Below are 144179 nucleotides of genomic sequence, written 5' to 3' on the forward strand. Positions count from 1 at the left end.
CTTCAGTGAAGGACAGGAGCGATTTTGCCTTAAACCTTAAAAACTTGTCATTTTTGAGTCTTCAAAATCTTCAAAATCTTCAATTCACATCCGATCATATCCCCTGGCGACCCTGCACAAAACGATTAAAACAAGTCAATAACCAAGAGGCACCAAATGTCATTTTCGCCTTGGTCCCTGGGAGAGGGACAGGAGCGATTTTACCTCTATAAGCCAAAATATCCAAAATTTAGGTCCTCAGTCACTTCACAAGGCATAATTAGGTCATTTCTAAGGCCAGGAATCAGTTATCAAGCTATCAAAAATTTGGTCAAAATTTTACCCAGACAAAAATTATCGCACAATTCCATCATTAAAATGCTAACACTTAGACCTATCTTGAATTTGCCCTTAAAATCTTGACTGGACCTAACCTGAGACGTACTTGACCTTCCTAACAGGCTCATCTCATTTCAAAATTTGCAACCTTTGGGAGGATGCTCAATAACCTTCAAAAACCTGACTAGACTCGGCCTGAAAATATCCAATAGAAACCCCTAAGGCTTAACCCTAGTCTAGACAACTCACTCACTTAATCATAACCCTAAGAGCAAAGAGAAGAACAGACGAAACAAAAGCAAAAAGAGGGGGTCCCCATTCTAATGGGGCGATGTGTGAAATGGTCACAACAAGTATCTAAAACCTAAAACCTTCAAGGTATATCAAAAGGATAGGGACAAAGGAAAAGGTAAGGTAGATGGACCTCCCAGTATAAAGATAACAGACAACTTACCCCCACCGCTTCTAGATACTCTACCGGTAGACACTACTGACAATCAACCGGCAACTGAGAGTATGGACACACCACATGAGGATACAAATCCTGATTCTGAGGTGTTATATACAATGAACATTGACACTCAAGAAGTCAATATTGTGGTGGATAAGGAATCAACTGAGAAATCAGATGTGACAATGGAGCCACCGACAGGAAATATTGCAGTAGAAAACATTGAAATTGGGGAACTAAAACAAACTAAAGGATCAAGTGAACCCCTGGACACTGGAAAGGCAAAAACCACAGATGTGCATACTGATGCATCCACTGAGCCACCGGCAACTACTGAAACTTAAAAACCAACTGAGTCACCGGCAATAGGCAGCACAGAAGAAAAATTGGTAGTGGACAACACTGAGAAACAGGTAGAGCAATAGGCTCCTTCATAGGTACAGACAGAGACAGTGCCACCGGCCTAAAATGAAAAGCCTAAAATTTTGTTTGTAGAAATGCAAACTCAAACAGATCCTCCAGAGAAAGAGGAAAGCAAAGCTATAACCACAACCGGCGGATTACAAATTGTAAAAACTGTTGGACAAACATCTGGAACAGCCATGACAGAATTCAGACCTACTAATGTAACTAAGGTCTTATTAGATTCAATAAAGAAAATAACAAAGTGCAATGCACAAGCCTATAAGGCTATAGATGACACTTTACCAATTTTGAAGATGATAGCTCCAAAGTGTAACATAGACAACAAAGATTCTTTGAGCCAATTAGACACATTGTCTAAGTATATAACCAGTAACCTAATAACACTGGACAAAATAAATGAGGATACATTTAAGGAGAGATTGATAAAGGAAAAAGAAAAATTCTTTAAGGATATAGTTAAGAAGAATAAGGAAGAGATGGACACCCTTTTACCGGAACCCACTGAAATCATTTTTGACTTCAAGAAATTGTACAGGGACACTTGCAAAATGAATATATTAACAGAGGATCTTGACAAAGAAATCAGAAAAGCACAGGATAAGATTAATAATATTGCTGATAATTTGATTGGAACATCAGACTCATTTTTAGAATTCGAGAAGAAAATTGTAGAGCAAGAAGAGAAAATCAAGAAACTGGAAAATGAAAAACAAAGAATAAAGGACAAAGAAAAGGACTTAAAATGCAGACTTGGTCCAAGACTAGAGTATCTTATTTCTTTGAGAAAAGAAATATCTGAGGCTCTGGTTCCCGGACTAAAGACACCGGAAGAGCAAATGCACATATTCACCAGTACAGTGCAGAGGACTCAAGAAGCCATAAAAGACTGCAAAACATTCAGCAATGGAATAAATCTAGTTTTGACAGACATTTTTCAGATTGTAACCCACCGGTTACAAGAATCCAGGAAAGACTCCATTGACAGCGAATGACAACCTTTGTCACTGATGTCAGAGGGGGAGTAGAGGAAGGAGAAAAATGGTTCATCTACTCGAGGGGAGCACACAGTTTTGAGCATACAATTTTGGTAAGACATTTTTGGCAACTAATTATTGGGGATGTTAGTTTTGGACGCTTTTTGATTTTTCTCATGAGTGTTGCCATCAATGCCAAAGGGGGAGATTGTTGGCAAATGCACACTCCAATGAGAAATTGTAGGTGATTGAAGGTTTTGTCATTGATGGCAACCTTGCAATCATATGATACCGGAAAGACAAATATACCGGCACCGGCAACGACAAACTCTACACCGGCACACAGAACACCGACAGTGAAAGGATGGATACCGGCACTCTGGCCGACAGGAATTTTGTTGATAATATATTTTGTAATTAATTGTAAAATCATTGTAAGCCGACATAGCGAGTTCTAATATGACTCGTATATGTATGAGATCATTGTAGAACATTTAATATGAATGAATAGGCGAAATTAAGCAAACCTAATTATGCGAATTATAGGTTAAGGGTTTATGTATGAAGCAGAGCTAAAACCGGTACTGGATCTGGCATAGCAGATGCTAATTTGAAGTAGTACAAGACATTGGATTTGTATAATCCATTTTTGTAAGTTAATGTGACTTCCTTTGTAATTGAGCAGTGAGCTCTAGGCACTTGGCCTTCCTGCATGTGCAGGCCCCTCTTGTAAAACAGTAATATTCCCTTATTGGCCAGTAAGTGAATATTGTGGGTCACAAATCCCACCGAGGTTTTTCCCACACCGGGTTTCCTCATTAAACTATTGTGTTATGGTGTGTTTTTCATGTGGTTATTGTTATTCTTGTTTACTGTATTATTTTTGGTTTGCCGGTACACAATAGTGACATGCTTTACATGTTTTAATTCAAGTAAATTCATAAACCGATTAGATACTGATTCACCCCCCCTCTTAGTATCTTTGGGAATACTAACACAATTATGGGGTATATTACCGTCGATGGTAGGTTTACAAAAATCTACAACTATCATTTTATCCTTTTAAACCATTTTTGCCATGGCATTAAGATTTATGTCCCTTATTATCTCGCCTGCTCACTAAATGATAATGGAGCAGATTTCATTAAAAATCCTAAAGCTAGCCCTCTTGCCCATCAAGGTCTAATCCTCCTGATTTATGAGTACTGCAAGGTCAGAGCTAATAAAATTCAAAATGACTCTGGTGAAGATAAGGAGTATGAACCAAGTGATGACCCTAGGGAGTTCGACTCTGAGGAGGAGGAGAATGCCAGTTCACCTCCTAGGTTGGGGGCTAATTCCATGGATCATATGTTTGATCCTGAGGAGGAGGGTAAGTTATCTCCACATGAGTATGAAGACCAGGATTTTGAGCCGATGTATTTAGACTCAAATGATTTACAAGACAATCTGAAAACCCTGATTGACATTTTGGGCACTGCTAGGAGCTCCTTGGTTGATCTTTACCGTTTCAACAGGTGGACGTTCCATGAAATTAAGATTCTGAACTTAAAACTAAGAGCCACTAATGCCAAAATTAAAGAGGGTGAACTTAAGCAGCACAAAGATAGGCAGATGGCGAATAATAAGAGGGTGGCTCAGGATACATAAGAGTAAGCTACTTGGACTGTGCGGGAAAAAATATGATGTTAGAGATTTTCAAGAAGAATGGTGAGGTAATTGAACTCTTAAAGAGTATAAATTATTAGAAGAACAGTGAGATCAACCAGAAGATGATGCAAATTGAGGAAGGTATGAAGAAAATTATGGAGAATAGTGCTGCTATGATGAAAGTTTTTGCAGTCAATATGAACGCTATGGTTTCCAGGGTGGAGAGAATTCATAATGAGAAGAATGTTGTGGATCTGGAAAATGAAGTTGGGGCCTCGAGATCGAAGATGACTCCTCGCACTACTAGGAGAACAAGACAGAGCACTAAATTGGTGGAAGAGTCTCTTCCACAGGACCTATTGGACCTTAAGGAAGCTGCCAAGGCAATGCTTCTGCTTGAGAAGGAGGCCTCCCAGGCTTTAGACATTTTTAAGTAGGTGGTTTTTGTTTGATTTCTTAGCCAGCATCTCGCTGGCCTTTTGTTGGTCTTTCTGTGGCTACTGGGTTGTATTGCTTTTGGATTGCAGCCTGTTTTGTTTCTTAGACGTAGATTATTTTATGATACTCTAATGCTTTATCTTTAACTATTTGATGTAAGGGATTTCGGGTCCCCTCAAAACCTATTTTGCTTAATCAAAAACAATTAATTAAATTAATATTAATTAATTCATCTTAACCCTCTTTTCCTATTAATTAAAAAATTATTCAATTTATTGATTTAAATCATTAAACCATATTCTGACAATTAATTAAATAAATAAAGCATATTTGTTTAATTAATACCCTCTCTCACATTTAAATAAATTAATATTTATTTAAACCCCTAAAATACAATCCCTCACATTTAAATAAATAAATATTTATCTAAAATCCTAAAACCCTCACCCACTTGCACTTTCTAGAAAGTACAGATTGCACACCAATCATTCTCCTAATCATTGTCTAAACCCCTCTTATTAGCCTAATCCCCCTCTAAGTGTTTGCACATTCCTAAACTAAGGGATTAGTGAATAGTCACTTCTCAAAACATTTAAGGCTCTTACAAAGTATAAAAGTCTTTTCCCTTCCACAAGCAATCCCACATGGGTCTTTGACCAAACTAACCCACCTTTGAACCTTGGTTAGAGACTTATCCATTAACCCAACCATCCATGGTAACGCTCAAGTCTCTTCAATCAGTCAATGCTTTGACCAACCTAACTCACCTTTAACCCTTGCACATTCCCCCAACCCTTGGTTAAACGCTTATCCCTTAACCTAACCATCCACGGTAACCCTCGAGTCTTAAAGGCTTTGACCAATCTAACCCTTTAACCCTTGCACATTCCTTTACCCCTTAGATAAAAGTTTTATCCATTAACCTAACCTTAACCTAACCATCCATGGTAACCATCATGTCTCTTCAAGCATTAAATGCTTTGTCCCTCTCCTCTCAAGTCTTCCCTTGTTGACACTTGTCAACATGGTATTGGCCTGAAGAGGAGCACATGGATTGAGGATCACCACTTCCTTAGGAAATCCTAACCCTTCTTTAATCAACTCAATCACAACCCTTCATTTTCCCATTTCCTCTATAAATAGGGCTCTCTCTCTCTCTCTCTCTCTCTCTCTCTCTCTCTCTCTCTCTCTCTCTCACACACACACACACTTGATATAATAAATCATCTCCCATCTTCCATTTGGCATCCCATTATGCTAGTTCTCAAAGTAAGGGCATACTCCACATAGTAGCAAGATCTTGGAGAGGAGGACAAGGAAGAACTATCGCGACGGAGCATCATGGGGACGTTTTGTATTCATTTCATTTTGTCTATTTCCTAGCTTCTTGTTTGCTAATCTTCCTTGATAACTTTTTAAATGGTTTAAGCTTTTATTTTATTATGTTTCAGATAGTACATCCAAGTAGTCTTTCTCTTTGATTTTTCTCTAAAAAGGTTTTTGCATAAATTTTGTGTTCTTGATTGTGTGGATCTTGTGTTGTTATTATTGTGGTTATTAAATTTTAGATAAGTAAAAGTTTGCCCCTCTTATTATAAATGTATATTCATCACCAAATGACTGTAAAATCCTTGTAAAGCTTTTGCAAGGTATCTTTTCAAAATGATAAAGGAAATGTGTGGGCATGTTCATTAACTATTAAGTAAACTCAATATTTTGCAACTATCAATTTATTTTTTCAAATGCATGTGTAGATCCCAAATTTCTTGTGCATTCTCAAAGGCATAGTCTTTTGTGGTGTCTTGATTAAAGTACTACCTTAGTTTCGATTATTGTTGGTTTGATCAAATTTAGAGACTTTATTGTCCAACATGATAAAGGCACTGATCTATTACTCAATTTTCTCCCCATTGTCTACTACACTAATCACCAGCGTCCTCCTTTGGATTCGAGACATGGACTAACCACCTCTCATGGATCTGTTTATCTTTGTGTTTGTATCAAGCAATAACAAGTTGATCTTTTGGCACAAACATGTTCCAACAATTGATATCAAAGTCGGGTCACGAGTTCAAATCCTCTTGAGTGACACTAACAAGGGGATTGTTGGACTAATCATCAACATCCTCCTTTGAATTTGAGGCATGGACTAACCACCTCTCATGGATCCATTTATCTCTAGCATTTGTATTGGGTGTTAACAAGATGATCTTTTGGTACAACGGCAAACATGTTCCAACATTGTCCTCTACACGCTCATAATGCATTTAAACATATTTTATTTATCATAAGTTTTAGTGTGTTTTAACTGCCATGTCTCAATGTCTATAACATCTAAGCAATTTTCATCAAACACATTCTTAGACACTCGTATCATAGATCATTTGTGGTAAGAAGGTACTAAATCTTGAATCTCCCAAACCAAGATACAAGCATGAAATGACAAAAAAAAATTGGGGTGCAATGCAGAAAAGGTATTGTTTGTGACAGGATGAATGTTGTGTTCTTGTATTAAAATCTACTATAGTACTTCAAGGAAACCCCCTTAGACTTATAGATCCAGAAATGAAAGATGCCTTACCCACATCAATAATTGTTCTTTAGCTGCTCAAGAGAGTATTTTACAGTAAATGGGATATATTTTGCACCCCACTTGCTCAATTAAGTCATTTGAGTTGAAATATTTTTATGCTCAAATGGTCTCCCTACGACTCATTGTGGACAAATGCAAGAAAATCCATGTATTAGAGCTTCTATCTACCAAATGGATCCAAACCTTTTGACCCAGGATGATACAGAAGTCTAGTGTCATAAAATTGTGACCCTTGCAATTTTCAACCATATTAGGGTCCTCACATTGGCGAACTGAATCCCCAAGCCTAATCGGAGACCCAAGAGTTGCTCATCCCTGAAACTGCACCTTTTTTGCCCCCCCCCCCGCATGACTTGAACCTACTTCCTCTCCTGAGAAAAGGGCAGGACAGGGGCGTGGTGCCCCTATCCCTGCCCTATCTTGGGGCCTCTCCTTTCAAATTGTGCATTGGGCTTTGCATTTTGAGCAAGAAAACCATCTGTGTCAGCCTATGATGAAAAATCAGTCCAATAATGCTAATTGACAAATATATAAGTCGCATTTACCCTCTCATTTGCATAAGTGGGATAAGCGAAAAGTGGGCATAAGTTCAAGCAATCGAGCATTCTCAAGTCTCCCTTCAAGGCTAGGTGTTGTATTCAAGTCAAGGATTCAACCATTGAAGAGGAGATCCCTTTCAACATTCAATTCCATACAAGAAATTCTATCTACATTTCTATCACAACCTCCCTTGAGGTGATTTACATTTCAATCTTTTATTTACATTTACTTGCAAGTACTTTCTTTCATTATTTGGTTAATTCCAAAACTGGGGTTTCACCTGAAGGCAAACCTCCAATCCCAACCCCTTTTCCTCTCTTTTATGTGTGTAGGTTGCAGGTGCGCAGTTGTATTTGCAGATTTGGACTCCATTCACAAAGGCGGAAAAACCCTTTTCGTTTCGCGAATTTTTCGGAGGACTGTGTGCACTTTCAACACGGTCCTGACAACTTTTCCTCAAATTCACAGGGTAGCTTCGTCTTGACATATTATAACCAAATCCAGGTGCACAGCTTCATCCCACGCTTCCATCTTGAGTTATAATCAGTTATTTGCTACTTTTACACTTGGTCTCAAAACACACATAATTCAGCCATCTTTCATTCTAAAAGAGGGGTTAACTTATCATTTTCATACCATTATCATTTCATTTAGTATCCAATCTCTCCTTAGAGATTGGATCTAGTGAATTATCCCCCCTCTTTTAAATGTAATGTGGATAAAGTGTTTGAAGGGAAATCCACAGTGAAACTTTCATCTATCCTTGGAGGGAAGAAAAGTTTTCATCTTGATCTCTCCATCATTCACTTTTCCCCACCATTACAAGAAGACCCATTCAAATTGCAAAACTACATAAGTAGTGTGTTGTGAATTTCCATTCATATTTCTGATGTCAACAATAACAGATGATTTATAATTTCACAGGAAATCTAGGATATTGGTAGTTGCAGTTACACATCCAAATGAAGAAGAGTCGGCTACTCCATGGTGCATCAGGCTTGGGTGGTATATTCCTTGGTTGAAGAGGCTTCATTTGCAAGGCTACAAGAATTCTATGAGGAAGCTAAATAAGTTATGGATCCTTTTATGCAGGGAATAGTGGAGCACAATAAAATCCCATTAGACGAAATGGACAAGCAATGTCTAATAGAGATGCTTTCATCAAAGTTGTTGTTGTAAATTGTATAGCCTTTGAACATCTACACCTATTTGCAAGTAAATTAATGTATTAAATTGCTACTCGGGCAGAAAGTAGACCCATTAATTTTGATTTTGAGCCAATGAAGCTAAAATCTCAATCTATGCCCCAGATTAATAACCTCCCAAGTTTCACGCTTAGCACTTATAGAAAATTTCCAATAGGGCCCACATACCCTCATAAGTGATTCTCAAAACCCAAAGATTTCTTTTATTGCAAGTAGAATTGCCCCTTGCTTGCTAACAATAAAGTCGCAATAGTCTCACCTTTGTGCAGCTTACAAGAACACTTGTGAGAAGTTGTTGGACGAATTCCAAAGTGTGACAGAATAAACTGGTCGAGGAACCAGATATACCAGCAAGCAATAGTCAAGGATATTGCACAACTTTTCCCAGCTATACCTTCACTTGCCATACAAATCTATTGAAGCTTGTACAATAGGGAGCTTGCAAATCCCCGCTAAAACAATGCTAATAGAAATTCATGTACATCGATATTGTCTCATCCTCATGCATTGAAGAATCCATAAGAGGAATTCTAAAGTAGGACAAAATAGACTAGTAGAGGAATCACATATACCAAAACTTGAATACCAACAGGCAATAGTCAAGAGACTTAGCGACTTTACCCAACACTATGTTTCTTTGTGCCACACAACTCTATTGAAGCTTCTATAGCAGAAGAAATCCAAATCTCTGCTAAAACAACACTCTAGTAGATGCATGGACATTTACACAGAGGAAATGGCGTGGAATAAGCCCCTAGAAATTAATACCAGAACATCTGCTAGAGTGAGATACAAAGAAAAATAACATATACACAAGGCACAATGATTTTAAATGATATCAATCAGATTAGGCAAATGGGGATGTCTAAGAGCTTCTGTGGCCATGTATATTGTGCAAAAAAATTCCAACAAAGTTGTAGCAACTTTTTGAAAAGTTTGTTCCAAATTGCCTAAAAATTGACATGAACAGAGTTGGTTTGTGTCTCTCACTATGTCAAAGGCAGTGCCTTGGGAAGTTCATCAAGTATCACTATCATCCCAATTTATAACACACACCATAGAGAGGTTTATTGGATGACAAGCATAAGTAAACAATTTGCATTTGCATTTCCCTTTAGAGTGCAAAATATTGGCATTATTGTCATTAATGTCAAAGGATATCATGAGGTTGCAGAGAAGGAGGTAGCAATTGTGCATGCAGTCGTGCATAACACGAGGACAAGAGAAGACATGTGAAGTGCATAACACGCAGGTTATGCAGTCATGCATGCAAATGTGCATAACATGACGTATTATGCTACAGGGGTTTCGGCTGAGCTCATTATCTCCACGTGTCAACGACGGTTTGGAGTTACATGCTAGTGAGTTGCACTTGTGGGCCTCTTTGGAAGTCTTTAGTGTTTGACCGAGCCGCGAGTTGGGTATGGTGAGTCGTGATTTCCATGCGGTAGCATATGTTTGGTTCACGTGTGACCGCTATGCATAAGTTGGCATCTCATTACCCTGCGACATGCTTGTTGAGCCTTGGTTGACCGTGCAAGACAAGAAAAGTCAAGGGGAAATATGCCCCCCCCCCTCCCGCTATCCTGCACCATGCAAAGTGTGTGCATGGTGTCCGTACGGAATAACTGCAAGCAGGGTATAGCGATCCCCCGCTATCCCGCGGCTTGTTTGAGTTGAGAATGAAGGTTGTGTTGGGTAAGAATATTAATGGAGTCAAAGGTCGCCCCCACTATCTCGCAGTCATGACGATTGGAAAGAAAAGGTCTTGCGGTGTAAGTTTGAAAGAAAAAGACGTGGCATCCCGCCATCTCACCAGGAGTAAAACTAAAGTAAGATGAGCTCGTGAGGATACAAAGAACAAGGTAAGAAGTTGATCCCTCTATCCCACACGAAGTTAAAGTAAGAAGCAATGGTCATGCGGGGCAACACAAGGTAAAGTAAAATATGTATCCCGCTATCCTGTAGCATGCAAAGGGATAGAAAGAGGACCATGCGGGGTAAACAAGGACAAAGAGAATAATGAAGTCTCTTATCCCACATGGCTTAAGAGGTCATGCCGAATGTCGTGCGGGCTAACAAAAGTGTAGGGAGACATGTCCCCCACTGTCCCACGATGTCAAAGACCTTAAGTTATAACTCTTGTGGGGCAAGATAAATTGAATAATTGTGCATCTTGCCAGCCCACATGGGTAAAGAGATCTCATAAATGATGATGCAAGATAACGAAAAGAAGGAATGAGGTAACCCGATTGGATCGATAGTCCACATGGTGGTTGACCATGGTTGACCTAGTGACTTGGACGTCAATATAGAAGACTTTTGACGACATATGTGCATGTCGATAGGCACGAGAGTTTTACATGGAAGTTGACCAACCTTGACCGTGTGATCTAGACGAAGAATATAAAGACATGTGGCTCTTTGATGGACAGAGAACGAATCAAATATGCAGAAGTCGGTGATGATAATAGTTATAGATCTTTTCAAGGTAGGTCGATAGAGGATGCAGAATGCATTAATGGCAATCGAGTTATAGGCTGGTTGTGTGGCTCGACGAAGGATTCCTAATCATTTCAGGCAAAGGAAGATTACTAAACTTAGTAATCTAAGTACAAAGAATGATCTGAAGAAAGATAGGATGCATTTACTACAAGCGGCAAATATGAGATCATATTTAGGACAGAGAATAAAATCTCCAAAGTTGCAGATTTCCAAGACAACCGACTTGAATAAAATATTCAAGTTTGCAGTAGAAGTAATCTCTGATGTGTACAGAGTCAATCGAATCAAGTAGAAGATGTTATGAGATTTGACAAATGTAGGTGTGGTTGTTGAGATAGAGATAGAGATGGGAATAGAAATATCTCATCAAGTCAATTGTGTGTAGAGTGTGGTGTTGTGGTCCTGAGAAGATAGAGATATCTATAGAAGTAGAGAGAGTAAACACAAAGCAAGAACAAAGAATATACTGAAGGTGAAGCTATAGCAGAAAGTAGAAGACAATCAAACAAAGGAAGAACTTCTACAAGCAAAGAAATTCATTCTCAAGTTATGAAAAATTTGTAAGTGTTACAAAACTCATTTGTGACTAGGCTTTATAACTTCATTGTAAAATTTTGATAATCATTGTAAATCTCTGAGTGGGTGCTCAGAGCAGGGGTAGGTGCTCCGTTGAGTAGGTGCTCATTAAGTTGAGAGGTTGGTGCCCTAAAGTTTAGGGGTTGGTGCTCCTTGGGTTGGTGCCATAAACTTTGTAATTTATTATTCACTATGAGGTTGGATTGGAGCAGTAGACTCCAACAGTTATTCTCACCGAGGTTTTTTCCACATTAGGTTTTCCTTGTATATTCTATGTTGTGGTTTGATTTGTGTGTGTGTCTGTTCTTAACTAATTTGCAATTTCAACACAGTTAAAAGTTTTAAAATACTCTGATTCACTAAATTTGTGTGTATGTTCTTAACTACTAATTTGTGATCTTCACAAAATGTTTGAGAGAAGATTTTCATTTAACCACTTGTAAACAATTTATTCAGATAAAATTTAGCAAGATTTTATATATTTATTGTTTCAAGTAATGTGCATGTTTATGTTAGGACCCGGAGGCAACTGAGAGGGGGGGGGACGGGGGAATCAGTTGTCTATTAATTTCAACCCTAATATAACTTAACCAAACTTAGTGCATAATACCGATAAACCAAACTTATTGTCAGTAGACAGTTTAGCAGTTAGTTAAAATACTGGTAAAGTTTAATGAATGAAACAGAAAGACAAATAACATCCACAACACATAACACAGTTATTTGTACGTGGAAACCCTATAAGGGGAAAAACCACTATGGGAAACCTTACCCACAATCAGATGATACTACTGCGGATAGTATGTGTGTACAAATAGGGTCTGCACATGCAAAAAGGCCAACTGCCTAGAGCTCACTACTCAATCACAAAATGGGAGTCACACCGACTACAATTGGATGGTTAAATCCAATGATAATGTACTGCTCAAAATAGCATCTTCATATGCTGGATTCAGTACCAGTTAAGCTCTAATTATCTTCTTCATACCTTCCTTGATTCTTCAAATGATGTCTGGGTGTATAGCTCTGCTTATATTCGCATATACCTTATTACAATTCTTTTTCCACACCTCTTTCCTTCTTAATCTCACAAATGAGATCTTACATATATACCAAAACCTAAGACCAAATGTGTAGGTCGGCTCACTATGAATATTACAATTAAATCAATTACAAATGAATCAATATGCGATGCATGATGTCGGCTCAATGCATTTACAACAATAACCAATCAATAAAACATCTCCATAACGTGTCGTGTTGATCTGGAATAGATAACGCTTGCCGATCCATAACCTAGACCTATTTACCAGTAACAACAAATATGCAAACTCGATTTAGACCAATAACCAAACAATGTCTTTGACATAACCAAGTAATCTCCAGATGATAACAGATCATCCTCAATGCCGGTGAACAATATATCTTGCCGGTGAACCAAATACCGGTGATTGTGCATAAGTCACTGAACATGCCGGTGAACATAACCAAAGATCTCCAAGTGCTGATAAGTGTTCTCAAGTGTTGACAAGTGTTGTCATCAATGACAAAACCAATGCAGCACATCCATAATACCAACAATCTCCCCCTTTGGCATTGATGGCAACACAAGATGGAAAAACCATCTAAGTGCCAAAGCAGAAATGCCAAAAACCAAAAACCAACAATCTCCCAAAGAGATTATCAACCAGAAATCAAAATACAAATACAGAGAGTAACAATCTCTACCCAAAAGATAATGTTTTTTTCCATAGATATCTCTCCCCCTTTGACATCAAATGCCAAAGCAATACAAAACCAAATACAAGTAGTTTATAGAACTTATTACAAAATACCAACTTATCCAACTACTCCCCCTGAGAAGTAGCTCTCCTTATCAAAGCCGGAAAAAAGATCTCTGTTAATTCTGTCAGTTTGATGCCATATTCCATCTGTGTAAGTTTCTACCGGTGAGGGTATAACTCCAAGTTGCTCTCTTAGATATTCAAAAGTTTCCTTAGGCAAAGGTTAAGTAAAGATATCTGCAATCTGCTCTTTAGTATTCACATAAACCAATTTCACTTCTTTTGCTTCAACATTCTCTTTCAGAAAATTGAATTTGATAGAATCATGTTTAGTTCTAGAGTGAAATACCGGATTCTTTGATATATCAATTGCTGCCATATTATCACAGTAAATGATTATAGGTTCTTTGCATTTTACCTTTATGTTCTTCAACATTTGCTTAATCCATAATACATGTGTACAATTAGTTGTTGTTGCAACATATTCTGATTCTGTTGTTGATAGTGATGTGCAACTCTGTTTCTTGCTCAACCATGAAATTAATCTGCTACCAAGAAAGAATGCTCCGCCAGTGGTGCTCTTTCTGTCATCTACATCTCCTGCCCAATTTGCATCTGTGTATGCACATAAATCAAATTTTTCATCTTTAGGATACCATAAGCCAAGATTTGTTGTGCCTTGTAGGTACCGGAAAATCCTTTTTACTGCTGATTCATGATTTTCCTTAGGATTACTCTGAAATCTTGAAACAATACATACTGCATTCATAATATCAGGTCTTGTTTGTGTCAAATACAGTAAACCTCCAATCATAGATTTATATCTTGTCGGATTAACAGGTGTTGATTCATCCTTCAATGATAGTTTATCAGTTGTAGTCATAGGTGTACTTACCGATTTAGAGTTTTCCATGCCAAATTTCTTAAGTAATTCCTTCAAGTACTTTGATTGATTTATAAATATACCTTTATCAGTCTGTGAAATTTGCAATCCTAAAAAGAATTTTCTCTCCCCAATCATAGACATTTCAAATTCTTCCTACATCTTATTAGAAAAGTCTTTACACAATCCATCTTCTCTTCCAAAAATAATATCATCAACAAAAACTTCTATAACCAAGATGTTATCATTAGTCACTTTGAAATATAAGTTGTTGTCAGCATTACCTTTAATGTAACCAAGCTTTAAAAGATATTTGTACAATCTAGCATACCAAGCTCTAAGAGTTTGCTTCAATCCATATAAAGCTTTCATTAACCTGCAAACCATATCTTTGTCATCTGTCAAAGAAAATCCATCAGATTGTTCAATGTAAACTTCCTCTTCAAAATCACCATTCAGAAATGCACATTTAACATCCATTTGATATACTTTATAGTTTTTGTGTGCTGTAAAAGCTAAGAATAATCTAACTGTCTCAATTCTAGCTCCCGGTGCAAATGTTTCATTGTAATCAATTCCTTCTTTCTGTGAATATCCCTTACACACTAATCTTGTTTTTTTCTGATTACCTTACCGTCTTCATTAAGTTTATTTCTGAATACCCATTTAGTTCCAATTACATTTTTGTTTTTAGGTCGGGGAACCAATGTCCACGTGTTATTCCTTTCAATTTTTTCCAATTCATCTTCTGTAGCCTTAATCCAATGTTTATCTTCACATGCCTCATTAATGGTTGCTAGTTCAATTTGAGAAATTAGACATACCTCTTCATTTGTCAGTTTTCCTCTAATCATAACTCCTTGATACTTATTCCCAATTATCTGACTTTCAGAGTGATTCAATCTTACATACCTGGGTGTGTTCACTTGTTGTTGTTCTTCAGTCACTGTGGAATTCTCAGATGATGCCGGTGTGACTGGATCAACATTCTGTACCGGTGTACTCATTGTAGGTTCATTTGTGATTATCTAAATTGTCGGTTCAGAGTCCATAGACATTCTAAATTGTTCATCAATCTTCACATTTGCACTCTCAATGATTTTCTGTAATCTCTTATTAAAACATCTATATGCCTTGCTTTTAGATGAGTAACCAAGAAATATTCCTTCATCACTTCTAGGATCAAATTTGTCAATATAATCATCTCTCCTAATATAACATTTGCTTCCAAATATTCTGAAATATTTAAGAGGAGTATTACCAAACCATAGTTCATGAGGGGTCTTACCAGTTTCACCTTTGATGTGAACTCTGTTGAATGTGTAAACTGTTGTATTCACTGCTTCTCTCCAATATACATGAGGTAGGTTTGCTTCTGATATCATGCTTCTAGCTACATCCAAAATAGTTTTGTTCTTTCTTTCCACAACTTCATTTTGTTGGGGTGTTCGAAGTGCTGATAGTTGTCTTCTGATTCCATTCACTTCACAGAATGTATTAAATTCCTTAGATGTGAATTCACCTCCTTGATCTAATCTCTAACATTTTATTTTCTTACCGGTTTCATTTTCTACCATCACTTTGAATAGTTTGAATTTCCCAAAGGCTTCTGATTTCTCCCTGAGAAAAGTAACCCAACACATTCTAGAATGGTCATCAATGATTAGCATAAAATATCTATCTCCTTGTAAACTTCTAGTTCTTGATGGACCACATAAATCAATATGAATTAAGTCAAGAACATTATTGGATTTTTCTGGAATACTCTTAAAAGTTGCTCTAACTTGCTTTCCAAATTGACATTTCTTACATACCGGATTGTGAGGTTTAACAATCTTAGGTAAATCCCTTACTGCCTTAGTTGTACTGATTTTCACAATGCAATCAAAATTTACATGACAAAGTCTCTTATGTCATAACCAACTTTCATCAATATGTGCAATCAAGCATGTCTTCTCATTGTTATTCAAATGAAAGATATTACCTCTAGTCTGATTACCGATTGCAATTTCCAAACCAGTTCTATTCATAATTTTTAATTTACCATTCTTGAATTGTAACTGAAATCCTTTTTCAACTAATTGACCAACACTCAAAAGATTAAGCTTCAAACCTTCAACATAATAAACGTTGTCAATATCATGCTTACCATCAAAAGATATAGTGTCTTTTCCTCTGATCAAACAAGCTTTGTCATCCCCAAATCTTACTAGACCTCCATTGTATTCTTGAGAGGTTAAGAATTTACTCTTACCACTAGTCATAATGATGTGAACATCCGGAATCAATGATCCATTCATCCTTTTCTTCAATTTTAGTTGCCAGGGCCTGCTCTACCGGTTGAATAGTAGATGTCGGTTGATCTTTTGTTATTGCAACAAAAGTCCATCCATTGTCTGTCAGTTCTTCATCAGAATCATCAGTAACTCCTTCATCAGCATAGTAACATGATTTGTCTCTATTCTTCTTAAATCTGTATCTTTGATATTCAGGGTTAGGCTTATATGTTCTTTTAGCTTCTTCTTTCAATTTTGCATGTCTATCAGGACACCTAGATGTCATATGACCAATTTTATTGCAGTTAAAACATTTAAATGGTGTTTTACCTTCATACTTACTTCCAACTGGACCTCTAGGCATTTTCCTTGCAAATAGTGCTTCAAGCTCTTCAAGTTCTCTAGCATAGAGTGTTTTCCAATCAGATTTTTCAGATGATGATGATGAAGCTTTGAAAGCCAAATATGTCTTAATTGTAGCAATAGGACCAAATTCTTCAAGTTCAAAAGTTGAAAGTTTTCCAACCAAAGTATCTCTAGATATAGATGCATTGGGCATTGTTCTCAATTCATTAATAGCAGTTACTTTCATTTTGTATGTCGGTGGCAATGCTCTTAAAACTTTAGAAACAATTTCATCTTCACTTAAGGATCCTCCACAGCATTGTATACCCAAGACAATTTCATTAACTCTTTCCATAAAAGCAAAAATCCTTTCATCTTCTTCCATTTTCAGATTTTCATACCTGACCCGGAAGCATTCCAGTTTTGCAATTTTGACAGTGGTATCACCTTCATTCAATGTCTCCAATTTATCCCAAATAGCTTTGGCAGTAGATCGGTCTGATAATCCCATGATTTGCTGATCTGACAATGCGCTCAAAAGTGTTTCTCTTGTTTTGCAATCATTCTCCTGATCTTTAGCCAAGGTTGGTGGATTAGGTTGACTCTGTGTAGGACCAACATAGCCATTCTTTATAACATCTCATATGTCTTTTCCAATGCAATTCAGATGTGTTTCCATTTTGATCTTCCATATACCATAGTTCCATCAAGCTTCGGACTGTCCTTCTTGGAATAGTTAGTTGCCATAGAATCTCCTCAAACTGTTAAACTTCTGCAAAAAGAGGACTTGGCTCTGATACCAATTGTTAGGACCTGGAGGCAACTGAGAGGGGGGGGGCCAGGGGGGGTGAATCAGTTGTCTATTAATTTCAACTCAAATATAACTTAACCGAACTTAGTGCATAATATCGATAAACCAAACTTAATGTTTGTAGACAGTTTATGAATTAATTACAGTACCAGTAAAGTTTAATGCATAAAACAGAAAGACAAATAACATCCACAACACATAACACAGTTATTTGTACGTGGAAACCCTGTAAGGAGAAAAACCACGGTGAGAAACTTTACCCACAATCAGATAATACTACTGCAGATAGTATGTATGTACAAATGAGGTCTGCGCATGTAGAAAAGGCCAACTGCCTAGAGCTCACTGCTCAATCACAAAATGGGAGTCACACTAACTACAATTGGATGGTTAAATCCAATGACAATGTACTACTCAAAATAGCATCTTCATATGCTGGATTCAGTACCGATTAAGCTCTGATTGTCCTCTTCATACCTTCTTTGATTCTTCAAATGATGTCTACGTGTATAGCTCTGCTTATATTCGCATATACCTTATTACAATTCTTTTTCCACAGCTCTTTCCTTCTTAATCTCACAAATGAGATCTTACATATATACCAAAACCTAAGACCAAATGTGTAGGTCGGCTCACTAAGAATATTACAATTAAATCAATTACAAAAGAATCAATATGCGATGCATGATGTCGGCTCAATGCATTTACAACAATAACCAATCAATAAAACATCTCCATAATGTGTTGTGATGATCTGGAATAGATAACGCTTGCCGGTCCATAACCTAGACCTATTTGCCGGTAACAACAAATATGTATACTCGATTTAGACCAATAACCAAACAATGTCTTCAATATAACCAAGTAATCTCCAGATGATAACAGATCATCTTCAGTGCCGATGAACAATATATCCTACCGGTGAACCACATACCGGAGTCTGTGCATAAGTCACTGAACTTGTCGGTGAACATAACCAAAGATCTTCAAGTGCTTATAAGTGTTCTCAAGTGTTGACAAGTGTTGACGTCAATGACAAAACCAATGCAACACATCCCTAATACCAACAGTTTCTTAGCTATTTGCATTTATGGTCAGGTATTATACTCAAATAAGGCTACTTTATGCATTGAAGTCAGATCAAAGGTACGATTAATGGGCACTCTATGTGTACATGAACTAACAAGGTTGCCTCTGTTCTTCAAATATATATAAAGTGAAAAAGGCCCAATGTTCCAAAGGGGTACTGCTTGTGTAGATTAGTAGTTGTAATGGAAGCCTACTAGTACATGAACTAACAAGGTTGCCTCTATTCTTCAAATATATATAAAGTGAAAAAGGCCCAATGTTCCAAAGGGGTACTGCTTGTGTAGATTAGTGGTTGTTGTAATGGAAGATTGTAAGTACCTATTTGCACCAAAAAAAGGTTGTCTAATACAATATAGAAGGAACCCAGCCAAATGTGTGTGAATCAGTGAAATAATTGTGTTAATATACTATTACATTAGCATCTATATGAGATTGTATGTATTACGAGATCTCTTTTATGATGAACTTCCTAGTTACTTCTTTTTTAACCTTTTGGAAAGACGCTAAGATGTCATCAAGGGTCTTCCACCCCAAAGACTGTTCCAGTTTTTTTGGAAAGTTTTTGGCAAGCATAATGCTTTCTAAGCCTCTGCTGCCATACTATTATCATGAATCTCATTTAATCACAACGCAATGCCCTTTTTGTTTTTTATATATTTTGAAGCGGGCCTCCATTAGTAAAGTGTATGCAATCTTGTTTATATTAAGAAAGAATGGAAGACAATTAATAACAAAAATTTATGAAAAATGGTGACAAAAAGTAGTTATAGCATGACAGCGTATGGTCATGAAAACCTCAATGTGAATGAAATGGAAGAATTATAAAATATCAAAACTCCACTTGGCACATTAATGTCCAAGATTTCAGTAAATCTGAATCGGGATGCGCTCAGCAACAAAAGGAAATGTAGATTTTCATGTTTACCATTCAATGAGAGAAAAAGGGAGTCAACGGTCACACATCTAAATAGTTCAAGAAGCCAATTCTAAATTCATAAGTAATTTCAATTTTCAGGTTAGAATTTAAGAGTTGAACGTGAAAAATAAAACTGGTCTAGATGTTGGACATTTAAAGCTAGTGTACCAATGAAAAAACATATATATAGATTCAATATTCAAAAGTTCAACCCATCGTGCTTAGCTTAATTTTTCTCTACAATCTTGATTCTTCAAAACAATTCTCTCTTTAATTGTATCCATTTCGCATCGGCACGATAAAAAACACAGAAAACTAAAAATAAGAACTTCAATCCAATCAACTTCAAGGAATCTGATTGCTTTATGAAAAATAGAAAAAGATAACTTACAAATTACTAATATAAAGCCCAGAAATTTGCTTAGTGTGTTAATGCTATTGTTTTGATTATATGGTTTTACATTTATGTGACTCCATAGCAAGTTAAACCTATAAACTAGCATGAAGATACCATAAAAGATTGCCATAACAAGACTTAACAAACTTGTTATAACACAGCTCAAACCTGAAATGTGAAGCAGTTGCATTATAGATAATATTAGGTGCTATCTGCTTGCCAGTTGTATTGTAATTTAACCAAGTAATCCACCAATTGGTAGTCTTTTGGCATTATTACCCATTTTCTGATATATATTGTGCATATTTGACTGTACTCACAAAAATCCAAAGTAACCATCATTTGTGTGTATTTTCTAAAAAATAAATCTATATTTCGTATCTTACAAAACAATGAATTCTAACCTGCAAAATAGACCATTTCTATTACTTGTTTAGAAGCGCAGAAACAAATCTCACCGAAGGGTGTAGCGAAAAATCCCAATATAACCTTTTTAAATGCTTCTTGGCCTCCTATCCTGCATGTAGAACTGACTGCAGATATTTATTTCCCAAGTTGATGTGTTAGCATTCTCCTCTTTCCAGCACTAAAATCTTATTTAGAAATGCCTGTGTGATTTGTGGGTCCACTTGTCTTGTGATTATTGCCAACACAGATGTTACTCTAGAAACTACAAGCTTGTTCATAACAAATTTACAATCCTGTTGTCACAATTTCATTACACTTCAATAACTAGCTTGTCAATGATGACTTCAGTTGAAAGATGCGACAGTACACCAGAAATTCACTAATGGTTATATTGTCAGTTTTACAGTTCTTAATATGTCTTTCATCATTTGGAAACATGCAAAGTTACAAGCTTTAGATCTACAAATATCATATCCCTAACACGGGACTTCGATCCTGAAAATTACTCATATTTGTCATTCTGGCATATTTCTTTGAGATCACGATGATCCGATGTAGTTGTCCACCATACCTAAGTACTTTGTGATCAAATCCCTGTGAGCAAGAACATTATTCATAAAGAAGTGCAAAAACTAAAAATATGGAGTCAAAAGTAGTAAATTACAGGACTCAAATGGAGAATGTAACTTTTAAAGTTTAAACACAGTGATTATCGCTAATAGATAAATAGAAAAACAAACCTCCGATGGTTTAGTTGCTTTTCATATTCTTCTAGCTTCTGCTTTTGACCAGAAACAGTCTGTAAATTGCAATGTAACATCTAGATATCAAACATGGCAATCCCATGCTTTACAATTAAATCACACCAAATTTTCAAAAAAATACCTAAAGTTTTGCAAATGCCTACAAGAATTAAATCTGTAGATCAAAATTGTGTGCCACTGAAGCTTTATAAACAAGCATGAACTACAACATCAATCCTAAAAGGACCTTCACAGAGAAACTATAGTTAATCCTAGAACTCCAAAGAAACTCATAGAAATTTATGTGTACTTTGATAAACCGAGAAATATCCCCGTGACATTATTAGGGGACAAGATTTAGCCTAAAAAAATTAAGGGATGTTTTTGTTAAATGTCCAATGATTAGCAACTAAAACTTAAAAGAAAAGTAATACTAAATAATTAAAAGAAAATGCATTCAGATAAATATCAATTTTCAATGGGGAGGATAATTCAAGAAGATATTTGGAGTCCTTAACCCTAAAATTCAGGTCTGATTACTTCTTCTTTGTCAGTGGTGGTATAAAAGGAACCCAATGATAAGGAGTAGACTGAGGTTAAGAGGAAGAAAAAGAAAGAGCTGGGAAGCAGTATTCATCTGATGTGAAGAAGATCAGCTTTGTTGTCAGTCTGTCAGAGGAGCACAGATATGATTCCTCTGTTATGGTGTTGTATTTGTGTTATACAATTAGATGTAATTTTGCCTGTGTTAATGCTGTTGAGGTGTTACAGCCATGGAAATCGACCTCACTGATTCGGGCGACTAAAACTTCCTAAGTTTACTATAAAAAAAATGAATTTACAGGATACATAGATTTACCTAACTCTTTCTCTTGCAAGCATGCAGACCACTAAAATGCTTTGAAGTTCGAAGAATCTTTTTTTCACATATTTTCTTATACAGTGGATGTTATCCTTTTCTTAACTCCTTGAGCAAAAATGTGTATATCATCATTTTGAATGCTCTTAAATGGATCCAAGTCATTCAGATTGACATTGAGATAAGAGGTTTTTGTTGTCACAAAAGTTTGCACCCTTGCTGAGCTATCAACCCAGCAAACTTGTGAAACGTGGGAACAACCCCGAAGTGTGGGACCTTGCGCAACATGTTGAATCTCCAAAGAAGACCAACTTCCTTTTCCAAATGCAGGTGTTGAACCAATCCAACACTTCAAATCCTACTTCTAAACCTACTATAAAAGTTTGTAGGAAAAGAGAGGCGAGAAAATGCAGAAAGTAAAGAGGCGATGCACCAAGATAAGAGATGTCTATCTCTCCACCCCAAAATGACACAAAGAATCAACACAAACTTTAATTGCATAAATGACACCAAACGCATGCATGGAGGTTAGGGTTTGCTAAATGCCAAAAAGGAAGAAGGTTTCCCAAAAGTCACACTCAGAAACAAGTCAACACGATATGCATGAGTCGAAGAGAGGCAAAAATGATAATTTTGATTCATTCTTAGGCCAATGGAAAAACTTACAGTTGCAAAAATGCAAAAAATATAAAAGTCTTTAGAAGTGAAAGAGCAAAAGATAGCCCAAACTACCAGGGAGAGAACCCTTTACAATGAGACTTAACAACCTATTTATAGCAAACTAGTTACACTGAAGAAACCAATGGTCAAAGAGGGGAAACCTCCTCAAAAAGTTGATCCTACCAAGGAAACCCTGTAATCCTTTCTTGTGACTAGGGAGTGGAAGAGAAAGAATAGCCTCCACTCATTCCGAATCAATGGCTATGCCCTCCTTGAATACAATGTGTCCCAACAATCTCCCTTGATCAGCAGCGAATACACATTTGTTTGGGTTCAAGGACACACCATATTCCCTACATTTTATGAACACCTGCTCAAGATGATCAAAATGATCAACTGTATGCTTTGAATAAACAATTATATCATCAAAGTATATAAGCATGAACTCTACTAATACACCCTTGAAAGCCATGTCCATTGCTCTTTGCAAGGTGGCACTGGCATAGGTTAGCCAAAAGGCATCTTACAATAAGCATAGGCACCCCACTTATAGTAAATGCAATCTTATATTGGTTTGACTCTTGGACCAAAAACTGGTTGTAGCCTGAATACCCAACCAAGAATGAAAATCTTTCTAAGCCATTGACCTTTTGTACAATATGTTACATGGAGGCAAGGGGATAATGATCCTTTAGGAAGGCTGTATTGAGGTCCCTAAAGTCTACACATAGTCTAATCTCCCCATTCTTCTTTCTCACAAGGGCAAGGTTAGCCACCCAAGAGGAGTGTTTGATACAAAAGATGATATTGGATTCTATAAGTTTGAGTGGCTCAATTTTGGGGTTTATTGGCCTTTGCTTTTGTCTAACTGGTTTCGCATCCAAGTCTAGTTCTATAGTATGTTGGGCTAGCTAGGGTCAAAACCCTTTAAATATTCATAAGTCCAAGCAACTATGTCATCATATTTTTGACAAAGCTTAACAAAGACCTCTTGCTCAGTTGAGGAACATAGCTTTCCCAAATTTAGTGACTTACCCTCGATAACAACAAATGGCTTATAATCACCTTTCTTCACAACCAAGTTCATTTTTTTCTTAAGTTGGTCATTTGAGTTGAATATGCCTTCCAAGGTAACTAGACCTTTATGCAACTTGTTAGAGTTAAGCTGCATAATTTGACTTCCATATTGGTCTTGCAGCATAGACTGATTTTTAGCAGAAAATTTTGCTTCATTTTGCAAGAAATTGACAATCTGCAAATCACTTTCAAATGCTAGCCAATTTGCTTGATTGTTTGGGACAGCAGGCCTCACAACAAGCCTAATGTGTTGTTCCTTCTTGTTTGCAACATGCACTAGTATGTCAAAATGAGCACCAACTACTGCGAGTCTATGAGCATGTTTATTTTGACTCCTAGGAATGCTTTGGATGTTGCAGGCCTCAAATCCTTCAATCAAGTCCCAAACCCTATGTTTGTATGATTTGAGTAAGCTGTTCTTTGTTATGCTCTGAGCTCTTATATGATTAACAATCAACTCACTATCCCCAAATACTTGTAAAGATTTGATCTTTCTTTCTTGTGCAAGTTGGTGACCTTGGACCAGGGCTTCATACTCAACCACATTATTTGGTGCAGCCAAAATGAAGCCTAAAAGAGAAGAAATATTTCTCTTGCTCAGGAGAAACAAGAATTACACCAGCACCTGCACCATTCTTGTTTCTTGAACCATCAAAAAACATGCTCCATAACCCCTCTGGATCTTCTTGCACCTTGATGAGGTTAGGAATAGGAAGGATCTAATGAATGCAATGGGTGCCAAGCCCGATTTCCTCAGTTTCAATTAATTGATCAGCTGAAAAGCATTGCCCCACTCATCTAGTAAGCAATCAGGAACCTCCTCTAGAAGAGTAGCAAGTTCATGAACAATACACCCGCTCCCTCTTCATGCAAAGTGTGATTCATGTTCATAGGGTTGTGGGTATAGGGCTCAGTGTGATTTTTTGCAATGGGTTCTACTTTTATGGTAACCCTAGTACCATACCTTGTTCCAAATAGCATGTGGGACCAATATGAAGACAAGTATCCACCTATCTTCAGGGTAAAGTCTCTAGACAAACAGAAGGCAAAGAAGGCAGGGAGGTCAATGACTAATATGTCTTACAAGACAATGCAACCAGGACATGTGTGCAAGGTTAACTTCAATTTTTTAACAACTCCTACCATCCTAACAAAGATACCATCTAGTTGGACAACCCCTTTAGTCATAGGTCCATATTCTATAACAAGATCAGCTACCTTCTTAGGCATGATTGAGCTACTAGCTTTTGAATCTATCATGCAGTTATGAACTCAATTGTCTCCTATGATTAAAGAGAGATAGAAGGGGGGAGGCTTACTTATTTTGCTTGAATCTTTTTCCTCCTTAGGTTGTACCAAACTGGTTCAAACTGCTTTCTTGTTGATTGTTGCCTCATCATTTTATTGGTTGATGTCCTTCAATGCCTCCTTAAGCAAATCCCTTTGAGATGGGATGGAAAGGGCATCCCACATAGTGACATTGAGATTGGCCTTCTTCATTTAGTCAACTATGTTGAAAGGAAAGACAACTGATTCTGAAGGCCCTTTCGTAACATCGAGTTTTGTCCTTGTCATTGGGGCGACCTGAGGCTCCTCCTACCTCTTGCTGCCTTGAACAATATTTTGACTTGTATTCTGGAGAACTACTTTGTGTGTTGGAGTTTGGGCTTATGTTGAAGGTGTGACACTTTCTACCACTCTCCTTTTTGACCTTATGTATTGTATAATAGCATCACCACTTGTCCGATTTATACCACAGACATCTGCTTCCTGCCAATTGACAAAAGTAGAATCTCCTTGTATGTGAGCTTGATTACTAACACTTGGCTGATTTGGATCATATTGTTGGTCGGAGGTGTTTGAATCATTTTGCACTACTAGAGTTTGGACAAACTCTCCATTTTGGCATGCACTTTGGTTGTGTGGCTAATTGCATGGTTGACACCAATCATGCTCTTGGGCAAGATTGTTCTGCATTAGAACTGTTGCCTATGAGTTACTTGCAGCTATAGGGCTCACGGTATTCAAGGGCCTTGCATAATTCCATTGGTTTTACCCTTGAAAAAGTGGTCTTTTACGTTGGTAATTTTGATTTTGTGCTTGATAAGGCTTGCTATGCTAAGCTTGTTGCCTCCTTAGTGTCACCAACTCATTGCCAAATATCTGCAAGAATGTTGACTTCATGGAGAACATTTGAGCATGATGTGGATGGCTAACATGTAGACGCGACCGAAATAGGAGCCAAGGTAGGCTGTTGGGTAGGAGCTTCTAGGAATAGAGGCATCGGTGGCCTTGGAGAATTCTATCCCATACCTTCTGAAATTTGAAGTTAAAATCTTCCATGAATTCATGAGGTGCCCTCTTTGTTGTAGTTAGTTGTTCAACAAGTGATAGGTGATCACTTTTGTCTTCAAATCGTTCACATAACTTCTCCCCAAACTCGTCCCAATTGTGAATGGAGTTAGGTTGCAACCCTCTGTACCATTGCAAGGCTTTTCCTTTCAAGGATGTGGCCAAGAGCCTAACAGCAACTATCCTCGATGACATTATGGACGGAGAAGATATTTGCAATGTCTTGAATCTGCTCTATGGGGGTGATGATTGTCTCACCAGTAAAATAGGGTATACTTTTTAGTGCAACCACTGGTATATCATTTCTTTGGGCTAAAATGAGAGGACTTCCCCAATTGAAGGTGACAAAAACCTGATTTCTATCCATGTGAAACAAGGGTCTATTGAAATGAGTAGTGGGAGCCCTAGATTGCAATGATCTTGTGAATCAGATCTACCTCTACTTCTAGAATTTGAAAATGAGAGCTCTAAAAATTAAAAGTCACCTCTAGAAGACAACCTTGTTTGAATTCTAGAAATGAAATCAATGGCGCATCATAAAGAAGAGACCAGATCTGTGAGGAAAGTTGCCAATTGCTTGAAGAAAGATCTCCTCAAGGCCAAAATGCTAAGTGCAACACCATGTTCTTAGCATGAAAGTTGGAAATTTTAGATGGAACTGCATAACCAATAGATTTTCCTTTAAAACATCATGAATGCTTGGTCCCACTGGGCGTGCTAGACTATTGTCAAAAAAGTTTGCACCCATGTTGAGCTATCAACACAGCAACCTTGTGAAACATGGAAACAACCCCGAAATGTGGGAGCTTGCACAAGGGGTTGAATCTTCGAAGAAAGTCGGCTTCCTTCCTTTTCCAAGTGTAGGTGTTGAACTAACCCAACACTTCAAATCTAAGTTACCGGTTCTTGAGGTTTAGGCCTGGGTCCGGGTCCTGGTTCGTGCCCAGTCCTAGTCCAGCCTGGGTTCGACCTGGGTTCCACCCGAGTCCTTCCCAGGTGGCTGGGTTCCCTGTGGGTCCTGTTTAGGCCTGGGTCCGGGTCCTGGTTCGTGCCCAGTCCCGGTCCAGCCTGGGTTCGACCAAGGTTCCACCCGGGTCCTTCCCAGGTGGTTGGGTTCCCTGTGGGTCCTGTGCAGGACCCACAGGGAACCCAGCCACCTGGGAAGGACCCGGGTGGAACCCAGGTCGAACCCAGGAGGACCCGAATGAACCCAAGCCCGTGGGTTCCCAAAAACGGGGCCCACAGGTCAAAAAACAATAAAAACCAATAAAAAAGTACTTTAAAAAATAGTTAATTAATAATTAAACCCTAATTCTCCCCTTTAGGATTTGGTTTACGTACACTCCAACCTTCGTTTGTTGTCACATAAGGACCTTGAATATAATGTGGGTGCAACAAGGGATTGGGATCTAGCCCCAGAGTGTGCTGATTTAGATGCTACAGTTGCACAACTTGCCCAAGTCTCTATAGACGAGGCAACTATGGAACTTGAGAGAGACTTGGCTAGTGGGTGTGACATTCCATTCAATAGTGGTTCAATAGATGCTGGATTTGAACCACTTGATGACCTTGGGCTTGGGTTGGATGGTTCAGATGAAGATGAATATGGAATTTAAATCCCATAGATGGCTTGTAATTTGAATTTTTATTGTGTCATGACATATTCACATTTTGAAACTTGAATCAGTTGAAACTTGAAACTTGAATATTATCTTTTTTGCAAATTATGAATATGATATTAGACTTTAGTTATTAGTTTACTGATAACATTTGCGATATATGGATATTTATTGTCATTGGCAATTATGGATTTATGATTTATGTATGTAAAGTCACATTGTATATTTTATTTTTGTATGGATTGTATATATTGAAGATATATATAATATATGTGTATATATATATAAATTTATAATTAATATATGTATATATGTACGGACGAACCCGTACCCATACGCAAGAAAAAAAAAATTTTGCCGAACCTGCGAATCCGAACCCGAACCGGTAACTTAGCTTCAAATCCTACTTCTAAACCTACACTAACAACTTGTAGGAGAAAAGAGGCGAGAAAATGTAGAAAGTAAAGAGGTGATGCACCAAGATAAGATGTCTCTCTCCCAACCTCAAAATGACACAAAGAATCGACCAAAAGACCTTGGAGATGCACAAACTTCAATTGCATGAATGACACCAAATGCATGCATGGAGGTCAAGGATTGCTGAATGTCAAAAGAGAAGAAGGTTTCCCACAAGTCACACTTAGAAACAAGTTAACATAGCATATATGTGAGGGAAATCCATGAAACACACACTTATCATGAAGATAAGAAGATATACACAGCATGCATAAGTCGAAGAGAGGCAAGAATGATGATTTCAATTCATTCTTTGGCTAATGGCCAAACTTATAGTTGCAAAAATGCAAGAAATATACAAGTCTTCAAGAGAAGTGAGAGCAAAAGATAGCTCGAACTAGCAAGCAGAGAACCCTTCATAATGAGGCTTAATAGCCTATTTATAGAAAACTAGTCGCAAAGAAGAAACCAATGGTCAAAAAGGGGACACGTTGACTCTTGCGTGTACAAGAGAATGCTAGTTTGGGAAAAATGCCAAGCAGCCGGAACTGACATGATTGTGCATGCAAGAAACCTAACCATACTCTGACAAGGTAACCCCAAGAAGGAAATTACATTTGGAAAGTGGATTTCCTGACAATCCATAGTCAAAGCATGTAGACCTAACATGAAAACCATCAAGCAACCATAAATAGGCATGGCCTTGGACTCCACTTGATAGCATCCAGCAGAATACATTAAAAGTGCCCTTGTAGCTCCACAGATCGAAATAGACAAATTGTAGGGGTTGGTGAAAAATTAAGAGCCCTGAGTGTTGATCACGCCATCTGGAAGTGTTGTTGGTCATTGGAGATCGAGCATCCGGCCTTTAGGAAACCAACTCTAACGATGAGGAGACAAGAATCTCGAAGTCCAACACACCAAAGGGACAAGAGGGAAGCAGGAGAAGGATTTCGGGTTATGGGGTTCGGGGAAACAGTCTAATGCTTGCCAAAAGGGTAACAGTTAGGCTGGTTCCCCGAAATCCGACAAAGGAAGGGATTTTGAATCTCGGGGTTCAGGGAAACGACCTAACACTTACCAAAAGAGTAAGGCTTAGACCAGTTTCCTGAAATCCGAACTCCAACAAAGGAAGGTATTTCGGGTTTCGGGGTTCAAGAAAGCAGTTTAACACTTACCAAAAGGGAAATAGTCTAACACTTACCAAAAGAGTAAGGATTAGACCAATTCCCCAAAATCTAACAAAGGAAGGGATTTTGGATTTTGGAGTTCAAGGAAATAGTCTAACGCTTACCAAAAGAGTAAGGTTTAGACTGGTTCCCCGAAATCCGAAATCCAACAAAGGGATTTCAAATTTTGGGGTTCGGGAAAGTGGTCTAACGCTTACCAAAAGTGTAACGGTTATAGACCAATTCTCCAAAATCCAAAATCCAATGAGGGAAGGGATTTCAGATTTTGGGGTTCGAGGAAATAGTCCAATGCTTACCAAAAGAGTAAGGGTTAGACCAGTTCCTCTGATCCAACAAAGGAAGGGATTTTGGATTTTGGGGTTCAAGGAAACAGTCTAATGCTTACCAAAAGAGTAAGGGTTAGACTGGTTCCCTGAAATCCAAAATCCAATGAAGGAAGGTATTGAGGTTTGGGGAAATGATCTAACGCTACCAAAAGAGTAAGGGTTAGACCAATTCCCCAAACTCTAACAAAGAAAAAGTTAAGGAGAGTGGGTCAGTAAGCCTCGGGGACCAAAGGCAAGATATAAGGATTGAAGGGAAGGCTTAAAGTCCGACCCATGACAAAAGAACACTCAAGAATTTTTCTTATTCCCTAACTTGGCACTTGATCAACTAGGGTAGAACTGGTCTAAAGAACATATCTCTGATCGGTTCTCACTGATGGACCAAGGGTGTCATAAAATGAAAATAGTTCCATTAGTGCGTGAAAACAAATGATTGAAAATATTAAAATATAGGTAGAGGTGAGTTTAAATTCAACAAGAAATGTCAAAGTGCCTTGAATGTTTGTCCTACTCAAATAACAAATTTTCCTACAGCTGAAAAAAAAACATATGGGCTCTAGGAATTTGATCTCCTACCTTATGAATCGAACCTTCTAATTCGATGACTTAAGTTTCCAAATAATTTGATTCAAATGAGGATGCCATGAGCTTGCGCTTCCATGCCCACATGATGGCTTTACATAAAAATTTGGAAGTCATTCTTTATCATCCTTGTAGATAAAATCTTCCACAAAATCCTTCATTAAGTCAAGATTTATTTATCAAAGCTACTAGATAACTATGTTGTTCAAAAAGGATATTGTCTCTCCTCTTAAAGATCTTTTCCCAAATCTTCTGAAAACTTTCTCAAGAGATAAATTAGAGTTGAAGAGCAATAGTACAACCTCAATAGGCCAACTTATTAATGTTGAAACTTTATATTCTTTTTTAATATTCTAGAGGTTTGAAAGCTTTACAGCGAAGTCCTTACAGTAGCAAATTTTAGATATCTAGGAGCATTTAACAAAAAATCAAAAACTCGAATCATGCAGCCTAAACACCATAGCTCTAATCAAATGGAAATTTTTATATTTTAAACACTGACGTTTGGAACCAACTTTTTTATTATAATCAACAAATTCAACACCTATTTTCCATAACTTAAGATACAAAGTTGACTGTAAAGGTTAAAAAGCTTTACAGGGAACAAACATATTATTTGGTCTACATTTGGAAATGGGGATGGAGACCTCCCATGTACAGGGGATAGAAAGCTGAATTTGGGGTTTATAACTCCAAAGACTCGCTGTATTGAGTATAAGTCATACTGTAAATGACTTATGCATCATGCATTTTCCAATTTGAATATTAGAAAAGATTAGTTAAAGATTCAAGCATACTCAAGCAGTAATTGGGAAACTGCATATATGCTATCTTCCACTTGAATGCTAGAAAAGATTAATTAAAGGTTCATGAATAGTTAGGAGATATGCAATCTTCTGATCTGAACACTAGAGAAGATTAATTTGAGGTTCATGACTACTTGGGAAATAGAAGAGAAAATGGAAATATGCAATCTTCCACTTTGAATATTAGAAAAAATGGGCTAAGAGCTTCATACACAGCCAGGACATCAGTGAGAAAATGCAACTTTGCAATCTTTTAATGTACATTTTCTCAAATACTTGCCAAGTGGCTAACCTAGTTCTAATTTAAGTCAAGTACATTCAAAGACAAGTGTATATATGTTGCATCCAGTAAGTCAAAAGGCAAGTGCCTAGTTGTAATTTACATCAAACTAGATTCAAAGTCAGTGCCTAATTGTAACTTAATTCAACTTAGATTCAAAGTCAAGTATATAAATGTCAAATCAAATAATAGCCTAGCTTCACTACAAGAACTAATCGGATCTCCTTACTCCTTTATCGAGTTCTTTTGTGGCTCCAAGCATTTGTGCAGTTTGGGAATTTGTAAAAGCCTTACCTTAGCACAAGGAGTGAACTCAAGACTAGTTAACTGTTTATCTTCTTTCAACTCGAACATCCAATTGTGGTCTACCAACTCTAAAAAATATTATTGGAAGCCCTTGAGAAGAAACACATAAGCCTTACCTTTCTATAAGAACGCAATTAATCTATTAGATATATGTACCCCTCTACTCTTAGCAATTGGATTCCTTAGTAACATGTAAAGAAACAAGCAACAATTTTGATAGCTAAAACTGATTCAAAGACCCAATTCCTTTAGACCTGGCATATCAATGACATTGTGACATGTTGTCCATAGTCTTAAATAACACTATCCAAACAAATCACGTCTTATAAAGGTTACTGTTGATCTGTGTTTTATGACACTTTGAACACAAAATAAAGTATTGAATGCTCTATCCTCTCTTGAACATAAATCTTCTCAAATGCTGAATGGAAGGATCACTTCAGATGACACCAAGGTTTATATATGTTAGGTCTTGACATGTGGATAGCTTCAATGGTTGATGTGATTGCTGTTTTTCCAAGTAGACTTACATAGTTGTTCTTAGGAAATGAATCTTCCAAACTCAAGGAATGCTCTATGAGTCTATTCTATGCTTTCGAATGATATGCAATGAGGCTCTATACTTACTAATAATGGATGATTGAAAAAAAAAAAGCGCAAAATGATTAAGGGTTGAGGAATGCTAAACTGAAGCTAGGAATGCAAGGACAATGGACGATCTCTACTGAAATTCAACTAAGTTTTTCTTTGACAGACAAGGAACAACTCCACAAAGCTAGTGCAATCTTCTTAGGTAAGCATATGATATCCAAATCACCACCAACAACATAGACACCATCAAGGAGATGAATATCAGTGGGCAAGTAGCAATCGAAGTTAAGCTTGGACAAAGGAGTTCAATTGACTACGCAAGGTACTTCACAAACAACGAAATACTAGTAGTATGAACATCTGAATTTCACCATCAATCATACACAAAGATCTTCCATTCATCTAAAACCATAGTTACTAGGAGACCTGTCTCCTACCTGTTGATGTGTTTTCCATGCACATGCTAACACAGAATAAAATACCAAGGTATCTTATCCTCTCTTGAACAAAGTTTCCCCGAATGCTAAAGATTCCGCCTAAGGATCATTCGAGAAGACTCCAAGGTTCTTATATATAGGTCTCTAGGTGTGGATAAGCTCTTATGGTGTGATGTGATTATGCTGGAATCACAAGGGGACTTACATTCGAATGCCTGAGCGTCTGATCTGTTGGAACGTGAATCCTATCTACTGGCTAGAAGATAAAGAAATATCAAAAGGTGCAGGGTATGGAGAATCTAATCTAAGACCTAGAATGCAAGAAGATGGATGAACAACTAGGTGGAGTCCTACTGGGCTGGGTCTTACCATCAAGTTGAACAATCCAACACCAACTCAGTGCGATCTTCTAAGGAATGCTTCGAATATGTTCAAATCGTACACTATCAGACACTGAACACCATTCAAGTTAATGCATGAACAATAGACGCGTAACGACTTGAAGTTAAGCTCATTCTATGCCAGTTGACCACGTAGGGCGCACTTACAATCAGCAAGAGGCTAGTGGTTTGGACTAGGCGGATTCCACGCGAGTGCATTCAATAACTTCCTTCATTTAATCTAATTAACCACCATCTAAAATGAAGATTCAACAAGAGACCATGCGTATTGCAAAATAATGACACATTTCACCATAACTTCAATGAAAATGGAGTTCATTTACAATCACAGCAACAATTTCTTGCCTTCTCTTCCTAATCTACTCTAATTGATATTCTAGCTACTAACTCTTAGCTACTCTAACCTCTATTAACCAACTATTAACCTTTACAAATGAAGAGCCAGAGCTTTATATAGGGAGCTCTTTACAATTTGATGGCTCTGATTGATTTACGATCAATGGCTAGGATTACAAGATAAAAACCCTAATTAGGGTTTGTTATAACACACTCCTTTAGCCAATGAGAAAATTACATTCAATATTTGAGAACCAATAAGAAACAAGGGTAGGTGCCTCGAAGTTTGTGCCATCACTGGTGAGTCAGGTACATTGAATCTGGACATGCTGAGGTGGACCTATCTGACTGGAGGGATAGTGACTGGGATGCCACCTTGTCTGGCATTTGTGCCTTGGTTAGTCTTCTTCTGTCCTTGGTGTACTTGATGAATGATGTACCCCCTTTACTCCCATGTGTTTGATGAAGCCTCCTGCTTGATTTTGCATTATGGCGATAGGAAGTCATGGTCAAGTCACCTTCTTTAGTAGCTCTCTTTGTCTTGAAGTGTTATAAGATCCTTCGTCTGATATCTTGTGGTTTCTCCATATGGTAGAATGAAGTCTTTGAGGATAGCTTGGAACTCCTTGAACACTTCTCCCAATGCTTTTCTTGAACACTTGAAGTCCTCCTCCATATATTTGAAGTGTCCTTGATGATGATGGGACTGGAATAGGTCATCCTTGTCCTGGCATGATCCTCCTCCATCTGCAAAACAAACCAAAAGATGATTAAGTATACATAATATGTTTATCCTAACATGGCATTTCTTAACTTAAATCATCAACAAGAAGACATTAAAATGAAATTCGCTCTGGATCCTCTCTAGGGACAAGCCCTATAGGAATTTCGCTCTGGACCGTTTGGAAGGGTCAGGAGCGATTTTTGTCAAATGCACAAATCTTGACCATTTCCTTCAACCTCACTTCTAAACCTGTCTTTTATGTCTTATCCCCATCTCAATTTTACTCAATTACCTTAAAAGTGATGTCAATTTCAAAGTGTTTTGGCCAGAAATAAGGCTATCTTAGGATTTCGCTCTAGACCCTTTGGAAGGGTCAGGAGCGAAATTCATGATTAAGACACAATTCCATCCCTTCCTTGCTCCAAATTGCTTCTCAAGGCAAGTATACATTAATCTTTGCTCCACCAATGCCTTAGAAAACCAAATCTAGATCTCAAATATGAGCAAATTAGAGGTTTTTAAGAATTTCGCTCTGGACCCTTTGGAAGGGTCAGGAGCAAAATTATGATTTGCTTGTTTTCCCTCACTTAGCTCCATTCTTCATCCCTTAAGTCATTAAGAACAAGTCTTTGGGCTTCAAAATTGTTTGTGAATGAGCTAGCTTGTAGGTTGGGGCAAGGCATAGTACTTCATGAGGAAATTTGCTCTGGACCCTTTGGAAGGGTCAGGAGCGATTTTCATGCTTTAGGTTGAGTTCCTCCTTCTTCTTACTTTGTTTTCTTTTGATTCTCACCTTTGGATTCCTTTCTCATGAAGACAACACTTATTTGACCCCCAAGAAGGCCTGAAAGGAGGATTTCGCTCCAGACCATGGCCAAGGACAAGACCTATAAAGAATTTTGCTCTGGACCCTTTAGAAGGGTCAGGAGCGAAATTCAAGTTTTTGGACAAAATCCTTCATTTTTCTAACTCCAATCTACCTTGCAAGGCAAAAATGCACCAATCTACCCTCAACCACACCATAGGAACTAAGGTTTTGACCTCACACAAGGAAAAAAATAGTGCTTATGGGAAATTTCGCTCTGGACCCTTTGGAAGGGTCAGGAGCGAAATTCATGATTTGGGTTGATTCCACACTTCTTCTCTCCTCGACTCACTTCAAACTTGATTTCTCCAATTTCTTCTTACCACAATCAAGTCAATTTGCCATCCATTTAACTCAAAACAAAGTCTTTTTAATGCATTAGGCAAAAAAGAGAGTCAAGTTGAGGATTTCGCTCCGGACCCTTTGGAAGGGTTAGGAGCGAAATTCTTCCTTTGGGTTGATTTTCACCACTTTATTGCCTCAAACTACCTTTCAAAGACCAATATGCAACAAAACCTTCCCAACTATGCCTTAGAAGTCAAAGTCTTAGTCATAACAAGGAGCAAATAGGGGTTATGGGAAATTTCGCTCTGGACCCTTTGGAAGGCTCAGGAGCGAAATTTGTCTTTGAGCACATTTCACACCTCCTTTCTCCTTTCCTTGCCTTGGATATAACTTCTCAAGCCTTCTCCTATCATCACCAAGTTGACTTGCTCTCAAAGTGGAGTTTACTTCAAAGTTTTAGAGAGGAAATAAGGTCATTCAAGAATTTCGCTCTGGACCCTTTGGAAGGGTCAGGAGCGAAATTCACATTTAGGCTCAAATCTTGACTTCATCTCCAACATTTCCTTATCCAAACAAGTACTTTGCCTTTAATAATGCCTGGGACGAGGGATTGGTTCATGGTTTTGGACAAGGTAGAATGCCTTAAGGAGGAATTCGCTATGGACCCTTTGGAAGGGTCAGGAGCGAAATTTCTCCTCTAGGCTCAATTCACCTTGTTTTCTACTTGGCTTTGCCTTAGAATCATCCCTTGATGCATTTCCTTCCATAGTCTTGCAAATTAACTCAACCGTTCAATGACTTAGATGAAATCTTAGGTCTTTGGAAAATTTCGCTCTGGACCCTTTGGAAGGGTCAGGAGCGAAATTTGCAATTATGTTCAAATTCCTTACTTTTCATCACTTCACTTTGTTTCACACCTCAACACTCTCTCAACTACGCCATAAGGACAAGGTTTATGAGGCAAATTAAGACCAAGATGGGAGATATAAGGGAATTCGCTCTGGACCCTTTGGAAGGGTCAGGAGCGAAATTGAAATTCGCTATGGACCCTTTGGAAGGGTCAAGAGCGAAATTTGACATGTTAGTCTCTCTGTCAGGATTCATATATGGAATATAACATTTAAGTATACATTTCTTTATATCTTTCTTCTTTCTTATACTTTAAGTTATATTCCATATATATTGTCAGGATGTTTGAGAGTGGTTTCGGACCTCCGGGAGTTATAATGCAAAATCTACTTTTTGGAGGATTCTTCAATTTTCCAGACTTAGTCAAATTTTAGGATCAAAATGACATTCCAGACTCAGCCAAATTTCAGGACATTTGAGGATCAGGATGACATTCCAGACTCCTTAAGGCGAATTCGCTTTGTCCTTGATGTAAGGGATGGGACCTAAGAGGACATTATGCATTCAACCAAGGTTTGATTTAGCAACTTGAAGTGCGACCGGATAGTACACAAAAAAACACCCTAGGAATGATCTAGATAACCCCTAATCACTCAATTGACCTGACCTCTTGAGGAGATCCACCTGACTCAATCCCTTCAATGCAAAGGCTAAGACACTAAAACGACTAACAACAAAACCAAAAGGGCTAACCCCAGAAAGCAAAAAGTGGGGGTCCCCATTTGCAATGGGGCGATGTGTGAAAACATCACAATACTACCCCTGGAGACGCATACCAAAGACGGAGACGCGTCTCTGGAAACTTCTTGACGAAAAATTGGTTGTCGTCTCCAAAGTCTCTCGAACAAAAATTGACGTAACCTGCTAGAATGCTTAGCACAAAATGCAATAAAAGGGCAAAAAAATAAAACAAATAAATAAGATAAGCTTGCAGCAAAGGAAGGTCGTAGGGAAATGACTAATAAGGAAACCATTTCACAGGAAGACAAAAATCCATGCAAAGTTATAATGATTGGATCTATTGACACTGTAGACTTTTTGAGAGGACTGATTTCTCATCATTGTAATAGTCTAAAGAGAAATTGCCTTTACTATTTAACCGACAATATTGAGTGTGCTCAACATCTATATTACCTTACTTTCACAAAAAAAATTAGACTGGCTATGGTATCAGCAATATAAGCAATTTTAATTTCAATTTTTGTTCAATTTAAAGTTAATGTTAAACTTTACCACCGCTCTTGTTTTCAAAGTTCTATATCATGATATTTTTTGGCAAACATAATAAGTCACCAACACTTCAATGACTTTATTATCTCTAGCAACATCAAAGAAACAATTCTTCAAAAACTCTTCTAATTTGTCCTTACAAATGAAATGAGTTGAGCTTATATAGTGCTCTCAATACAAATGAGTGGCCAAGATTGATCTAAAATCAAGAGCCAAGATCATGCCACTTAAACCCTAATTAGGGTTTGTTACAACAAAATACCTAATTATTTCATATCACTAAATATTGACCAATGAGAAAGTAGCATCTTTCTAGCACAAACTACGAGGACGAATCCTCCAATGAGAAAAATTGATGCCACATAGGATCATAACAAACTTTCATCTAGAAGTTTGTTCCCTTTAACTCTTTCTCTACAAGTGAATTCAACGAATCTAGACATGATGCAGTCAAGCTCCTCTATTTGGACACTTGGCATGATCTTAAATTGATCTTCCATGTAATCCAACTCAGCCGAATATGAAATGAAAATCCTTTCCCACTCAGTACCCAAATCATTGATCTTGCCTACAAGTGTCATGAATGACTTAATGTCCTCTAGCTGCCTCTCTGAAACTAATCTAATTGTCCCAAACAAAATACTTCTTACTCTTTTTGTCATCCTGTCAACAGCTATGTCTACTTCTTCCTTCATCTCCATCTCAAGGATTGTTTCAGCTGCTGTTACAATCTTATCATGTATCACCTTGGTCATATCTTGTACTCAGCTACAGCCACTGTTGATATCTTCGAACATTTCTCTTCTCAATCTGAGTGTGGAATACCATCTATGGAAGTCATATGAATGCCCTTCCTTCACTACTCCAGCATTCATCAAGGTTTGTCAGGGAATATCCATCAATACTTGCAGCCTTGGAATGGTGAAATCTCTAGTGTAAACAAAGGCACTGAAGCTATACCAAATACATGTGCTAACTCTCCCACAAACTCATTTGCCTTGGTGAAGGAACTATCAATCCAACTTATCAACACTTGAGAGTTATTCCTCATCTCTTCCACATCATCAACTGAATCCAGTGGAAGCAATGATGGAGGCATGCTTGAAGGGTCAGCCTACCTTATCGGATTTCTCAGTTGTTGCACAGAATTCCTTAGTGCATTCAATTCTCTTTCTGGCCTCTTCTTATTTTCTATTTCAACCTTCAATCTATCCTGGACTGTCTTCACTAAATCACTCAAATCTTGCATCTCCTGTTCAACAATGGCAAGATCCAACTCAATTGTTTCCAAGTCGTAGTCATCAACAACGATCTCATCCTCCGGCTTGTCCACTCTTGGAGTAGCTATCCGTATAATCCAGGACCTTGTATTATCTCTTGTGATCTTTGAAAGCGTGGTAGCTTTCTTCTTCTCAACTGTCTTGCCAATTCTATCCAATATGTTATCCAAATTATCTATTGTCTCTTCCTCTGCTACTATCACTTCCTTAGTCATTCTTTCCTTGAGCCATGTCAAGATAGAAGACCACTCCTCTACTTATAGCTCCTTGAATTGCTGCTCTACCTAAGGTGGAGAAGTTGTTTCCTCATTATCATCTTCATCCATGATATCCACATATACATCCTTTGCAGTTGTGTTGTTTGCAGTTTGTTCTTGCATTGCTGGAGAATTCTGTACTTGAGGCTACTTCCTCTATCTATCATTTCACCTTGATTGTCATGTATTGTGGACTCTAGGGACTTATTTATGCCTTGATTCATGCCTCTATTGAGTGATTGCCCTTCATTGATGATTACTCTATTCATCGTGACCTCATGTATTCGATGAAGTGTTGGTAGAAGGATGATCTAAATTCGTCATGTGTTTCTTTTGTCTTGATCCTTCTTTGTGGCTTCCTTTGCTCTTGGAGCTCTTAGGTTGGGAAGACTAAGTAGGATTCTCACTCATGCTTACGCTCTCCATTTCCTCGTCAGATGAATCTAGATCTCCCATCAAATCAAATGTTGCCCACCCTGGTTCAACTTGTTGGTTTAAATATCTACCCATCTTCGTGCGTAGGCCATGATCGACGTCATCAGCTCATCTAACTCAATGATCTCAATGTCGACCCAATCAACCTTTATCTCCTTATCCTTTTCCTACTCAAGCATGTTGAAGGCGCCTTCCATCATCTTGCACTTGATCGGGGATGGGAAATACTCTACACATCTTGACGATATCTATCGGTAGCCTGGAGAACATCTTCCTTCTAATCTCAAACTCATCTTTGGCATTCATCCAATAATTTTCTATATGCAACCTGTGCTTATGCTTGCTACCATTGATCCTTCTCATGTTACCATATGGATCAAAGTTGGTTCGTGAAGGATATTCAAGAAGGGGATAGAATTTCATCTCCTCAACTTCTCGGTTGCTTGTAGGGATGGACACACTTCCATTGACTATCCAACTAAAATGGGAAACAAAATTCCAATCTTATGCTTGTTTTTCTAAAGCTTGTCGTATGTGACTAATTGCCTCAAGAGTTCCAATAAAACCATCTTGTTTGTAGGATAGTGTGGAAGCTTATATAGCGGGGATGAGAATCCCTGAACGCTTCGCTTATGTAGGTGAACTTAGGGTATTGAATGAACCAAGCTCCATATTCCTTCGCCTACAGGGATAACCTCTGAAGGATGTCGCCTTGCAATGTTCTCACTATATGCATAAAGAAGGCATCATTCACCCTTCTGAAGTGTTCCTTGTTGTGGAAGTGTAGTTGTGTGTAGCACTCACACACTCTTATCTCTCCTTCTCCATTTCCAACTGGGCCTCTATACGTCAATCCTTTGCATTCGTAAGCCCTTGCAAGTGAGTAAATGATGTAGAAACTCATGTAGAATTGCTTGGTGCATTCTAGTCTTTTCAGTTGTAGATCAATGTTATTGCTTATGATCCTTGTCCAATTGATCTTCTCTCTGCTTGCTATCACGACGTCCATGTACTAGAACATCCAATTTTCAAACTGGGGAGCATGAGGGCTTCCCATGAGTTGGTTGAGCAAGGTGATCAAGCCACTATACTCCTCCTTAGAGTCAATCAATGAAGCTTGTTGGGCATTTTGGAGAAACCAGGCCTAGCCTTTGACATCCAGGACTTATTGATGATGCCTAAGCATTTGTCGGGATCGTCCTCAACGATTGCCAATGCTCCTTTGTTCTTATATATCATGCCTTTGTACTCAGGCATATTGAACACCTCGCCGATGGCAGCTTCTAATAAGAAGGCTAGAACATTGTTGTCAGGTGCTACTATTTGTCTTGTGTTGGCATTGTAGTGCTTGGCACATTCAAATATTAGCTCGTTGCACTGGATAGTGTTGTGCGTTGCACACGCTCCCTATCGCCGACAGGGTCCCCTTTCCCTTTTTGGGCCTTTTTCGCCTTCGCCCTGTTGAGTTCTGCAAAGATTGTCTCGCATCCTTTTGAGCGAGCCCATAATCAGTCCATGAGACGATGATGCTATGAACGGAGGAGCTTGTGAATCCGTGAGATCAGTTGAGCCTTCGGGCATGAAAATTCCAAGAGATCGTTTAAGCTTGTAAAATCACCTAAGATAGGCGTAGGATGATAGAAACTGGCCAAATCCCCCCAAGTAAAGGATAAAGCGTCTGAAGGTCGCATGAAGACCCAAAACGCCGATTTTCGTAAGAGGATATAAGAGAGATAAGAGGATGCAAAAGTATAAATTTTCAAAACCTCCTCCGTATCTCGAAATTCGCACTAAGGAGGAAATTACATGATGTTTTGAAAGTTTGCAAGATGGATGAAAATGGCGATTTTCGCCAGCTGGAGGGTAAAAGGGCAAAAACCTTGCAAGTGCCTCCAAAGTGCCGAAATTGGCAAAATGCATGAAAGTGCCGAAATTCGCACTTTTTAGTGAAAACGCAGAAAAGTTAGAAAATTGGCAAAGTGCCCCAAAATGCCGAAATTGGCAAAACCACTCAAAAGGCCGAAGTTCGCTTTTTGGAGGGCAAACATAAAAGGTAAAAAAGAGTTTGCAAAAACCTCAAAGGTGTCGAAAATCGCACTTTAAGGTGAAAATGTGAAATATTTTAAAAGTTTGCAAAATGGCCCAAATAGTCGAAGTTGGCAAAGTGCCCCAAAATGCCGAAATTCACATTTTGGAGGGCAAATGTAAAAGGTTAAAAGGTTGGCAAAATGACTCCAGACGCCTAAGTTTGCAAACGACACTAAAAGTCCGAAGTTGGCAAAGTGGGTAAAACCGCCGAAGTTTGCATTCATAAGGCAACGTGCAAAAAAGTAATGAGTTTTCAAAACACTTAAAATCACCGAAATTTGCATTTGGAGAAAAGGGTAGGTGAAAAATGAAAGTTTGCAAAACACTCTAAAGTGCCGAAATTGGCAAAAGCTCTTAAAATGCCGAAAATCCCCTTATGAGAGATAAATGAAAGTCTAGAAAGTTTGAAAACTCCTCCCATTTGCCGAAGTTCGCACTTTGAAGGTAAAGTGCGTAAAAACGAAAGCTTTCGAAATGCCTTGGAACCCCGAAAATAGTGACCTAGGGAAATCTCAATGCTTTTAAGGCTGCGTTTCAGTTAAAATTGCTATTAACCCAAATCACCAAGGTAAGATAGCAGAAATTTCAAGGAGATCGCAATTTTCGCCAGAGTTAACAAAACCCTCCCACTCTCCGAAATTCGCCAGATTAGGTGTAGATGATAAGGATTGAAAACTTTCAAAGAAACCCCATCCTTTGAAAATCGCCATTGGGTAAAACGTGAGATACTTGCAACTCCCCCATTCATTTTTACCACGCAGGAGGCAAAATCATTAAGGTAACAAATTGCTAAATTTAAGTGTTCCTAAGCTGCATTTCTCTCTCCACATTTTTAGTCGCGAAAATTTGAAATAGGGAGTTAACCGTTAAAAATTCAAATTGCAGAACTCTTCCATTCAAATTTGCAAGTTGTGCGGATTCACGCCATTCATCTCGCCAGGTAAGTTTGCTTCGCCTCTCTTAAAATCATTCAAATATATGCAAAACCGGATAGATGTATGTGCAAAATGAAATGAATTGATTAAATCTGAAACCACATCTTTTTCCATTTATAAGACGTCAGGAGCAATTGAAATCAGAGTCTGTTCCTAAGAATCAGCTAGAAAACGCATTTTCAGACTTAGGAAAATTTTAAAGCATCGTCCATTTTGAAAATTGATCCTAAAATGCCTAAGTACAAATTCGCAATAAAGAGCTTCATAAGTATCCATGTTTAAATCAATCAATCAAGCTTTTTTAGCTGAAATATCATGTTGTTCTTTAAATTCGGTTTTCAAATTGATCCTTGTATGTTGTCATATCCTTTATCTAACCCGCTTTGTTTCCTTTATATCGCCTCGTAATCCGCATCCAGTTGTGCAGGATAAATGCCTAAATCGGCGGTAGAATCATCAAAGACACCTGCTGCAGCCGGGACATCACGAGCGTCCGAATTAGATATCCCTCGCAGAGTCGAAAAGATGAAGTATCAGTATCAGAGAGGGGGACTAAGGGAATCAAAAGTTCAGAGTGTTTGGGAGAATGTCGGTGATACTGACCTGGGGCATATTGATATTCAAGATTTCAGAAACCGAGTTTTTTCCCCTAAAGCCTATGGCAAGCCTAGGCGGATGATGGAAAGCAGAATTGCCCAGGCAGCAGGATTTCCCCCGACAGTGCAAAACTATGAGCAAGTAGTAGAGGCTGCCCGGCACTACCAACCAAACTCCAGATTGGTGCTCCTTGAGAACATGGTCCTCGCTAACTTCACTCCTGAAGCCATTGGCGACACATTTGACATTCCCTTCCCGAACAACCCCATAGCAACAACTATAGATGAAGCGCAGGGGGCGTATAATATGAACCCTGCCAGATGCAGAACACTGATAAATGAAGAGTGGTACAAGGAGAGAAGACCTCCAAGCGTCAAGATTGGGAAAAAAACCCCTAGAAGCGACTTTCACAACGAGCATGGGGACATGGTCACATTGCTCAGCAGGATTATGGGACTTCCCCAATCCAATTACTTTGAGGAATGGATGTTCTACTTCACAGAGAAGGTCTTCGCTGGGAAATCCAAGTTTGACTGGGCCCAGATCATAAGCGACAACATTCATACCCAATTGATTGAACTTGAGACGAAGAATTACTTCACTATGACATCCTATTTAGTCTACATGTTCGCCAAGAACCAGCCACTGCCGGGTTTGATCATGAAAGGTGAAATTGGGAATGGGCCTGATCAGGTGAAGGTATACGATTGTTATCCACAACTACACTATCAGGACATAGCTCAAAGAGAAAAGAACAGCCCTGCCTATGCAGTTGGTCAGTATGAGCACGCCAATGATGCCTTCACAATGCGCCTGGTCAAGCTGATGCAGGGAGGACTACACATAAGGCTTTCAGAGCAAGCTACTATTAAAGTACAGAGGTATGGGGCCTAGTTCAGCCAGTTCCCAAGGTTCTCCTACATCCGGATAGCTGGCTTTGAAGGTGCTCCTTTCCGACTTCCGCGGTACCCAACCGACAAGATAGTTCTCCTGGAAGTCACAAGGCAGTCACGTCCGGTGAACAGCTTACTCAGAGACAGGAAGCAGTCTGGATTCGCATTCCCTATGATTATAGGTAATCAGGATGTCCATCTAAAGAACCCATCCTAGGCAGAGGAATCCTTTGCAAAACTAGCCTCCTACGGCCTACAAGAGCATTTTCCAAGTAAATGCTTTGAGCACGACAATTTGGCAAAGAGAGCCTATGGCAGGCGATACAGAGCAAAAGAATCAGTTGAAGATTATTGGAAGAACTGCTCTGATGACTATGAGGTCCGAAGGCGCGAATATTCAAGGCTGAGTGTGCAGCAAATGCAACTCTATGAATACCGTTGGGTCCCAGATCAATTGACAGATTCAGCAAAGTGCCTGCAGGTCCGAGAATTTGAGACAGTAAGACATCTTTTGCCACGCATCGATTGGTCGCAAGATCCAATCACTGATTTCGAGGCGGTTATGGCAGCCCCAGGAAGATATACTGACCAATGGTTGCACCAGCAAATTGAGCGACTAATACATGAGGGAGTCCAGTTCACCTACCACTTGATGGGTAACCTTGATTCTCAGTCCTCCGAAGATGAGGGAACTTCCAGTGCACCTAAGGAAGAGATCGAAAAGCCTGAGAAAAGGAAGAAGGCTAAGGCCAGCAGAGGAACTCGAACATCCAAAAGAACAAGAAGGGAAAAGATCCCTATTAGGAGACCAGAGGTCACTTCATCTTCAAAAGACCCTAGTTCGTCTGATGATGTAGTTGAACTGGATTATATACCTGCTCCGCCTTCCCAGAGTGATATTGACGCATTTGGAGCTGATGATCCTCCTGCACCTGATGTGCTGGATGCCGAGCTAAGAGCCATTGAATCAGCCGAATCTGATAACCAAGTTGAGGAAGGAGAGATTCCATCCACTCAAGGGATTGAATTGCATGAACCCACCCAGCAGAGCCACCATGAATTGTTGCTCCATAATACTACCAAGGATGACTCCACTGTTGAAGGAAAGCAAAGGATAGATGATACCCGCAAGCCTGAAAAGATTGAAGAACAACCATCACACGAAAATACCAGGCAGTTGTTCAGTGAAGTGGGAGAGAATTCGGCAGCGAGCAAGGAACTTGACACTTCCTCTACTCCTGTAACGGAACAGCTGCAAATATGCGATGAGCCGGCTGATAACATTAAAGAACAGAGTGCCAATTTGACCATAGCATCAGCCCAAACTGTACCTCAAGAATGGTTAATTGTTCGAGCTCAGCGCAAGGCCACCACCAAGCCACCCATCGATTTGGAGGACATCTTCTCACGTATAGACCAAGCTAAGGCCAAGGGGAAGAAAAAGCCCAAGGCGTATTCCAGAATAACCAAAGATGAGCAAAGGAACCGTACCCTTCATATTGCCACCCCGCCTGTAGACAAGCCAGCAGATCAGATTACACTAGTTGATTATAGCATCACGACTGTCCCCATCGGAGGAGCCACTAAGGAGCAGGAAAGGGAGGAATTCAAGGATTCCGTACAAAACGTGCTCAAACAACTCGAAGAAATAACAGCTGAAAAGAACATGTATCGAGCTCGTGCTAAACAGGCCGAGGGCTACATTGATCAACTCCTGAGACCATTGCATAATGCTTCCGAATCCCACATTACCCCAATAGCATTGGCACAAAGGACCACGACAGAATTTGGAGTACGGGATATGGCAAAGGCCGTAAAGGAATGGATGTGAGACCTTAAGGAAAAAGGAGAGCAAATTATTGAGGTAAAAGAAATGGCCCACCATCGAGAGACCATTTTGGTCAAACTGCTCGAGGTAAAACGGGAATGCCTCAAAATCCATGAGGTAGCTGCTACAACCCTACCTCTTGTAAGGGCCCTTTTCTGGACCCAAGCACAGATCCCCACATTCTCCGCCATCCTGGACCCCCATGATATCAGCATTTTTAAAGAATGGTACTGAATTATCACTATGAGGAATGAGACAAGGGAAATCATTGACAAAGAGCAGGATGCATGCGATGGAATTCTGAACAACATGCAAGAGCTTGGCAAGACAATCCTCCGATCAATGGTTTTGGGGTGGAAGAATGATCTGTCTGATGACGTGATGCCACCAGACTGGGAGAAAAGATTAAGAACAGACAGGATCACCTACTCGGCAGAGGACCTTGGTTTTGTTGGTCAACTGCATTCAGACATATTGTGTTTTGAACGTAATCGGTCCAGCTAGCAGGATGGTTTGAGGCACGTAGACCGTTATCTAGAGGGCATGCAGTATAAAATTCGTCATCCCCCTATGCCTTCGTTCAGTTTACTATTCCAATTGTGCATCAGGTTCCAGGAGTATGTTTGCGAAGAATGTGCAGCAGGTCGGGACCTTTGGAAAGAATATTTGCATGGCGAAGATGGATTCCTGGTAAAAGGATATGAAACTGGAAAAGAAAAAAGTGCTTTCCTAAAGTGCCTTTTTTCTTTTAAATTTTGAAAAGTGCACTTTTTGGCCAAAGGGTCATATTTGACTTCCAAGTCAACTGTAAACTTAAAACTGTGTATGTGCACTTTTTGAATTATTATGGATAGTTTTGTTTTAATTACCTTTTTGGGTAGTTATTGCTCCCTTTGGGGTAGTTGCTGATATTTGCCCTCCATTTATGGGTATGGGTACCTTTTTTGTAAGGATGAATCTAGGCCACTTGTTTAGATTAGATCTCGTCCATTCATCTATTTTTGAAGCCTATTTAAAGGGGACTGGTTTTCCCTCATTTTGTAAGAAGTTCATGGATTGTTGTTGAAGCTCTGGCGAAATTTACAGGATTTAATGCAAAGTTAAGACTGTTTCAATTTCATTGTGAGTGCATGGTCTCCTTCACCAATTTGAATTATTCAGTTATGTTTCTTTCATTACCATAGCATTTTCTAGATAAACATCTGATAGAATCCTCACTGTTCATACCATTAGGGACTGACTAATTGTCATTCCTTCTGCATGGTTAATATGAACCCTTTCACATGCTTAGTTCGGTTATTGAATACTCATTGAATGAATGTTAAAGTTCTGAAGTTGTGTTCAATAGCATGAAAACTCTATTTTCCTTGAAGGTCGCATTAGATTCATACAAATATTGTGCTTAAATGGCAGATAGTGTTTAATCTAGTTATTTGGAGGTGTTTGTCTGTTTTCTTAATATGCTATCTTAGTTAAATAATTTAGACTTTCTGTACCCCTCTTTTCCCTATCCCTCTTTTTTCCCTTTTTTTTACCAAGAAGAATCCACAGTCCTGCTGAAATAGTATCATGCAATTGAAACCAATCGATAAAGAGACTGTTAAAGTTTTAGGGAACTCACCCAGCAATTATCCATATCACCGTAAGTCCCCTTTGTGTTTCCAGCAAAACACGTCAAACCACTGAGCAATACCGCTGTCAAGACCTGACAATCGAAACCTTGAGGTCGTCCCCTTTGATCAAACGAAAAACAGCATTAGGGATTTCCTTATCTCAAGAGAGGATAGGATGCTCAGCAAGTACATTCTATTCTGCATTGGTCAGATGAAGTCGCAAGTCCAGTGATTTTAGACATGTCAACAGATAGTTGGGGCAAAGCCAACTTCTTGCTTGCATGATTCCGCTCTCAATCATCTTCTTTGATATTCCGAAAGGTTTGCTCTTGTAGAGAGGACCTTGAAACTTCATGTCAATCTTCCCCAAGTTACTATCCCCAATGTTTGCCCATAGTGATGTGATCTTTGACTCAGGTAACACTCCCTTCGAATCTTCGTTGATGAGGGTTTGTCTTGGAACTCCTCCAACTCTCAGGGTTGCCATGCTCTACCTGTGAGAATTGCCTAAGTTAGGGTTTTGATAGGACATTAATGCATAGGCTTGAAAATTGATAACTAGGATAGCATTTTCACCTTAGAAAACTTGAAAATCAATAAAATCTCAATAAATTTGCTATAACCCTAGTTACAATCCCAAACCCTAACCCTCTGAAAAATGGTATGAATTTTAATTAGGCACAAAATTAGTGATCAAGAGTTTGAAATACAATACTATTCAAGAAAATTTGGATTTTAAAACTCTTCTACAACCCTGATTTAGGACTGTGCTACCCGATTTTGATGAAAAATGCTTCAAAATTTGTAAAATCAGACTTGGTATGATTGTCAATGAATGCCTAAAACAATGCTTGATGTCTAGAATTTGTCTTTTAGGTTCGCAAAATTCGCTGGAATGCTGATGAACAGGGAAAAATTCGCTGATCTCAGGTTGATTCTTGCTGATATTTCTTCAATGGTGATTCAAGATCGCTGCTTGGAGGAAGAAATTTGCTTGTGTTTGCCTTAATTGTAGATCAAAATTGCTTCTTGCCTAGAGGAAAATCACTGCTGGTTGAAGAAACAAGTCACTTTCTGATTTTGATGGTTGATCAAATGAAATGATCAACCATCATATATAGGCGCTGTCTTCTTGGGGTGTGTGCATTGGCTTTCCGTCTCCCAAGGAAGCCAACTTGTTTTCATGTTATTCATTTAATTGTTTGCACCCTTTCATTTTTCCTAGGAAAGCCGACTTGTTTTCATGTTTTTCTCAAATTTGAATTAAAACAGTCATGCCTATTGCCAACTTCCTTCTCCCATTTAGCGCTTAAGACATGTTGTTTACCATCAGCAGCCGTGAATTTGGGGGCTAAGTGGAAGTCGCATTGAGGAAGTCTGCACCTTTTGAGCATGAACTGAAAGTGTAGCAAGCATGGTCAAGGTTTTGAGGGCCAACTGGAAATCGCTCATGATGGTCAAGGTTTTGAAGGCCAACTGGAAATCGCTCATGTTGGCCAAGGTTTTGAGGGTATGCTGGCAGTGGTGTAGCATGGCCATGGATTTTGATGTGGAGTGGAAGTGAGCTCAAGATAGACCGTGGATTTCAAGGCCAAGTGGAAGATGCCTAGGACTAGTCGGGGATTTCAACATGAAGTGGAAGTCTGTGGATTCAACCATGAAGTTGAAGTGAATGAAAATTTCTCCAAGTTTTGATCTCATTAATCTTTTCACTCCTCGTCACACTTTTTGCCTTCAACTGCTTAGATGATCAAATATCGATGTCGATGCACTTTCCATTTCCTAAGTCCTAGATTTACTCAACCCAAAAAATGAATGATACCTAGGTCGTGGATTTCAACATGAAGTGACCAAGATAGCCCGGTAACTTGCTCATCACCTAAGCATTGAGAGCTAAACAGACTTCATTCTAGCTTAAAGAGAGAAACCTGACCGCTACTAAAGTACCCAAGACCTAGAACTGCTGACAAAAGAGGGGGTCCCCATTTGGAATTGGGTGATGTGTGAAAAGATCACAACAATTACCCCAAGTTTTTGGGACAGGGGGGACGCATTTTTGTCCCCAATTTTTCAAGCCAACTTTGGGAACAGCTAGGGGACGACTATATAAAATACATAGAAATTTTAAATGTTCATATGAAAACATGGATAAAGCATGCATGTATACATTATATTCATGTGAAAACATGGATAAAGCATGCATAATACATTATAGAACCTTAATATATAACATTTGTGTTCAGAATTCATTGTCAAAATTCAATATGCATTCAAAATTCAAAATTCATTGTGAATATGCATATGATATTAAAAAGTAACATACTAGTTTTAAACGTATAACAAAATACCCAAAGGCTACACTACTACCATATAGTTTAATTTTCAATTATGAGGCCACGCATGATACTCTTCAACTCCATGATTGTCAAACTCCAGAGAATTGACAAACTCCAACTTTATGGTGGGATGTTCATCCTGAAGACATCACCCAAGTTGATGAGGAGACACTAAGGGGATTAGTTGGGATTCCATTCAATGAAGTGGACCATGACAATGGCAATGACTCAAAGGTTTCTAATTTTGATACAGTGTTGGGAAATGTAGATTAGGGGCAGCAATGTACTTTTTTTTTGTATTTCTTTGATGAATACATGTGTCAAATTCTATTAATTTAAATTAATATACACATATCCACAAAAAAATATACAGGGACACTAACTCTGTGTTAGCTTTTCGAGCTATGCCTTTGTGACTCTAAGGAGTGATTTTCGGGCTATGCCCGTGTGACTCTAAGGGGTGACCTTGTATCCCTCTATAGTTTTTGTGGACATGTGTACATTAATTTAAATTACTAGAATCTAACGCACATATTAATCAGAAAAACACACAAAAATAAAGTGTATTGTTACCCCTAATCTACATCTCCCAACACTACATCAAAATCAAAGTCCTTTGAGTCATTGTCATTGTCATAGTCAACTTCATTCAACGGAATCCCAACCAATCCCCCCAATGTCTCCTCCTCATCAACCTAGACGTCTTTGAGATCAACATCCCACCATAAAATTGGAGTTTGTCGATACTCTGGAGTTTGTCGATACTCTGGAGTTGAGGAGTACCATGCATGGCCACTAGCTTATCCGCTTGACTAGAGGTAAGTCTATTCCTCTTGGTGGAGTGGAAAAACCATATGTGGACCAATTCCTCTCTACAGCAAAGGAATTGGCAACCTGTGCAAGGAAGCAAGTGGCAATAATCTTCAATTGTGGTGTATCCCTCCCATGCCATGTCCACCATCCAATAGGGTCAGTTTGAGCTAATATAGCTCTATTCAACCTTGGCTGTGATTTACTCAGTGTTAGACCACAAAGATTTGCAAAATATTGAATCCTCCTCCTCTGAATACATCTTATAAATGGCTCGTGTAAACTCATTTGAAACCTCATAGTCATCACATGGAGGCACCCTTCCATCCCTTGGTGCATACCATTTGGGATTTAAAGCAAAAGTTGTCATATGAAACGGGGTGTTCATTGTGTTCCACCTCTACATCACAATGGACCTAATATATTGCTCATATAATCCCAAAGTAGGGTCCTTAGCCAAAATTGTTTGCTTTATCTTCCCAAGCATACTGTCAAATGTCTCATATATCTTTCCAAGACTAGGAGAGCATGTATTAGTATATCTAGTGACATCTACAATAGGTGAGATGAAAGAACAAACATATCTACCAAATGCACACAAAAAGTTCAAAAGAATTAATTGACATGTTAGAAACTTCAAAAGTTGGAGCATTGGAAAATAAAATTAAAATATTAAAATCGGAAATTTGATATGAAAAATCAGCAATCTAATATTTAATTTTTAATAAAATCAGCAATGTCTTACCTCACAGTGGACCACCAATTGCCATCAAGGATCATTTGTTTGATGGATTTTCTATGAATAGAGCTTTAATTAGGCCATCTAGTCCACTCTGAATTCACCATCATCAATTGTAGAGGCTCATGCACCTCAAACATCCTCTACAACAAGATGAAGTAGCATACCTATATCAATTAAAAGCAATATAAGGCTCAATGTAATTGGAATATAAATGTTAGAAGTTTCAAAATTTTAATTTTCCAATGTTTCCACATATTGAAACAAAATTAAGTGGCATACCTTGTCTCAACATAGGTTTGAGGAACTCCTTTCAAGATAACCTGAAGAGAGAAAATGAGGTGTGGTGGTTGCAATGAACATTTGAACCTTGTCTCTATTTTCCCTGTCTTTCAATGCATGAACACAACATGGGGTCCAAAAGATGTTCTTGTAGGTACCCTCCATCATCAAATCAGCTGATTTGCACACACATGTTGAATCAGTGATCACTTGTACAACATTTGAGGGGCCAACCTCCTCTATGGCATCTCTCAAAATAGTAAATTGGAAATCTGCATCCTTACGATTTCCTGAACAATCTACTACTCTAAGAAAATAAGAACCAGCAGGGCATGTGACTATGATATTGATGAGTAGTCGGTGTCTCAGATCAATTCACCCATCCATTACATTAGCACATTAACCTTGGAATACTCTGTCTAGGAGGGTAGTGTGTAGCTTATGATCTCCAAGGGGTACAGACCAACAATACCTACATCTCTAATCATTTGTTTGAAAAGGAACAAGCCACGTGAACTGGGATGGCATGAGCAAAAAATAATTTGGCAATGGAAGACTTTGTAACTTCTCATGCTTGCACATTAAACATAGCTTCAAGTGACCCTCTCTTATAACCACCACTCATCTTCCTATTTCCTCTTGTGCCAACTTGACTACTACCAATTGTGGTTGACATAGGCAAAGATGATTGTGCACTTGCAAACAAAGGTGTCGACATTGCCACATCGTGAGCCCCCATTTCCGCCTCCATGTGCAATTTATGGCACTCTATTTTTTCATCTTCTTACAATGTTGGACAAACTATAACTCCTGGCATGTAACACCCAAACAAAGAGACCTTATCCTTATGTAGCTACCTTTAAAATCTGTCAAGCAAACATGAGAATTCCACACCCTACTCCCCCCTGAATTTTTTTTCTATTTATCCTTAGGTGTAAAATATTGGAGAAGAGGTTTTTTCTTGTTGAAAGGGCCCTTTGCATATTTTTCCATGGTTTTTGAAGGGCACTTAAATAGGTTTGGTAGCTGTCCACTACCAACCTCAACACTTGCACTTTTATTTCCACCACCTGCTTCCACTTCATTCTCAATACTACTATCTATGTTACATGAGGACAAGTCCCTACGCCTAAATCCCTGGTCCTTGTCCCAAGAACGTTTCATGGACACAAGGACAGCTAGGGCCATCTCCTCTCATGTACCCAAAAATTGCAATTTCCTAGGAAAAGTCGCAGAAAAATGGAGACGGCAACGATTCTCAAGGGACATCCCCCCGTCCTTGGGACAGTTGGGGATGATTGTGACATCCCCTAACCATCTTGGGGACGACCTTTTCCCAACACATTGAGAAATAAAAAAGACTAGAATGCTTTAAAAAAAACATTTTTTATTTCTTTCTGTGGCCCTTCACAACTCAGCAATAGTGCATAAGTGTTTGATAAATTTCATACACATTTAACTACATATGTCAGTTCTAATTACAGCAAGTTTGGAAAACATTGGAGATAGGTACTGCAACAATGTGGGTAGCAAGCACAACTCAATTTCACCAACACCTGGAACTTGGTAATGCATATGAAAGCAATTATAGGTTTGCAACACTGGATTTTTCACTAATATGGGGGTAAACATGTCTGAATCACTGCAAAAAGCACTTAGAAATAATTAACAACAGCTTGGTAATCAAGTTCACAAACACCCGAAAGCTGGCAATGCATAAAGAAGCAGTTGTAGTTCATAATAGTAATAGAATAATATCAAAATATCCTCCAACCAAAAAGAAACAATTAACTACTTGCAAACAAGTGCTGGACTGATCAAAGTCAAGTTTGAAAACCACTGTGCAAAGCTCAAACTTAATTTGTAATATCCCCATAATTTTTTTTTAAAAATAGCAATTACAACACAACAAGGACCCGTTAGATAGCAATGAAAAATACAATAATTCTGAAACTTGCAACCCTTCCACTTTCTAATCACCAAGTGCCCAATCTGGGAAGGTGAGAGCATACGGTGTTGAAGGGATCTTTAGTTGCAAATACTAAAAATTATTACAAACTTGGGCGGCAAGCCAGCCCCTTCCGCTTAAACAGCAGGTGATGGCAGTTCTGAAACTTCATGGCGATAAACCAACCAGGAACAAACCAAACAACTGAAACAACAATCACTCTATCGCTTATGCAACGAGAGGACTAGAAATGAAAATTACTATCAACTCCACCGCTTATTCGGCGAGAGGACAACATTACAATCATCTCAACCGCTTATATAGCGGGAAGACAACATTACAAACAAAGATAGGCAGCATGGCCAACCTCTTCCACTTATGTAGTGGGAAATACAAGAAAAAATTGCAGCAAATGGATTGATCAGTACTACTGAAACAATCTTACAATAATCAAATCTGCAACTACTGTTAGAACAAGAGAATTATCAACTCTAATAGAAGGAAAGTTCTAATGAAGATTACAATGGAAACACTGAGAATTACAACCCCAATCACACACTAAATCAAACTGAAATGAAACTAACAGCAACACCAACAATGAACCAGCAACAACGAAATGCACACAACTCACTCAAAACTCCACCAAACAGCTCCAAACCAGCGGCAAATGAATACTAGAGGATAGGCGGTCAAACCCCCAAATCAACAACCCCATCAAATAACCACTGAAAATGCTACAAGCTGCCCTAGGGTTGGCTGGAAATGTATGGCCGGCTGGGAAGTTCGATCAGCAAGAGAAAAATGCACACCAAACCACTTGACACGAGCCTCCAGGAGATGAATCGCCCAGCAAAGAGGCTTCCAACAAGCTATTACCTAGAACAAACAGACACTCGAGCAGGAAGATGTGACTGAAAATCACCTACAGCCACTCCAAAACCAGCAAACTAGAAACACACCCAGCACACCAAAACTGAAAATCTCCCAACCTCTTCGATCAGCACAATCTCTCTCTCTAGATGAAAGATAGTCACAAATAATCAGCTAGGTATTGTCTTTCAAGCACGAAACTAATGGTTGCTAGGAAGCTCTCAACTTCGAAGCTCAATTCTGGCACCATTCCGACAACATAACATTATCATTCAACAAGCATACCCCAAATGAGAGCTCAACACTCTTATTTATAGATTTTGGAGGCTCAAATTCAAATTCACATGGTGCCCAAATTCACCTTTTTCACTTGCATTTCATTTCAATACCTCACCAAATTGCCCAAGTCACATCCACCCTTAATCGCCACTTTGAAAAATATAATGCTTATAAAATAATATTGATGGAATTGCACTTTGGCCTCTCAATATGAAGATGGAATATTTCGCCAAATAGACAGGATAAAAATAATATTTCCCTTCTCTAAGTTGTCCAAGATCATAGCAGAGTCACCTTGTTAAAATTGCCAATAATGTGTAAAGTGAGCGCTCAACAATGACTTATAAATAATATTATAACTTAGGCAATCTTACTTAGAAAATTGTCCAATTTGCCTTAAGTTATAATTTAATTGAAAACACCATGGCGCCCCCTTGAAGTCACAACACAAATTACGCCTAGGCCATGGGGAATAATAAAGTATTAAAAAAATACTTTTGCTTTCAAAAATTGAATACTGCCAAAATGAGTTGAGGCCAAGGTACTGAACTGCATTGCAGAAAATAGTCATCTGAGTTCGAACATAGGATCCTGCCAAAAATAACACTGTCATACATAGCCATTGAGTTGAGTTGCAGAATCCCTACCAAAAATAGCACTACTAAAAATAGTACTTACTATAAATAGCATACTGTTAAAAATAGTAAGTGTGTCAAAAGTCATTTTCATCACATTTTGAGCAATAGTCATGACTTACTAAAAATAGTAAGTTCGGAAATCATCTCTGAAGAATTTGCATGTCAAACCACGCAAGAGCTCTCAAAAAACCAAAAAAAAAACCCTATAAAGCAAACAACCGTCAACCTGACGCAATTTACTAAAAATAATAAATTCAGAAATCTTCTCAGATTGGAATGCATGTTATACCATCTTGAAGCTTGCGAAAAACCCAGAAAGAATCTAGAGAGCAAACTATAGAACTCCTACAAACACCTCTCTGAAAACCTTCCTAAAGACGGAAACCCTAATTTAGTCTCTAGTTAGCTTACAGGTTTCCAAAATAGGCTAAGACTCCATCCATCAGTCCAGTACTAAGAAGGGGACATTACATAATTGCAGGTCAAAACAGCTACAAAATTCATCAAACACCTTCCCAAAATATCAAAGAACACCTCCCAACATTACCCAACAGCAACATACACCACCTGCACCACCAAACAACGAAGAGGCCAACAAATGTAGGGAATCATAACTAGAAGATCACATTAGATCTGAAAGAGGTACAGCCTGTACTAGGCCATACTTTTCAAGCTAGAAACCACTCATACTCTTTAAACTCACATGCTTGGGCTAGAAATGAACATCATTGGGAATGGCTAGTGTAGAGTAACCAATACCATCAATATGGTGGTCAAACAAGGGCATTAATTCAACACAAAAGTTATATGTTAAGGTTATATATTGTACATTTACATGCTTTATCCATGTTTTCATATGAATATAATGTATATATGCATGTTTTATCCATGTTTTCATATGAATATTTAAAACTTCCTATATTTTATATAGTTGTCCTCTAGCCAGCCCCAAAATTGGCAAAAAAAATACCATCCCGAAAAATGTGTCTACCCATCCCCTATTGTCCCTGTCCCGAAAACTCACAATAATGTAGACTACTATCACTCTCAGTGCTACTCATGTTTTTTTTCAAATCAAATGCAACTTTAAACTGAAAAACCGTAAAGAAAAAACAAACATTTCATGCTTCAAGCTTTGAAAAAAATTGGAAAAAAAATGAAAGGATGAAACTTACCTCTTTGAAGGATTTGCAGCCCCATTGCCCTAGATTGAATGTATTTTCCTTCTATTCCCTGTTGTTGATCCTCTTTCAATGGCTTGCTTCAAACTTTGTTGCTGCTCCTCTTTTTGCTTCTCACACAAATGTTGAATCAGAGAAAATGGTGAACTTATTCCCATTTAGGGCGAGCTCGGAGGTAGGGGCCTACAAAAGCATTTTTTTTTAAAGGCTACTTGGCGCTTGGCGCTAAGGGCGTCCAGCCACCCTCAGGATGGCCAAGGGACATCCCAAACATCCCCTATCGTCCTCAAGACTGTCAGACGTCCCCATCGCCAAACAATGGCATTCCCTTTTTTCTAGGACGTTTCCTGTAAAAATCTGCAGATTGGGGACACCTAGGGAAAGTCCTCAAAATGGCCCCAAGAGGCGGATGGGGGTTTTAGGCCCAGGGATGCATCCCAAGTAATGTAGCTTCTTATCTATGAAAAAAGAGTTAATGTTTTTAGTACGTTTTCCTAGATTATCATTATCTTATTTGTATACAACATCCTACATGCCAGCATTTTAATTCCTTAAGTTGGCTCTAGGAAAGGGATGCAGATGACTAGAAATCTACTTTAAGAAAGGAACAACATTAGCTCGGTTTCTTCATACACTGTATGCAGTTTGTACCTTGAATATCAAAACCTAACGAGCAATTAACTGGTTCAACCAAATAAAATTCATGGATTAAGTAAAGAATTGATAAAAAAATCAAATTAATATTTCAAGTCATATTCCTACTACAGTATTTAACATCTCTTCTTTGCCTGTTCATATTATAAAATGGTTAGATTCGATATCTTTCAGTATATGAATTTTTTTTAAGTGGGTGGTTATTCCTATCTGATATTAAAGAAATAAAAATGCAAATATATATGATATATCAAAAACTATATGTGGTTATGCCAAAGAAAAGAATCCATTGTTTTCTGTTTCCTTATTTTAAACACATAAGAATCAAGAACATAAAGCCAAAACTCACAGTTGCATCATTGGATCCAGCTACAGAATTTAGTGATTGTTGGCATTTCTCAAGCTGCATTGTCAACTCACTCACCTATCAATTACAATTGAAGAAAGTATTTTAACATTTAGAAACAGACAATCCAATTGAATTAAAAAATATATAACTGCAAATAAAATCTTCCTACACCGTTAAAAAAAACAATTGAAGCATTTAAAAGTGCCAATGGTGCCTTGGGACAAATCATGCTAGTTCTGTAGTGAGAAATAATCTATGAAGCACCATTGCCTAACATCTAAGAAACTGATGCTTTCCAATGATAACAATGCTCAAGCCTCATTCAATAAATTGTTTACCATTGAAAAAAGCAACATTGAATGTTATAGAATGCATAGGTAAGAGTATTGTTCATTTTATATTAATGAATATTATCAAGGTCCATATACTGAAGACGATAAAGTGGATGGGCAAATTTGCTGATTATCTAAAGAGATTCACATTTTCCTTCACCATTAGGCCTCCTACATTGATCGTGAAAACTTTTGGCAGCCAAATAGAAGTACAATCCAATCTTCTTCAGTTGTAAATATTTTTTCTTGTTCTTAAGTTCATCATCTTTCAGGTTTCTAGGCCTGCCTAGACTTAAGTTTGAACTTTGGCCTGCAAAATGTTACTTCCGTCATTAAGTCCTTAATCTACATAGTTTGAGGTCACCACACAAGGATCTCAGAGCTTCACATCACTACATACAAATCTGTCCTCCTTCAATTTGAGTTCAGGTTTTTTATATTTTAGATCTGTGTGATTACATACCTGTTGTGACCTTTTTCACCCATCGCCCCATTGCAAATGGGAACCCTCTGATTTTCCTGCTTTCTAGGGTTTTGTTAGTATCCTGTGACCTTTTGCTGCAGTTTCACCAAGCCTTGTCCAATTTAGAGCATTTTAGGCCCTGACGATTGAAAGTTAGTTTTTGCAAGTTATGTGATTTCGGAGTGTGAACACCACCAAAGTGCTTAGAAAGGCCAAAGGACGAAGATCGCAATCGATTTGGATGAATTTGGACAACTTTCTATTTTTAGAAAGTTTGCTTTTTTGCTTTTTCCTATTTTTTAGGAAGTTTCGTTTTTGGCATTTTTAGCCCAATCCTCGGTATGGCTATTTTTTGAAAGTTTTTCCTATTTTTTAGGGATGTCTGCTTTTTTGCTTTTTCGGGATGCAAACCTAGGGTTTACACTTGCACCACTAACCTGCTTCGACTGGAACTCGAAAATTCCAAGTTTTGACCTAAAAAAGCTAAATCCCTAGATTTTAGGCTTTTTGCTTTTTCGGGATGCAAACCTAGGGTCTACATTTGCACCACTGACCTACTTCGACCGAAACTCGAAAAATCCAAGTTTTGACCTAAAAAGCCAAATCCCTAGATTTTAGGGGGCGTGATGCCTCAAATGATTCACCTAAGCATGGATTTCAAATTTCAAGTTAATCTGGTTAAATTAGATTAAATTGTGAAATTTTGAAATTTCTCTGAAAATTATTCTACGTCTGGCTAACAAGGATTTTGAAGTATTTTTGAGGTTCAAACCCCACCACGATGCAAGAGAGGCCATGAAGGAGCCTTGCCTGAAGTCCGCCATGCCTTAGGAGGCTGTGTGGGTGCTCACTCTAAAGTCCGCCATGCCTTAGGAGGCTGTGTGGGTGCTCACCCTGAAGTCCGCCATGTTTGGGGAGGTCACATGGGAGCACACTCTAAAGTCTGCCAAGGGTAAAAGGGCCATGAAGGTCCTCACTCCAAAGTCCGCCAAGGTGTAAGGGGTCACATGGGTGCTCACCTCAAAGTCCGCCATGCCTTTGGGGGTCACATGGGTGCTAAGCCTAAAGTCCGCCATGAGTTTGAAGAGACCATGAAGGAGCCTCCACCAAAGTCCGCCAAGGTCTAAAGGGGTCATGTGGGTGCCAAGTCTAAAGTCTGCCAAGGTCTAAAGGGGTCATGTGGGTGCCAAGTCTAAAGTCCGCCAAGGCTAAAGAGGTCATGTGGGTGCCAAGTCTAAAGTCCGCCAAGGCTAGAGAGGTCATGTGGGAGCTAAGCCTAAAGTCCGCCCCAACCATGAAGGTGCCTTAGCCAAAGTCCGCCATGCATTTGGAGGCCATGTGGGAGCACACTCCAAAGTCCGCCAAGGTTGGGAGGCTAAGGAGGAGGACTGATCAAAGTCTGCCCAAGGTGGGAGCACTCTTCAAAGTCCGCCCAAGGTGGGAGCACTCTCCAAAGTCCGCCCAAGCATGTGGGAGCACTCTTCAAAGTCCGCCCAAGGTGGGAGCACTCTTCAAAGTCCGCCCAAGCATGTGGGAGCACTCTCCAAAGTCCGCCCAAGCATGTGGGAGCACTCTCCAAAGTCCGCCCAAGGTGGAGAGCCTTCCAAAGTCCGCCCAAGGTGGAGAGCCTTCCAAAGTCCGCCCAAGGTCTTCAAAAGGTGAGAGAGATGCCTGAAGTCCGCCCTATGAAGGAGATGCTCCAAAGTCCGCCATACGCATGGGAAGACCCTCTAAACTCCGCCATACCTTGGAGAGGTATCCAAAGTCTGCCAAAATTTGAAGAAGATGGAGATAAAATTCAAAAATTCACCTACGCATTGGAAAGTCAAACAAAGATGCCAATGATGTCACAAAATCCATGGGGATTTCAAAATTAAATCCAAAATGAAGAAATATCTAAAAATCCTCAAAATAAATCCAAAATGGAAAGTTTTTTTTGGAAAAAAGAGAATATTGAAAGAATATTGGAAAATTAGTGAGATATTAATTCAAAATGGAAAGTTTTTTTTGAAAGGGAATATTGGAGAATTGATGAATATCTTAAAACTTAAATCAAAATGGAAAGTTTTTTTTTAAAATTAGAAGTATGAGTTGGATGATTTCAGGGGTTTTGCTTGAAGATTTAACCTTGTCTACAAATACTTCATTATCAACTTCATTATTACACCAAGAAGTTCAAAGTTACTAAGGAGAGCTTAGTAAAGTATGTCAGTTTGAAGATCATCTAGAGAAAATTCTAGATATTGCTGGAAGTTGGATAATATTTTTTGGCAAAAGGTTTACAGATTTCTGGAGAAAGGCAACTAGTACGAGGAAGAATCATCCAAACTTTTCTGAATTTTTTGAATATTTCGGAGAAAATTCTAGCCTTACTTCTATCCAAGTCAGAGGTGAAATTAAAATTGTGAATTTTCTGAATATTTTCCAGAATTTAATTAATTATTTTTTCAAAAATTTTGGAGGAAGAAAATCATTTTTTGGCTAAGTATGAAATTTTTTGAAAGTTTTGACACTTGGTGGTAACCACAACCAACCTTAAGACTGAGGGTTTTAAGGTGAAAATTCGATTTTTATGGCTAAGTATGAGAATAAAAAATGGAAAATTTTCCAACGCTTAGCCATTTCGCAGCCCCGTTATTTTCAAAACTTTGCAAATCCTTTTCTAACTTTAAAATTTCCATTGTTTGCTTGCAGGCCTTATACATTATGAAATTCCAGGTAGACAAAGATGCTCCTCCAGAGTCGAGGATGACTTCAAAGTGGAAGAACATCAGCAACACCAACCTCGGACACATCAATTTGAGGGAGTTTAAGAAGCGAATGTTTGGTCTGGACAACCTTGTGCCTACCACCATTGCGTGAAAAATGATGAAGAGTGGTATCATGCACGCAGTCGGCTTCCTCCTCACCATGCAGTGCAATGAACTAGTAGTCGAATGTGCCAAACACTACAACCCCATCAGTAAGGATATCGTTGCACCTGATGGAAGAGTGTTGGCGAATGTCAGCGATGAGGCCATCAAAGAGGCCTTCAGGATCCCTGAGTACCACAACGCAGTATATATGACAAAGGACGAAGCTGATAGTCTATACCATGACCACCTAGAGGAATATGATGCCATAGTTAACCATTCCTGGCTAGACAAGCCAAGGAAGGGCGCCTCCAAACTCCAAAGAAAGAGCCTAGTGCGAGCATACTTCAAGGAGGACATTGGGGACATGATTGTCCTGCTCAATAGAATAATAGGAAATCCCCAGGGAGCTCCATTCGAACCCTGGATGTATTATAATGAAATAATCAATGGAGTAAAAATGATAGACTGGGCCCGGATGATCAGCGACAACCTAGACAGCCAGCTAAGGAACCTGGAGGCGAATAGGACTTTCTTCATGAGTTCTTACTTGTTTTATTCTTTGGCCAGGACCTACAGGTACAGAGGTCTCACTTGTAGAGGAGAAATTGGGAACAAGGAGAACCAATTTCCAATATATGATTGCTATCCCCAGCTCCACATGGAGGAGAAGTTCCATTTCAAAAGGGTGAATGATACCTTCCTGATGCACATTACCTGGACACTTCGAGGTGGCCTGCACCAGAGGCTCTCTCAAGAGTCTATGGACTTCATCGGTCAGTTCGGGTGTTGGTACATCCAATATCCAAAGTTCACTTACCTTCGAATTCAGGGATTCTCTGGGCCTCCATACAAGCTTCCAGCTTACCCTACCAACCGAGTGGTGTTGCTCGAGGTTGTGAGGCAATTGGAGGAGTATATAGTGATTCAAAGGGATAAGCAGAAGAAGGCAGGGATGTCCTCACTTACAATTGGTAATGGGCTAGAAACATGTCCATCATCACAGGCTGCAACCACCGCGGAGAAAGAACTGGCCTGGTATCCCTTCTATCAGTACAAGGGAAGAAAAGATTTTGATCCATTCCATAGGATAAAGAAGATCGAAGGGACAACGTTTGAGCACAGACTGGATCTAGAAGACTACTGGGCTAATGCAACCGATAGTTTCAAGATCCAAAAGAGGTTCTGGTCAAGAATTCCTTTGAGTGTGGTGAGAGCAACGGAAGTATTCAGAGTTGCTGATCAGGTAGAAGAAAGCCTAGAACTTCAGCAGCCGAGCTTTGAAAAGATGAAGAATGAACCCTTAGTCTTGATAGATTGGACAAAGGGAGAGAAATCGGATCTAGCAGACCTCATGAGGTGGATGGTTGAGTACTCAAGGTGGTGGGCGTCTGAAAAGACAAAACAGTTGAAGGCCAAAAATATGACTTTGACTTATGAATTAATGGAATAAGATGATACTCTGTCCGTTGACCTTTGTACCTCCGTCGTTGATGCTTGAAATCCAGAAAGTGTTGGGTCTCGAAAGAGGAAGGAGTTGGGTGGAAGCTCCACAAAGGTCACAGGGAAAAGGGCTGTAGGTGAGAGAAGAGAATCCAGGGAAAGTCACTCCATCCTAAGTGTTGCTTCCATTGCGCCTGATCAGAGTGCAATTGGGGAGCAAGAGATGAACATCTGTGTGATTGATGATGAAGTAAGAGTGCTTTCCCAGCCAGTTGAGGAAGTAGTGGAAAAGGTCTTCCGAAGTCCAAACAGGGGGCAAATTGAAGCACCTACAATCTTCTTGGATGGCATACCAACGAACCCAGGAGAGGCAGATGATGAGTTTGATCGGAACACTGTAGAACAATCAACCATTCCGGATTGGCTGAGAGCAAGGATAAAGGCCAAGGTTCCCAAGGAGGCCCACTCAACCGAGGAGGTCACCGCAGCATTCCTGGAGAAGGTGAATGAACCCGCTATAGCTAAACCGCCCAAACCCGCCAAGAAGTTTTCCCTGATTCAGAGAGACAGTGTCGGATTCAGGACAGTCCAGATAGCGGTGCCCAAAGAAGGGAAGACTAGGGACAATGTCACCGCAGATGATTACAAGGTTACCACCATAGAGATGGGTAAGCCTGCCCAGGACCAAGAGATCCAATATTTTGATGACTCCTGCAACGTTCTAAAGACGAGGCTCATGAAAAGGAAAAGAGGAAGAAAGTGGAAGAAGAGAACCAACAGTGGAAGAAGTATGTTCTCCATCTTACCAGCCCGCTCAACCACGAAGTCCCGACTACTCCACCACAGCCTCTTCAACAAGGATCAATGAAGGACTATGATGATATGAAGGGCTCGTACACTCAAGAAAAGGGATGGATTTCAGACGCTTCGGTGCGTGCTAACACCCTAGAGGAAAACTTAGTATCGGCACATGAGGCAACTTCTTTGTTGATTGATCGTATCCAAGATCTAGCATCCAATTGGGAAGAAGTGGATGAAATTCAGAATGAAATACTCCCTCACCTGAAGGTTATCCGAGGCATGTCAAAGAGGAGCTTAGTGGATGCAGGCATCATACAGACAGGAGACAGGTACGACTTCGGCACGTGGTACTATACTCTGGTCACTCGGATTGAGGTTCTGAAGAAATCCGAGACCAAGTGTTTTGAGACAGAGGCAAGTGTTAGAGAGATCCTGGGCAAGGTATTCCGTGTGGCGTCAGAGATCTAGAAGAAGGAAAGCCTAAGGGAGAAGCATTTACAAGCAGAGAACCCGAGAGCCAGGATTCAGGCAAGCTTCTTCCAGGATTCAGGTATGATTGACAAAGGCGATCTTTCAAAGATTGCAAACTTCCTCTCCATCGATGACAACTTCCTCACCCAAGCAATGGAGTGGGAAGGCATCCTTGCCACATGCGCCGACGATGTGGACCTCATCGACTTCCAGATTGGCGGTTTGCCAATTGTCACCATGGAGGAGGTCAAGCTCATTGTGTCCAGATACGTTGAATCTCTGAAAGAAGAAAGTGGCCACTCACCCCAGTGAAATTAGCAGTTGCGCCACTTGTCAAACGTAAGTCCCCCTTGAAATTTCAGCATACACTACCCAAGAAGCTATTCCACTAAAGTCGCTTGTTTGCACATATAGACCTTGGAATCAGTAGTGATTTTTCAGGAGAGGATAGAATACCTTCGGGTATCCTATCCTAATGTTTGGTAGATGATAAAACAAACACCAACAGTACCTATCTAAATCATTTAACTGCACATTTGCAAGTCGGATTGATCATTCTCCCCATATACAAATGTTTGTTTAACTCTTCTAATTGTTACTGACTATCATTAATGTTTGACTATCTGAAATTGACAGAATTCTGATTTTGTCAATTTCACTTTTGCACTTGACAGACCCGAGAAAAAAGGTATGAAGAGTCTTCCATACTGTTTTTACTGTCATTCATTATACAGATTTAAACAACATAGATTAAGTCTGATAAAGTCCATGTGAGAATGATTTGAGTATGCAAATGTCCAAGACATATACTGCAGACCACAAACTAACTTACTGTCATTGTGTTTCATATCTCGGAGTGTGTAAGCATCGGATCTCCAAACTAAAGCAATCATGAATTTTCTACAGACGGAGGAATGTCTTTTCTGCAGATACAATATAGAGAACATAGCTCCCACAAAATAACATCAATGACAAACAAAAATGCTAACATACATATGGTCTCAACACAAAAAAACAAGATAATAATTTGTTACTCCAGCTAGAACAGGCCATCAAGCACTAATTTAGTGCAATTGGTATAAATGACCTAAGCACTAAAAATTTACTAACCTTAAATGCACAATAAGCAATATCCATCTAAATGTAAACTACCTTTCTTTTTAAAAGTTTAAGCATGTTAGGAGAGTTGCCAATACAATCTCAATGGAAAGAAAAGCATCACACAATGAGATACAGTTAAATTGTTTATCCAATGATTCAAAACAAAGCAAAGTATCTACATAAAATTGAAGTCAGACTCAAACATGCACCATTGAATACAACGGTCCAAATGCTACAAGAAAATATACTATGACGAGATCTAGCATCAACTTATGCATTGACTTATATACCCTTCTAATCATGAATTAGGTCAAGGTCTGCTGAAGCTACCAAAAAGTAACTAGCCCCAAAAACAAACCTAAGATTGACTTACAACCATGTCAATCACCTACACAATCAAAATTTGTCTAGACACTCAACAAGTGTTACTACCAGAAGTGTGCTCTAAACCACAAGTTGTTACCTTAATGCACTTCAGCACACACTCACCAGCTTTAAATGCAAAGAAATAACTACACTTCTATATGAATCAGTATAATATCTCAACAGTAAGAAAAAAAATCTAGTGTGGATGAAATAGAAGATTCCCAACCATCCATACAAGAAAATACTATCAACTTTCTCAAAAGCATAAAGTGTAATCATATTGAGTTAGGGAAGGCTGGCAATCATCCATGATAAACACTTGACATTGTAATATCCCGTTTTAGGACAACTTGTGAATTTCAAAAAATTGACCAATACTTAAATTTCAAGAATCTTTCTTCTAAGCAATTATCATTAAACTGAGATAGATGATAGTAGATGCCACTTGTAATGAAGATGATATGTATAATCTACTAAATGAATACCGGTTCTCTTGAGTTTATTACAACTGATATCTTAAACAATTATGATTTGCAATTATAATTTGGTTACAATGAATACAATATTCAGAATTTGTAGTATACGATCCTTATTAATCCGATAAGATGTAATATCTTTGTTATGTCTGATATAATGGTGGGAACTATGCAATGACTGTATTCTGATTTATACCACAGAGATAACTTTTGCTATTTCTGATATAACTATCAACTTATGCTGCCAGCTTCTCTCTGTTACTCATAAAATGGTGATAAACTGCTGTGTATATGATCCTTATTAATCCGATAAGATGCAATATCTTTGTTATGTCTGATATAATGGTGGGAACTATGCAATGACTGTGTTCTGATTTATACCACTGATATACCTTTTGCTTTTTCTGATATAACTATCAACTTATACTGCCAGCTTCTCTCTAATACTCATAAAATGGTGGTAAACTGCTGTGTCTGATTATTACCTTGGAGTATGCAGAAGTAATGGTGCCATTTCTGATTGTTACTTGATTTCCCTGCAACAATGGTGCCATCTCTGATATATGCCTTTGTGGGATTGTGTACACAATATTTGGGCCTTCGGACTTGCTAAGAATTCCTCCGACTGGAATAGAAAACAATATCTTAACCAATTCGATACTGTTTGGCAATGATGTGATTGCTTATATATATTCACGCATTTCATTGGTTGTGACCGTTGGAAGATAGAGACATATTCATTTGTTAAGGTTATAATCGAACAACTTCATTAAAACTAACCGATGTTCTTATCCTTAAGTGACCCGTTCCATGTGTAATCGGTTGATTAATCTTCTTTTTAATCGGTGTATGCTGATAACTAATCATTATTGTGCCTTCTCATAATTGCGGATTAGGCATAATAAATATCAGGCCATTTCAAGATGCCAAAGTGTGGATGCTTGCAAGCCTTTATGCCTTGCAGATTAAGCTTTTGTTCTCTGTTTATTTCTATCATTTTAACAACTAAATAACCTATTAGATCTACTATGTGCTTTATTATTTTTACTTGTGACTACAGTGATTGATCAAGAGTGCCACCCTTGATCACAAAGTTATACATTATGTGTTTCTGTTTGAAGTTACTGACGAGGACATCACAGACATCAACACCAACTACATAAGTAGGGCTTATGGCACCATCAAAGTCAAATAAGAGGATAAGGAGACATGGAACATTGTTCTAGCTAAGTCATATCTTCCTAAAATATGATATTCAACATTACACCAATGTTTGTAAGTCTGTCCCCGTTTTAAGCCAAATTGATTTATGAGCAGTTAGCCCAGTTTCTGAGTTTTCTTGTAAGCTACTCGGTGAGTTGGGGAGAATTCCAAAGTTCTTGAAGTGCTCAGGATGTGTCTTGTAAAGATGTTGCGGTTGGTAGTGAGCTCTGTTGCTCTTGGTGAGCCGAGTAATGCTTTCAAAATCAGTTTCAACCTTTGGGAGCTCTCCAAACTTCTTAGAGGAGTGGGCTATTTTTAGTAAATCACACAATTGCTTTGGTTCATCATCCTATGACTCCAATATCCCTGTGGTATGATCAGAATTGCATTATTATGTCATTTGGATATTTTTTGCAACTTCGGTAAGCTATTGAATTATTAATTAATTAATTTACTAAAGCTGTCCAATGTTGGATATATTAATAAGACAGCTTAAAGTAATAACTCGTTGTATTAAGATGTGTTTTATGTTGGATGTCGAGGCTTGGGGGACTTTGCACATGAACTGAACACGGACAAAAACTGAGAATCTGTAGATTGAGATGCCTGAGGTCTTAACTGCCAAAAGCTACCACCAAATGAGGAGGACCAGGGTGTTGAGCAATCTGGTCCAGGACCAGAACGCTGGGTGCTCCAGTCCCAGAGGTCTAAGTCCTAATTCTGGATCTGGGTCTGTGCATATTGATTATGACTTCCTGAAAGTTCGCAGCTCCATCGGAAACTTGTAGCTACGCCTGCAATCTAAAAAATGGTGTAGGCGGCTATATAGGGTTTTGCCTTAGTCAAACCCCTTGTTTCAGTGATTTCCACCTCCACAAATAGCCAATAAAGTATTGAAAAGTGTGTGTGCCCTAGAATCTCATGTGTTTGTAATATCTTAGTGAGCTAGAATGCAAAACTAGAGTTCTACCCTATGTTTGGAGTAAAAACCCTAAATGAACATAATGTAAATGCTTCAAATCACAAATGCAATATGGATCTAAAGCAATAATGCAAATCTGAAAATGGATGATATGTAGATCTGAAAACTCACATAGAGATACGAAAATAACATGAAACCATACCAAAACCTAAGGGAGAGGTACAAGCCAATCAACAGTTGATGATCTTATTATTCTTCAATATCTCTTAAACTTCCATTGATGAAGAAAAAGGTTGATGAAGACTTGATGAATGATGAATTTGTTGATTGTAGACTCCACATAAAACCTGCACTCACTTCATAAGAGGTCTCGTTCAATTGCTAGAGAATGGATCCTTCAAATGAGGAAAGGAAAGGTTATATATATGAAACCCTAACTTTAATTTTGAGCATAGGACGACCTAGAATTGATAAAATTTCGTACAAAGTAAGATCTAAACATTATAATACTACCAAAACATGATCCCGAAATTCGGGGAGAAAAAGTCAGGACCAGGATGGTACCAAACTGGTACGATCGACTTCTTGTGATGTTTTCACACATTGCCCCATTGCAAATGGGGACCCCCTACTTTTTAGGCCCTCCTGGTCTTTTCGCAACAATCTTGTCAGTCTCTCTAAGCTTGCAAGTGAGAGGGGTCAATTTGATCAAGTCTGCTTTTCGTTTGAGTAAATTTGGTGAACTCTAGGGCATGTTTTGGTCATTTTAGGGTTTTGTCCTTCAGTCCTAGATTTTAGGGGTTTTGTTAGGGTTTTGGAAAAACTGAAAATATAACTAGAATCAAGACCCTTCAAGGAACCTCCCAGTAAAATTTGAGCCAAAACGGAGTAACTTTCTATTTTTAGAAAGTTCCTATTTTTTAGGGATTTTGTTGTGTCCCGAAATGTCGTCGTTTTGCCAAAAATCAAACTTACTATTTTTAGTAATTTCTATTTTTAGTAAGTTTCTATTTTTAGTAAGTGCTTTCTTGACCTATTTTGCCCAAACCCTAACATTTTGAAACACTTACTATTTGGGAAAATCCCTTTTTGGCAGGATCTTCATAGGAAAACACTGAAAGCTGAATATCCCTAGAGACGTTGAAGACTGAATGTTCCTGAAGATCATTTCTAAATCCGGAAGAGTCATAAGGCAAACAAGTTGGATCAAAAAATGGTTAAGGATGGAACTCCTATTCCAAAAGAGGAAAGCATGCAAAATCATACAAGTCTGGAAATTCACATCAATCCACCAATGTCATCCTGATCCGAAAAAGGCCTGAAATTTGACTAAGTCTGAAAATTTGAAAGATCTTCCAAAATTCTGAATTTGCATTATGATTCCTAGGAACCTGAAACCACTCTCAAACATCCTGCCAATATATATGAAATATAACTTAAAGTATAAGAAATATTTCATATATATACATGTAATGTCCGCTTCTCCTTAGCACGTGCAGTTGTGTCGAGGTTGGCCTATATTTGACCCTCGTAGGCCAAGGAGTTGTTTAGGGGGTCGACATAGCGGTGATTGGTGACTTCTCATCTCTTTAATATTTGTTATTTTGATGTTATAAGGAGATAACACGTATCAGGAGAAGTGTTAATTTTATTTAATTATTAAATTAAAGGTACATTAAAAATAACATGTTTAATTAAATAATATAAAGTGTACCTAAACTTATCTTCTAGAAGGTGGTTGTGACGTATTATGTAATGAATAAATAGAAGAGAGGAAAGACATGTTGGGTATCAGTTGTTATTATCTCTTGAATTGAGTTGTGGAGCCACAGGTTATCTGCAGAAGATCTTGGGGAACGATACCTCCCTATTGGTCAGCATAACTGAAGAGGTGAAAGACCCTCTGAAGGGTTGCGAAGAGAGTGCAGAGCATTCAGCTTTCCACATTTGAGCATAAGGAGATTTTCATATCAGATCTTGATGGTGCTCAGACTTGCAGATTTGAGGGTTCACTTTGGGTGATGGTGTAGGCTTCCCATGGGCCTAACTAGACAGCGATTTTCCTATTGGCCTTTAGGCGATATCCATTGACGATTTAAGGAGATACATCGAAGCATATATAGTGCTGTTATCATATTAGCTGCAGAACCTGGATTCCCACGATTTTGTTCATATTACCTTCCACATGCATCGATTTTGACTTATCTTGATTCCTAAATTCATAGGAAGGGAAGGTGATCCCTTTGGGATAGTTGGCAAGGCATTTTGATGTCATTTAGAATTTATTTTGGGATCCGACCTGAGGCAGCTTCGTGAGCTTATGTTCTTTGATCAGAGCTATTAGTGCTTGAAGGCTTGGAGACCACCCATTGAGCAAGGCGCTACCTTTTGGAGAAGGGTCTGATGAATTGGAAGAAGCATTTAGACCACTAGACAGGCATATGTCTCTTGATTGCAGACCTCCATTGACAGCAGCAGAGTCGGCATATGGAAGACTTCAATCTCACACATAGGAGTCATAGTAATTGAAGATTTGTATCAGCTATTTCATCGCCTACACCTGGGAACATCAAATCAGGTTCTTTATCACTCCATTGTTTCAGTATATGTATGTCAGTCCCTAGTCCTCAGAACATCTGAGTCACAGTCTTGTATATCAGTCCTTGCTTGGGTCCTTAGATAGCATTTTGTAATAATTATTGAAGAGGATTGAACTAGTTTTGGACTTCATCTTATTTGGATGGTTTTCTGAGGTTGTATGCCAATTATTTGTTAAAATGACAGCAAGTAGATGTGACTGATAACAAGTCCTATTTAGCCCTAATAATTGTGGTTGTTGTTCTAAATCATTCCTATGATATTCTATTAATGTTGTGGCTCATCCTTCAATGACAAGATTGCTTCAGAATGACCTCTAAGTCTGACTGAAACTATGAACAGCATGATAAACCATGGCAGCCAAGTGTTTGTTGAAATGTCTTGGTGAAAATTATTAAAGTTTTATATCAGAAATTAGTAGGGACACTACAATACATGTCCTAAATTGGTAGAAAACATCAAATTCCTCCTTCATGGCCAAAATCCGCCCAAAGCCAGGTGAGGGCGCTAAAATGGAGTCTCCTTGGAATGCATACAAGTTTGATGAATTCCTTCCTCAAGTAAAAATGCCGCCCAAGCACTCAGGAGGGTGCCAAAATTGAAGTGTCATGAAAGGAAGGAAAAATAGTGAATTCCTCCTCACCATCAAAAATCCGCCCAACACTCAGGGAGGGCGCTACAAAGGGGTAGTGCAGGAAAATCCTCTAAATCATGAAATCCTCCCCTATGAAGAAATTCCGCCATGAGACAAGGAAGGGCACCAAAAAGAGATGTGCATGGAGAGATGGAAAAAAGAGTGAATTCCATGCCAAAGGTGAAATAGCGCCCTAGATAGGAGGAAGGTGCTAAACTCAAGATGCCTTGGAAATGGAGAAAATGTTAAAATTCCATGGCAAATGCAAGATTGCGCCTAGCAAAGATGAAGGGCGCTAAAGATGGGGTCCCGTGGTGTTGTGACGTATTCACACATCGCCCCATTGCAAATGGGGACCCCTACTTTTTTTGCTTTCTGGGGTTTGCTTTTTAGGTCTTTTAGGGTTTTGTCTATTAGCCTTTGCATGCTGAGTGTTGCCAGAGGGATCACTAAGATAGCAGGCTCTGTTTTAACTAAAGGTGAGTCAATGGATGCTCCGGGTTAGGGTCATCTTTGAAAGTCTTTATTAGGACAAGGTTTTGCTCTTGTTGCTAATTGTGTCTTGTTTGAGTTTGAAGAGGTTAATGAAGCTTGGTGAAAGAATATCATCTTTGAAGATCTGAGTTAAGTCAAATTGGTGAGTGATGAAGTCTGGAATGTCATCCTAATCTTCAAATGTCCTGAAATTTGGCCGTCTAGAATGTCATCCTGATCCTGAAATTTGACTAAGTCTGGAAAATTGAAGAATACTCCAAAAACTAGATTTTGCATTATAACTCCTGGAGGTCCGAAACCATTTTCAAACATCCTGACAGTATATATGGAATATAACTTAAAGTATAAGTCTTCTTTCTTATACTTAAATGTTATATTCCATATATGAATCTTGACGGAGAGACCAAAATGTCAAATTTCGCTCCTAACCCTTCCAAAGGGTCCAAAGTGAATTTCAATTTCGCTCCTGACCCTTCCAAAGGGTCCAGAGTGAAATTCTCCATAAGACATTCTACTTTGACCCAAACTTAGAACTGACTCATTCCCAGGCATTATTGAGGGCAGAACACTTGTTTGGATGAATAAATGTGAGAAATGAAGTCGAGATTTGAGCCTAAAAGTGAATTTCGCTCCTGACCCTTCCAAAGGGTCCAGAGCGAAATTCTCCCTAGACACTATTTTCTCCCTTGTTTGGGCTAACATCCTTGTTCCTTGGACATGGTGGGGGTAGATTGATATGTTCTTGCCTCAGGAAGTGATTGAAAGCATTGAGGAATGAAGATTTTGACCTAAGACATGGATTTCGCTCCTGACCCTTCCAAAGGGTCCAGGGCGAAATTCATATTTCCTCTATTTTGCTCTTTAACTTGACCAAGTTTGGAACTTCTAAGGCATGGTTTGGAAGACTTGGATGCATATTTGCCTTGGAGAGGAGGTTTGAAGCGATGAAATGATGGAAATCAAACTAGAAGGAGAATTTCGCTCCTGACCCTTCCAAAGGGTCCAAAGCGAAATCCTCCATTTGACCTTCTTTTTTGCCTTAGGCCATAGGTTAGCCTTGTCTGGAGCTAGTTTGATGGTGGATTGCCTTGATTATGATGAAAGGACCTTGAAATTGATCAAGTTTGAGAGAGAATTGGATAAATGAAGTGGAAAATCAACCAAGAATGAGGATTTCGCTCCTAACCCTTCCAAAGGGTCCAGAGCGAAAATCCCCATAACTCTCATTTCCTTCCTAGTTTTGGCCAAGTGTTGGTTTCTAAGGCATGTTGGAAGGTGGATTGATGTGTTCTTGCCTTGAGAGATGGTTGAAAGCATTGGAAGATGAAGATTTTGCCTAAAAGATGAAATTCGCTCCTGACCCTTCCAAAGGGTCCAAAGCGAAATTCATTATAAACCTCATTTGCTCCCTTGCTTAAGCTACAAACCTTGTTCCTTGGGTGGAGAGTAATGTATTTTTGCCTTCCAGAGAATATTGGAGTTGAAGAGATGAAGAGTCAATCCTAGACTAGGAATTTCGCTCCTGACCCTTCCAAAGGGTCCAGAGTGAAATTCCACAAAACCACTCTTTTCTCACAGTTTTGTGCCAAGTCAAGTGTGGGTCAGGGTGAGATAGGATTGGATGTCCTTAGGAATAACTTTGGTTGCTAATAATCAACAAATATGAAGGAATTAAGCAAAAACTGGGATTTTGCTCTTGACCCTTCCAAAGGGTCCAGAGCGAAATTCCTAAGATCACCTATTTCCCCTTCAAAACAAATCAAACTTTTGGTTCTTATGGCCTAGATAAGAATGGAGTAACGTTTTCTTGGCCTTTGAGGTGAATTGAAACGGAAGAATGAAGGAATAAGCTCAAGAGCAAGGATTTCGCTCCTAACCCTTCCAAAGGGTCCAAAGCGAAAATCCTAAAACCTATTCTATCTTCCAACATTTGTGCCAAGCCAAGCCTAGACCAAGGTGAGAGAAGTTGGGAGATGCCCCTAGGATTGCCCTTGGATGGATTTTGGCCATCAAAGATGAAGATTTTGAGCTAGGAAATGGATTTCGCTCCTGACCCTTCCAAAGGGTCCAGGGCAAAATCCTAAATAGGTCCTGTCCCTGGCCATGATTCTTAGCGAAATTCTCCTTTCTAGCCATTTTGAGGTCAGGCAAGTTTTGTCATGTTGAGAGAGGGATTCAAAGATAAAAGTCCATGTATCAAAAGTGAAAAGAGTAGACTTTGGTGAAGGAAAACAAGGAAATCAAGAATTTCGCTCCTGACCCTTCCAAAGGGTCCAAAGCGAAATTCTCAATTTCACCTAATTTGCTCATAATGAAGGTCAAGTTGTGGATTCCTAGGCTTTGGTGAAGAGAAGGATAGTGTATGCTTGCCTTGGAAGGCATTTTGGAGTAGAGACATGATGGAATTGGTCCTAAAATGCAAATTTAGCTCCTGATCCTTCCAAAGGGTCCAGAGCGAAATCCTTAAAAAACTCCATTTTGCTTCAATTTTGCATCAAACTTGGTGTTGGTTGAGATTAAGGGCATCCTTAGACATGTATCTGAGCAAGTATGATCACAAAGTGAGAAGAATTTGAGCCAAGAATACAAATTTCGCTCCTGACCCTTCCAAAGGGTCCAGAGGGAAATTCCTAAGTGGTCTAATAACTTTGCCTAGGTCCTTGAGCAAAACCTATTCCTTGGAAATTTTGGAGGTGAATGACTTGATCTTGGTGAAGTAATGTTGAAAATGAGGTCTGATTGAGCAACTTTGTCAAAATTCACTCCTGACCCTTCCAAAGGGTCCAGAGCAAAATTCCTAAGTGGTCTAATATTTTGCCTAGGTCCTTGAGCAAAACCTATTCCTTGGCAGTTTTGGAGGTGAATGACTTGATCTTGGTGAAGTAATGTTGAAAATGAGGTCTAATTAAGCAACTTTGTCAAAATTCGCTCCTGACCCTTCCAAAGGGTCCTGAGCGAAATTCAAATAGGGCCTGTCCCTGGAGAGGATTTTGAGCAAGCTTCATTTTGAAGTCTTCTTGTTGATGATTTAAGGTAGAAAATGCTATGTTAGAATGAATTCATTATGTGTCCTTAATCACCTTTTGGTTGGTTTTGCAGATGGAAGAAGATCAAGCCAGGGCAAGGACGATCTCTTCCAGTCCATCATCATCAAGGATGTTCCACATGCAAAAGGGGAGGGCTCAAGGTGCTTTGAAGTGTTGGAAGACTAGGGGTGCTCAAGGAGTTCAAGTTAGCCTCAAGACCTCATTCTACCACAAGATGACAAAGAAAGGCTTTGCCAGCACTTCAGGGCGAGATATGCTACCGGAGGAAGAAGACTTGACCATAAGGAAGCCTTATCAAGCACAAGGGAGTCAAGGAAGTGCATCATTCATCACGTCAGAAAAAGAAGAGGATCAACCAAGTCACAAGCGTTAGACGGCATCCCAATCATCATTCCTCCGGTCGGATTGGTCCACCTCAGCAAGACCAGATTCAATGTATCTAATCTATCGGAGGCGGCACAAACTTTGATGTACCTACCCATGCTTCCTATTGGTCCTCACTCTTGGAATGTAATTTTCTCATTGGCTAGAGGAAGTTTGTTGTAACAAACCCTAATTAGGGTTTCTATCTTGTAATCCTAGCCATTGATTCTAAGTCAATCAGAGCCATTTGTTTGTAAAGGGTTCTCTATATAAAGCCCTGGCTCCTCATTTGTAAGGGTTAATAGTTAATAGTTAGTTAATAGTTAATAGTTAGTTAATAGTTAATAGTCAAAGAATAGGAAATAGTTAGAGAGAATAGTCAGTAATTCGTAGCATTTTAGAGTAGAGTAGAAAGAGAAGGCAAAGATTGTTGCCAAGACATTGTTGCAAAAGACATGTAAACTTCATTGAAGGAATGGTGAGTTCTATGTGTCGATTCTACAATTTGCATGGTCTCTATACTTCTCAAATTTGATTTCATGTTATTAGGTGAATGGAAGAAATTTGTATGATCGATGGTGAAATTTGTATATCCATACTACTAGCAGTTTGTTGATTGCAAACTTGCCTTGTGTAGTCAACTGAAATCATTCAGCTTAAGCTTAACTTCAATTATCGCTTCTTCATTGATATGCATCAACCTGACGGTATCTATGCTTGTAGCGGTGATCTGAACATCATAAAGCCATCCTTGGAAGATCGCACTAACCTTGTGGAGATGATCCTAGCATGTCAAAGCAAGACTTAGTTAGAGTTTCATCAAAGGTCATCCATTGCTCTTACATTCTTAGTGTTAGAAATGGATCCCATTTCAAAATCAAGGGCCAGTGAAATTCCACGTTCCAATGATATCTAAAGCAAATCAGATGCTCAGGTCATCAACGTATGTCCCCTTGTGATTCCAGCAAAATCACATCATACCGCAAGAGCTTATCCACACCTAGAGAACCTACAATCAACACCTTGGAGCTACTCCGATTGATCCTTTTGCGAGATCTTCAGCATTCAGGGAAGCTTTATTCAAGAGAGGATAAGATACCTTTAGGTATTTTATTCTGTGTCTGGTCGTGTACAAAAGACACATCAACACGTGGAAAATTCATGAATTCCTTCGCAATTGAGGATTGCACTCTGGCCAAAGAAAGAATGTTGAAATGACTAAGTCAAGGAGAATCAAGGAAGTGATGAATTTTGCCATGAAATCCATGCCCAAGCCAGAAAACTGAAGAAATTTGTCTAAGGCATGAAAGTCCAAGGGTCAAGGAGGAATGAAAAGCAAAAAATCCCCTCGGGAAAATTTTTGAAAGCTTTTGAATTTTCCATTTTTAGGCACTGAATCTTATTAGAATCTGGCAATTTTTATGGATTCGGAATCCTGAGAAATTTCTCTATCTAATGGACCTGGCTCCTAAATTTTAGGAAAATTCCTGAAAAAATAGGAAATGTGGTAAATTGATGAAAAAGCTTCCTTGGAACAATTTGAACTCAAAAAGCACAAAAAATTCCTTCCTCAAGGAACAAATTTCCAAAATTTGAAATGTGCCTAAGGTTGGAAACATAACGTGAAAATCAAAGTTCAAACAAAAGAATTCAAAATTCAAAAGAATTCCTTCCTCAGGGAAGAATTGCGCCCAAGAAGAAGAAATTCCAGCAAGGTGAGAATTTGGCACTGTGTTGGAAATTCCTTCCTTCAAGACAGAATTCCAAGAAAGTGGAAAAATTGACTGAGTGTTGGAAATTCCTTCCTTCGGGGCAAAATTCCAGGAAAGGTGAAAATTTGGCTGTGATGGAAATTCCTTCCTTCAGGATAGAATTCCAAGAAAGCGAAAAATTGACAAAGTGTTGGAAATTCCTTCCTTCAGGATAGAATTCTTGGAAAATGTGAAATTTGGCTAAGGCATGAAGGAATTCCTTCCCCAAGGGGTAAAGTAGAATCAAGGTCAAAATGAGGTTGAGGAGGAATTTTTCCTTCACCATGGAGAAAATGCACTCCAAGAAAGGAATGGGCACCAAATGAAGGTAAGGAATTTTCCTTCCAAGATGAAATTCATCCATGACATGAAAATTTCGCCCAAGAAAGAAGATGAAAATTCCAAGGCAAGGAAGGAATCGAAGATGAACAGAACGAGAAAATTCCCCTCGGGGAAAATTTTGAAAAATCCATTTTTGGGCATCAAATCACATCCAAATTTCAAAATTCTTTCAAATTTGGATTCGTGCGAGAATTTTCTTCACCTGAACCAAAGTTCTCAGACTCGGACTCGGCTCTGACTCGGCAAGGCTGACTCGGCAACGACTCGGCAAAATAAGAAAACCCTTGAAATTTAGAGATTTTTAACGATTTAAAACTTGTTTCATACACCCATTATTGAATTAAGCTTAAAGACACTATAACATCATCAAATAGAAGCTAATTTGATCACATACATAAACATACATCCATCACATGCGTAGAAATGTAAATTGTAGCTGAAGGAATTAGAAAACATAGATATATAGAGTTATAAATGTTGTCCAATGTATAGAAAATCCATGACTTCAAATGTTCCCAAACATATATGTAACTATAAAGTGTAAACAAAAACAAGTCTATGGCTCAGGCTCTGGCTCAGCCTCGTCTATCTGCCTCCTAGAAAGGCGTCTAAGGTAGGTCCTGGATGACTGAGTAGCCATAGTCTTTGCCTGTGATGTGCCAGTCTGAGTAGCCATAGGTGTTGTGTCTGATCGTGCTCTATCCTCCTCCTCTGCCATAGCCACAGCCTCAACCTCTCTGTCTGCCTAGCCAATCCCTTTGAGGGTTATAAGAAAGGGAAATGGCAAAAAAATCATTAAAAATGTTATGTTTTTTTTGTTTTTTTGACTGCACTTTTTTAAGTGACGTCGGCCGGATCACGACTTGCTGACTCGGCGAGTCACACCCCCTGACCCGTCCGAGCCCGGGTCAGGGTCACCGTGACCCAGCAGGGGTCACCCGGCCCGCTGACTCGCGTGACTCGCCGCGAGTCACGAAACTCTGCCTGGAACCCTATTTTTGGAAAGTTCCTAAAAAATAGGAGATGGTGGAAAATCATTAAAAATCTCCTCCAGAGCAAGGAAAGTTCAAGAAACTTCAAGAAAATTCTTCATGGATCAAATTCTTCTTTCCTGAAGTTCTCTCTCCAAGTTTTCTCGCCAAGTGGCAGCTGAGTCAACACACGCTGAATTGATGAAGCATCTCTTTGCATGCAGCCGTCACATATATGGCATTATGGCAGATTCCTTTTGCATGCAACCGTCACATTCAGGAGATGATGGTGCATTTATGGCATCATGGGCAAATTTTGCATGAGGGTACATTCATTGCATAGTGGGCACTTTTTGAATGTAATGGTTAATTAATGCTTTATGGGTGCAATTTTTGGCAGGATTGTAATTAATTGTATATGGGCATGATGGGTTATTAATCGGAGATTCCCACCTTGTTGCATCATGTGTGGGGAATCTTTTAGGGAAAACCCTAATTAAGGTTTGCATGTTATCATGGCTTGAGGCCTATATAAAGGGGTGACCCTCCTCATTTGTAAGAGGGAGCTTTGTATGAAATTGTTGCGATAAGTTTTTGAGATAATAACAGTGAAACATTGTTCTCTGATGGTGTCCACTTAAGTTATTTTTTTCAAAACTTGCATGGTTTCACCTTCCTCGCTTAGAGTAGAATTTTATTTTCTCAGTTGTTAGTATAGTGCTTTGATTTCAATGGAGAATGTAATGGTGTCTGATGAATTTCCATGGTTCATACTTTTTGCATCTTGCTGATTGTAAGTTGCAGAGTAAAGTTAGCCTAAGCCACTAAACTTGTGCTAAGTTTGGTAGTGGACAGTCGTTTGGATTGCATCGTTTTGGGTATTCAAATGCACTTTCTCGATTTGAAAATCCTTCGACATCCTCAGAAGATTGCACCGGTTCTTGCAGAGTTGTAGTTAAACTTGGCGAAGTAGAGCTTGGTTTATTTGGAATTTGTCCACCAAAGCATTAATTGTTGATATCACTGCCCTTAGGAGTAGATTTAGATCCTTCTAAACCTTTTCCCCTTTAATTTCAGTTCATTCCAATTTCATTTGAAGCTGAAGCATCACCAAATTGCTATATCTGATGATAAAGTTCCAAGCCACAGTAAAGAAGTGAGAACGATCAAACGTAAGGCCCCTTGGATTACCAACAAACACATCAGCCAACTGAGTCATGTCCACGCATTGAAGGAACCTTGGAGTTAGCCATTTGAACTTTTTGTGCAATCTTAGCATATGGACTAATTTTGATCAAGAGAGAGTAAGGTGACCGTTGGTAACTTTATTCTGTGTTAGACGTAGTCATAAAAAACACGTCAACACGATTTTTTTCCAAATTTTTAGAGATGAAAGGTATCGTGATTACAAAGTCAAATCCAACTCAGTACGTCAATCCAAGGTGTTTAGATATGCGAAAATGAGCCTTGAAGGTCAAAATAGGACTTTATTAGGATTTAATTAATTAATTAAAAAAGATAAAATAAAAAGGGCACACTTAGGGTTAAGGGCCCAATTTTATAATGTATGGAATGATGAGAGAGGACTTTAGATTTAGTTAAATTAATAATTAAATGCTTAGAGGAATTTTAAAATGCAAAATACAACACACTAAGGCGAGTGCTAACCTAAGCGTGAAATTAGACAACCCTAATTAAGGGTGTACAATTTAGGCTGCTACATTTAGCCCCCACTTTAGCGGTCATATGACACTATGTGCATATGCAAGCTTAAGTATAGAAATGTAAACATTCATGGGAAAAAGGATATATCCATAATATGTCGAACGAAGCCCCCAACGATATTTGTAGTACAACATTAGGAGCCGCATCCTACAAAACCACATTGTTAATCAAAATCACAAAATCACCTAAATGCTTACTAAGGGTGATGAAATACGAGGGTAGCTATATGCCCCCCTCCCCCAGTTTCAGCTTGCTAATTAGTGAGTTGAAACAAGGTATCCTGTTTACCATGTTGAATTGTGAAAAGAGGTGAGGACGAATGCTCACAACAAAGCTTGATTTGAGACCAAAGAAAATCGAGGAACATTTGGTAAGAGAACCGAATCACGATTCTAACACAACCAACAGTACGAGAGTCAGAGTTCTCTAGCTCAAGATATGAAATATTAAGCAAAACATGCAAAATTAGGGTTTAGGAGAAGAATACCTTAAATAGTGGAAGTGACACTATTCATTTGTCTTATTCACTTTTTGCATAAGAGGAGCCCACATAGCACAAAATGTCGCATTGACGACCAAAAATGCCCACGTGGATGGAGATCCTATGACAGTCTATGATCAACGACGCTCCATCAAACAAGGTAAGCCTGCCCAACTACATCTGTACTTTTCGTTACACTCTGTTTGACTGATTTAACTGATTAGGAACCCTAATTCACATGTGCTAGCCAACAGGAGCGCCTGGTCCACCTAGGGCACCCTGGTCCTACTAGGGCACTCGTCCCATTGGGGCGCTCTGGTCCTGCCAAAGCGCCCTGTTCCTAGTAGGACGCCCCAATCCCTAGAAAGGGTTACCAAAGGCACACATGGAATCAGGTCTTAGGTGATATGATGATGATATGATGTCCTCGATTTGATAGATTACTGATGCATGATTCTAATTTCACAGGAGTTGCCATACCTACGAGAGCATGCTGTTGAACTCACCAACTGCCAACTACGGAGCCAGATCCCTCATTTATCTCAAGAGGATCAACATCTTCTTCATGCAGTGGGCTTGTGGTACATCTGTAATATGCCTGCCATCAGCTATCATGGTCCCATGCTCATGGCTTTGATGGAGAGATAGGATCCTGACTTCCGACATTCGTCCTACTAGTGGGAGAGATGGCAGTCACCTTAGAGGATGTACACGATCCATGCAATGGAGGAGCAACAAATTGTGTTCGCATGGGGATGGAGCATGTTAGCTCATCTCTACCATGACTTGGGAGACTATGTATATGGAGAGGGGAAGAGTTTGATGGCATGCACCCTTCTATAGGTCTAGATGTTTGAACACATCACATGCACCAAGCCGGCAGGATATCCAGTTGATGTGGAAATTGATGAGCCTCGGTCATACAGTTACCCATGCACCACTAGATCATGGCAGAGAGGTGACAAATTGTACTAAAGAGTGACAATAGACAGATTCCGACTGGATGACATTGTATGGAGGTTGTACAAACGGATGGCCACTTGGCCAAGTCAGCACAGACAACTTCATCTCATGCAGTGAAACCATTTTGTTGAGGGTTGTCATAGCTACATTGTCATGCCATTCTATTTTGACAAACTGAGGAGGCAGTTCGGACTAGAGTGGGGTGTACCTGCAACGGTACCGATCTACATACAACATTCTAGATGTGCCATGAGACCAAGAGCAATGCCTAGACCTACTACAAATGAGATAGAGCTTACAGATTCTGATGATGAAGAGAGTGACAGGGTCGTGCCCCCATTCGAGGATAACACTGGGGTTCAATGGAGCTACATCACATGGTGGTATAGGAACTTCGCTGGAGCCATTTTTCCATTAAACTACCCACGAGGGAATCCAGGTCCATGGGCGAGATCCACCAACTCAGAGTGAGGAGAGGACAAGAGGCCTCAGAGGAGCCTAGCAGCGAAGAGGGACAGGATCATCAAGATGATGTGGAAGAGGAGATAGAGGAAAAACAGGAGGATGAGGAGGAAGAGGACACACCCAGTCATCATGGGACCATAGCCCTGGATCATCTTGCAGTAGAGGATAGAGGAGAGGATGCAACAGCCAAGGAGGAGACAGCCCTAGAGAGACCGATCTCAAGACTCTACAGGTCCTCGACATCAAAGCTACATCCTGAGATACAGAGGCGGTACGAGCATGGCGAGAGTAGCAGAATTGTACCACAAACTACTATATCACAGGCTCCCATCATATTCGACTAGCAGGAGGGAGACCCAGGTAAGTCTTCACTTGAAGACTTTAATTTTAAGTTTACGATATATATAAATATATGTATGTATGTATGTATAATATTCTCTCTACAGTCAGTGTGCGGGAATGGTGCAACCTTATCCATCACACTCAGTGATATCATCATGACATCGCGCATTCCACAGTCTTCACAGATCATACGAAGACCACAGCGAAGTGCTGGACAACATGATGATGTATTCGATGCAATGAGGCTAGAGCTAGAGCTCGATCGAGAGGAGAGGGAGCGACTACATCGCAAGCTTACAAAGGCCCGTATGGAGTCAACCATGTTCGGAGGCATAGTGATGGATTGAGATCGGAAGAGCTCATCAAGGAGTCACTCATGATCTACTTCTACACATCGACCGCCACGGCAGGGACCAGAGGACTCAGGTAGCCACGATCCTTAGAGGTGGTGATGTAGAGGCCACATTTTGTATCTAGTGGCTATGATGTATATGATGTACTCAAAATCTTTATATATCTATATATATAGGATGATCTTTTGTTGTCTCAAATTTGCCCCTTTAGTTGCAAAACAATGTGTTATATTGCTTTGATTAAAAGTAACAAATTTGGTGAATGTACATGTATGTCTAATTTAATTCTCATGTGATTGATTGCTCAATACTTTCGTGATTAAATTGATACATGTGTGATTTAACTAAACAACTAAGTGTTTAATTAAATGCTACAAAATGGTGATGTAAGGTATTTATGTTAAACTACATAACAAATGTGATCTAATTGATGTCCTAATTAAACACAACATGATGTAACTTAACACAATACATTAAGAAAATTGCATGAGCTAGCATAACAAAATGTAAATTCCTAAGAAATTACACAATAAATTCAAGACAACCAAAACCAAATTATGTTTGTCAAGAACGAAGCAATACAGATTAAATAATGATAATTTAATACCATGTGCTTTAATGAAGACATGCTAACATATCATACAATTAAGAATGAAACAAAAGAGAAGAGGAAGAAATTTAAGAATAATATCTACGAAGATGCATAGTGTTTATGGGTTCCTTAAGAGGCATACCTTCCACGTCCGCTATTTTGTAAGCACCATATCCATAGACTTCAGTGATGATGTAAGGTCCAAGCCAGTCCAAGCTAAAGTTTCTTTTTTCTTCCAGTAAAGCATTCACATTGCACTGATTCTCATAAAGTACTAGATCACCCACAGAGAAGGAACATTGAATGACTGTCATTATAACTTCGTTGTAAGGTCTTATGATAGGCTCGAATATGTTTGAGAGCGTTTATGCATTATTTATCAAGCATTTCAAGTTGTTGAAGTCGTTGTTCTCTATAAGAATCATCATCAACTATCCCTTTAAGAGAGATTCTTAGCGAGGGAATCTCTAACTCTAAAGGCATAATTGGGTCATCACCATAAACAAGATTGTAAGGAGTAGTACCAGTAGTTATGCAAACACTTGTCAGATAGGCCTAGAGAGCATAGGTCAACTAAGTATGTGTTGCCCCTGTTTTCAGTTACCCAAATTTTGAACTTTTCTTTTAAATCCAATAATTGGCTAGTCAACTATGTGCATCTTGTAAGAATGTTTTCAAGATTTGTAACCATGAAGCTTCAATCAATAGCCTCATTTTGAGTCTTGTGATGAGTTTGTTGAAATTACCTATCTCTTATCTTTGCAAGCTACTACAATTCTTAGTCATAAGATACTCACATGATCGGAACATCAAAAGGAAAAAGGAGAAAAAGGGTTTTGATGAGTTTAGGTGCATGTGGATAAATGGAAGAACTGCAAGTAGAAGTCGAATGTTATCATTAACTTTTCAAATCCAAAACATCATATGCCAAGATAAAAAGGAAAGAATCAGCAACATGGGAATCTAATAAAGTTTTCGGCAATAAGAACTTTATCGGCAAGTTGTGGCGTTTTCATAAATCACCGATGAAGTAAAGATGCACTTTGGTTCATTATCCATTCAAATTTTGGCAACTTGTGGCACTTTCAAAAGTTGTCGATGAGATAAAGATTAGATTGAGAAGCCCGGTCCCTCCATCATCCACAATTATCGCGCAATTCAGCTTGTTCTTTCTCATCAGCGAGTTATGGCATTTGGCCAAGTCACTGAAACAGTTCGAATGTTTCTAATCGCCAAGTTGTGGCACTTTAGCAAAACACCGACAGGATAAAGATGCAAAGGATAAATGAAGTGGTATCGGCAAGTTCACCAACTTTGCAAAGTACAGCAAAATGCGGATGCATTCTCATTCATCAAAGGGTTAGTTATTATAACTTATACGTCGGGGGACTTTCTCAAGTTTCAAAAGTTGCGAAAAGTTCAATTCATTAACATCATAGGCAAGTTGGTTTATTTTCCAAAGAAGCTAATATACTTGCATGCGGCACGTTTTCAAAGTTTCACTTATCCATCGGCGAATTTTGTCTAGTTTCCAAAGTTACCGAAATTTCAATTCATTAACATCATCGAGAAGTTTTTTCAGTTTCGAAAGATGCCGATAACATCAAAGAGGAAAGAAAGAAAGTTTTTATAACTAACATAAAATTAGTTATAAATTTTGGCAAAATAGACTTCCTTAAGCGGGCATTAAAAACTATCAAGCAAATGCAATTGACGAGTGAAAAGCCGATTCCACGGCTTTTGCTAACATCTTCCTTGGTTGGGCATTCCGTCAAGTTGTGTAAATGGTTCAAGTGGCCGAAAGTTAAAATGAGAAAGGTAATTATTGTAACTACCTAGGAAATTTCTGCATTGGTGGCCTATGTTATCAGGATCGAATCGCAAGATCTATACAGAATAGATTTGTTGAAAAAAGCTTTGGAAGCTTTCTTCAAGCAAAATGCACTTGGCGAGTGTAACGGTTCTGCAACAGTTTCCATCAACCTCCCTTCTTGTGCAACAATGGAATTGCAAGGACATTCATCAAAGCATAACGACTAGAGGGACGAGAGAAGAGGCTCCAACCACCACGCAGTAGATACCTCTAATGTAGAGGTTAATTATTGCAATTTTGAAGAGGTTATGGACGTCCATCAAAGAACAATAGAAGAGATTTTTGTCAGATTTTATAGCTGGAAATGTTGAAAAAGGCATGCACACAAAATGTGGAATCGTAAAGAACAATACACATGAACTGTTTGATGAGTGCCTTTACAGGTGTCATCTCATGAAATTCAATGATTGTAACTCACGCTCAGAATAAAACCATTGAAGATGCCTCGGAGACTATCAGACCATGCAATTGACAGATCAAAGAACCAAACAGTTTCGTTTCATCCTAGTTTGGTAGACATGAATGCAATATATGGAAGCATCGACAAGGCACAAACCGTCTTACAAAATGCCCAATGTGATGTCGTCTCATGGCATGTCGTGACGGCAAGATTCACAGAAAATGAGTTTGTTGACAAGTATTTAGAAACTCTCCAGGAAATTTAACTGGCAATGACAAAAACAAACTCACCATGTTTGCTAACATCCTCGTTGCCACTCAAGTAAGGAGAGTTTTGTGAGTTTTCATAGTTGGCAATGACAAAAACAAACTCACCATGTTTGCTAACATCCTCGTTGCCACTCAAGTAAGGAGAGTTTTGTGAGTTTTCATAGTTGGAGGTGTTTTTGTCGACATGCATACAAAATGTGTAATCATAAACAAGGTATGAATAGTATTTGACAGACTCCTTCAAATAGACACCAACTCGTGAATAGATGATTGCAGGAGATGTTTGAATTAAGATGTAATTGGATGTGGTGTATGTGTGGTCGTGCTCTCTTGGTGCATTTAGATTTTGCATGAATATGAACGGATGATGTTGAAAAAGCTTTAAAGACCTTCATGGAAGCAAAACTGTTAAGCGTAAAGCTCATTCTACAACCTATGTCAACATCCTTGGAGCCCATGCTAAAGTGGAGTATTGATATCCATCAAAAGATGAAAGCATGCCTACAAGATAGATTCGATGAAAGGAGATCCAAAAGATTTCATACAAATGTGCAGATAATGAGTGTAAAGCTACGTTGTCTAACATTTTCCAGCATGTAGCTATTGAAATTAGTAGCTAGCTCAGATTATATTAGCTCGGATTATCAAACTTTAATGTTGCTAAAAGCAATTAAAGTTTGATCATTATCTATGCGTTTAAACTCATTAGGGTTGGGCCCAAAATAATTGTAATTAAACTGTAATAGGTCTGGACCTATTCTGGGCAGTAAAAGAAAGTCTTGTAATTAATCATGCCCTATATGTAACTTGTGGGGTTTTGGCGCCAAGTTAAAGGATAAAATTAAGATTATATGTGCTAGTCGACTTAGGTGAATTAAGGAGGCCAAGTCTCCTATATATATGCAAGTATCATTCATTGTATCCACACATCTTCAGCGAACTTCTCCATTCAGCAAGTTCAATCTTCTATCAGCGAAATACTCCTAGAATCAGCGAATCTCCTTCTAGCATCAGCAAACTATTGGAGAAAGTAAACAAACCCTATCCAAGGTCAGCAGACTGTCTGTCTAGAGCAGCGAATTGATTTGCAGGTGTAGTGAAGCTCATCTACAAGACAGCAGAGGCAGCGAAATCCTTCCTAGGCACAGCGAACATATCTTCAAGTCTGCAATTTGGTGATCAGTGAACTCCTTTGGCATAGCGAACCTCTTCTCACAGTCAGCAACCCATCTTACAGGGTCAGCACACATACCTTCAGGTCTGCAATTTATTAGTGATCAGCAAACTCCATTTGTGGACTGTAGATAAGTTACATGCTTGTTCTATTTGCTGACTTAATACTACTGTGTTAAATACTTAATGTGCTGAAGCTAATTGTAAAGAGACCTATTGATCGTTGATTAATAAGATCTGAGAAATTTGGCTGGGTTTTTCACCTCCAAGAGGGAGGTTTTCCCAGGATAATTGTTTGTGTTGTCTTGTGTTTTGTTTGCATTGTTTATTCCTGAGTTTTATTATTAAGTCTGATCTCTAAAACTAACAGTAGCTACACTCCACAGTGTAAGCAGAGTGTTGATGATGAAATAGTTACAAAGGCAAAAGATTCAGATGAAGACATGGAGGCCACTCAGACAAAATCGACATCAAGTTCTTTCTTCAATGTAATGGGTTTCAAATTGCCTTTTGAAAAAGTGACTTATGTCACTTATTGTAATTAAAGTAGCCTTTTGAATTTAACTTTGTAAAAGTTAGGGAAATCCTAACTTGTCTCCAAAAAGGGTAGTTATCCCAAGTGATTAACTTAGGTAGTTATTTTAAGTCATTCTCCTAAGTAGTTATCTTAAGGTGGTTATCCTTAGGTGGTTGTCCTAAGTGGTTAGACTAAGTAGTTGCGAGGTAGTTATTTTAAGTGCCAAAGTTGGGTAGTTACACTAAGTAACTATTTTTCTAAAAAGAAAGTTAGTTGTTTCAAGTTGGTGCACTTAAAAGAGTTAGTTATTCTAAGTAGTTATAAAAGTGGTTAAGGTAGTTACCTTAAGTGGTTACTAGCCTCACTTATATAAACTTCTTTGTAATTCAATCATAGGGAGATACTCTAACAAAGGGGAGACTATGGAGAAATTCTTAGAGAAGTAGTTTGATGAATTTTGTGTTTGCGCTTTGTATAGAAGAGTTCTTGAGATTGTATAATTTCATGAAGATAATAAAGGATGCATTTAGCTCGTATGTGCTATATGTGCTTCTTGAGTTATTATTACTAATCTTTCATATGTCAAATTAGTGATATCCTTTGTCTATGCGCAAATCATCTGTCATCTATTGGAGTGCTTACAATTCATGCAATTGATGTAATGAAACACAATCAAGCTTTGGTATCTTGGTTTGGATGTGCTAGAGTTACCCATCTCTTCGTATGTTGAGATATTTGCGAGTTAAATCTTGTTTTGTGCTTAAATCCCCTTTGTATCAATTATCATTTGTGAAATCCTATTTGGTGTTCGTATGTTTGCCATTGGGGTTTCTGTTATTCTCTTTTCTTTAGTTTAGTTTTGTCTCCTTTTTGTACTTTCAGGTAAAAAGTACACAAAATCCTAAAAACCCCCATCATACGAGGGAGCTGCCCCTCTCAAACGCAAAGGAAGATTGTGGCTTCACCACAATCTCTCCAACTGTTGGGACAATTGTCACTGCTCTTCGGGCAAACAAGGTCAAGTTTGAAGGAGAATTCATAGTGACAAATTTATTTACCAACAGTATGCCAATCCTTCCATGCTTTTTTAGTCTTACAAAGAATTTGTTCAATGGTCCTATTAGAAGCTTCGGCTTGGCCATTTGATTGAGTATAATAAGGTATGGAAAAGCGATGTTAAATGTGATATTTTTCAAGGAACTTCTTCATATGTTTGTTCTTAAATGGGGTACCATTATCAGAAATCAAAGTGGAAGGTATACCAAATCGAGAAATAATGTTTTCTAGAAGAAATTGACAAATTACATCAGCAGTAGTGGATCGAAGAGGAACAGCTTCTACCTACTTTGTAAAATAATTTGGGGCCATAAGAATGAAAGTATGTCCTTGAGAAGAGGGAGGAGAAATTTTTCCAATGAGATCCAAACCCCACAAGGAGAAGGGCCAAGAAGCCACTTGCAACCTTAGTTCGTGTGCAGGAGCGTGAATCAAATTGTTATGTTACTGACACTGATGACACTTTTTAACAAAAGCAAAGGAATCATTCTCCATGGTTTGCCAATAGTATCCCATTCGAAGCAACCTCTGAACCAAAGATTTACCACCGAAATGCCCCCTGCAAGCACCTGAATGTGCCTCATCAACGGCAATTGGGATCTTGGTTTTCTTGAGACAACGAAGGAGAAGATCACCATAACCTCTTCTATAAAGGACATTAGAAAGGATAATGTATCTTGTAGCAATCTTACGAATTCTAGCTCTAGCATTCTTACTTGTAGAATTCCGAAAAGTACCATGAGTCAAATATCGTGAGATATGAGAGTACCATTAATCAGAATCTAAAGCATAACAATAGGCTATATCAATATAATTATCAATAATAGCTGGGTAAGAAAGATTGTGAATCATGAATTGATCATCCATCAAAGGATCCTCAAGGGATATGAGGGAAGTTGTGCTTGCCATCACATCTGCGTGTCGCTTATCCTTTTGAGGAACTGGTTTTGTGGTATAAGAAGTAAACTTTAATAACAATGATAAGGCCAAGTCACGATATTGCGATAATTTGTCTTGTTTAGCTTGATAAGTTCTCGTAACTTGCCTTATAATCAATTGTGAGTCACCATAGATATGTAAGTGTCCGACATTCAGAGATAAAGCCTCTTTTAACCCAACAATAAGGGCTTCATACTTGGCAATATTGTTAGTACAAAGGAATTGAGACGATAGGATAAAGGGATGGGTTTCCCTGAAGGAGGTATTAAAATAATACCTGCTATCAACATCAATAAGGAGGACGAAATCGTCAAGAAAGGATTCTAGATTAGTAGATAAGGTGGGAGGAGAAGGCGCATCAACTAAATGGTGGGTATAAGTTTGTCCCTTACTTTTTGACACACAAATTTAAGGTCAAATTTTGTTAACATCATAACCCATTTTGCTAAGCATCTTGAAAGGTAGGTTTTAGAAGAGATGCTTTAGAGGATCGAATTTGATAATAACATGAGTTTCAACATTCAAAAGATAATGTCTCAACTTTTGAGTTGCCATAACAATAGCAAGACATTGTCTTTCTATCGCAGTATATCAGACTTCATAATCGAGTAAAGTGCGGCTTATGTAATAAACCAGACATTCTTTACCTTCACTATTATGTTGTGCCAATAAAGCTACAAGAGCATGAGAAGAAGCAACAGTGTATAAAAGGAAAGATTGAGTAGAAACAGCAAGTTGCAAGATAGGAGGATTAGCCAAATAAGTTTTGAGATCCTCAAAAGTTTGTTGACAATCAATATTCCATCGAAATGTGGTATCTTTCTTAAGCAATTGAGTAATGGGGAAAGTCTAGTCCACAAGTTGTGAAACAAACCTACGAATAGCTTGAATTTTTCCTTGCAAACTTCTCAATTGAGAGATATTTCAAGGAGGTGGCATGTTGACTATAGCGTCTATTTTCTTTGTATCCACCTCAATACCACAATGCGATACTATGAACCCTAATAGTTTTCCACTATCCACACCAAAAACACATTTTCAGGGGTTCAAGCACATGTTGTATTTACGGATTCTTTCGAAGTTTTGCCAAAGGATCTTAACATGGTCTTGACAAGAGATAGACTTAGCTAAGATGTCATCAACGTAATCTTCTAAGCTTTTATACATATAATCATGGAAGATGAGTCATAGCATGTTGATAGATAGTGCCAATGTTTTTCAACCCAAAAGGCATCTCAACCCAACAAAATGTACCCCAAGGAGTAGTAAAGGTAGTTTTAAATTGATCTTGAGGATTAATAAAAATTTGATTATATTCTGAGAAACCATCCATAAAGGATAACAAAGCATGACCAGCAGTAGAATCTACTATCATATCAATGTTCGAAAGCAAATAATCATCTTTCAAAGATGCTTTATTGAGATCTTGAAAATCATGTAATATCCCCACTTTGAAATACAATTTAATGATAAATGATATAATAAAATTAAAATTAAAATATAAAAGAATACGATTAAATATAATTAAATTTTAGTTAAGTTAATGAATGGTCAAAGACATGAAATGAAAAGTTGGGACTCCCTCAAACATGAGATATAAAAAGGAGAAGAGAACCTCATTTGAGGGGATAATTTGGGGAATCATAAGTGCAGATCTGAATGTGAAAGGTTTTGTTCTTTTCAAAAGGCGGAAATAAAGAAGAGTTGCACTCTTTCAAAGGGTACTAATGGTGGAAAGGGTGTGTCTCTTGCCAAAAGGGCATACATGATGAAGAGGTGTGCTCTCTCCCTCACATTGGAGGATATAAAAAAGAGAAAGTCTCATTTGAAGAGGGCATCCAAGGGAGATCAATTTGAAGAATAATTTATTATTCTCAAAGGGCAGCAATGAAGAGTGATGAGTCATTTCTTATGAAGAGGTGTGACTTCCCACAAATGAAGATATAAAGAAGAGATTAATTCAATTGAGAAGGGGGAATTGGAGGAACCATCCATAAGATCAAAGATGACAAGAAAGTCAATGGGTCAATATATAATATCAGAATTAATAAGGGTGAAAATTAGCAGACTTTGATATTTACAAGGGCAGGATTCAAGGCAATCCCAAAATGGGACATTACAAGTGGTATCAGAGCATAATCTTGCCAGCCTGTAGGGTAAGGATAAATCGTTTATGCATTCCAATCAATGAGAAGGGATGTATTAACTCCATCCAAAAATATGGCAACAACTAAATGACAATGGCAAGACAATATGAGAGATTGTTAAACATACGTGTATTGTGCAAATAAGACAATCAAGTATATAATATATACACTAGGTTACGAGACAATATTATGGAGATCTAAGGTGAAGTATATGAAGAGTTGGTAACAGACTTTTGAGAAGAGATTGTGGATACTTTATGACAATCTTATGATAAGATTATGGAAGACTTTATAGCAGATTTGTGGAAGAGATTTATTGTGAATTATGAAATAATGATTACCCCAGGAGACGGTTCTAGTCCTAGTTGGACACTCCCGCCTCTTGTGGATAAAGTGAATTGGCCCAAGAGATGCTTATGTTCCTAGTTGGATGCTCCTACCTCTTGTGGATAAAGTGAATTGGCCCAAGAGATGGTTTTGGTCCTGGTTGGACGCTCCTACCTCTTGTGGATAAAGTGAATTGGCCCAAGAGATGGTTTTGGTCTTGGTTGGACACTCCTGCCTCTTGTGGATAAAGTGAATTGGCCCAAGAGATGGTTCTGGTCCTGGTTGGGCGCTCCTACCTCTTGTGGATAAAATGAATTGGCCCAAGAGATGGTTTTGGTCTTGATTGGACACTCCTGCCTCTTGTGGATAAAGTGAATTGGCCCAAGAAATTGTTTTGGTCCTGGTTGGACACTCCTACCTCTTGTGGATTGGTTACTCCGAAAGATAGTTTTGGTCCTAGTTGGATGCTCTTGCCTCTCATGGGTAAAATGATAGATTGATTGGCCCAAGGGATGGATCTAGTCCTGGTTGGACATTACTACTTCTTGTGGACCAAGTAAACTATATCTACATGTGTGTGCTTGTATCTGAATATATCCATGTGTCTACTTAGTGTTTTCATGTGTATGCTCTATGTTTTGTGTGTATACTTTGTGTTGGGCATATCTACTACATGAATATTTATTATGATTACTGATTTCTATCATTGTGAATTCTATTTTTTTGTCGACCTAGAAAGATGAGTTTATTTAGGAAAGAATATTGCAATTAAGGTCTTACATGTGTGTCATGCTTCTAATCCCCTTCTCAATGAATGAGGATTTCACCTTTGTTGTCTCAAGGAAACAACCAAACATAGTTCTTACGATTACAATTGATGAGAGAGAACTTGTCTTAAGATTACAAATCTCCAGGGGTTAGTTAGGAATCCTTGCATTAGGAAAATTTAGTTAAATTGATCATTGCTTGAGGACAAGCAATCTTGAGTAGGGCAGGCTGTAATATCCCCATGAAATACAATTTAATGATAAATGATAATAATAGAATTAAAATTAAAAAATAAAAGAATAAAATTAAATATAATTAAATTTTAATTAAGTTAATGAATGGTCACAGACATGAAATGAAAAGTTGTGACTCCCTCAAACTTGAGATATAATAGGGAGAAGAGAACCTCATTTGAGGGGATAATTTGGGGAATCATAAGTGCAGATCTGATATAAATAAGAAGTGCAGATCTGAATATGAAAGGTTCTATTCTTTTCAAAAGGCAGAAATAATGAAGAGTTGCACTCTTTCAAAGGGTGCTAATGGTGGAAAGGGGGTGTCTCTTGCCAAAGGGGCATACATGATGAAGAGGTGCGACCTCTCTCTCAAATTGGAGGATATAAAAAAGAGAGTCTCATTTGAGGAGGACATCCAAGGGAGATCAATTTGAAGAATAATTTATTAATCTCAAAGGGCAGCAATGAAGAGTGATGTGTCATTTCTTATGAAGAGGTTTGACTTTCCACAAATGAAGATATAAAGAAGAGATTGATTCAATTGAGAAGGGGGAATTGGAGGAACCATCCATAAGATCAAAGAAGACAAGAAAGTCAATGGGTCAATATCTAATATCAGAATTAATAAGGGTGAAAATTAGCAGACTTTGATATTTACAAGGGCAAGATTCAGAGCAATCCCAAAAGGGTTACAAATCAATGCACATCCTAATCTTATTATCAGGTTTAGCAATGGCAACAATATTCGAAATCTAAGGAGAATAATCAATAGAGCAGATGAAGCCAGCATCTAAAAGTTTTTAAATTTCAGCTTTAACAAGCAAAGCTATTTTGGGATTCATTTTTCTAATTTTTAGCTTCACAAGTTTAGCATCGAGAATCAATACAATGTTATGAGTGACAATTTTATGATCAATGCCAGGCATATCAGAATAAATCCAAGCAAAGATTTCAGGGAATTCATGTAGTAAGACAAAGTATTCTTTCTGTTCCTCATCAGTTAAACACTTCCCGAGCTTTATGATCTTTCTTCATTACAAGAATCCATCTTAACATCAACGGTATCACTCACAAGAAGATTACTTTGTTGTGGAAAATCCATTGGTTGAGGAAATTTATGTGTCTTCTCATCATTAGCTAGTTCAGTGTCTTTCCCAAAGTATGCCTCAGCATTTAAACAATAAGGAAATCCACGATTATGATATCGAGGGAGATTGTCATAAGCTACTAAAAACTCAGCCAAGGAATCATCAGTAGAGAAGACATCTAGGGAAGGTTGATTAGAATCAAAGTCAATGTATTCAAGATGTATTAATGAAAGTGAATTAGAGGAGAAGATGATATTGACATTAAGGGCTGGTCTCTTAGAGGCTTTGGTGGGTTTAAAGGGATTATATCCAAGTCCAAAAGATGTTTCACGAATGTTATTTTCTAAAGCAACCTTTATCCCTTGTTCTTGTGCACCGCAACCATTGCCGTTATATCCACTCTTAGCTAAGATGTGAAAACCAGGACCATAAAGAGCAGCCATTTCCTTAAGGGAAGGCGGGGCCTCATATGTCTGAATGTCATTGTTAGTTGAAGTAGAAGGGGTAGAAGAATGTTCAGATTTAGAAGCAGCCACAAAGTTGTTAATGAGTTGTTTGGAAAAAGTGGGTTGCTTTTTAGGTTCATCTATATCTTTCTCCTTTTCAATGTTAAGTTCTCTAAGAGGGACTTTATATTCTCCTAGAAAATAAGGTGTAAAGTCTAAAAACCCCCAATCATCACCTAAGAGCCCCTCTTTCAGTGAAGAAGTATCTTCAGGAGAGACTGATGATTCATTTTGGGTTGAAGAAGAATCAGGAGTACTTGAAGAAATAGGAGTACTTAGAGATGTAGGAGTAAAGGAAGAAGAATCAGAAGTAGTTGAAGAAGCCTTAGAAGATGAGGTTAGCAAAGAAGCTTGTAAATTTGTATCAGCGAACAAAGTATACATCTTATTGTTGTAAATGAACTTCATTTGCTTATGCAAAATTGAAAAAATAGCTTGCATGCAATGAATACAAGGTCGTCCTAACAAAAGATTGTAACTGAGGGTATCGGGCATGATATGGATAGGTGTAGGTAAAATAGCAGGTCCCACCTTGATAGGCAAGGTTATAGTACCTAAAGAAGATCTAGCCTAATTATCAAAGCCACATAAATTAAGAGAATCCGGTTTAATGAGGGAAGTATCCACCTTGATCTTATGTAATAGATTAATGCTACAAATGTTAAGGCCAGAACCATTATCAACAAGAGTTGGTCTTATAGCATTACCATTGATAAGGATGACAATCATAAGAGGATCATATTGATGTTGAACCTTATGAGAGGGTAATTCATCTTGTGTGAATACAATTTGAGCTTTAGAGATGGGCATGGAGTCAATCAAAGAAGCCATGTTATTAGGTGTCACTACAGGTAGGACATCTAAAGTCTTTAAAGCATCTTGTAACATTCCATGATGCATGGATGAAGATTGAATTAAATCCCAAAGGGATATCTTGGTAGGGGTAGCTTTAAGTTGTTCAATAAGATCATACTCCTTACCAAGAGTTTGTGAGATACGAGGTGCTTGTGGGAGAATAGGTTGGGAAGTAAGAAGTGAAGAAGGGATAACCGGAGGAGGATTAGGTTGCCTTTTATTTCTTGTATTATATGTGTGAGCAACCGAATTATAACTCTCTCAGGAAATTTGTTTAGCATACTCATAAGGACTATTAGTGGGATATCCTCCTTGCACATTAATGACTGGTTTATTAGGGGTGCAAAAGGCATCATTACTATAACCACCTTGAACCACAAAGGGAGGCTTGTTAAGAGGTTGTGAAGTTGAAGGACTAGCACCTTGAACCACAAGAACGGGTTTATTAGGAGATGTTTGAAAGTTATGCTCATTCACATTTATCATATCAATCAATCTCTTAGATGTGTGATCATTGTTGAAAGAAGTTGTAGTAGACATGAAATCATTAAGAGCATCATCCAACATAGCATGGTCATGAGACTCATGACTACTAAACGATTTGTGTTTAGATTCAAAAAGAGACAAATCATCATAAACGGAATTGTTATAAATCACCATGTTACTAGATTTGGAGGATGACTTAATAGGAATAACTTCATGGGAAGATTCATTCAACTTATTTCCATCATCACTACGAAATGGCATAGTAAGTATGTTGATTAGTTTATGGCAAAATGTTGATTTAGAAGGTTTGGGATAAAGAAACTCATCAAGAGCCTCATCAAGTTCTTCCTTACTAAACGTATAATCATCATAAGCAAATACATCATCATATGAATGAAAATCTTGCAAATAAAGATCCGACATTTTTGAAATAAAAAGTGAATATAAACCCTAAAAACACACAATGCATACAACATTTTTTTTTTTAGATTTTTATGTTTTTTATTAAAAGAAAGCATGCAATTACTAGATCTAATCAGAAAATGCAAATGTAAGAAGGTCGGGTTCACCAAAATGTGTTAGAGTGAAAATGGAATTGGGTAGACTAAGACCTAATCCCACTCTCATTCACACATTGGAATACGAAAGAGCCTAGAGCCTAAAGAAGTTGTTGGTGTTGGAAATAAGCCACACCCAAACCGATGATGGACTGGTCCAAGAGGGGCCAGCAGCTCAGTGGTAGAGCACTCCAACAGCATATGGAAGGTCCTAGGTTCGAGTCCAAGCTGGTCCATGTCTCAACATGGTATCAGAGCCAGGTCCAAACTAGGAGCCCCAAGCACATGAGAGGTGTGGCTTAAGGGGGGGTGTTGGTGTTGGAAATAAGCCACACCCGGACCGACGATGGACTGGTCCAAGAGGGGCCAGTAGCTTAGTGGTAGAGCACTCCAGCAGCGTATGGAAGGTCCTAGGTTCGAATCCAAGCTAGTCCATGTCTCAACAGAAGCGATTCACTTTGACTTCCTCTTGTGAATGAGAGTCAAGGAATACTTTTAAGGCTTCTATTCCTTTGCTGATATGAAAAAGAAATGAGTCAAATGTAGGGCGCAAGCAAACTAAGCTAGTGAAAGTATGAGTAACTACGATAACAGTAAATAACAGACAAATGCAGAACTGAAACTGAGGTGCAAAGTACAAAGCTAAAAAGGGAATTCTGATGTGCAACTATCGCTGAAATCTGAACCTAATTGAGCAGGACCAAGGCGTTGGGCATTCTGGTCCCTGTTACTAAACTAGGACAGAAACTAAGAATCTGTGGATTGAGGTGCCTAAGATTTGAACTGCCAAAAACTGCCACCGGATGAGGAGGACCAGGGCATTGAGCGCTTTGGTCAAGGACCAGAGAGCTAGGTGCTCCGATCCTAGAGGTCTGGGTCCTAATTCTAGATCTAGCTCTATGCCTATTGATTATGACTTCTCAAAAGTTCACAACTTCGTCGGAAACATGTACCTACCCCTACAATTTGAAAAATGGTGTGTAGGCGGCTATATAGGAAACCATACCAAACCCTAAGGGACAGGTACAAGCCAATCAACAGTCGGTGATCTTATTATTCTTCAATATCACCTAAGTGTAATGTCCCCTACTGGGACTTAACCTAATCTGCCCATTTTTTTCAATTAAGATTTGAATAATGCTTAGAAATGGAAATTGTATCTTAGTATTCTAACATAGGGCAACACTGTTAGATATTTATTTGTGCTGCTGGTTAGTATATGTTTTCTGAGTTCTACAGATTGTTCTCTGATCGAATGCTTGATGATTGCTTCTCCCATAAGGATAGCTACTTTTGAATTGTTTGAATATAATCGTCTGCTAAAATCCAAAAATATAGCCTGACATCATGTATTGGTGCTAAACCTAGTGTAGACTTGAGTTCTGCAATCGTTACCCAAGGTCGATAGTGCCCAATGAGTAGAGCAAATCGAGTACAATAAGCAAAGTGAATTCCCCTCATTCAAATCTGTTATGCTTTGCCCATGAGTTTATACAAGACTAATTTCTATCTTCTCCTTCTATAAATCTGTCATACCTTTCCAAATCTGCATGTACTTCTTCTATAAATCTCTCTAAAGAGATCAGACAACATTATCAACAAAAAATGTATATTTCTATGAAGCATACATCCTTTATTATCTTTTAAGTCTGATATAACTCCCAACAAATGAATTCTATCTTCCATATTTCTATACTCGCCACAGCCCATATATATCGATTGTAAGTTCTTTAGATACCTTTATATGTCCATTGAATAAGATCACATCTTCTCATGACAACGGTTATGACTTTTAAGAATTTCCTTTTCTTACGTAAGAGATTAATATAATTGAATATACTTAACTAATGATCATATTTTATTAGCACCGTTTGAAGTCACTTTTCATAGCCCATGGTATTTGACCATTCCACATCACTTCAAAACAAATACTCATGCCTTCCAGATATCGTTTCATCTACTGAATATATATTATTAATTTAAATATTTCAAGAATATTATTATTAATAAATATTAATTAGATAATAATATTTAATGATTAAATAATTATTTGTTGATAATTAATATATTAATTAATAATAATAATAATAGGTTCATTTAGGATATAAAACGATCAAGGAGGGGACATGACACTAAGCTTCCATTGCTGATGAAAAAGGTCGATGAAGACTTGATGAATGGTGAATTTACTGATTGTAGACTCCACATAAAACCTACACTTTCACTTCATAAGAGGTCTCCTTCAATTGCTAGAGAATAGATCCTTAAAATGAGGAAAGGAAAGGTTCTATATATGAAACCCTAACTTTAATTTTGATCATAGGCCTCTTAGAATTGATAAAGATGCAAAATTTAAACATTATAATACCACCAAAACATGATCCCGAAATTCGGGGAGAAAAAGTCGGGACCAGGATGATGATACCATACTAGTCCAGCCAACCTTTTTCCAAATTTTTAGGGATGCAAGGTATCGTGATTACAAAGTCAAATGCAGCTCAGTGTGTTAATCCAAGGTGTTTAGATATGCGAAAATGAGCCTTGAAGGTCAAAATAGGACTTTATTAGGATTCAATTAATTAATTAAAGAAAATAAAATAAAAAGAGGCACACTTAACTATGATGACAAAAGGGAACTGGGAAAGTTGGACAGAAATATACCATCCCATGCCAAGCATAGTTTCTCCATATGAAGGGCTTTTTTTACAAGCCTAATTGTAGAACCTATAAAAGGTCATTTGTAATTTAAAGGTTGTTAGTTTAACTGGACCAATGGTCCCGGGCAAGGCCGGAGGTTTTCTCCTCTCCGCTCTTTCCTACCGGCACCCGCACTGAGCGGAGATTGTAACATTTTCTATCAATAAAATATGGCTAAGGCCTTTTTACCAAAGAAAAAAAAAAAAGAGGCACACTTAGGGTTAAGGGTCCAATTTTATAATGTATGGAATGATGAGAGAGGACTTTAGATTTAGTTAAATTAATAATTAAATGCTTAAAGGAATTTTAAAATGCAAAATGCAACACACTAAGGCAGGTGCTAACCTAAGCGTGAAATTGGACAACCCTAATTAAGGGTGTACAATTTACGACACTAGTTACACACAAATATTGATTATACAGCTCTAAATGACAGAAATGGAGATGATATGGTGGGGGTCCAATGACAACTTGCAGTGAATTCTTCTAAATTTCAAATGAGGTTAAACCACTAACCACTAAACAAAACAGCGAATCAAATACACTACACACTGCATATAAACATTAATGCTAACATTTGGAACATTAACCATTGACATTTAAAATTACCATTAGGAAATAGGAGTATTCTTATCCAGTAAAAATATATTTTATAAGAGCTTGAATTCCTTTTACTGACTGGATTCTAATTTTAATCTGGCACTAGAATAATTTATTTGTATATTTATTAGGTCACCGTTGGCCTTCAAGTGCTAACAAAAACAATATTAAACTAAAAAAATGTTATTTGGTAACAAAACTGTGTAGAACACTAACCAGCATATCTGAATGTTGATCTCTAACTCCGCCTTCAACAGCATCTGCCAAGTTCTCAATTAACTGCAAAAGGATCAAAAGGTGATCACAAAGACTATAAAGGGTTTGAAATTTTTAAGACAAAGGAGAAAGAATTCCACATAGCCATTTAAATTATAAAAACTCTAGGTAACAGTTCTGTTTATGTATACCAAACGAAAATTGAAACATGCCACCTCCAATATGCATAAATATATCTAATATTTAAAATGAAAAACATCCTCCAAAGGTCTGATGTATGTCAGATTGTGTAAATGATCCATAAATTGGGATGCTTATCTCATGATGACTTATTGTGCAAATAATATAGTCATACCCCTTAATGTACATCAGTAGCTTAATTTGAATATGATATTCCTGTCCCCATACACCATGTCTCCCTGCAGCTATAGTATGCTCACCTAATCACCATGAAACTCAGACATAAAGATGGGACCCACATCTCTTTATGACTAAACGTGCATATATATAGCTGTATGCATTCATCTAGCTTAGTCCCCTGATTAAAATATGGCTTCCCCATTCCCATAACCCATGTCTCGTGGCGACCATGGAATCCTGTACAGCAACCTGGCTCCCATAAGTCCATTCCAATATGTTGTGAACCAGATCTTGAACCGATAAAACATAAAAGCATGAACAGATATGCAAAAGAGTGGTAAGAAAATCTACAAGTTTTAGTTTTTGCATGCAATATGAATATTTCGAGCAAAACTAATTTTACGCTTGTACAGAAAACAGAACAACAAAAATATAGAAAGGAGAACTCATGTATGGATACTAACTCAAGCCCATTAGGAGAACAGTATGGGTGCCATAGTTAGTCACAAAAAATCCTATAAGTTCCTGCCCAATAATTTCCAGCTCATAACTCATGTAGGCATTAAGTTTTGAATATTTCAGGCAAAATCAATTTTATATTGCTTGTAGAGAAAACTGAAGAACAAAAAATATAGACAGTATAGGTGCCACAATTGACAACAACAAATCCTCTAGGTTCCTACCCATTACTTTCAGCTCAAAAGAAACTTTGCACTCGAGGCACAAAGCTTTGCCATAACTCGTGCAGGCTTAAAAGTTAAGGGCTTAATGCAACCAACATTTAATTTTCTTTGCCACCTTAAGGTTAGTTTACTATAACTGAACTATTCTTCATGTTGACTGCATGACAAATGTGAAGTAACTGAGGTAACAAATGACAACTGAGGAGTGATACAAAACATAACTGACATTCCTGCATTATTAAATCATTCCTTCTTAAATTATACTGCTTAACTGAGAAATTTCCCCATAAAAGTTGCATAACAGATCTATTACGTACATAACTGACTATTCCTGCCTAGTTATATAAAGATACTGATGCTTAACGCAAGGGTGTCTCCTTCAGGCATAGTGGCACTGTTTTAATGGTTACAGTGGGGAACTTATTAGTGCCTTAAAGGTAAATTGGATCACCTTGACATTCTTCTGTAAGAATGCTGTAGGAACTACCTGCCATTCAAGTGATATGATTATACAACTAAAATACCTTGACCTAAACTCTTAACTACGACCACTAACATTCCTCAAATCTACAACTTGAAGTCATTTTCCCAACCCCAACCCATACCTGTGAAGTCTCCATTATCAGAATAAATACAGGTGCAATCGCTAATGCAGCATGTCATACTCATAAACATTACCAACACACACAAGAATCGATGTTGTAGTTCATAAAAGAAAAAAGATTTTGTAATCACTTCCAAATCACTATAGTATGAATGCTCGTTGATTTCATTTTTGAGTCAGCAAGGCTTAGGGCTCAAACGCTAACCCATGCTTACTAGGATGCCTGAGTTCAAAGCTCAGATGTTTAAATAAAACTCCAGAAGTGCATACATCCAGTTGGCAGAGGCCAACAAATCTCAGTGACCAGAGGATTACACTCAATCATGGAGCCTCTTTCCAAAGAACAGAAATTCATCGTACCAGTCTACAACAAAACCATAATACATTTCAATACAAGAAGGCACCAACTTTCTCTTGGAGAGAGGATTTCTTTCAATCCATAGTGCATACAAATCAAACTACCCACTCCATATGGAGTTTAGAATACCAAAACATGGTCACAATCTAAAGTTGCCTGCACATGCCTTATACTGGATTTGCCAGGGGAACAAATTTGATCTGGTCTAGACCCAACTAATAAAAGAAGCTCCATTCTATGCCAAATGTGACTCGTTAAGACTTGACCTCATCACCATCCTTTCAAAAATGTCAATTCCAACCCCAAATAAAAAAGCCCATCCCACTTTACAGAAACCCACAGACCTGAACAAAACACAATTCTGAAGTCAAAGCTTGCCCAGCTAGAACACTCTTCCCAAAGACAACAAATTCCAAATTTTCTGGACTGCCTGCTTTAACCAGCAATTACATTTTCTCTAACAAAACTATCTATATCAACAATGTATTATTGAATATTATAAAGGCTTTGAATTCTCACAGTGATTACGAACAAAAAAGTACATGATTCAGTTACAACAAGATATGGGTGGTCGAAATATGGACCACCTGTAACAAGAACCTAGACCTGAATATTAATAAAATCAAGACACAGCATCGTTCATGCAATAAAAACACCGTAAACACATAAATCATAAGGCCAATATGCCAAACAACTATACAAAGTTAGGAAAGTTGAAGTTCGGATCATGAAACTGCTTGCAGGCGCGCGCGCACACACACACACACACAGATATATATATATATATATATATATATATATATATATATATTCTGCAACACCTAAATTATGCACATTTTTGTGAAACTTCTTCAATACCCCAAATATACTTGCTCCTGTTATTTTCGAATTCTACAATACCATAAATATAGATGTTCCTCACACGAGAGCTACCGTTCATGAAAATCGAAAATGGTATCTTACCTTACTGTAGACTTTCAACAATACCCACAATATAATCATTCCTCATTGATTGGTACAGTTATGTTTATAAATATCCAAACACAAAAACCCAACATTGTGTCCTACATTCCTGTACAACTTTAACAGTACCCATAACGTATTTAGTCTTCAGAGGAAATTTACAATTACATATCACTGCGATTTTCTACAACAGAAAAGGTAAAGATGAAGAAAGTCGCCTTAAAAAAGTGGAACTGAGATGTCCAGGGCTGACTGTTCTGCTGGTTCTGAGGATGATTTTGTATTGTATTCTGTTGCTGGTTTTGCATGCTCATCCATGCCATCATTGACTGATCCATTGCTTTCAGTTGCCCAGATCAAAGAGCCAACAATAAAATGTGGGAATATCAGTTTAAGGGCGTTAAATTACGAATTCTTCTTGCTTCCAGAAGTGTCAAACGGTAAACGATATTGCTTCGGATTGACGAATCTTATATAAATAGGGGGGTTGCGAAATCAATTTTTGTCCATCTCTGTTTTATGTTCTTAGTTAAAGCAGTTTTCCCTATCAATTGAATTTTAACTATGGGACTTTTTTAAAGCATTAGGAGAAGAGCAACAGCCGTCCATGTTCTAATAACTTAGTACCCCCAATCTGTTAATTATTAATTTAAATAATAATTAAAAAAATGAAAAATTCATTAATAAATTTTATATATATTAATAGTTGTTCATTTTTAGTATATTTGAATCATAATTAATCTATTAGTGCATTTTTATAGTTACTCATAGCACACAGCTACTTAGGCATTTGTGCATAAGTATTGGCAATTTTAAGTACATATTTATTAGGGTATCTTTAAGCAAGTATCAAACAACACTTTGAAATGTGTACCTATAGACCCTTGCACGCATAATGGATCTCATGGTGTGCATCGTTACTACCTAATAGCCAGAGCAATAGTTGTAAGTAGTTAAGTCGCATGCGGAGACAGCCAAAAATAAATCATCAAAATCCGGTGTATCGTTTAGAATTTGTAAGTGCGTGAAATTAGCTATAACAACTATTGGTATGCTTCCCCTATTGATTGTGGTGGAGTGATAAGTAATATATTGGACGTCTAAGGTGCAAATAAAGCTCATGTTGTAACTTTTTTTGTTTAATTAATCTCTCTTTTTTCTCTTGTTAATATAAGTAGCATTTTAATGTGTAATTAGGTGTTATAATTATGTGAAATTGATCGTAACCTTTAGTATAAGGTAGATTTCTTTTATTAGAAAAATGTATATCAAAATAAGAATGTACAAGAGAAAAAATAGTCTAGAGGAGGCACTTCCAAGTCAAAAACTCTAAAAGTAGCAAACTCAAGTTGGATACAAATAAGTATTATATAGAGGAGCAAATTAGCTAAGATAACTAAAAGCTATAGATTTCAAGTAGAAACAAATTACAATAAGAGAAACAATCACTTTTCATCAATAATACAAAGCGTGTGATCTTTTGTAATGATATTAAACATTGTGAGTAGAGACTCATTATAATCTTTAACAATAGCTGCCAATTGAGATTGCACTTTAGATAAATGTGTATGGAGCTCTTAATTGTTGTGATTCTCATTACCAAACTTGTTTGTTGTAAAAATAATATTAGAGAATAAACCATGCACAATCACTTCCATTGGAGGAAAAGCAATAGAAAAGATAGTTATACAGTGAAGCATCCAAATATATAAAAGGATACATTGACGTAAAGATTCTAAGATCATATTTTATGAATAGTACAACCCTAGAAGAGATGATTTCTATTTTAATTTTATATTAAATATGATTGGAATAAGAGTCATCGTTCCTTGCCAAATTTGTTGGGTATGCTACCAAGTCCAAAAAGCATGTTTAATTTTCTATCTTGTGACTAAAGGGACATTTGGTGGTGTGATTTAAAGAAAGGTGAGATGTTCTCCTAAAACAATTTTACAATGAAAAATCTTTCGTGCTAGAAATTGAGCTCTAGCCTCAACTTTGGATTTCCACACAACAATGCTCAAGCTAAACCATTTGGATTTAGGTCAATTCAAAGTCCATTTCAAGTTTAGTGGTTGAATTTGAATTGGAGGGAGGATTTTAGGGTTAATTAGTTTGAGAGGGAAATTTTCAATACTATAGTCTAGACACCGCCTCTAATCTTTAAAGAAGTTTCAAGATATGGGAGTAGAAAGTTTTAGTTGAAGATCCAAATGAACAACATCTCGCACCTTGTGAATGTCATTGTAAGAGCCTTGGACAATTTGAATGTTGGTTTTTCAAGTAAAAGATGTGACTCTCATATATCTATGAATTCAAAAATGCCTTTTTTGAATAGGAGTTTGTTATGCAATTGAGAATTAGTAGCAAGAGGTTGTTCTTGGAAGTTTATCAATCTATTCCACCAAATAGAAGAAGCAAATAAACTTGTGCCATGACTAAAATTTTGTCATTTCCATTCAAGAAGAGGAGACACTAGTTGTCAAGGTTTTCATATGCTTAAAATTATTTAGAGGCTTGAGGTTTAAAGTAGATTTTTAGATCTTAGCGAGAATCATTTTTAATTGTGTTTTATTATTTATATATATTAATAGTATCATTTAGAACACAATGGCAATCTTTCTTTTACATTAAAAATATAGAGTATTTTGTTGATTGTTTCAGTGGACTAGTCAATTATTGGCAATAAACATTGTACATAAGTGGTTCTCTTCTTGATTTTGTAGTGTCACATGTCCTACCCTTGATATGTGCATAATGTTGCTATGTAAAAATGGGACATTACCCATGTAATTTGAAGGTGACCTAGTGACATCCACCTTGTGTTATTAAAATTCATAATTAATAAAGTCCAAATACCCCCTTTATATTCCCTTAGAATTATTGCTTCTTTCTACCTACCTATATTTTCTTTATTCTCTCCTATTTTACCTTGTTTTACTACTTCTAACAAACTAATGCCAATTTTATAGTCAAGGACCTCAATCCATTTCATTTGAGAAGTCATACTTGGATTAAAAAATTCATTTACAACAAAATGAATAGGTTTAGAGATGACATGTTGAGTGGTATTTTGGGTAGTCCAATTAGCAAGACAAATTACAAGTTTGATATCTAGGAGCAACTCTAATTTGTTGAGTTCATCATAAAACTTGTAGCCACACACTCCATCAAGTAACTAAATATGTTAAATTGAATATTGATAATGAGTTTTTTATATTAAAAAATGTATTCTATTTAAAACTTATTATTAACCCCTAGATAATTCAAAAGTATGGATTCCCAGAGAAAAACTCATCCATTTTGTTCATAAGTAGCTAGAGAGAAATAAAAGAAATAACTAAAATGTGAGGAATTGAAAATTTATACAAGTCAAACTAATGTATAGCTATTTGAACAATTGAACAAATGAATAGAGCAATATAATTTTGTTCATAGCAGCAAGAACAAATTGTTACTACTTTGGTCAATTAGTATTAACTTCTCAATAAAACAATAAATTATGATCATCATCTCCCACATTTTAATATTGTCAAGAAGTATATACATCGTCATTACTTGTATTATTGTAGGATATGAAAAACAGTAAAAGTTTCATTTGGTGCATCAAAAGATGGAGACTTGATCAGTCAACCCATATAAGAAGGAACCAAAGGAGCCTTGGAGAGATGATAGAAGGGCATGTGAGAGCTTCAATTATCCAAAGAGACGATCACTAATAGAGAATGAACATTTAAAGTACCACCCATCCATGCCAAATATTAGGTGTGAATTTATATGATTTCTGCTACTACTAGGGTAATGGTAGTTTCATAGTGAACATATTATAATAATTTTATTAGGTTTTATTATTCAAAGGTTTGGAATTTTATACCTAATATTGGGTTAAATCATTAGGATTGGATTAAATATTTAGGTTTAAGAAGTGGCCTTCCACAATGGTAATGGTATTTTAGTAGTGAGTATATTATGATGATTTTATTGGCTCTTAATTATTCAAAGGTTTGGAAAATTTCGCCTACGATTAGGTTTTATCGCTAGGTTTACAAAGGATCTACCTTTGGTAATTGAGCATCTCCCATTGGAGGTTTCTTTGCAAGGGGAATTTAATCTCAACAGTGTAACCTTATATGTGTGGGTTGGTTTTTTAATCTTGGAATAGTAGCTTGAGATGAAAATGAGCAATCAAGTTGTTTTAGGTTATTACAAGGTTTTTTATGATAACTCAATTAGTTTTAAGGTGGAGGTCCACAACGTTATCGATGTAATTAAGTGTTTAAATCAACAACCTATTGAAATTATCTATTTAATAATAATATAAACAATTTAAAACACATATGTATCACCCCAACAGTCAAAATTATAATTTAAACTAGATTTGGGCCTCCAAGATTTATTATTTAGAATTTCCTATGTATATATACATACCTAAGGGAGTTTTACAATGATATGTCAAATGATCCATTCTAAAAAGAAGTATGCACACTAAAACACTACAATTTTTCTAAAAAAGTTGTAAAACATGTGAAATTCAATAAAAACATAGCATAAAGAAAGATTTTAAAAAATTGAAATGAATATGAACAACAAACAAACCATATGCATTTTTATTATTTCAAGATGGTTATCATAAGATGGCAAATAGCCACGACCCATTAGAAGAACTAGTAATGACAAAAAAAAATTGTGATGACGTCAAAGGTGCACTATCAACGATGGAAGTGAAACCCACAAGAGACATGGCTAAGGGTCTTGGATGATTAGCTCACCACCATCCTTAAACTCATTTCTAGGTATAATATGAACAAGTAAATCAAATATATCAATCCTACCAACGGATATAGAAATATCATTTTTCTATAGGGTTCTCTTATTGGAAATTATTATGGAAACACATCTCCCTTAACAAAAGGCACCTATTATTTGAATAATTGAGTTTCTTTTAGATACTAATAATGCATATAACATAAATAAAATTTACAATTTAGAAAGCATGCTATAATCATTCACCATGAAAATTCAAGTCGTATTTTACGGAGATTAAAACAACTTCCAACTTATAATTTTGTAGTTGACCTTTTATTAAATCACTTACACAATATTAACATTTAAAATTTTGGATCTCTTCAAATTGAGAATGTTGGTGTTGTGCATGTATGGAAGAAGTATGCACTTTCTTTAACAAACCCACCCATTGTTCCAAATTTCTCTTATCTGCCATTGATTTTGCCACTAGCTTGATGGGCAACAACAACCTATCTATTCACTTAGATTTATGCATTAAAGAATATTACATTGTCATGAAATAATTTAATGAATAGTAAAAAATGACATCAATATGTGTTTGGGTAATTAATAGTTTATGATCTTCCAAAGAATTACCAATCATCGCCTTAATTTTATTTCATATGGGATAGTTTTTCTTTACAATTTCAATGGCCCATAATGAAGTGCTTTATTCAACATTAAACATACATGTATGCTAATGTTAAAATACTCTGGATTTGATATAAAAGACGATGGATTATAAATTGAATATCTCTTAATAATTTGTATGCAGTCATTTACTATGTTGTTAATAAAATTATAGGCATTATCTACCTTTTATCTAGAAACATAAGCAATCAGGTATGTAGGTATCATGTCCTATGTTTTAATTAATCTTGTAGTATGGGAGAAAATCATTGAATCAATGCTAATTAGAATTAGAAGGAAACAATGAAGCACTATCTAATCAACTGAATTCCTACATAACATCAATGAAAGTGCATTCACGAAATAGACAAGTAAGAATAAAACACTACAAAAACTCCCTTATTTCATTTGAATGTGTTGCTTCCATTATTCTTCTCATTCTTGCGGAGTGCTAGCTCTCAGAGTTGTGTTGCTAGCCTTCAATATGACAACAAGAATTCAAAGATTGTGGTTGTTGAAAAAGAAGAATTGATGCCAAATTTATAGATTTTGGAAGGAAGATTTGAACGGTTGAGATCGATTTGAAGACATATTAGATCAATGATTGAGATTGATTGAGACAAAACTGATTAGAGATGATTACGATGTGAATTGGTTGCACGACTAAACTGATTGAGAGATGACTGGTTTTATTGAGAGTTGAACTCATTTGATTGATAGTCAAATTCATTTGAATGATTAGTTAGCTGATTTGACTGAGGAGATAACTGAATTGATTGATCTATTCAAAAAGAGGTGATTGAGAACTAGAAAAAGGTGATTGAAGAGTTAATTGAATTAACTGACCATTTGACTAGATCGATTGATTAGTTAGAAAAATATAATTGGGAGTTAGACGTGGAGTCACTAGCAGATATAATTTAGGCATGTGATGCACAAAATTAGCATTAAATTCAATTTGGTTTGCATTTGACTTTCGAATACTTGAGATGAAATGAAATTGAAATTAAAATTAATGAGAAATTTATTTGAAATGAAAGGAAATTAAATTAAATAATTTTTTGTAATTTATTTAATTTGGAGGACATAGTTAGATAATTAAATAATTTAAAGAAATTATTTAACTATGGGAGGAATAGAGATTGAACTTAATTAAATAATAAAAATCATTTAATTAAGGTAAATAAATCATAATTAATTAAATAAAATTATTTAATTAATTCATAAGAGGAATAGTTAAATGATTAAGTTATTAGAAAAAAAATAAATAATTAGTTCATGATGAACAATGGGATTATCGATTTTGACTCACAAAATTAGTTTAATTAAATAATTTAAGAATTATTTAATTAAAATGAAAGAATAATTAGCGATGTTAGTAACAAGACAATTTTAGGTGTCTATATATCTTTTAAAGCCTTGAAGGAATATTAACTAAAATTTACAAGAAAATATATTATAACATTTTTTAAGTGAAATCAATGGTAATGCACCTATGATTTGCATATGCTATAGTCCACTTGGATTAGATTTATTTTACCATTGTTTTCAATGGGGCCTAGAGTGCATTCATGATATTTTAGAATGCATGTAAACTATCATGTACAAGATTTTTTTAAGTCGCTTTACCAATTCATAGTTATCATGCTTATCAGAGTATTTAAAAGTCAAAGGATCTATGACCACCACAGAATAATTCAATGTATGGTAAAAAAGAGGATGTTAAAATTGTGTAAAAAGTAGGTTTAATTTAGGAGATTGTTCTTAGATGAGTCATGATGACATGGATATATTGGAGGAGCATTCTCATTCTCACTCTTAATATGCTTGATGGTTTATCACTTGAGAGGTATTTCCCATTGTTTCTTTAAGGTGCTTTTTGTTTTATTCTTTATCTAAATTTTCACAGATATGGGTTTTGAGCTATGGATTTATGGTTAGTTTTGGATTCATTTTGAGGTATATATAGCATGGTTATCTCCTTGTGTGTACGAGTTGATGTTATGATATCATTCTAGGGATCTTAGGAGATACTTTGTTGGGTTATTTTCTTAATATGAGAATGGTTACTTTAAGTATGTTGGATCTTATTGGTTAGAGAAGCTCACATCTATGATTGTCATTATCACATGATACATATGTTGTGTTTGATCTTGGAGATTGAACAAGTCAATTGTTGTTATGGATTTTCTCTTGAGGTGTTGTGAGAGATATCATAATTAACACAATTGTCATTTAAAGGTGTACTAGAAGGACAAGCTACATGCTTATGATTTATAGGTTCTCTCTTTGGTCTTGGTTATCTTCTTGGATGTTTGGTTTCACATGACATTGGCTTTGAGGTTTTTTTGGAGCTATGGTGATTACCAAGCTTGTGGTCATGTGTTGTCACTTGATTTTTGGGTGATGAAATGGAGGTTCCTTTATCTCTTTCCATTGTTGAGTCTGACGAACTTGGGAGAGTTATGGATACTTGTTGTGAGAATTGTCTTAACAGGTTTTACATATCCTTGTGGATGTTCCTTAGTACATGATTATGATGATGATGATGATGATGATGTTTCCACCTTTTGTGAGATGCTAATAGTAGACTTGATATGCCTTGATCATTTTTAGATTTACATTACCCATGCAATGGAAGTTCCTAGATGTATATGTTTTTCATTAGTAGGTTTGAACACAAAACTTGTGGTTGCAATTTATGGGTTCTATATGTTGATGTCATGATTTTAATATGTTTGTATACTGGTGCAGAGCACCTAGCTCAAAGTTGTCTTTTCTTGCATTTTAGAGTTTTTGTGTGATTTCAAGTTATTTTATGTTGTAATAAGGTGGAATAAATCCTATGATTCTTTTTGAAGCCATATTTTGGTTGTCCACACTTTTGTTGTGCTCAGGATCCAAAATTGTCATTATCCTGAAATGTTGTCAAAATGTCAATTTTTGGTTTGTACCAGGTGGATACCTGGAAACTTTCTAGAATGTTTGGAAATGGTTTAAATCCATTGTGAGATACCATTTGAGTGATGTTTCAGACCTTGAGAGCCTTGGAGTGTGTTTTTGCACTCATATGTAAAAGTTGTCAAAAATTGGTCATGACAACTTTTGCATCTTTAGGCAAAAGTTGTCCATGAAGGAAATGGTGTTGGAATTTGGTTGGAACCAAATTAAAATGGTGTATAAAACCTTCTAAGCATCTCCAATAACAGTTTAATCAACTTTTGGTTTGCATTCAATTCATTTGCCAAGGGTTTCATATGCTTTTCCTCACGTTTGGACTGTTTTTGCTTTGATTTTCTTCTTTTGTACGACCTTACAGTCTGGTACGATTCTCATAATAGTAGAGGAATTTAGGAATTTATTTTATCTTTCCAAAAATTATAATACAAAGGCTTGAAGTGCCTTGGATCAAAAGTTATCACTGTTTCTGTAAAAGTTGCTCAGAAATCCTAGAAACTTGGGGTTTTGATTGTAAAAAATGCATTTTACCTGAGCATCCATGAATGGCACAAGTTGCAATCCAGTGGATGGCTTGGGTAGGATCTTTAAATAGTTTTAGAGTAGGTTTTTTGTGTTTTTTCAGGCCACAAGGAGGAGAATGGGTGAGATGAATAACACACAAGCTTGTAGCTAGTGTGTGAGGGCAGCAGAGATTGCTAATTTTCAGAGCCATGGAGAAGTGACACCCCAGCAACCCATAGTGTTTTGGAAAGGTCTATGCGTGTAATAAATTAATCCAAGTTTTTTTGGGTCGGTGATTGTTACTGGTGAAGAGTTTGAAGCACATCTTCCAAAACTGCCTGGAAACCCTAAACCCCTTTAAAATAGCTCATTTTCAGTAACCCTAGTTGTACGACAAACCCAGATGGGAAACTGAGTGATCTTGTTTAAATTCCAAATGGGTATCTGAATATGTAAAAATATCCAGGGGTTGTTAGGAAATTTTAGGGAAGAAGACCAAAAAATAGTCAAAGGAGGGCTAGTCAATTAGGCTTAATAGCAGCCAGTAGAAGCAAGTTGAAAGCCTAGGGCTTGAGAGGAAGGTGCAGACCTTGTCAATGCATAAGATTCCCTTGAACATACCTTCAAACATAACCACAACCTTTGAACATGCTTTTAGAGTGAAGATCCTTGGTGGAGGTCTTTGGAGCCTAGTTGGAGCTTTGGGAACCTAGTAGGAGACCATCTCAAAATCAGAGATTTGGGTCAAAACCAACAAGAAACCTCAAGTGGATATAACTAGGAGGCAAGACAGTAGATTTTAGGCCTTGGAGGTCTAAGAAGTGTACCCTAAAAAGTTACCTTGGAGGAGCTTGAGTAGAAGGGTGAGTTGAGGAGTTGGGGTGAGTAAGGGTGAATTGGAGAGCTAGGCACAAGACCTCTACATCATATACCTATGAGGTATGGATAGTGTGATTCTTTAAATGTGTAACCTGATAGAAACTATTAAATAGCCACAAATCTATTCTATAATGTTATCTAATCTAAAATACACTAAATGAAACAATAGAGAGAGAACAAACAACAAATTTATACCTCCATGGTATCAACTGCTTCCATGGGTTCCATTATGTCCTATCTTATGTGATCTTGTTGATGTATGACTATTTCTCTTAGAATCGTACACTTATGGTTTCAAGATGACAACACAAGAATGGACTTTTATGGTGTATGAAATGAAAGATGGATTCTAAATCCTATGAATGCAATGATAGTAAATATGAGGTGATAAAACTATAATGGCTAAAATGCTTGAATGCTAAAATCTTGGATGCTTTAATGCTAGGATGATTGAATGCTCTAAAATGATCACTGGTAACTAGCTTGAAATGTTGGTTGAAGGCTTCCTTTTATAGATTTTTGAGGGCTTGATCTTAGGTGTCATGAGATCAATGGTGGAGAAGAATTCATTGGTGAAGTGTATGGTCGGTATTTGAATTGGTTAGGAGTTTGGAGAGAAAGGAGAAGAATGTTCCTCCTACATTAGCAAGGTGGAGGGATTGGTTGAATAATGAGACACGTGTCATGATGCTCACTTGGTGCAGGGGCACTTAACAATTTTCTTGAGTTTGTTTCCAGGATGTTGGAATCATGTTCTTAGCTTTGTCATAAGGCCAAGAGGCCATTGAGTGTGTGCTCAAATGATTGTAAGGGCCCTAAGAGTCTTTGTTTGACCAATGTTGGCATGTGAGCTCTTAAGGGTGTCAAGTAGAGCACTTGCTAGGGTAAGTTGTTTTTGGGTTAATGTAGGTAGGTTGGTGTTACTTTGAGGTTGTTGAGGCCATATGAGTCACTTGAAAGTGACCAAGCTTTGGGTTGATCAAAGTTGCTCACACAATGCAAAAGTTTCTCATAGCAACTTTGCAACATTTTCACCAAATCTTGTACACCAACGGCTAGTTGGTTGTCACAAATTGGTTGTGAGCATGTGAAACTACTCCAAGGCTAGTATAAGGCTTGGAAAGACTGATGAGAATTGGTTGTTGAAGATTTAAAGAAAATAAACAAGTTTGGTTTCTCCATTTGGTGTGTTCTTCCGAGTTATTACCTATACTTTGCAAGTTTGTACGACCTATACAAGTTGATAGTTCCCAATCAGGGACATGGATTGTTATCTTTCCTTCATTTTTCTTTTGGTTTGAAGTCTTGAAGTGTTGTAGTTTGTAAGTTATCTTCATTTTGTTACAGGTGGGTGCAAAGCCCTAAAAACTAGACTCTTGAGAGCACAATGGCTCCAACCTAACATTCCATGGTGGATACCCACTCTGAAACCTTGTGGACTATTAGGTTGCAATGTATTTTATGTTTTCTTTTTGGTTTTGAGACAGGGGAAGCTAAACCAGAGATTTGCCACCATACCCTAGGCTTGGCACGTTATGTTGGCAAGCATAAGGTAACAAGGGTAACATGCCCTAATTGGGTGAATCTGGTGGATGGAGGTGAAGGTTGGTTGGGTTGGAATTCCTTATGTAAGCACAAAACTAAAACTAACATCATTTCATATAGGCAATAGGACTAGTGAAGGTTTTTTAGCAAATCCCTACTTTTTAGGCCTAGGAAGGGGCAACTAGGCCTAGTTAGCCCTATAAGGGTTAGACATATTAACGACAGAACCCACCTCCAGTTTTGAGATATTGTATGTAACCCCAAAAAGGTTGTCTAGAATAGAAAAGTGTTCTTAGGGTTGTTAAGGAAGATTGATAGATAATCGCATAATACCCCGTTGACAAGGCTACTAGAATTAGGTCTCCTATTAGGCCTAAAAGTGCAGTTTGCTTGTGAAGCTTGGGATCGGCAAATACCAAATCTCTTGGGGAAGGAGTAGGGTTGGGAACCAATACAAATTCATCCATCCTTGTGTGAGTAATGTGGGGAATGAAGATCCTGTGGTAGAGGGGTTGAACTCTTAGGTTGAGTGTGAAAGGGAGTTAGCACTTAGCAAACAAGGTCTTCTAAGCAAGAGTATGGAAATCACAAAATAAAAAGTGTTTATCCTAGTCTAAGGACCTTGGGAAGGTCAGAGAGGGTTAGTCCTGCAGACCCTTGGAGGGGGTGAAGGTGTAGAGCTATTGGATGGTTCTAGTGTAGCCTTGAGGAGATATCAAGACAAGGTAGCCACAAGTAGGTGTGAGTTAATTCCCTCCACATCATCACCATGATCAAGGAATGAAGAATTCAAATATATAAGATGGTTAGAGGGAATATAGGTTCCCTAAGACATGAGGGAGTCAACAATCTACGGAAGTCGAAGAAGATTTAGGCTTCCTAGGACAAGTGGAGTCACTTTGACCAAGATGATATGGACAAACCTCCCTCTAAAATGTAGGGATGTGAGAGAGAGTATAGGAGATAGGACACATAAGTTTCCTCATCCTATTGACTAGGGATAATGTTCAAGATAATTAGCTAATTAAACATGAATAATATTTAATTATTTTAGCCACATGGTGATGAGTGCCATGATGATGTTGGAGACGAGATGTAAAGGTGATGTGGATTTTAGAATTTAAGACTTGGGTTAGATGGATTATTTAATTAAGGTAGAATTTAGATGAATTGTGATGAATTTGGACTATTTAATTAATTATTTGTTTTAGATGAATATAATTATTGAATCAAATAAATAAATTATTTAAATTTATTTATTGATAGAGGAATAAAACTATTAAATAAATATAATTTATATTTATTTAATTATCTCTAGTCATTTTTAGGTGTATATAAATAGTTGGATGGGTTAGCACTTGTTGTGGGTGCTATTTCAACTATGGATATTGTAGCAAGTGACAATAATTGATGCAAATCAATAATACCTTTGGATCGAGTGTTTGTGTTGGGGTATCGATTGAGGTGGGATATATACTTTGTTGTGATAGATAGTGTGACTTCTCTTTGGATGGCTTCGTATCTTTGTGCAATGGCATGAGGGGGGGTGACAACATTCATGTCTAGAATGGTGGTTACCTTGTTTCTTGTTACAAGTGTCTTGATGATCACATGGAGTACTTTGATTCCTTGATGGTATATGTGGCTACAAGGTTTGTTCCCTTGTTCATGTTTGAGGTTACTTATTACGCCTTATGCAATATATGCAACAATGAGAAAATGTTAAGAATCGGGTGTTATGCACCTTGCATAATGTTTATAATGTTTAATTTATTATTATGTGCGTGGTGCACCAAGGGGATCCTCGAAATTAGTGCATAACTAGGAGTTAATATTCTTGGTACCACTTCATGTATTGAATATAATATGGAATATATAGTTATTATTTAATATTGGGTAAAGTTATTTAACAAAGTAACCAATATTAAATGTGGGATCAATGGTTTTGTAATATCATGATTTTAGTGACATGGTTTTAAGTAATACCACTTGGTGGTTTTGTGTGAGCTTTTTTTATAAAAGAAAACACAAGGATAGTTGTCTAAGGTTGGCTAGTTGAGTTTTTATGCATTCTTCTGGAGAGTGCATGTGTGAAGCATGGATGTGTGGATTCATGCTTGGATACATGGATTATGCATTGGGGAGGCTTGGTATTTCATAGGTGTTCATGGAGGCTCTGAAGATGCATTATACTGTTTATTGATGAATAAAACATGAGTCGTGGATGATTTTGGAGGATGGTTATTTTCCTCTTGAGGTTTTTCCTATGATATATCTCATGTCACCTTTGATGGCATGTTTTCTATTATTTTGCATATGGATTTTGAATACTTGTTTGCGTAGATTTATTCTTTGGATTATGTAGAAATTGTCATCAGGTGGATATAAGTTTCATTTCAAGAATGACTATTTATCAAATTAGAATTATATATTATTGATGGTCCCCAATAAATAAGAATAACATTGTAAATGAAAACATTGACCTTAAAAAATTTCATGCTTTTGATGTGATCTCATGAGATTTCTTCTTCTTTTAATTACAGATTCTTTCATTGAGTGTATAGGAGATATTTAAGAGGAAACATTTCTTTTTTTGTATAAGAGTATCTTCCTAAATAAGAGTCGTGTAGTGGCATAATACTCGTCTCTAAAATATTGTAACAATAAAACTTATTTTATCTAGTAATGTTGTATAGTCAATGAAAATTGTAATAGTTTGAATTTGTTATTGATGTAATATATAATGTCACTTAAATTGTATAGTAAGTTATTGTTATATTGTGTAATTAATTATTACAATTGTAATATAATATATATTTATAAAAAAGGTTAAGGGAACCAAATGCAGGGATAACTGAAGTAAATGCACACCTTCCATTTCATACCTAAAAATTATAGTAGGGGACATATTATTGTGTAGTTAAGTACACATAATTGATATAATTGTAAATATATTAGACTATAATAACTTTCATATGCTTATTTTGTACGAGAAATATTTATTGTGGATGAGATAGATGAAGATGTTTAATTTAAAATCCATGAATGGGCTAGGAATCTCTTTTTTAATTGAAATGCATTTATTGACATCATATTCAAAATTAGTGATATAAATTTAGGTAACCCTTTTCAGTTATTGTAGAGCTTTTTTTGTCAAAGGGGTTGTGTTCTATTGGTTAAAGCATTGAGTTCTCATTATGGAGATCAAAGTTTAAATCCCAAAGGGACATCTAAAATGGAATTCAAAGTTGTGACTCTTAGTCTTCCACAGTTGGTTTCTAGGTGGTTTTTAATAAGTTGATTCTAATTTGTGACTCTTGGTCTTCCATAGGTTGATTCTAGTGTGGTTGCTCGAAATGAGCTAATGGTGGTTTCTAATAAGTGGATTCTAAATTGTGACTCTTGGGCTTCCACGGGTTGATTCTAGTGTGGTTGCTTAAAATGAGCTAGTATTAGTGTCATGGTTGTGGTTGCTTGATATGAGCAAATATTAGTGGCATGTAATGGTCTCAACTTGATGCTCATATGAGCAAAATATTTGTAGACGATTTGGAATATAAAAATTATTGAAGAGCTTTAAATGCATAGACTAGTCTTGACAAGTGACCTATCATTTTGTACTGTACCTAACTAAATATTATTAATAAGAATATTTTTTTAATATATTAAATTTATATATATATATATATATATATATATATATATATATATATATATTATCTATTTTTAATTGTAACTTCTTACTATTTCATTTTTCTATCTATTGTTATTGTGTCTAGTAGTTTTCTTTCTTATTTCTTCTAATTACGATGTCATTTATTAAGGTTTATTTTTTCTAGTAATTATGATCCTATCTATTAATTTTGTTATAAAAAAAATTGAATAGGAAGAAAAATTAATAATCATAAAAATCATTTTAGGATATAATTTTATATGTCTATTAGTTCCATTGATATTGTCTAAATGTTGATAGTGATCACAAGGATTCCACTTAACAATTGAGTGTTGGTAACACTTACAAAATAAGTAATGAAATTATGCCACTTTAGAGAATGAGCATCAACTATGTCACATCATCACTCCATGTTGATTGAAGTGAAGAGATGAAACACAACCAAGAGTCATAGACTCACTTTTTGACCCCTTCATCATAGCTCCAATTTCTATATTTTGACTTGTCTCTCAATTTTGTATACAAAATTTGACCGATTTCTTAGAAGTGATTAAGAAGAGATATATTGGTTTTTGAGTGAATAACACAATTACATTAAGTTTTAGAAGTTCTTAGAGATTATTTTAGACAAGGCCTTTTTTATCATTAATAGTGAGTCTATTTTATTGAAATCGGGTTTTTTTTCCCGACCCAAAATAGGTGGGGCTACAAAAGGGGAAGCAACCTCCCAAATATGAAGAAACCCATTAATAGGTATCCAAATTTCATCCTTGCATCATTGAAACACTTTTGGATTAAGAACGTAAATGTATATAAAAATTCCTTCATTCTTGGATTTCTTTTCTCTTTGTTGTCATTGTCTTCCATCCATCCTCCAAAGTATTTGTTTTCAGATTCTCTTCAAAATTTCCTCAAAAGACAAGTGTATCCCCCTCGTCTAGACTATTTGAGAGTTCTAGCTTGCTGGATTTTTCCAACACCGTGCCATAATCAACACTAATGTTTTCTTGTGTCACCCTACCCGAGGCCTTTAGAGACCACGTAATAGTTTCATTGATGTCTCATTTGTCATTCACCACCTTTGGGGTTTTATCTTATCACTCCACCTCTTTCTCCACAAAATAATGATGGGGTGCAACCTCATTCCACCATGATTTAAGCTTGTCTAATTTGTGATTGGAACATTGGGCTGCATTATGCCCTGTTTGGAGGCATTTGCAACATCTAAAAGGAATCCCTTCATAATCAATAGGTTGCAACCAACATCCCTTGGCAGATTTCAGCAAGACTTTCGTAGGGAAATCTTGAGATATTTCCATTACACCAATATACAACCATGAGTTATAAGTAAAAAAATCACAAAATCCACATGGACCATCAAAAATCTACTCAACAAATTGCCAATAACCTCGAATAAGGATTCAAACCAATATTGAAATGGCAGATTTGATAATCTTACCCATATTGGTATCTTATTTGAATGATTCGATTACAAGGTTGAAGGTCAGCTACCATGGTTTTAACATTAGCAGGTGCATATCCTTCCTGCTCCATTAGTGTCACAAAGAACCTTGTTTCTATCTTCCACAAATTCAAAGACTACCATGAAGACCCCATGAGCACTTGGGTAGGTTTGAACATTCCATTCCAAGATGGGGCCCTAAATTTATTTAATTCATTAATTTAGCTCATTGAGGCTAGGCCAAAAACCTTTTAACTTCCCAATCAAGTCTCTCTATAAAAATACTCTCATTATTGACCATTTTTATTTCCATCTCCTCATCTAAAGTGACCATTACAGGCCCTATGTGAACTAGTTTTACCAAATTTTCATCTACAACACCACGTTGATATTGAGCTCTTCATCACTATAAGAGTCTTGCCTCATTGTTTTTCTAGTCTGCCTTATTGACACACCTAGCTTGCACTTTTTTTTCCTTTCCCTCTCTGCCCACCTGAAGCACTTGCCCTCTTCAAATAAAGGTTGATTCTTCCAAATTGGTTTTTCATCCTTCATCATGGCCATTACAAAAACTCCCCCCACCCATCACCATTCCACCATTCTCCTCTCTAAATCATCCATAAAAATTCCCCCCAAACTCAACAACTTTTTCATAAAGGTTTTTCCTCCAAAGTTTCCTCCCCTCCTATATCCATTTCCTATATGTGATAAATCATCATACAATCCTCCATAGATCGCACCTCTAAAACCTTCCCTTTTGAAACATATGACCGAAGAAAAGGAACGTCAAGTAAATTTACCAAAATCTTGACATTAGTATATTGTCCCTCCTAGTTGGGAGCACTAGTGGAGAGAAGAGTTGTTCCTCACAGAAACCCTAGGGCACAACAATGACAACATCATGCACATTTATTCCATATGATGGTATGATTTTAGACAAGAATCTACCTAAATATCATTAGTGTTACCTTCAAATTTATGTGTTTGAATTTTAGAAAATTTAATGAACTTTCGGATGTTAAAATCTATAAGATATAGGCTACCTTCACTTCTTAGCTTATTATAATAATGAGAAATTAAAAAGACCTTTATATAAATTTTATTATTATTTTTTAATTTGTCAAGTAAATGTCTTGTTAAATAGGGTTATGAAGTTATGTGAACTACATAAAATTAAATAATAAATGTGATTACATGTTTAATGGTGTTTTTATTCAATATCAATAATTACATTATATTTGAGTATTTTGGCAAAACTATTTCAAGTTGAATTGTTGGCGATGGTGCTACGAGCCTCTGGGGCTAGGGTTTTCCCGACTGCGTCTGTCGGGCATGGTGGGCGTTATCTGCATGCCCCGACCTAGGCAAACATGGTGAGAAGGGGTGGTTTTAGTGGTGGTGCCCATAACAAATCGGTGGGTGTTGGTGCAGGCAGGGGTTTTGGGTTTGGCAACAAGCAGGGTGGACTATGGCAGGAGCAGAGACCACGCAATGCTGCAAGTAACTGACATTTATTTGACTAGGGAAATGTACTATGGTAAAGCATGGATGTGGTGAAACAAATTTGCAGTGAGGACATAGAGTGGATGATGTTTCTAGGGCATCGACTAGGGATGGTGATAGCCTGGCCTACAAGAAGTGTGAGGCAATGGATCGTTGGGGTTTTCAATATTTGCCTCGTAATTCTTCATCGTCTCGTGGTTTGGCTTTTACGGGTTCTTCCTCTTTGGCTCTTGTTCAGTCAACTAAACCAATCAATATTTGTCTATCAGAAGAAGTGGAAAAGGAGGTTGAGCATAATGAAAAGGTTTTCTCATATTTGGGGTTGATTGGGCGGTTCAAAGGTCTTTGGCCAAGTCTTGGAGATTTACACAAGTGGATTTCAGTGCATTGGGAACCCTTGGTGGATGCGTTTATGCAGATTTACCCTCATGCGAGGGGATTTTTCATTGTGGTTTTTTAATCTAAGGCTAATAGGAATAAGGTCCCGAGTGGAGGTCAATGGTGCTGGGAGGAAAGCCAACCGTTGATTTTGAAACCATGGCATCTGGATTTCAACCCCCTTTTAGAATCTTTTGATCACACCCCTCTTTGGATCAGACTGCCTAACCTTCCAGTGCAATTGGGTTTGATTCTTGCTTTGAGGCGGTGGGTAACTCTTTGGATAAGTTTATTATGATTGATGAAGGTTCTTTAAATCTTTTGTGCACTACCTTTTCTCATATTTTAGTTGAGATGGATATATCTCAAGATCTCCTTGCTGAGATTTCAATTACTACCTTGAAAGGGAGCTAGAAGCAACCTGTGGACTATGAAGGGATTCCTTTTAGGTGTCGAAGATGTTTTAGTGTCGGGAATAATGCCTCATCGTGTGAAAGGGCCAAGGTGGATCGATCGACTTCTTGGAGGAAGGATGTTTATCCTCTGTTATACATGATGAATAAAGTGGTAGAGATTCAGGATGCCAAGCAGAGTATGGTGGGCACTGACAAGAGTGCTTTAGGCATCATGGAGAGTGAAATTGCTCCTAAACAGGGTATGACTGAAGTTGTTGATGGCTTGGTGCGTAGGCAATCTTACTTTGGGGCATTTTCTATCCAGACAGATAGGGTGACAAGGCATGCCTCGATGGTTAACTCTTTGGCTAAAGGTGGCTCAGGGCAAGTTGGTGGACAACTGCGGGAGTAGTCACACCCAGTACGAAAAAAGGATAAAAAGGGAAATGGGGGCATTAATGGCTTTGTCTCTTCATCTCGTGAAGGAGATGAATTCTCTAAGGAGGGGGCTCCCTAATTGTAGCCCCTACTAGTTCAGGCTAGGTCATTTCTTGGATTACTTAATAAAATAATCTTATTACCGACCAAAAATAATAATAATTACATTATATTTGAACTAAATATTAAACAAGATCAAAAATATCTTCCCCATATATGTCCATTATACATATGAAGAAGATTAAAAAACTCATAATAATAATTTAAGTTCTTAGAGCATGTTTTTATTTCATAATGTAAGCTTATAAGACTTTAATACTTATCAAAACATTAAATTTTATTAATATTTTAATTACTAATATACGTGTAAGAATTTGTCAAATATAGCCAAGATCTAGAGCACAATGAATAGCACAAAAGAGAGACAATAGATTGACAAGAACAAAATTGTATTTTCATCAAGATGCAAAATGTTATCAACTGGATAAACCATAGAAAGAAGATGAGCCTTCTTATAAAGGCAAGGTCATATGGATATGTGAGCACACGAACATGACATGTGGCCCAATGAAAAACAAGGGTAGGTGAAGGTAGGTAGGAGAAACAATAAAATATTTCACAAGAGGTGGATCACCTACCAAAGGTGGAATGCAACAACAAGATAAGACCACAAAAGGTGGAATTTCTCCTACAAGAAATTTCCCTATTTGCACACTTTCCTAAGTGTCTCATATGCAAATTGTTAAATGAGATGCATTATCCTAAGTCAACTTAAGTAAAGTACACGAGAAATAATTTACACCAACACCCCCCCTTAAGTGAAACTTAGGGGAATGTAGACTCAATCTAACAATGCAAGACAGGTCATGAATACTAGGCCATGTTAGATACCCATGTACAAATGCAAATTAAAGCAAAGAAATGCAATGCAATCTCTCACAAATGGAGAGAAGGAGAAAACCCAGTGGGAAAAAAACTCCCCCCAAAAGAGATGAAAATACAAAGAAGAAGGACAAAACCTCAAAGAGGAAAAAGCCCTCCCATAAAGGAGGAAGGAGAAGTCAGCTGACCCCCCTGATGAAATGTCTCGCACCCCTAAGAGAGCTCACAAATAAAGAAACTTACTCTCAGTGAAGGTTTTGGTGAATATATCTGCAACCTACTCCACTGTAGGATAATATTGTAAATCAATGACCTACGCTCGAATCAACTCCTTGATGTAGCGCATGTGGATCTCGATGTGTTTGGTCTGCTAATGTTGGACCAAGTTCTTCGAGATTTGAATGGTACTCTAATTTTCACAATGAAGAACTGTAGGTTGTGGAGTGGTGAACATAAACTCTGTGAGAATATGCTAAAGCCAAATAGCTTTAGTCTTTGCATCAATAGCCCCTCGATACTTAGCCTCAATCAAAGAAAGAGAAATGGCATGTTGCTTCTTTCTCTGCCAACCAATGGGGCTCGAACCAAGATGAAAGTTGTAACCTAAAGTGGACTTACGATCATCAAGATCACCAACTCAATTTGAGTTTGTTTAACCAACCAAGAAAAGTCATGTGCCTGCTACAAAGTGAATCCCATAGTGATGTGTACCCTATATGTAGTGCAAGATGCATTTAGCGACTTTCTAATAAAGCTCATGTGATTCCTGCATAAAAACATGAAACCATGCCATCTGTAAAGGAAATGTCAGGGTGTGTGTGAGTTAAGTAGATGAGACTCCCAACAAGTTGACAATACAATGTGGCATCAACAAGTGGAGTGGAAAACTTAGCCTCAAGCTTGACTCCTGAAAAAAAGGGATTTGGCACAGGCTTACAATCCGCCATGTGGATGTTGGCATTTTGTGAACCGGTATGAGGACATAATGATATTGTATGTTGTCATTGATGTCAATATGTGATATGTGAGAAGGGAGAACATGCTTATGTGTGAACCAGTATATATGCCAAAGTGAAGCAGTATATTTGTTCAAGGTGAACCGACATGCAGTTATGGGAACCGGCACATGGAAGCATTGTATGACTATCGGTTGGTAGGTAGTTTCCACTTCAAGATTTCCGGTTGGAATACCTCAAGCCTGTGTGGCTCAATTGGTGATCTTTGTGTGACGAGTTAGCAATATAACAGAGAACAGATCATGTTGCCACGTAAGCTCTGTGCACGTGAAGGATCTTGCATGAAGAAGACTATCTCTATCTACCTTGGGAATGTGCAAAGTTTGTCAAATGGTGATAACGCGTGATGGGTTATCAGCCGCCATGAAATCGGTGGATAATGGATGGTGGAGAATGTCTTGAGATCGATTCAAGATTGTTGCATTTAATGCAGTATGATTCAACGGTCGGGATTGAACCGTTTGAATTGCTTAACCTAACAGGTTTAGGGTTTAGGGTTTTTGCTACCAACCTGTCTGTTTCCTATAAGGTCAATGTTGTGTTTCTTTCAAAAGTTGTTGGCAAAAAATGTATGTGTGTATCCAGGGAAGTGATACATGATTCTTGCTAGACCAAAGGAGAGAAGAGATACCTGCAAAGTGAATGTGCAGAAGGTGGAGAAGAGCCAAAACGGATCTGCATTAGCATTGAGTGTTGTTACCAGATCATTTTAATTCCTGTTGATCTTTAACCACTTCAATAGTTGTGAAATCCCTTAACAAGGTAGCTTTAACCGGCTTGATACAAATCCTTTAATAGGGTAACTTGAAGTTATTGAGTTCTGGGAAGCTATAGAGCTCTGGAGATCCTTTAGCTATTGAGTTCTTGAAATCCTCTAACAAGGTAACCCTAACCAGGTTTAACCCTTAACCGGGTATTGTAGCCATCCCTTAACCGGGTGATCCCTAACAGGATCAGTTCCTAGCAGAACCTATTGTAATGTCTTTAATCAGACAAGGCTCCTAACAGAGCAAACTTCTAAAGAGTTCAACAACAAGCTTGTGGGTATTCATCCCCACTGTGGTTTTTCCCAGTTGGGTTTCCACGTGAAAAATATGTGTGTCATGTGGGATGTTTTTATCTTGTGATGCTTTGATGTTACCTGTTAAGCATATGATGGTTCTGTGTTTTATGCTTGTCAATAAAACATGTTGAACTAGCTGTTGTGAAGATATGATGATAGATTACCTGTTCATACTTAAGGGTGAAATGATAGTGTAGTTCTGAGTTGAGTAGGAAGATAAGTGAGTAACTAGTTTATGATTGTTTTAGTTGTTCTGGGTTTTACCGGTTTCACTCTGCTTCAAACCGGTGTCACTGTTTGCCAGTCATTTGGAGTAATTGTTGGGGAACTGGTTTAGAAACATGATTTTTGCCTATACTGATTCACTCCCCCCCCTCTCAGTACTGGTTTGGTACTATTTGCTCATCATTGAGTTATCAATTGGTATCAGAGCATCCTCCAGGTCCTCTGTGTTTTAAGCTTAATCGCTTGAGGTAAAGATCCTAGTCAAATGATGAAGAGGGAAGGTCCAAAGTTTAACAGGGAAAATTTCGGTATATGGAAAGATAGGATGAAGATATTCATCAGAAGCATGGGTTCTCAACACTAGAGTTATGTTGAGAATGTCTATGTTGTCCCTACTGGTACTCTCACCGATGACCAAAAGAGAGAGATACAAGAAAATGGGCAAGTCATGGAAGCCCTTATTAGTAGTCTATATGACATTAAGTTTATTGATGTTCAAGACAAGGTAAATCCCAAAGAGGTATGGGATGCTCTTGAAAATATCTATGGTGGTGATGAACATGTAAAATAGGCTAAGGAAGAAAGCCTGAGAGGGAAGTTTGAAGATATGTGGATGGTTGAAGGTGAGACCATTCAGTAGTATGGAATAAGGATCAAAACAGTTGTTGGAGAAATCAAGAGTGCAGGTGGGAAAATAGAAGATTCCACTGTGGTAAGAAAATTCTTGAGATCCCTGTTGTCGGTCTATGCAATAAGGGTTGCTGCTATTCAGGCATTGAGATCAATAGACAAGACTAAGGTATCCTTGGACTCCATCATAGCCAAGTTGACAGCCTATGAGCTGAATAGTTTTGATGGCAGTGTTCAAAAGACTGAATCAGCATTTAAAGCCTTTGCTATACCATCCAGAAAAGGAAAAGAAGCTAGCACTAGTGGTAAGCCTAGAAAAAGCAAAGAAATGAATGATGAGGAGATTCTGATGGCATTTGAAGCTCTCCTTGCCAAGAAGCTTCCTAAAGGAACTGGTAAATACAAAGGTAAGTTACCTTTGAAATATTTTTCTTGTAACCGGATAGGACATATTGCTATAAACTGTCCTAATGGCGATAACAAGGACAAATCAGAAAGTTTCAGGAAATTCAAAGGAGGAAATCAGAGAAACTGTTTTGTGGCAGTTGATGAAGGTGTCATAGATGAAGAATCAAAGGATGAAGAAAATGAAGATATTGTGTTTGTTGCTGTGAAAGAAGATGTGTCAGACAAAAAGGCACTTGTCTCCCGGTTTGATAATTCCAATGAGTGGATCATTGACAGTGGCTATTCTCACCATATGATAGGTGACCAGAGCAAGTTTCTATCCTTGGAGGAGTATGATGGTGGTATGGTTCGCTTTGGAAATGATGCACCATGCATGGTCAAAGGCAAAGGGTCCATCTCTCTGAATGGAAAGAGTAGTGCTGACAATGTGTACTGGGTTGATGGTCTCAGACACAACCTTCTGAGTGTTGCCCACCTGAATGACAGTGGCCTCACTTTAGAATTCAAGAATGGAGTCTGCATAATCAAAGGAAAAGATGGTGAATTGGTGGCCACCAGCATGCAGACCAAAGGTAACCTATTTCATCTGAATTCAAATATAAGTACATGTCTTATGGCTAAGTTTGATGATAGCTGGATATGGCATAGGAGACTCTGCCATGTAAACTTTGATAACATTGTGAAGGCTAGTAAGATCAAGGTAGTTAGAGGGTTGCCGGTGCTAAGCAAACTAGATAATACCTTGTGCAGAGAGTGTCAATTGGGAAAAATGTCTTCCTCAACCTTTAAAGGTAAATCTTTCACTGCTGACAACTTACTTGATCTTGTGCATACTGATTTGTGTGGTCCTATGAAAACTAGAAGTGTGCAGGGTGATAGGTACTTCATGATTCTCACTGATGACTACTCAAGAATGATGTGGGTCACATTCTTGAAAGACAAGTCTGAAGCCTTTGTGAAATTCAAAGCTTTCAGAGAATTAGTGGAGAAGGAAAGCGATAAAAGGATCAAGTGTCTCAAAACTGATCAAGGAGGGGAATTCACTTCCGGTGAATTCAACAAGTATTGTGAAGAATTTGGCATCAAGAGGCAACTGTTTGCCCCCTGGACGCCACAACAGAATGGCCTAGCAGAGAGGAATAACCGGACTATGGTTGAAGCAACTAGAACCATGTTGATTCAAGGAAAGGTAGCTCACACCTTTTGGAGAGAAGCAGTGAGCACTGCAGTCTACACAATGAACTAGGTACTCATCAAGAAAGGTAAGGACAACTCCTTATGAGTATTGGATAGATAAGACACCTATAGTTAGCTACTTTAGGGTATTTGGTAGCAAATGTTACATCAAGAGGAGTGAACTTCAAGGCAAATTTGAAGCTAAATGTGATGAGGGAATATTCCTAGGATACTCAACCAAAAGTAAAGCTCTCAAGTGTTACAACAATAGGACTCAGAGAATTATGGAAAGTATCAATGTAAGAGTTGATGAATCCTCTGAGAAAATTGAGGAAATCGACAGTAAGCAAACTGTAAATGAACTGGTTGCAACCTTCTGGGAACCAGTTGTCAGTCAACCAAGTACCAGTAATAGTGTTCCTAAACCGGTGAATGCTGATACTGATGAAGATGAGGATGAAGAGGAAAAGCAAGAAGAACCAGTAAAGACCATTCCTCGGTATGTCAAGTTGAATCATGATCCTAAGCAGATCATAGGAGATAAGGATGCAGGAATCCTTACAAGAAGAAAGATCAGAGAAAACTCATGTATGATCTTTGAATTTGAGCCCAAATCATTCAAAGAGGCTCATAAAGATGAAGACTGGATCAAGGCAATGGAAGAGGAACTTGACCAGAAAGAGAAAAATGGTACATGGTCCTTGGTACCCAAACCAGAGCATAAAAATGTCATTGGCACCAAATGGGTGTTCAGAAACAAGCTGAATGAGGATGGCACAATGATTAGGAATAAAGCTAGATTGGTGTGCAAAGGGTCTGCTCAAGAAGAAGGAGAAGATTATGGAGAAACCTTTGCTCCTATAGCCAGATTGGAAGGAGTTCATATGCTTCTTACATATGCAGCTTTTAAAGGGTTTAAAGTATATCAAATGGATGTAAATTTGCATTCCTAAATGGTGTACTTGAAGAGGAGGTGTATATTGAGCAACCAGTTGGGTTTGCCTTATCTGAAGACAATGACATGGTATGTAGGCTACATAAAAGCCTTATATGGTCTAAAGCAAGCACCTAGGGCATGGTATGAGCGCCTACATTCCCATCTTGTGAAGATTGGATTTGAGAGAACAAGTGAAGATAGCAATATCTACTTGAAGTTTGAAGGAGATCAGATCCTGATCTGTGAGGTTTTTGTTGATGACATTATCTTTGGTGGAGATGACAAGATGAGTCATGAGTTTGTTGATGAGATGAAGAAAGAGTTTGAGATGTCACTCATAGGGGAGATTAAGTTCTTCATTGGACTACAAATCCAGCAAATGAAAGATGGAATCTTTATCACTCAGTCCAAATATGTCAAAGAGGTGTTGAAGACCTTTAGCATGGAAGATAGCAAACTGGTTGGTACACCGATGGTGACCGGTTGCAAATTGTCAAAAGAGGATGATTTTGTACTAGTTGATGAGAAAGAATACCGATCAATGATTGGTAAGTTGCATTATGTAGTGCATAGCAGACCGGATATTGCACATGTAGTTGGCATTACTGCAAGGTTCCAGAAAAGTCCAAGAGAATCCCACTTGGTTGCAGTCAAGCGGATTCTTAGGTATCTGAAGGGAACAGTTGACTATGGATTGTGGTACCCATACATCAATGACTTCAATCTGAAAGTATTCACTGATGCTGATTGGGCAGGTAATGTGGATGATCGGAAAAGAACAACTGGTGGTGCATTCTTTCTTGGTGGCAGATTGGTCTCATGGATGAGTAAAAAGCAGAGTTGTATCTCTCAGTCTACAGCGGAAGCAGAGTATGTTGCAGCTTTCATGAATTGCACTCAGACAATCTGGATGAAGCATGTTTTAAATGGCTTTAAAATCCCTATATCTGAACTGGTAAGTATATTCTGCGATAACACAAGTGCTATTAATATTTCAAAGAATCCGGTTTTACATTCTAGAACCAAGCATTTTGAGCTCAAGTATCATTTCTTGAGGGAAAAGGTTTAGAATAAAGAGATTGCACTGGAACATGTTTCCAGTAAGGAGTAGTTAGCAGACATATTCACCAAGCCTCTCCCAAAGACTACATTTGTGCATTTAAGAGGTGAATTGGGGGTACTACACCTTCAGGAGGTGAACTAAAAGTATTTGTTCCACATCAGTCAGGTATTGCATAGGGAAATTTTTGTTGATTGATGTGTTGAAGGATGCTACTCCTTAGGGGGAGCAGTATAATGGAACAGAGATGCTTGTGCCTCCACTTTGGCATTGTTGTCAAAGGGGGAGAAGGAGTGAAGCGGAAAAGATATCTGCACAAAATGGGGGAGAAGATGTGAAGTGGAGAGATATCTTTGTATATTGCCATCAATGCCAAAGGGGGATATTGTTGGCATTTTGTGAACCGGTATGAGGACATAATGATATTGTATGTTTTCATTGATGTCAATATGTGATATGTGAGAAGGGAGAACCGACTTATGTGTGAACCGGTATATATGCCAAAGTGAAGCGGTATATTTGTTCAAGATGAACCGGCATGTCAAGGTGAACTGACATGTAGTTATGGGAACCGACACATGGAAGCATTGTATGACTACCGGTTGGTAGGTAGTTTCCACTTCAGGATTTTTGGTTGGAATACTTCAAGCCTGTGTGACTCAATTGGTGATCTTTGTGTGATGAGTTAGCAGTATAACGGAGAACAGATCGTGTTGCCACGTAAGCTCTGTGCACGTGAAGGATCTTGCATGAAGAAGACTATCTCTATCTACCTTGGGAATGTGCGAAGTTTGTCAAACGGTGATAACGAGTGATGCGTTATCAGCCGCCATGAAATCGGTGGATAATGGACGATGGAGAATGTCTTGAGATCAATTCAAGATTGTTGCATTTAATGCAATACAATTCAACGATCAGGATTGAGCCATTTGAATTGCTTAACCTAACAGGTTTAGGGTTTAGGGTTTTTGCTACCGATCTGTCTATTTCCTATAAGGTCGATGTTGTGTTTCTTTCAAAAGTTGTTGGCAAAAGATGTATGTGTGTATCCAGGGAAGTGATACGTGATTCTTGCTAGACCAAAGGAGAGAAGAGATACCTGCAAAGTGAATGTGCACAAGGTGGAGAGGAGCCAAAATGGATCTGCATTAGCATTGAGTGTTATTACTAGGTCATTGTAATTCCTGTTGATCGTTAACCACTTCAACAGTTGTGAAATCCCTTAACAGGGTAGCTTTAACCGACTTGATACAAATCCTTTAACATGGTAACTTGAAGTTATTGAGTTCTGGGAAGCTATAGAGCTCTAGAGATCCTTTAGCTATTGAGTTCTTGAAATCCTCTAACAAGGTAACCCTAACCGGGTTTAACCCTTAACCGGGTATTGTAGCCATCCCTTAACTGGGTGATCCCTAACAGGATCGGTTCCTAGCAGAACCTATTGTAATGTCTTTAACTGGACAAGGCTCCTAACAGAGCGGACTTCTAAAGAGTTCAACAACAAGCTTGTGGGTATTCATCCCCACCGTGGTTTTTCCCAATTGGGTTTCCATGTGAAAAATATTTGTGTTATGTGGGATGTTTTTATCTTGTGATGCTTTGATGTTACCTGTTAAGCATATGATGGTTCTATGTTTTATGTCTATCAATAAAACATGTTGAACTAGCTGTTGTGAAGATATGATGATAGATTAAATATTCATACTTAAGGGTGAAATGATAGTGTAGTTTTGAGTTGAGTAGGAAGATAAGTGAGTAACCGGTTTATGATTGTTTTAGTTGTTCTGGGTTTTACCGGTTTGACTCTGCTTCAAACCGGTGTCATTGTTTGCTAGTCATTTAGAGTAATTGTTGGGGAACCGGTTTAGAAACATGATTTTTGCCTGTACTGATTCACCCCCCCTCTCTTAGTACTGGTTTGGTACTATTTGCTCATCATTGAGTTATCAGTGGAACCGTGCAAGAAGATCAAGAGCATACTTGGGTTGTGAAAGTGTAATCTCGAAAGGTAACTATGAAATCTCTATCTTGAGAAAGTAGTTCAAAAGACCCAAGTCAGTCATGGAAAATCTATCATGCAAAGCGGATTTGACACTGCTAATGATGGATAAGGCGCGCTCCCTGTAATGATCAAATCATCAACATAGAGCATAAGTATCAAGCGTGAGTCATCCTATCATAAAATATAGACATTCAGATCATACTGACACTTGGTGAACCCTAAAAAGAGAAGAAATGAATCCATCTTGGCATACCAAGCCCTAGGGGCCTTCATGATGCCATAAATAGATTTCCTCAATCGACAAACCAATGAATAATCTTGGATGAATCCTTTCAGTTGCTCCATATAAATCTCTTCAAGATCCTCATGAAGAAAGGCACTATTCACATCCATCTAATGTGCGACCCGACCATGAGCTTCTACAATAACAAGTGTCAAGTGAATGGAATTCATCTTGGCTACAGGTGAAAAGGTCTCAGTATAGTCAAAATTTGGAACCCGTGAGAAATATTTCGCAACAAGTCAAGCCTTATAATTAACACACTACCATCCATTGCAAACTTAGTCCAATAGGCGCACTTACATTGAACCATATTTCTCCCCTTAGAGAGAGGGACTAACTCCTAAGTATTGTTCCTCATTAAGGAATTATACTCTTCCTCCATAGCTAGGTCCTACTCGGGAACCCCTGATGCTTCCTGAAATGTTTGTGGATTGGAAGTGATAGCCATATAAGCATTTGGAAGCTCTTGATGCTATGATTGAGTCCTCCATGTGTTTTAAGTATCCCCAACAAGAGATCTCACTAACTCAAGTGTCTAGAAAGCCCAATGAGGTCTAGGTGGAGATAGGGGACAAGTCTCATCAACTGCAAGTGGACCCTATAGAGGTGTAACCCTATGAGTCAGAGTTGATGGAGTATCATCATCGAAGTCACTATCATCACTATCTATAATGGAGGAAGGAGGAGGAGGAAGTGAGGCCAAGCTAGGAGAGCTTTCCTCAAAGTGAACACTCCTCTCAATGAACACCTCATGTGTATCTAAATCCACAAGTTTATATGCCTTAACACCCTCAAGATATCCAACAAATATGCAATAACTACTCTGAGGTTCCAAAGCCTTGTGTTTCTGCAGAGGAATGTGAGCCCATGATGGACACCCAAAGACTCTGAAATGTATTGCAGTTAGTTTTCTACCACACCAATCCTCAAAAGCAGTGATACCCTTCAAAGCTTTATGGAAAACCCGATTTTGGATGTGTGTGCCACAACTGATAGCCTCTACCCAAAAGGCTAGACCAAGATAATGAGCATGAATCATGGTGCTATCCATCTCCTTTAGAGTTGTATTCTTCCATTTTGCAACTTCTTTCTTCTATAGAGTGTAGGCAACTAAATGTTGAAGATCAATTCCCTCAAGAGTACAATATTCCTCAAGTCTATTGTTCACATCTTCCCTTCCATTATCCTTGTAAAGGATCTTGACTAACTTCTCTGCTTGCTTCTCCACATGAGCCTTGAAGACTAGAAATTTGTCAACCACTTCACTCTTGTGAACAAGAAAGTAAACCCAAGTGAAGTAGGAGTAGTCATCAATGAAGGTGAGGACATAGTGGGCCTTGCTAAATGAAGGTGATGTAAATGGACCTGCTACATCATTGTGAACAAGTTGAATAACTTCTAAAGCTCTCCAAGATTTCCCCTTATCAAAATTCTCTTCGAGATGCTTGCCCATGGAACACCCTAAACATACACCCTTTGAAAAATTGATTTGAGGTAGACCTGTGACCATCTCCTTATAGCTAAGTTGCTGAAGATAGCTATAGTTGAGGTGACCAAACTGCTCATGCCATAGCTTACTTTCTGAATTTGAATGAGTAAGGCCATGGAAGGAGATCTAGGTACAAGTGGGAGAAAGAATAAAGTTGTGAATTCTGATTGGCTTGTCCCATTGCTACCAAGGCATCATTCTCAAGTTATTTTACCACAATGAAATTAGGTGTGAAATCAAATTTCTTCCCATTCCCATAGTGAGTGATTTGGTATATAGAGAGAAGGTTGGTGGTCAAGTTAGGAACATAAAGAACAATCTCAAAAGTTCTATCATCCATGGCAACCAAACCTTTTCCTTCAACCTCAATTTGTATATCATCACCTATATAAATATGAGGTACCTTTAATGGCTCCAATGAAGAAAACTACTCTTTTGTAGAACCCATATGATAAGAGGTACTCGAGTCAAGTATCCATTGCTATGAAGAACCTGTTTTAGCCACAAATGCTTGCCCTTTTCCCTTTGACTACGAAGAAGTGGAAGGAGATGATTCCTTCTTCTTTTAGGCAGATGACAAATTGTTGTTGTCCTTCTTAATGACGTTTGTCAACTCATCAATCTGCTTGGCATGGCAATGATACTCATCATGAACACTTTTCTTGCAATATGCACAAGGTGGTCTCTCCTTCTTAGGTGTATACCCCTTCTTGGAAGAGAAAGAATTGCCTTGTGGAGAGGATGATTGTCCTTTATCCCATTGTGTCTTTGGTTTGAACAACTTCTAATTCTTGTTGGAACCATCTCCTTGATTCCCTTAATTCCCTTGACTAGCCACCAAAGCCTTGGACTTTGAAGGATTGAGAATCCCCATGCTCAACAACTTGGATTGCTCTAACATCAACATCTCTGTGAAGGCATCAAATGTAGGAATTGTGAAAGAACTACCCAATTTCAAGCAATGAGTTTGGAAGCTAGAAACAAATGCTGCATATTATGATGGAAGCTTTCCCAACAAGTTGTAAACTAATTGCGCATCCTTCTTATCAATGTGACAATCCTTAAGCTGCACTCTTAGCTCATTTGCCTTAGTGACATAGCCTTGGATTGTATCAAAGTTCTTGGTAGTCTTGGATTGTATCAAATTTCTTATCATCCAACATTGTGAGATCATTATCAAGTTGATAGCTCCTAATCTCATCAATTTCACCATACAATTTTTCCAAGGCGTCCCATACATCCTTAATTGTTTTACACTTATCAATGTGAAAGATGAGATCCTTTGACACATACTTCGTTAAATTTCCAAGAGCCATAATGTTTTTAGAGAGTCATTCCATGTGAGAATTAGGTTCAACTTTAGGATCAACCGGTGCAGTTATAGGTCCATCAATATAGTGAGTCAATCCTTTTTCCATTAGCTTACTCCATATATCAATTTTCCATGAAGCATAGTTATGTGGAGTTAAAAGTGGAAATTTAGGAGAACCCATAGCAACAAAATGAAAGAGCACAAGGAAAAGAGAGACACAATCACACAAGACACCCCCCCAATTTCACTCAATCAAAGAACCCCCCAAAATTATGATTTGGCAATTTATACTTAGTGCGTGTACAATGGGCCAGTTGCAAAAATGACAAAGTGGACTTTTGATTTCAATTTTGCAACTGTCACAAGTAGGCTATAAGAGACTCAAACCAATAATGTAAGAGATCTAAACTAAGATCCAAACAAATTACAAGTATGCAATAGGCCAAAAATGACCAAATTCTAAATGTACAATTTCTACTCAAATTGGTGAAAAATTGATAGCACCACGTGAAAGTAGACAAAAAATTATGCACTTTCAAAAAAAGGCACCTAAAAAGGAGGTCGTATGAGCTCGAATGAAGCCCCTAGAGTTGCAAAATCAAGGACTAGATAGGTAAAATTGTAAAAAACTAAAAATTATAAAAAATCAATCCATCAAAATAAAAAAATAACCACACCAATATGGAGAACAGGAAAAATTAGCTCAAATAAAAAAAAATTACACCAAAAAAGGCCTCAAAATGACCAAGTTACGAACCTTCAAAGTTGGATTGCAAATTTAAAAAATCAAATGGTGAGGGGTCATTTTTTTTTTCAAAAAGTGTTGATGTAGTGTTGACATCAACAATTTGTTGACTTAAATTTGACTGTCGTCTAGCCGTTGTAGAAACTGCACCCCTTGTCTGCATGGGCATCCGTACAGTACTAACTGATGACGTGACTCAATGAGTAGATGACACATGTCAATACGATGCTAATGTGACAAGTGGCATGATGATATGAATTGCTGACTATATCAAATGACTGGATTGTATGGGCAACCAGAGGATGACACATGTCAGTTCGTTTGCCTGCGTGGCAGGCTGATTGGGCTCGTCGTATGTTGATGTAGTTGCTGACAGGGTTGGTTGTATGTTGATGTGGCTTTATAGTCAGTTGTTGATCAAGCAAATTCGACGAGTTAAAACTCACCATGTGGCGATGACTCCAGAGAAGGTAGCACTGGGTGGACGAATCAAAAAATCACCATGTGTTGTGAAACTGCATGGGCCAATCATTGGCGGCCGCGTGTCCGGGTGAGGTGGCATTGTTGGTATCATTGTTGAAAGCATGCTTGATGGATCTTGGCAGTAAAATCCTCGACAATGGAGACTGGTAGAATGAGGGTGCCAATGGAGTAGTGGACGATGAGTGCTAGAAAGAGGATGTTGATGTAGCAACAATCGATCGGGAGTAGAGTGGGCACTGGGAGACAAGTGTTGATGGCTGGGAAGGTTGAGCTGTGCAGTTACGGTGGCAGCGACCCCCCAAAAATTTTCCACCCCCACCCCCACCCCCCCCCAAAAAAAAAAAAAGAAAAAAGGAAAAAAAAAGAAAAAAAGAAAAAAAAAAAAGAGAGAATAGATTGACAAGATCAAAACTATAATCTCATCAAGATGTAAAATATGATCAACTAGATAAACCATACAAAGAAGATGAGCCTTCTTATAAAGGCAAGGCCATATGGATATGTGAGCACATTAATATGACATGTGGCCCAATGAGAAACAAGGTAGGTGAGGGTTGGTAGGAGAAGCAATAAAATATTCCACAAGAAGTGGATCACCCATCGAAGGTGTAATGTAACAACAAGATAAGACCACAAAAGGTGGAATTTCTCATACAAGCAACTTCCCCATGTGCACACTTCCCTAAGTGTCTCATATACAAACTACTATGAGATGTATTATCCTAAATCAACTTAAGTAAAGTGTAATTATGAGACATAATTTACACCAACAATACGAGATAAATTAATAACTACTATAAGAATTATGTTCCTTTTGACATGGTCATTTGATGTTTAATTTTATTTTTAAGTATTCTTTAAGTGATAAAGAAACAACACACTATCATATAATTTACCCATTTTTCATTTAATAAAGGGAGCCCTTGATAATGATTAATAAAATTAGAACAAAAAGTATTATGAATAGAATGTGGGACACCTTGTTAACAATATTATTTTTTATTTAAATAATTATGTATGAGTTATCCTTAAAATGATTACATACAAATGAAGTCCATTTTTTAAGTTAATATAGATGACTTCAGTAAGGGTTTATGAATATGTAGATAATTTTTTATTAGAAAATTTTCACCTTTTGTTGACTACATATCAAGTATAATTAGAGAAGGATTTATAAATATATCTCATCAATTTACTTAATTTTCATTATATCTTAAAAGTTATTCATCACTATGTATCTACTTTAGATTTTGTTTTTAAAATATTGATAAAAAATATGTTATTATCTATTGTAAAAAGATTATAACATAAGATTATAATAGTTAAATCTCATTGATGAAAATGTTTAATTTTTTTACAAAACTATAGTCAAATATTAAAAAAAAGAAAGATGCTTGATGTATATTGTAATGATTATTATTTTTTATTATTGATGAATATATTTGTAATACTTCTTCGATAAAAATTGGATTTCTTGCAACTTAGATTTTTTCTAGGCCACCTATTATAAAAACTAATTTTCTTATATATAGTGCGTGTTCATATATTATACATATACTTTGAAAACAATATGAGATAAATCAAAAAACTTACTTTTTAATGCCTTTTTACACATGTCTATATTGCATTAAAAGTAGATGGAAATTCAAAAACCTGAAATTGATGTTTATTACTAGCATTTCATAAGTCATGGATAATGATCTATAAGCATGTACATGCTAAATATGATCCAGTAAAGTGATTTAGATGGCAAGCCATGTGTAGATAATAACTTAAATTTGTAATCTAGTGGAAGAAAATAATTATATTGGTTTTATTTAAAATTTGATGACAAAAAAACATACTTTATCTTTTGGAGAAATTATGTGAATGTTTATTTTGACTTGTTATTCAATAGATAAAGACAACCTAACCATCATTAGTGTGAATGTTTAAAATGTTAAATGAGATAATATTAAATTCTTTATGTCATTATTCTATTAATCATTATTTATCTTTTGGAAAATTGTGTGAATATTATTAAGATTTGTCTTTTAATAAGATAAGACAAACGAGTATCATTAATGTGAATGTCTGAAATGAGAGATAAAAAAGTTGAATCTGTGTTAAGAAATACTCCCTCGCCATCAATACATCAAAAATAAAAATTATTTTCATGTTGTCCATTCATAAATGGTTGATAAAATAAGTGTGACAAAATATGATTGTTGTTATATTATGTACATCTTTAGTCACAAAATTACAATAGATATTAAACATTAAAAATTAAAAATTATCATTGCATTAAGAGGCTACACCATCTAGGGGATTAAAGAAGTTATAATCCCATTTGTGAGGTGGTTGCGGGGGCAATGTATGTTTCATTGTAGAATTGAAGCTCGGTGTGGATGAGATGCCCTGAAGCTCTCGGTACAAATAAAAGAATTAGATGCAATAATTGAAACAGTGAAGGCCGAGGCAGAGGGTGCGGGGAGGAGGGTTCTATGCCTAAGGAAGTCGAGTGCATGTTCCAGTTTGTGTGGTGAAGCGACCTCCTCGAGGAAGCGATAATTTCGTATGGAGGTGGAAATTGTTCCGACTTCTAGTGAGTTTTTGTCGAGGTTGTCTTTGTTCATCTTTTTTGTAATACTGTTATGGTCGTTATAATTTTTGGTCCGGGGGATAGATTTGTACATGAATTCTGTAGTTTTTGATGATGAACATGTCGTTTATGGCTAGGTGGTTAGGATGGGGATATGTCCCGTTGTCAGTTATGGTGTTTTGGAAAGTTGAAACTTTAGACTCATGTATTTCTTTTTGAATATTAATAAAAAAATATTATTACTTAGAAAAAAAAGAGAGGTTACACCATCATTCTTGTATGTTGTACAAATATTGAATGAGGTTATTCTTTGAACTTAAAAAAGCATACTTGTAATGCAAAGTTATAATATATTCATATAAGAACATAATGTTGTTAGTGTCAAACCTAAATAAAATTAGTAATGTTCTAGATAAAATACTAAATAACTTTACTTTATTTTACACTTTTAAAAGCATTCTTTTAACCACCTTCTAATAATTAATAATTTAATATACTATACGAGATTCACTAAAGTATTTATTATTTAAACACATATTTTTTGAAAAGGTATGCCAACTACCTTTCAAACATTTTACTATTCCTTGGGAGAATTTTTTCAATGAAAGATAATAATTTTGTTAACAACAATTAAAAATATATGTGTAAGTAAGAAGTGAATCCCTATGCATAGTATATTTATTAATAGGACATTATCTAAGTATTTTTAATATAAAAAATATTATTAATGGGTCTTTTTTACTCGCAATGATTTTATCCACATAAATCGGTGTGTGGTGTATAATATTATCTCATTGTTCTTTTTATTTATTATTAAAATTTAAAATTTATATAATTGCTATCATATCTTAAATACATTAAATTTTCAACGTCATATTATAAATGTGTGTGTATACATATACACATACACATACATAGACATACACACACACTACATATACATATACATATACATATACATATACATATACATATACATATACATATACATATTGTAATGTGGTGAAATGTGCGAATGAGAGATCAAGAGGAAACTACTCTTTCCCTCCAACGAGAGATGAGAGTTTCACTATGAATTTCTCTTCAAACACTTTTTACCTAGTTACATTGGAAGAGGAGAGGAGAATTCACTAGATTCAACCTCCAAAGAAGAAGATAGAATTCTGAGTGAAATGGGAATGATAAGCTAATCCCCTCTTCCTATTTGAAATGGAAAGGAATTGAAATTATGTAGTGCAAAAGTGACAAAGAACTGATTATAACTTAAGATTGGAATATGGGATGAAGTTGTGCACCTAGATCTGATAGTAATATGTCGAGACGAAGTCGCCCTGTGAATTTGAGGAAAAGTTGCCTGGCCCTGGCGGGAATGTACACGGTCCTCCAAAAAATCCGTGAAACGAAAAGGGTTTTTCTGCCTCTGCAAATGGAGCCCGAATCCAAAAGTACAGTTGTGCACCGACAACCTACACAAAAAAGAGAGGAAAATGGGTTGGGATTGGGGGTTTGCCTTTAGGTCAAACCCCAATTTTGGAATTAACTAAGTAATGAAAGAAAGTACTTGCAAGTAGATGTAAATGAAAGACTAAATTGTAAATCACCTCAAGGGAGGTTGTAGTAGCAATGTTGATAGAAATGTTTGTGTGGAATTGAATGGTGGAATCAATCTCTTCTTCAATGGTTGAATCCTTGACTTGAATGCAACACCTAGCCTTGAAGGGAGACTTGAGAATGCTCAATGAATGCTCTTGAATGCTTGATCACTTATGCAACTTGACCTTATCCAACCTTATGCAAATGAGAGGACAAATGCCCCTTAAATACATGTTAATGGATTTGATTTTCGTCATGGGCCAACATTGGGGGAGTTTCCCGCTCACTGCACAACCCACAATGCATGCTCTAGGAAAGGTCCTGCCCCAAAATAGGGCAGGGATAGGGGCACCACGCCCCTGTCCTATGGGGGATAGGGGTCCCATGCCCCTGTCCTACCCCTTTCTCGAGGGCAAAATGCAGACAGGGTGATGCAGAGGCCAAGGAAGAAGCTGATTACGAGGGTTTAGCAGTCTCCGGTCTCTGATCAGGCTAGAGGATTCGCTCTCGTGTGCGCGAGGACCCTAATGTAGTCAAAAATTGATAGGGTCAGAATTTTATGACACTACACATACACATACACATACACATACACATACACATACACATACACATACACATGCACATGCACATGCACATGCACATGCACATGCACATGCACATACACACACACATACCCCTAAATATCTATGGAATATCTACCCTACTAGTAACATATCCAAGCATGAACTGAGCAATCAAATATTAGCAAACCATATGAAAATCACCAACCTTGATAAGTATCTATGTTTGAATTTACATCACCTACCAAAAAAGTGGCCTTTGGAACCAAAATTTTTACAAAAAATTGACAAAATTAACAAAATTTACACAAAAACTAGCTTTTTAAGCCCCATGTGCTCTCTTGCTTGCCTGACCATCCCAATAATACTCCACCTTAAGCTCGAGCGACTTCCTCACCGACGCCTAGCCAGTTTCCACTTGCAATGCCTTTTATTGCTCCCAATCACAAATGTACCGCTTGATAAATTCCTACCCAATGTGTGTTTATTCTCTCCTTTCTTCTTTGTCACTACCCTCCTTCCATATAATGAAGGGTCTCTTAGGAGGAATGAATTCAGAAAAGTGCTATCATTCTCGAAATGAAGCATTAAATCCTTCCCTTGGGATTTATATTTGCAACAGTTCTTCCAAACCCAGATGTTGTTCATTCTTCACTAAAGCTAGCATGATCCACCTCATGGTATCTTTGTCCCCAGATTCCAAACACAATGCCATGAATAGAGAAGTAATGCCAAAATTCGTGCAATAATGATATTTTGCAACCATATGTTCATCCCTCAAAACCATCTGAATCATTTGAAACAACATGGGGTTGTCGAATGAGAAAATATTTCTTAGATGGTCGTCTGTGATTTTACCCAAAAACACAAGCTGATACTTCACTATTATCAAAGAGAAATTTACATCTATGTTAACCTCCAAACACTATAAAAAATGCCACCACCAAACTCTACAACACCACCTACAAACTCTTCAAACTCTTCAAACACCACTGCACAAAATGGAAATTCCTTCAACCTTCCTGCTCTTAAGGTTTCTTGCATGTATCAACTAACACATAGTAGTTGGCACAATTAAGCCTCAGTGCATTCAACTCACTTCAAATCACCATTCGTGCATCTAATCCTCCCATTTGCAAGTCCTGGAAGTCGAACCACCAAAATTCATGATTGCCCTTAATTTTATTTGCACGCCCAGTTCGATAATAAGTCTGCCACCTTATTACCATCCCTTTTGATATGGGAGATATTAAATTTTTCAAAAAAAATAAAATAAAAAATCCCTAATGATATTAATAAACTTATTATTTGTGATATTGCTATCAGGATTCAACTGTGTAGTTTTCAATTCAAACTCATTGACCCATGATTCATGAGTAGCAGTTTACAAGATCCCATATCTCATGAGAATGAATGGTACACTTAACACTCATTGCATCTAGGTGATGCTCACAGAGTTGAAGCATTGGTCCTTCCTGGGAGGTCACCCATCCCAATACTACTCCAACTTGAGCGCGCTTAACCATAGAGTTTCCTCCAAGGTTAAAATTATTATTTTTCCAACTCTAGGCTTCCCCTTTTACTAAGACATTAACAATTATCTATGAATCCTCTTCTAGATGTACTTGAGGGATTGCCATTTCTTGGGTTGTATTGATTGCCAATAGTATGACATTGGTTTAGCTTCATTGTTCATTCCCTATGGTAGTTTCTGAGCACCAATTGCTAAAATATTCCCATTGTCATACTTGACCACACAAATCGCTCTTGAGAGTCTAGGGTTGCCTTTCAAGGCCCCATCAAAATTAATTTGAATCCACCTCTAATAAGGTCTCAACCATTTTGTTCTCTCTATCTGATTAGGATATGGATTAACCCATGGAGTCCCATTAACAGGCTAAAATTATAATTTTAACTATAAATATAAGAGATAATTTGTTATAGGTGCTACATAACTACTCAAATTGAAAAGCACAATCTTAAAACATATTACTCTAATTCAATTTAATTGGAAGTACTCCTCAAATCCTAAGAGAACCAAATCTAGAAATTATTGAAGTAAATGTACACCATCCATTTCATACCTAAAAAATATAGGGGACATATCATTGTGTAGTTAAGTACACCTAATTGATATAATCGTAAATGTGTTAGACTATAATAACTTGCAAAAGCTTATTTTGTACAAGTAATATTTACTTGTGGGTGAGAGATATGAAGATATTAAATTCAAAATCCATCAAAAGGCTAGGAATCTCTTTTTAATTGAAATGTATTTATTGACATCATATTCAAAAATAACACGATATAAACTTAGGTAATCCTTTTCAATTATTGTAGAGCTTTTGTATGCACAGGCTTGTCTTAAAAAGCGATCTTTTATTATTTTACTATCGTTTTTCATCATACCTAATTAAATATTATTAATAAGAATAATTTTTTAATATATTAAATTTATTATATATATTATTTATTTTTATGTGTAACTTCTTACAATTTTTTTTTCTAGATTGTTATTGTGTAGTGATTTTCTTTTTTATTTTTTCTAATTTTGATGTTATTTATTAGGATTTTTTTCTAGTAATTATGATCTCATCAATTAATTTTATTGAAAAAATAATTTTTTTAATAAAAAGAAAAAATTAAAAATCATAAAATAGAATAATTTCACAATGTCAACTAGTTCTATTGATATTGTTTAATTGTTGGTAGTGATCACATGGATTCCACTCAACAATTGAGTAACACTTACCAGGTAGGTCACAAAATAAGTAATGGAATTATGTCGCTTTAGAGAATGAGCATAGACTATATTGCATCATCACTCTCCATGTTGGTTGAAGTGAAGAGATGAAACACAATCAAGAGACATAGACTCACCAATGACCACTTCACTATAGTTTCAATTTCTATATTTTGATTTGTCCTGCAATTTTTTATACAAAGTTTGACCAATTTCTTAGAAGCAATTAAGAGAAGATATAATAATTTTTGAGTGAATAACATGATTACATTAATTTTAGAAGTTCTTAGAGATGATTTTAGACAAGACCTTGATGATATAGATCTTTTGCGATTGATGAATAATTAAATGCAAGTACTTGAATAAAATAATTCTCATTGGTTATTGTTTTGATCTCAAGGAAGAATCTACCTATATATCATTAATTTTACCTTCAAATTCACGTGTTTGGTGTTTAGAAAATTTAATTAATTTTGGGATGTTAAACTCTAGTAGATATATGGTACCTTCACTTTGTATCTTATTAGGATAATGAAAAATAAAAAAGACTTGTATATAAATTAAATTATTATTTTTAATTTGTCAAGTAAATATCTTGTTAAAAGGGTTACGAAGTTATGTGAATTACATTGAATTAAATAATAACTATAATTATATTTAGTGAGGTTTTTATTCAATATAAATAATTATATTATATTATGAACTCAATATTAAACGACATTAAAAATTTTTTTGTCATATATGTTCATTACACATTTGAAGAATTTAAAAAAAATCATAATAGTACTTTAAGTTCTTAAGAGTGTATTTTTATTATAGTGTTCACTTATAAGACTTTAGTACTAACTACAAAATTATAATCTATTAATATTTTAACTACTAATACATGGAATGAGTTAACAACAATTATAAGGGTTATGTTCCTTTACACTTAACATGGCCATTTTATATTTAATTTTATTTCTAAGTATCCTTAA

At 37.5% G+C, this 144179-nt stretch overlaps 1 protein-coding gene across 1 annotated transcript; it reads right to left on the minus strand.

Moving 5' to 3' along the window:
* Positions 1–20339: 20339 nt before the first annotated feature.
* LOC131051396 (mediator of RNA polymerase II transcription subunit 9) lies at positions 20340–103407 on the minus strand. The gene is made up of 5 exons (XM_057985906.2): positions 103080–103407; positions 99894–99956; positions 57632–57706; positions 21326–21384; positions 20340–21179 (listed from the first exon to the last, which is right to left on the minus strand). The coding sequence occupies exons 1-5, from the start codon at positions 103197–103199 to the stop codon at positions 21125–21127; spliced, it is 372 nt and encodes a 123-aa protein (XP_057841889.1). The 5' UTR covers positions 103200–103407; the 3' UTR covers positions 20340–21124.
* Positions 103408–144179: the final 40772 nt, after the last annotated feature.

The sequence above is a fragment of the Cryptomeria japonica genome, chromosome 11 (genome assembly GCF_030272615.1).
Source record: "Cryptomeria japonica chromosome 11, Sugi_1.0, whole genome shotgun sequence".
In the NCBI taxonomy this organism is placed as follows: Eukaryota; Viridiplantae; Streptophyta; class Pinopsida; order Cupressales; family Cupressaceae; genus Cryptomeria; species Cryptomeria japonica.

Bases quoted from the DNA above. Each gene is read 5' to 3' on its own strand.
- LOC131051396 (XM_057985906.2), bottom strand. From the start codon at position 103,199: ATGGATCAGTCAATGATGGCATGGATGAGCATGCAAAACCAGCAACAG. The intron at 57,707-99,893 runs GTTAGTGTTCTA...TGTAATTGATAG, and splicing joins ATCAACATTCAGATATGCTG to GTGAGTGAGTTGACAATGCA. The intron at 21,385-57,631 runs GTGAGTTTTGGC...TGCAATTTACAG, and splicing joins CTGGATCCAATGATGCAACT to ACTGTTTCTGGTCAAAAGCA.